Source organism: Loxodonta africana, chromosome 19, assembly GCF_030014295.1.
Source record: "Loxodonta africana isolate mLoxAfr1 chromosome 19, mLoxAfr1.hap2, whole genome shotgun sequence".
Classification (NCBI taxonomy): domain Eukaryota; kingdom Metazoa; phylum Chordata; class Mammalia; order Proboscidea; family Elephantidae; genus Loxodonta; species Loxodonta africana.
In genome coordinates this window covers 27,126,974-27,268,944 of record NC_087360.1, presented here as the reverse complement: position 1 = coordinate 27,268,944, position 141,971 = coordinate 27,126,974, and the positions used below count along the sequence as shown (strand labels likewise).

Genomic DNA, 141,971 nt, shown 5'->3' with positions numbered 1-141,971 from the left:
GCCACCAGGCCCCCGCTGAAGAGGACTACACCCGGCCACCGGGGGCAGGCAGTGCTGGGCGGATCCTGGACGAGGACCAGCCAATGTCCAGGATGCCCGGCTTCGGGGACGCCCTGTGCCTTCCCGAGAGTCACACGTGGTGGTCACTGGGCTCTAGAATGAACCTGTTAGCTGTGGATGACTGGGCCGGGGGCCAGGGGCTCCAGAGAGAAGCATTTGAGGGGGAACATGGATCCAAGCTTGAGGTCCAGCGTTAACTCCACAGAGGAAAGAACTGAAATGTCTGAAACAGCCAAGACTTTTATAAGACAGTTTCAGATTTCATTTCTTTCACTCCTAGGAACATTCACCATTCTTCAAATGAGGCCACTGGATTTTTAAAAATGAAATTGGGGGCCTGCTATGTTGCATATTGATCACATATATGTGTTTAGTTAGCTTGCCTTTATTGCTAGCACCAAAGATGAAATTGGGTCAAGGGAGGGTTCAGAGTTCATATTTAGCCAAATATGAGGCAGCTCTTCATGGGCCTGGGGTGAGCTGAGGAAAGGGGTTTTGAAGAATCAAGGATAAGAATAAGAATAAGAATAAGAATGTCAGCTACTGTTTCTGCAGTACCTACGGTGTGCCAGCAGCTGTGCCAAGACGTTGCTGAATTCATCTTTGCAACAACTCACCAAGGGAACCGAGACTCAGAGAAGGGACCCAGCCACTGGAGGGCAGGGCCAGGATTCACCCCAGGTCTGCAGGCTCCAAAGCTGGGCTTCTCACTCCTGTTGTACCGCTGTCCCCTCCCACCCATGGCAGTGGGGTGGGCTCTAAGGGAGGCTCCATGACCCCAAATATCGCCACGATTGTGGGCAGTGCCTCCGGACAGCCCAAGGAAAGTGGTATGCGTAGTGCAGGGGTGGGTAAACTACCTGTTTTTACAGCCCACAAGCTGAGAATTGCCTTTTAAAATCCTTGAAAAAAAAATCAGAAGATTTTGTGACATGTAAAATGTATGTGCTGTCGTTGTTAGGTGCGGTCAAGTTGATTCTGACTCAGCGACCGAACACGACAGAGTAGAACTGACCCATAGGGTTTCCTAGGCTATAATCTTTACGGAAGCAGATCATCTGGTCTTTCTCCCACGGAACTGCTGGATGGGTTCAAATCACAGACCTTTCGGTTAGCAACCAAGCATTTAACCATTTGCACCACCTGAACTCCTTTGAAAGTTATATAAAAATTCAAATTTCAGTGTCCACAGATAAGGCTTTATTGGAATACAGCCACACCCATTTGTTCACAAATTGTGGCTGCTCACTTGTGGGCCCCCACTGTACCCCCAGGGCCCCACCCCTCACAGCGGCGTTATCTTATTTGATCCCTATCATAATTGTATGAATTAGGTATTGTGATTACCCGCATTTGCGTGATGATGACTCTGAAGCTCAGAGAGGTTAACTCAGTCAAAAAGCATACATAGCCCAAGCCTGTTTGCTCTCCTGGGAGACAAGATGGGCGAGTGTCAGTTGTGGAGAAATGGAAGGAAAAGGTGCTGGCAGAACAGGCCTGGAGGAACGTGACGCCACCTCCTGAACCCTGGGCTCCATCAGAGAGAGGGCCTGGGAGAGGCTTCCTCCCCGAATACCATATCTTAGTTTGAATGGTTTACACCCCAGGGGAGGGCGGCTGGTTTCCTGAGCTGCTCCCAGGCCCAAGCCAGAGGCTCCAAGGACAGAGGCACTAGCTCCAGAACAGCTGGTGGCCCTTGCATTGCTTTGCGTCTCCCAGGGTCTCTTAATTATAACCAATTTGCCACCCTCAGCAATTCCTTGTTCTCCTTTGCTAATACCCATGAGTTGGAAGCATCAGCTGGTCTTCCAGCCAAATGCCAGGCTGAAATCATTTCCCTTTCCCACGTAGGGAGTCCTCCAGTCGCCTAGCCGCTCGCTTTTCTTCTCGGACCTGGAGGCGAACTCAGCCTGCCTTTTTCATGCTGCTTTCCTTGGCTGAGATCTGCCATCCAAATCTCTTAGCAAAGGGGAAACAGAATCTATTTAACTCCCCAGCTTCTCGCCTTCCCGGCTGACCCTCCAAGTTCAGGGAGACTGACCCAAAGGAAGGCCTTTCGTCTTGGAGGGTGTTGTATGCCGTGGAGTTGATTCCAACTCTTAGTGGTCCTATAGGACAGAGTAGAACTAGGCTGTAATCATTACGGGAACATATCGCCAGGTCTTTTGTCCTGCAGAGCCGCTGGTGGGGTCTAACCACCGACCTTTTGGTTAGCGGCCGAACACTTAACCACTGTACCACCAGGGCTTCTTTTCTTCTTGGGTGCTCCTCGCCATTTCCTCATTCCAGCTTTAGGTTATTTGCAGCTTGGAGCCAAGGCTTTGGAACCTCTGCTCCTGAAACACACCGCGAGCTGTGCCCATGAGTTTTTTGGGGTGCCAGGGACCAGAGGTGGGGCTGAGAAAGGGGCAGCATGAGGGAGGGAGGATGGGCCTTCTGTCACACCCTGTGCGTGTAAACTTGGCCAAGTGGCCTGGCTTCCCTGACGAAGCCTTTGAGCATAGTTTGAGACTATAAGCTCTGGCTTCATGAGGACTAGGGTCCCATGCAGGCCCTGCCGTTCACCAGTTCACAGACCTCAGGTGAGTTACTTTACCTTCCTAACCTCCATTGTGTTGGTAGTGGTGGTGGTGCCATCGAGCTGGTTCTGCCTCAGACCAACCCTGTGCACAACAGAATGAAACACTGCCCAGCACTGCACTGTCCTCACAATTGTTGCTACTTTGAGCCACTTGCTACTTGTTGGAGCCACTGTGTCAATCCATCTCCTTGAGGATCTTCCTCTTTTTCACTGACATTCTACTTTATCAAGCATGACCTTCTTCTCCAGGGACTGATCCATCTTGATAACATGTCCAAAGCACATGAGACAAAGTCTCACCATCCTCGCTTCTAAGGAGCATACTGGCTGTACTTCTTCTGAGACAGATTTGTTTATTCTTCTGGCAGCCCATAGTATATTCAATATTCTTTGCCATAATTCAAATGCATCAATCATTCTTCAGTCTTCCTTGTTCATTGTCCAGCTTTTGCATACATATGAGGCAATTGAAAATACCATGGCTTGGGTTGGGCACACCTTACTCCTCAAGATGACATCTTTGCTTTTTAATATTTTAAAGAGGTCTTTTACAGCAGGTTTGCTCAATGAACCTACAGTAAACTCATTTACACTGTTCCTGTTAGCTACCATCCAGTCAGCCCAGAACAAAACGAAAGTCTGTCTTAGTCTGGAAGCTCCACTGAAACTTGTTCAGCATCATAGCAACACACAAGCCTCCACAAACGGACGGGTGGTGGCTGTGAATAAGGTGAGTGGGCTGGTAGTCAAACCTGGATCCCCCAGGTGGGAGGCAAGAACTCTACCACTGCACATCCACTATCCGCACAGACTCCTCTATAAAGTAGAGAAAACATGGTGCCTGGCTACCACTGCCGACCTTTCTGATCAGGAGCACAACAGATGGGTCTTGACGGAGTGGGAGCGAAATGTGGAACAGAACTCAAATTCTTAAAAAGTCCAGACTTACAGGACCAGCTGAGCTGGAGAACTCCCCAAGACTATCGCCCTGAAATACTAATTAAACCTTGAACCAAAACTATTCCGTGAGGTCACCTTTTAGCTAACTAACAGATTGGCTCATAAAATAATCAATATCATCTGTGAGTACTGTGCTCCTTTAAAAAAAATTATCTGTGTGGGACCAAACGGTCAACTTTTACTCAAAAGCAAAGATGAGAAGACAACGGGGGCAGGGAAACTAGATTACAAGCCCTGGAAAAACCAGAACCTTTTAATAATAAGAAAGTTTGACACACTGTGAAAAATGTAACCAATGTCACTAAACAAATTGTGCAGAAATTGTTAAACGGGAACGTAATAATGCTGTGTAAACTTTCACTGAAAACACAGTACAATATTTTAATTAAAAAAATAGTAAAATAGATATAGTAATATAGGTATAATGTCATTTCTCATAGGGTCGTTGTGAAGATTAAATGCAATAATACAGGTAAAATGTTGCACTCAGCCTCCGGCCTGTGAATCTCACTACATTTCAACTATGATGATCAGTGATCTAAGGATAATGCTACTCCTAAAGACAAAGGTCTGGAGAGGAGTCAATGGGTCCAGGGCCTGGTCCATAGTCCCAACTCATAAATGGGCTGAATCACGTGGTTCTCAAAGCTCACCTCGCAGAGTCCACCAGGAGCACAGGAGACCTCTGGTGAGCCCTTGAACTCTAGTGCCCAAGAGCCTCGCTTTGAGAGTGAGAACCCCCATTTTAAGTAGCTAGCTTTCCCCAATACATTCAATATGTGGCCCCATTTTATAAAAGCCTGTATTGACCTTCACTTTCTTGGGCCATGTCTACTAAACAAAAGTACATTTCTCTGCTGGCTTCCTGCCTGCAGTAGATTTCCTTATCTGATACATCAGATAATAGAACAAATACAGGATTTGGATGTCCTCAAATTTTCCTCAAGGCACAGGTGGGCAAACAGGCAGGCTAAGGCCCCTGGCCAAGCTTGCAGGGGGAAGGCACAAGAAGCTGCCAAGAAACTGCAGGCCAGCATTGTCCCCAGGCCCTTCCTCCTGTACCCTTGTCATCCTTTGAGCCATCGCGGTGCAACCTTGCTCACCAGCGCCACCCAGTGGTAAGACAGAGCTGCAGAAGAAGGCCTGCCTTGAATGTGAATCTCTTCGTTGAAGCCGGGTTTCTTGGTCATTGAATCCTAAAACTGGGCGTTAACTCACGACTCTCAGTCTCCCCGCAATATCTATAAGCGCTCAGACTTACTTAACGCCTGACAAGAGGGCAAGTGTCCAGGGCCCTGAGGGTCAGTCCCCAGGGCCCAGACCCCATGGGACCCAACAATAGTCTTTATGACTTTATCATAAAGTCTTTATGAATATCATTTGTTGTTGTTGGGTACAGTCGATCCCAACTCATAGTAACCCTATAGGACAGAGTACAACTGCCCCACAGGGTTTCCAAGGCTGTAATCTTTATAGAAGCAGATCACCAGGTCTTTCTCCCACAGAGCCACTGAGTGGGTTCAAACTGCTAGCCTATTGGTTAGCAGCTAAATGCTTACCCATTGCACCACCAGGGATCCTTCGTTAATAGCATTTAACCTGTTGCCATCAAATCGATTCTGACTTATAGCGACCCTATAGGACAGAGTAGAACTGAGTAGAACTCTCCCATAGGGTTTCCAAGAAGCGGCTGGTGGATTTGAACTGCCAGCCTTTTGGTTAGCACCCTGAACTCTTAACCACTGCGCTACCAGGGCTCCTCATTAATAGCATAGCCTCCTTTTTTCTGCTTATTAAAGAGACTCATTCCATCACCTGGGGAGGTATTGGATAAATTATTCTACTTCTATTCTATGAAATCTGTGCAGCCATTCAAAGTAGTGTGGTGCGTTTATAGATACTCTACCAGAAATACCCCCAAAACATCAAAAGTGCAAAAATTGGGTCGTAGAACAAAACATATGCCTGAAACCAAGTTTGAAAATATTTTTAAAAGAGAGAGAGGAATATGTGTATGTAAAGGCCAAACAAAGGCCTGGAAGGTTGCACACCAAGCTTTCATCACAGTCACCTTTGGAATGTGGAGGAAGATAGGAAGGAAGGGAGATGCTAACGTTTTCTGGGATGGATTTATATGTAGATTGAATCTTTTGCAACAAGAATGCATTCATGAATTACGTGCGTAATTCTGGGAAAAAATGCACATTGATTATATAAAATTTGGAAAGCACACAAAAAGAGCATTGAAATAAGTCTCTAACCATCACAGCACTCAGAAGCTTCTAGAACACACCAGGAGCACTGAGGAGAATCGCTTTGGTCTGCGTGGGGAAGACACGTGGGGCTCCAGGGATGGTAGGTGTGCCTACCCAAAGCTGCTGGTCCGTACATTTTGCTGCCCCAGCATCGCCCACACCACTGCCCTGCCCACCCTGAATCACTCCCAGAGACGTCTGCTGGTACAGGAGCCTCTGAAAAACTTCTCCCAGGGCCAGAATGTTCAGCCCCCAACCCAAAAGTTCTTTTTCTTTGTTCGCTACAAAATAAACATCTCCAGCCCCCCTGGGCTACTGACAGTACAAATGTTTATGCCTCTGGAAAGAGAAAAAAGCCCTTGCAAGTTCTCCCTAGCAGATGGGTGCCAAGTCAGTAATTAACCCTCCACAATTGGGGTTTCTGATCTTCTGCCAACGGGTCTGCAGCAGGTTGGGGGTTGGCTGATGGGGTTGAGCCAAAATTTCGCATTTGATGGGCCTTCGAGGTCTTGGAACACTTTCTGTAAAGGACACCAGCTGCATCTTTAAAACTGAATTAGGCACTAGGGGCCTACCCCCCAGAACGCCCCCCACACCACTGCACCCTGCTCCAGGCAAAGGGTTGTGGGCAGCCACAGCATTCGTCAAACCACTCGGTGTAGGGGGTGGGGAGGGTTGGTGCCCTGCCTGATGCATGTACACGTAGCTGGGAACAGCAAGGCCTGCTGAATGGCAGGGACTTAGCTATATTGATGTCAAGCATTTATTAAATGCCTGAGGACCAGGATCCCTACCAAATTCTACACACTGTGTATTATTTAATCCTTCAACAACCCCACAGGTAAAAAAAAGTCACCGTCAGGTCAATTACAACTCATGTTGACCCCATGTGTTACCAAGTAGAACTGCTCCATAGGGTTTTCTTTTGGTGCAGTGGTCAAGCACTTGGTTGCTGTCTTAGGCTGAGTTCTCCAGAGAAGCAAAACCAGTAAAGCATATAAATATATAGAGAGAGAGGTTTATATCAAGGAAATGGCTCATGCAATTATAGAGGCTGGAATGTCCCAAGTCCATGGATCAGGATAGAAGCTTTTCTCAATTCACATAGCCACAGGGGTTGGCGAATCCCAGATCAGCAGGTTGGAAAGCAGGGCTCTTGCTCACGGGCTGTGAAGATTGATGAATCCCAAGATTGGCAGGCAAGACCACGAGGCTTCTCCTGATTTACGTACCTGCGGGTGCTGGCCAACCCAAGATGGGCAGGTCGGAGGGCAGGGCTCTGACTCACAGGCTGTGAAGATCAATGAATCCCAAGGTCAGCCAATAAGCTGATAGCTCAAGTTCCAAGAATTGGAGGTCAGATAAACAGGATGCAGCCGCATGGTCCAGAGCAAGCAAAAAGCCAGAACATCTGCTTATATTTGGATGCAGGCCGCACCTCCAAGGAAACTTCCCATCAACTGATTGGCTACTCACAGCGGATTCCATCGTGGAAGTGATCACATATAAACACTAAGAATCATGGCCCAACCAAGTTGACACACAATCTTAACCATCCCAGTTGCTAACCACAAAGTTGTTGGTTCAAACCCACCAGATGCTCCATGGGAGAAAGATGGGGCAATAGGTTTCGTTTTTTAATCTTTACAGAAGCAGATTTCCAGGCCTTTCTTCTACAGCACCACTTGGTGGGTTAGAACCACCAACCTTTAGGCTAGTAGTCAAGTGTGAACAGTTTATGCTACCCAGGGACCTGTCCCCTAGGTTGTTGCTGTTAGGTGCCACTGAGTCAATTCCCACTCATAGCAATCCCATGTGACAGAATAGAATTGCCCCATAGGGTTTCCTAGTTTTTTTTTTTTTTTAATCTGTACAGAAGGAGCCCTGGTGGGCAGTTCTACTCTGTTACATAGGGATGGTACCTAACTACAAAGAACAATCTTTATGAAAGCAGATCTCTAGACCTTTCTTCATTGGCACCACTGGTTGGCTTCGAACCACCAACCTTTAGGCTAGTAGTCGAGCATAAACCATTTACATCACCCAGGGACCTATCCCATAGGTAGCCTCTTGCCACTGACTTGATTCCGACTCATAACGACTCTATAGGACAGAATAGAACTGCCCAATAGGGTTTCCAAGGCTGTTTTTGTTTTTTTTTAAATCTTTACAGCCCCACGCATCTGTCGGTTTGTGGTGGCTTGCGTGTTGCTGTGATTCTGGAAGCTATGCCATGAGTACTTCAAATACCAGCAGGGTCACCCATGGTAGACAGGTTTCAGTGGACCTTCCAGACTAAGACAGACTAGGAAGGAGGACCTGGCAGTCTACTTCTGAACAAATAGACCAGTGAAAACCTTATGAATAGCAACGGAATATTGTCTGGTAGAGTGCCAGAGGATGACGCCTCAGGTTGGAAGGCACTCAAAAGATGACCGGGAAAGAGCCGCCTCTGCAGAGTAGAGTCATCCTTAATGATGTGGATGGAGTCAAGCTTTTGGGATCTTCATTTGCTGATGTGGCATGACTCAAAATGAGAAGAAACAGCTGCAAACATCCATTAATAATTGGAACATGGGATGTTTCCGATGTAGGAAAATTGAAAGTCATCAAAAATGAAGTTGAACACATAAAGATCAATATCCTAGGCATTAGTGAGCTGAAATGGACTGGTATTGGCCACTTTGAATCAGATAATCATATGGTCTACCGTGCCAGAATGGCAAATTGAAGAGGAATGGCATTGCATTCATTGTCAAAATGAACATTTCAAAATCTCTTCATACATTTACAAGGAAGGCCAGTTAATGCAATTATTATTAAAATTTATGCCCCAACTGATAATGCCAAAGATGAACAAACTGAAAATTTTTACCCACTTCTGCAGTCTGAAATTGGTCAAACATGCAATCAAGGTGCATTGATAATTACTGGTGATTGGAATGCGAAAGTTGGAAACAAAAAAAGTTGAAAACATGGCCTTGGTGATAGGAATGATGCTGGAGATCACATGATAGAATTTTGCAAGGCCAACAACTTCTTCATTGCAAATACCTTTTTCAACAACATAAACAGCGACTGTACGCATGGACCTTGCCAGATAGAATACACAGGAATCTAATCAACTACATCTGTGGAAAGAGGTGATGGAGAAGCTCAATATCATCAGTCAGAGCAAGGCTAGGGGACAACTTCGGGACAGACCATCAATTGCTCATATGCAAGTTGAAGTAGAAGCTGAAGAAAATTAGAGCAAGTCCACAGGAGACAAAATATGACCTTGAGTATATCCCACCTAAATTTAGAGACCATCACAAGAATAGATTTGATGCATTGAACACTAATGACTGAAGACCAAGTGAGTTGTGGGATGATACCAAGGATATCATACATGAAGAAAGCAAAAGGTCATTATAAAGACAGGAAAGAAAGAAAAGACCAAAATGGACAATAAGAGAGACTGAAACTTGCTCTTGAACATAGTGCAGCTAAAGCAAAATGATAAAAGAGTCGAACAGAAGATTTTAAAGGGTGGCTCAAAAAGACAAAGTATTATAATGAAATGTGCAAAGACCTGGAATGAGAAAACCAAAAGGGAAGAACACTGTCAGCATTTCTCAAACTGAAAGAACTGAAGGAAAAATTCAAGCCTCAAGGTGCAATATTGAAGGATTCTATGGGGAAATTATTGAACGGCAAAGGAAGCATCAAAAGAAGGTGGAAGGAATACACAGAGTCACTGTACCAAAAACAATTGGTCGATGTTCAGCCATTTCAGGAGGTAGCGTATGATCAAGAACTGATGGTACTGAAGGAAGAAGTCCAAGGTAAACTGAAGGAAATGGTGAAAAACAAGGCTCCAGGAACTGAAGGGATACCAACTGAGACGTTTCAACACATGGATGCAGCACTGGAGGTGCTAACTCGTCTATGTCAAGAAATTTGGAAGACAGCTTCCTGGACAACCGACTAGAAGAGACCCATATTTGTGCCCATTCCAAAGAAAGGCAATCCAACAGAATGCAGAAATTATCCAACGACATCATTAATATCGCTGACAATAAAATTTTGCTGAAGATCATTCAAAGGCAGTTGCGTAGCACATCAACAGGAAAGTGCCAGAAGTTCAAGCCAGATTCAGAAGAGAACATGGAACCAGGGATATCATTGCTGATGTCAGATGGCTCTTGGCTGAAAGCAGAGAATAACAGAAAGATGTTTACCTATGCTTTATTGACTATGCAAAGGCATTCAACTGTGTGGATCATAACAAATTATGAATAACATTGCAAAGAACGGGAATTCTAGAACACTTAATTGTGCTCATGAGGAACCTGCACATAGACCAAGAGGCAGTCGTTGGAACAGAGCAAGGGCATACTGCATGGCTTAAAGTCAGGAAAGGTGTGTGTCAGGGTTGTATCCTTTCACCATATGTAATCTGTATGCTGAGCAAATAATCCAAGAAGCCAGACTATATGAAGAACACAGCATCAGGATTGGAGGACGACTCATTAACAACCTACAAAATGCAGATGACACAACCTTTCTTGCTGAAAAATGAAGAGGACTTGAAGAACTTACTGATGAAGATCAAAGACCACAGCCTTCAGTATGGATTACGCCTCAACATAAATAAAACAAAAATCCTCATGACTGGACCAATAAGCAACATCATGATAAACGGAGAAAAGCCTGAGGTTGTCAAGCATTTCATTTTACTTGGATCCACAATCAACACCCACGGAAGCAGCAGTCAAGAAATCAAACGATTTGCATTTGGGCATATCTGCTGCAAAAGACCTCTTAAAGAGTGTTAAAAAGCAAAGATGTCACTTTGGGGAGTAAGGTGTGCCTGACCCAAGCCATGGTATTTTCAATCACCTCACAGGCATGTGAAAGCTGGACAATAAATAAAGAAGACCGAAAAAGAATTGATGCCTTTGAATTATGGTGTTGGCGAAGAATATTGAATATACCATGGACTGCCAGAAGAAGGAACAAATCTGTCCTGGAAAAAGTACAGCCAGATTGCTTTTTTGAAGTGAGGATGGTGAGACTTTGTCTCATGTACTTTGGACATGTTATCAGGAGGCATCAGTCCCTGGAGAAGGACATCGTGCTTGGTCAACTAAAGGGTCAGTAAAAAAGAGGAAGACCCTTAAGGAGATGGATTGACACCCTGGCTGCAACAAGGGGTGCAGGACCAGGCAGTATTTTGTTCTGTTGTACTTGGGGTCACTATGAGTCAGGACTGACTGTTGAGCAACAACAATCTTTACAGATGCAGACAGCCACATCTTTCCCCCGAGGGGCAGCTGACGGGTTCGAATCACCAACCTTTCGTTATCAGCCCAGAAACCTGCTGTTGCTGTTACATAATCCTGAATGGGTAACTTCTCTTCTTCATGCAGAATGTAGCCCTTGTCCAAGACCCTTGGGCTGGTAAATGGAGGCAAAGCTGGGACTGGACCCAGGGATTTCTTTACAGCCTCAAAGCCACACACCCCCATCCGCACATTTGTGTCCGCAAACTGCTTCCACACAGTCATCAACTTTCAGGCTTCCAGAAACAACACACAACTCCAGGAGGCTCACCTGTGGGAACTTCATGCAAAGATCATAGTCATGTCTTCCCTTGGAGCAAGTGAGAGGGGCAGCTGTTAGCTGCCACCAGGACCAGAATCCTCCCTTATCTTTCCTATGGGGAAAATGAGCCCTCACCTCATCTAAGGTCCCACCGTGGCGGGCCAGTGGAAGACCTGGATTTCATTCTCAGCTGATGCACCTTGTGCACAGCCACCACCATCAGTGGCAGATTGCTTGTTGCTTTGATGCTGAACAGGGTTCAGCAGAGCTTGCAGATTTAGACGAACTAGGAAGAAAGGCCTCGTCATCTCCTTCTGAAAATCAGCCAGTGAAAACCCTATGGATCACAACAGTCCAATCCCTAACACCAGTCATGGGGATGGTGCAGGACCTTCATGACCACAGGAAAAAAAAAACAGGAAGCACCCTGAAAAATTGAGCCAGTGGCAAGAACCAGGCTGAGGAAAAGGGGAGAAAGCCGATCTTCCCAGTGAGTTCACTGGTCCCACATTCTGGGCAGCCAGAGGGTGGAGGGCAGTTCCTAAGGTTATTTCTTTCTCATGCAAAATCTACCATGGATGTTCATTAGGCACTTGGGCTCTAGCCTGCATCCATCTTGTAGCTCCATTATCTTGGGGCTTCAAGGCACCCTTGTGTCACAAACAGACCAGGGGAAGGGAGTGTGGGCAGAGGATCTCTAGGAGATTTTAGGGACAAGGCCTAAGAGAGATGTATTTCACGTCCTCTCACATTCTGTTACTAGAGCCCTGGTGGTGCAGTGGTTTAACAGTTTGGCTGTTAACCAAAAGGTCGGCAGTTCGAATCCATCAGCCACTCCTTGGAAACCCTATGGGGCAGTTCTACTCTGTCCTATGGGGTCACTATGAGTCGGAATAGACTTGATAGCAACGGGCTCACATTCCATTGGCCAGAACGGGTCACATGATGTCACCTAGCTACAAGGGGCACTGGGAAATTTAGTCTTCCTGTGGGTGGGGCATGTGGGGCCTGAAATTGCTGAATACGTGCCATTGTCTCTGCCACGCTATTCAAAAGTTCACAGACAAGTAAAGGCCTGGAATGAATGTTGCCTAGTGGGAGGAGCAACAGACGATGAGGTTGGAGGAGTGGGCCGGGGCTGGTGTGAGAATCACTGGGCGAAAAGATGGAAGGGATCCTGATTTGCGATCAAGCCTCACTGTGCCAGGTCCTGACATCACTCCAGCCACAGAAGGAGAAGGACAAGATAAAGCCAAAGCGAGAAGCAGAGCCTTCCAGACAAATGTTGAAGGAAACCCAATAGCTCTGAAGATGACAAGTGGCAGCCAAGCCAGCTGGAAGTGCTGGTTGGCTCTCCAGAAAAGAAGAGGATGCAGACAGCTGGAAAAAGAAAACAAAGAACAGAGGAAAGAAAGCAAACACTTGGAGAATTCTCAGAAAATGGGGTCTGGTGGCCGGAAAGGTCTATGGTGCCGGTAGGATTCACAGGCGCGTGACCCCTGCAGCCACACATGGCCTCGCACTCAGAGCACTGTGCACTCAGAGGGTCCCATGCTTGATTTATTTCTCTGCTGTTGCCATCTTGAAAATCTTAATAATATTCAAATAAGGGGCCCTGCATTTTCATTTTGTACTCGGCCCCACAAATTATACAGCCAGTCCTGAGTCTAGAGATACTGGTATTCGTTCTGGATAGTTCTCCTTCCAGGGTCCCTGAGGCCGACGGAGCCGTTTTCCAGCCCGATGGAATAGCAAGCAGGAAATGGGCCTGGAGGAAGATGGACTGGGTGGTCAGCTCAGGAGTGATTTGCTCCTTAACGTTCTCAGTTGCAAACATTTAGAAGAGACTGGCTTTAGCTTCCGCTTGCTCAGGGAGCAAGATTGGTGGGAAACAGGCACTTTATACGTAAGAGTTTTTCAAGAACAGACAATGATGAGCTGTGAAAGGGGTGTGGTGTTGAGGATGGCAGGTGAGTGAGTAGATGAAGTCTAGGAGTCAAATGGGAAAATGGGATGTCAGATTCAAGTAGGAGAATTGGACAAGAAGCCATTGAAGACAGAGAAGACACTAGCCGCTCCTTGGAAACTCTATGAGACAGTTCTGCTCTGCCCTATAGGGTTGCTATGAGTTGGAATCGACTGATGGCAACGAGTTTGGTTTCGGTTTTTACTGTGTGTCAGGCACTGTGCTACATATGTATTAGTTATCTACTGCTGTGTAACAAATCACCCCCACATTTAGCAGCTTAAAACAATAAACATTAGTGGAGTGGTTTTGGCTCAGGGTCTCTCATGAGGTTGTAGTCAAGGTGTTAGCTGGGGCTGCAGTTTCATCTGAAGGCTTCAGTGGGGCTGGAAGATCCACTTCCAAGATGGCTCCCTCATGTAGCTGGCAAGTTGGTACCAGCTGTTGACAGGAGACCTCAGTTCCTCACCACTTGAAACTCTCCCTAGGACTGCTTGAGCATTCTCAAGACACAACAGCTAGCTTTTTCCCAGGGCAAGTGATGTCAGAGAGAGTAAAGTAGAAGCTATATTGTCTTTTTTTTTTTTAAATAATATCGTGCTTTTGGTGATGGTTCACACAGCAGTTTAGGTTTCCATTCTACACAAGTTGTTCAGCAACATTGGGTACATTCTTCACAATGCATGAGCATTCTCATTATTTCCATCTGGTTGTTCCGTTTCCATTAATCTAGTTTCCCTGCCCCTTATATTTTCGTCTTCGTTTTAAGTAATTGTTCACCGTTTGGTCTCGTGTAGGTGATTTTTTAAAGGAGCACAATACTTATAAGTGATATTATTTTCTTAGCCAATCTGTTTTTTACTACAAGGTGACCTCAGGGGTTAGTTTCAATTCACAGAAGCCACATTGTCTTTTATTATACTTTGTCATCCCACCATATCCTATTGGTACACAGGTCAACTGTGTTCAGTGTGTGAGGAGACTGTGGGGGTGTGAGGACAGGGAGATGGAGGATCATTGGCAGCCATCTTGGAGACTGGCTGCCATAGCTTGTTACTTCCATTAGCTCATCTAATCATCACAACAACCCTAGGAGGGTCGGTAATAATATTATCCCCTATTCAGAGGAAGGAACTCTGCTCAAGATCAAACAACTAAGTAGTAGAGCTGGGATTTGAACCCAGGTGTCCTGCCTTGAGCTAGAATCAACTCAATAGCAACTGGTTTGGTTTTTGGTTTTGGTCCTTTGGATACATCTGAGTTCTATGGCAAGCAGGGGTAATGTCAGCAAGGACTGATAGATGTTCACAAAACTCTGTTACAGACACTGGGCTCAAGTAGCAAGACTTTGTGTTTCAGTCATTTGGTGCTGCCCCAAGAGAGACAGGCATCTTCTCTCCAAGTCTCCTAGAGCCCTGGGGAGTTTTGGTATCAGGAGGACAGAGGGCAGGCGGTGGAGAAAGGAGCTGCCTCTCTCCAACCTTCCTAACATCTCCCCAAGTGGACCACTGAGACTCAGTGGATCAGATTCCAGGGCAGGGACTGGGCCCGGTTTACTAATGGCAGGGTCACTGTTAGAAAAGCCTTCACACATCACACATGTGCACACATCACACACACGCACACACCACATGTTCAGACACCACACATGCACACATCACACATGCACACACCACACATGCACACACCACAGTGCACATATTACACACATACACAAACAGCATGCATACATACATACATGCAAGCATACACACCATATACACACAGCACACACACAACACACATACGCACATCAACACTCGTGCACTCCTATACAGAAATACCACACACCCCACAAACCTCACATACACACCACATACACAACACACATGTGCATGCTTCCTGTTCTCCTCTTAAGGTCTCTGCCTCCAAGTGACCGGATTGCTCATTTTTTTTCAACAAATATTTACTGAGCGCATGCTGTGTGTCCAGCACCATGCTGGGTACAAGGGACACAGTGGTATGACTAATAGATTTGTCCCTGCCCTTGTGGAGCCGTGGTGGCACACCCTGAGGGAGGGCTGGTGGCACACCCTGAGGGAGAGCTGGCCTTTTTGGGTCCCCTGTCCTCCTCTCACATATGCTGCAGCTCACCCATACCCTCTGAATGAGCATTGGGTGCAGGCATGGGGGAGGGCCCCACGGAGACCCCGAGCCTGAGCCTTGGGCTGGGCCGGGTTTACCAGAGTTCCGCACAAGGAAGTCATTCATCGTCCTAGTGAATGACAACATGTACTTTACAGCCTGGCAAATGTGTAGATGACCATCCTTTCTCTCTCTCTCTTTTTTTGTTTTTGTTTTGTTTTGTTTTGGTTGTCCCTCGGATGAAGATTTACAGAACAAACTAGCTTCTCATTAAACAGTTAATACACATATTGTTTTGTGACATTGGTTGCCACCCCCACCACATGTCAACAATCTCCCTTCTTGACCTTGGGTTCCCTATTACCAGCTTTCCTGCCCCTCCTGCCTTCTAGTCCTTGCCCCAGGGCTGGTGTGCCCCTTTAGTCTTGTTTTGTTTTATGGGCCTGTCTAATCTTTGCCTGAAGGGTGAACTTCAGGAGTGACTTCGTTACTGAGCTAAAAGGGTGTCTGGGGGCGATACTCTCGGGGTTTTGCCAGTCTCTATCAGGCCAGTAAGTCTTGATCATCCTCCTTGATTGTTTTGTCACAAGGAGATGGAGCTTTCAGGAAATCAGTGATCTTGTCTAAGGGTTCTTACCATTCTTCCTTCCCTGCATGAGATGGTGCTGAGCACCTTTCAGGTATGACTCATCCCATTTCCCTCCTTCTGCTGGCTGTGGGACTTCTCTAAATTCTAGGCAAAAAGAAGTCTGCAGAGATGCAGCGCACCTGGTCACGAGCAGCCACAGAGGGTTCTGCCTGCAAAGCACCGCTGGGTGGCAGCTTCACAGGGCAGAAGGGCCTCCTATTGTCTCTCCTGGGATGAAAATGGTGAGCTTGGCCAGCCACTCCCAACTGTCGTACTCACTGGAGGCAGGTCCAAGACTGAGCACAGTCACAACTTCCTTACCTTGTGTGGGACTCTTGGAGGTAAGGCCCATTTTGTTCTCTCATGGGAACGGTGCACAGCAAACAATCATGAACACCAGATGGGCTGGAGCGACTTCCCACAGGAATTCCACAGCATCTTAGGCTCTCGCCTGAGGAATCTGGGTGGTCCAAGTGGTTTGGATCAGCTTCAAGCCCAAAGGTTGGCAGTTTGAACCCACACAGTGGTGACACAGAAGAAAGGCCTGCTTCCCTAAAGATTACAACCAAGAAAACCCTATGGGGCACTTCTACTCGGTAACACATGGGGTTGCCATGAATCAGAATGAACTAGTTGGCCACAGGTTTGCTTTTTTTTTTTAATGTTCTCACCCCGGTTGCAATATGTTTTATCATCTGGAAGAGCACAGAAAGCCTTGTGTGGCTTGCTCAGAATCGAAGGTCACAGTCCCTTAATCCCAAAAGGAGATTTGTCACCAGGTGATGTCAAAGGGCTCCAGGCCCAGTGTGGGCTCTTCTGAGAGTCTCCCAGTGACAGGGGGTGTTTTGATTTCCTGCTTCTCATGTCCTTGTGCATAGATCTCCCTAGGGGACCTCACAGGAAGCAGGATTTGGGTGTTCCAAGGGCCCCCAGTACTGCAGTCCCATGGTCACTTCAACCACAGGCCTTTGGCACCAGCCGGCAGTGTGGCACTCAGCAGGAGCAGCAGAAGGTGAGGTTGGCGGGGCAGATGCCAGGGGAGCATGCATCTGGTGGGAGGGGCTCAGGTGTGGGGCACAGGCGAGAGAGCCCACGTTGAGACTTTAGGCTGGCCATCCTATCTGTACACCAGTCCTACCTAGGGTGCCTCTGCCATAGATGCCTGCCTGAACGACAGACCCATATCACTTAAAATCTAGACCACAGTCCGGAAAGTCTGCCCACAGACTCTCAGAGTTGGAGGGTCACCCTCCACCGCCCCCCCGCCCCCCGCCCCGGGCAGGTGGTCTTCTACTTCTGCTAGCGATGTCTTGGGGCAGGAAGCTGGTGCCTCATGAGACAGCCAAACCTCCACTGGACAGGTGTGCTTCTCCCCTGTTCAGCCCCTGGATGCATATTGGCCCAGAAACCTGGGCCTTGTCCTTGACCACTCTCTCAATCCCACCCCCTTCGCTTGCCACCGCCCTCCGCCCCCGCCTGAGCCAGGCCACAGCCATCTCTTGCTGCACAGCCCCAGCATGCTGTCCACATCTCCTTCCTATTCTTGTCACCGTCCTCCACCAAGACTACCTTCCTCAACCAGTTCTGACTTACGTCCCCTTCTATGGCCCCAATACTCTTAGGGGAACAGGGTTCTTCTTGATCTGGCCTCAGCCGAACTCTCCAGCCTATAACTATTATTATGTTGTCATGGCAACCGTATGTACAACAGAACACAATGTTGCCTGGTCTTCGATCAATCACCATCTTCACAATCATTGTTGGTGTGCTTGAGATCATTGTTGCAGCCGCTGTGTATTTTGAGTTCCTTCCAGCCTAGGGAGCTCATCTTTCAGCACCGTATTGGACAATCTTCTGTTGTAATCACCAAGGAATACGAAAGAATGCCAGGCAGCCACCAGAAGCTGGAAAAAGCAAAGAACAGATTCTTCCCTAGTGCCTCCAGAGGGAGTGCAGCCCTGCTGACACCTTAATTAGAATGGCTAAAGTTCAAATGCCTGGCCATCCCAAGTGTTGACAAGGATATGGAGCAGCTGGAGCTCTCACAGACTATTTTACAACCACTTTGGAAAAACAGGGAGCCCTGGTGGCTCACTGGTAAAAGTGCTGGGCTGATAACCGGCGGGTCGGTGGTTTAAACCCACCAGCCACTCCTCGGGAGAAAGATGTAGCAACCTCCTTCTGTAAAGATTTACAGCCTTGGAAACCCTATGGAGCAGTTCTACTCTTTCCTATAGGGTTACTATGAGTCGGAATCAACTTGATGGCAGTGGGTTTGGATTTTGAGGGTTGGAAAAAGAGTTTGGCAGTTTTTTGAAAAGTTACACATACACCTACCCTATGACCCAGCAATTCCACGCCTATGTCTCTACCCAAGACATGAAAAGAAATTATGTCCCCATCAAAACGTGTGTGCAAATGTTCATAGCAGTTTTATTCATAATAGTCCAAACTGGAAACAACCCAAATGTCCTTCAGCAGATGAATGGATAAACAAATTGTAGTATATACATACAATAGAATATACTCAGCAATAAAAAGAAATGAACTATTGATATACACCCCTAAGTGATCCATATCCTAGGCATTAGTGAGCTGAAATGGGCTGGTGCTGGCCATTTTGAATCGGACAATCATATGGTCTGCTATGCTCAGAATGACAAATTGAAGAGGAATGGCATCACTTTCATCATATAAAAGAACATTTCAAGATCTATTCTGAAGTACAACACTGTCAGCAATAGGATGATATTCATCCACTCTGATCACTGAGGTTATGTGTCCACTTGGCTGGGCCATGATTCTCAGTGATTTTGCAGTTATGGTATAGTTTGGCAGTCGTACGATGATGTGATCACTTCCATGATGAGATTTGATATGATGTGATCACCCCCATGATGGGATCTGCTATGGGTAGCCAGTCAGTTGAAAGGGCATTTCTTGGAGAATGGTCCACCTCGAATATAAGTGGATTTTCTGGCAATGCTGGACAATGAATAAAGAAGACTGAGGAACTGATGACTTTGAAATATGGTTTTGCTATGAATATTGAATATACCACGGACTGCCAGAAGAACAAACAAATCTGTCTTGGAAGAAGTACAGCTAGAATGCTCCTTAGAAGCGAGGTTGGTGAGACTTTGTCTCACATACTTTGGACATGTTATCAGGAGGGACCAGTCCCTGGAGAAGGACATCATGCTTGGTAAAGTAGAGGGTCAGCAAAAAAGAGGAAGACTGTCAAGGAGATGGATTGACACAGTGGCTGCAACGATGGGCTCAAGCATAACAATGATTGTGAGGATGGTGCAGGACCGGCCAGTGTTTCACTCTGTTGTACATGGGGTCGCTGTGAGTTGTAACCGACTGGACGGCACCTAACAACAACAACAACACTGATATACACAGTAACATGGATGAATCTTAAAACAATTACGTTGAGTGAAAGATGTTTAACCAAAAAAGAGTACGTAAGATATGATTCCATTTATATAAAGTTCTAGAAAATGCAAACTAATCCATAGTAACAGAAAGCAGATCAGCGATTGTCTGGGAGGTGGGGGAAATAAAAAGGGGCACGAGGAAAATTTGGGGGGTGATTAAACATGTTCACTATCTTGGTTGTGTACAATCAAGGTTTCTCAGGTGTATGTTGTTGTTAGCTGCTGTTGAGTTGGCCCCAACTCATGGTGAAGCCTTGCACAATGGAACAAAGTGCTGCCCGGCCCTGCACCATTCCCATTATCGGTTGCAGATCGGACCGTTGTGATCTGTACAGTTTTCAATGGCTGATTTGCAGAAGTAGGTCACCGGGCTTTCTTCCTAGTCCATCTTAGTCTGGGAGCTCCGCTGAAACCTGTTCAGCATCACAGCAATATGCGAATCGCCACTGACAGACAAGCAGTGACTTCACATGAGGTGCATTGGCCAGGAATCAAACCTGGGTCTCCTGCATGGAAGGTGAGAATTCTACCACTGAACCACCACGGCCCCCTCCCAGCTGTATACACATGTTGAAACTTATCAAGTTGTACACTGAAAGTATGTGCAGTCTATTGTATGTGAATTATACCTCATTAAAGCTGTTTAAAATAAAATGATATCATCTAAATTTAAAAATACAGAGGCAATGGGACTGGAGGTTGGAGGCCTTCTCTACTGTCTTAAAACAGAAGTCAGGATGTAAAGCCAGGCGTCTGACTCCTTGCCTGTGTCCTTAGTCTTCTATCTCCTGCCTCCCAGTCTGCACCAAGGATGGTCCTTTCTGGCCCTAACCACAGCTCAGATTCCCCTGGGCATAGCGCAGTGCCTGACATGGATAAGCCGTCCACAACTGCTTCACCTTCTTCTTACTATGCTGCTGCTGCTGCTGATGATGATGATGATAATGGCTTTTCTTTGCTTGTCCCGTGTGCCTTCCTCACTGTAAGCTCCTGAGAACAGCTCCTAGCTTTATAACTGTATATTCCTGCCACAGGACCTTTGCACAAGCTGTTTGCTCCACAAGGAACACCAGTCCCTTCACTGGTTAATTTCCCTCATCCTTCAGGTTTCACGTTACAAAAGATTTCCTTTGATCGGTACTCCTCTCCCAAGCCCTGCCATCTAAATTAAGTCCTTCACAGTGGTTAGGTGTTCAGCTTTTAACCAAAAGGTTGGCAACTCAAATTCACCAGCCGCTCCTTCAAAACCTCATGGGGCAGTTCTACTCTGTCCTACAGGGTCACTGTGAGTCAGAATTGACTTGACAGCAGTGGGTTATTATTCTCTTTGGAGCTCTGGTGGCGCAGTGGTTAAGAGCTTGGCTGCTAACCAAAAGGTCAGCAGTTGGAATCCATCAGCCGCTCCTTGGAAACCCTATGGGGCAGTTCTACTCTGTCCTACAGGGTCCCTATGAGTCAGAATCAGCCTGACGGCAACAAGTTATTATTCTTTTTGCTTCATTCCTTCACATCAGTCCCATATCACAAATCAAAAGTACACAGGTATGATATGGTATGCTATGATATGGTATGCTATGATATGGTATGGTATGATATGTTACGGAGCCCTGGTGGCACAACAGCTAAACACTTGGCCACTAACCAGAAAGGCTGGCAATTTGAACCCACCCAGCATGTCCATGAGAGAAAGACCTGGAGATCTGCTCCCATAAAGATTACAGCCTAGAAAATCCTGTGGGGCTCAACATAATTAAGGACATATACACAAAACCAACTGCTAACATTATCCTAAAGGGAAAAAGACTGAGAGTATTACCTTTGAGAACGGAACAAGACAAGGATGCCCACTATCACCACCTTTATTCGATATTGTAATGAAAGTTTCTAGCCAGAACAATAAGGCAAGAAAGGGAAATAAGGGGTATCCAGATTGGAAAAGAAGAAGTAAAATGATCTCTATTCGTAGATGACATGATCCGATACATAGAAAATCCCAGAGATTCCCCAAGAAAGCTATTGGATCTAATAGAAGGATTCATCAAAGTGGCAAGATACAAAATCAACACACGAAAATCAGTTGGGTTCCTTTACACTAACAAGGAGAATTTTGAAAATGAAATCAATACTATTTACAATACCCCCAAAAGGGTAAAATACCTAGGAATAAATCTGACAGGGATATAAAAGTACAATGCAAACTATAAAACACTACCACAAGAAAGTAAAAGAGACCTTCATAAATGGAAAAATATTCCGTGGTCACGGGTTGGAAGGGTTAACACTGTGAAAATGTCAATATTACCCAAAGCGATCTACAGATATAATGCAATCCCAATCCAAGTTCCAGCAATATTCTTCACTGAAATGGAAAAACATATTACTAACTTTATATGGAAAGGAAAGAGGGCCAGAATAGCCAAAGCAATATTGAAGAACAAAGTAGGAGGCCTCACATTCCCCAATCTCAAAACATACTATACAGCCACAGTAATCAAAGCAGCCTGGTACTGGTTCAATGACAGACACACAGAACTATGGAACAGAATTGAGAATCCAGAAGTAAAGCCGTCCAGCTGATCTTCGACAGGGGGTCAAAGTCCACTCAGTGGGGAAGAAACAAATGGTGCTGGCAAAACTGGATGTCCATTTGCATAAAAATGAAACAAGACCCATATCTAACACCACACACAAAAACTAACTCAAAATGAATCAAAGACCTAAATGTTAAAAATAAAACTATGAAGTTCCTGGAAGATAATATAGGGACAAAACAATGGGACCTAATTATTTTCTGTTATAGGTTATCAAACACAACTACAAATGCATTAGCAATAGAAAACAAACTAGATAAATGGGACCTACTAAAAATTAAATACTTATACTCTTCAAAACACTTTATCAAAAGAGTAAAAAGAGAACCTAAAGATTGGGAAAAAATCTTTGCAAATGATATATCTGATAATGATATATTACTAAAATATATAGAAAACTTCAACAACAGAAAGATAAGAAATCCAATTACAAAATGGGCAAAGGACATGAACAGACACTTATCAGTTGCAAAAGAGGACATTCAAGAGGCCAACAAACACATGAAAAAATGTTCTCGATCATTAGCCATCAGAGAGATGCAAATTAACTACAGTGAATACCATTCTCACCCTGGCAAAAATGGCACTGATCCAAAAAACAGAAAACAACAAATGGTGACAAGGTTGTGGGGAGATTGGAACCTTTATCCACTGTTGGTGGGATGTTAAAATGGTACGACCACTATAGAAAATGGTATGGGACTTCCTCAAAAAGCTAGAAATAGAAATACCCTGCGATCCAGCAATCCCACTCCTAGATGTATACCCTAGAGATCTGATAGCACTGACATGAACAGACATATGCATGCCTATGTTTGAAAATAAATAAATATATTTTTTAATAAAGTTTTTTATTGTGCTTTAGGTGAAAGTTTACAGAGCAAATTAGTTTTTCATTAAACAATTAATACACATATTATTTTGTGACATTGGTATAACATACAATTTCACAACAACAGCAGTACAACCAAAAAACACATGTATAGTTACACAGATATTTATGCATACATGGATATAGGAAGGTGTATATGTGTATATAGGCAAGCATGTACAGGTATATTGGTAGGCATATTATATACATGTTTATGAGTGCTGCACATATACCTATAATAAAGCACACAGGAGGCACAGTCATGGATACCTCCCAGACGTATCCAGTCATAATCTTGCGGGACATCTTGGTTAATTGGCACAACATAGCCTATAAAGTTTATGTCTACATTCTAGTTTGGTAAGTAGCATCTGGGGTCTTAAAAGCTTGCAAGAAGTCATCTAAGATACAACTATTGGTCTTTACTCATCCGTAGCAAAAGAGAAAGAAGGAAACCAAAGACTCAGAAGAAATTAGTCTACCTGACCAATTGCCTACACGAACCACAGCCTCACTTATCCAAAGACCAGAAGAACTAGATGGTGCCCGGCTACCACTACCAACCGTTCTGACCAGGGCCACAATAGATGGTCCTGGGTAGAATGGGAGAAAATCTTAGAACCAAACTAAAAATCTTAAAAAAAAAGAAAAAGGCCAGACTTACTAGACCAGCAGAGACCTGGGAAACCCCCCAGACTATTGCCCTGAGATACCCTTTAAACTTTGAACTGAAACTAATCCTAGAGGTCATCTTTCAATGGAATAACAGAATGACTCATAAAAAACACTGTCACCCGTGAGTACTGTGCTACTTTTATATATATATAGATACATATAAAAATCACGAGACCAAAATGGTCAACATTTACCATAAAGCATAGTGGGAAGTTTGGTGGGGGGAAAGAATGGGGCAAGAAAGCAAAACGACGGAAACAGAACAACCAGAACGGAAATAATGAGAATGTTGATGCGATGGGGAAAATATAACCAACGTCACTGAACAATATATGTAGAAAGTGTTAAACGGGAGCCTAATTTGCTGTGTAAACTTTCACCAAAAACTCAATAATTTTTTTTTAAAACCCTATGGGGAAGTTCTACTCTGTCATATGGGGTTGTCATGAGTCGAAATCGACTGGACGGCACCTAACAACAACAACATATATATATCACATCATTTCATATTTGACCCTGGGTTGATCTCCGGCCTGCCCTCCCGGCTGATCATGCCTGTTCCAGCATCCCCGACACCGAACCTCAGCTCGGGCTCGGAGTGGGCGCTCAGTAATAAGATGTGGGCCGAGTGCAGCCATTCTTCGTGCTGGGCCGGGGCTGCTCAGGGCACAGAGCCAGCACTGACTCTCCTGGAGATTAGAGTCCACCACTTTCTACCCAGCAGGAAAAATTCAGAACTGACAGGAATTCAGACCCCACATACCAGATTCTTACTGAGTAAGACATCAAGACAATCCCGCCCTTTGTCGGAACTGTGGGAGTCTTGCTTACGCATAGAAAGAAGCCAGTCTAAAATCAGTCGCTTTTTGAAACCATCAGCTCAGGAAATTAAGGATTCTGTCAGCGTGCCCTGAATTTCTGGGCCCAAGCAATTAATTCCTTCTAGATTAAAGGATTGTTGTGTTTCTGATACATCATTATGCGGAGTGGGCTTGCTGTGAATTTTAAAACTTTAACCAGCACCCTCATTAACTGGGACCTTTTATTTGTGTTCAACTTCTACAAGAGGCCAGTGGCTAGAAAGTGAGCTGACACGTCCAGGAAGACATTCCAGGGGTCGTCCTGATACCCGCTTTGTGCAGGCAGCTCCTCGCCCTCCAGGTGGGAAAAGGGCCCTGTACTCATGATGTCGCCCCGCTGCTCCCGCCTGCCATATTAGGCAGCTGCAGCTGGTATCACCCCCAGGGCACAGGTGAGGAGACTAGGGCTGAGGGAGACGAGGTCCAAGTCCATGTCACCCCCTGGCCCATGCTTGGCCCCCACCGTCTGCTGCGTCCCCTTCTTCCTAGAGAAGGAGGAGATCACTGTGCACGAGGGTAATGCAAGGCCTAGAGTGCACCATTCAACCGAGACTGGGCGGTGTCCAGGGCCACGTCTGTGCTAGGAGCCAAACCCCGGTGAGCTCTGGGGTCACACAGTGGGATGCTGAAGGCAGCCCAGAGCCCAGGGAGTCTGTCCTCTGCGGGCACTCACTGGGTGCGGTCCTGGGAGGCCACCCTCCATCCTCCAACCCAGGCAGGTTCTGTCCCCACCCCAGCATCTACCCCTCCTGAGATGTGTCTGGGATCCCTGGGACTCTCTCAGGCAGGGTCCATCCAGCTACCCTAGGGCAGAGCCACCCTTGAGAGGGAGACTTTCAGGGGCCCTGTCAAATGCTAGCTCAGCCATCCTGAAATTAACCTGGGTCCCAGCATTTCAACAACTCCCCCTTTTTTGGTTCCTACAGGTTTATACATGTAGCCTTTATGCCCACAGCTATTTCCTCACTAGTCCCTGGGCAGTGCAAATGGTTAAGTTTCAGCTGCTACAGGTTGGCGAGTTAAATCCGTCCAGAGATACCTTGGAAGAAAGGCCTGGCAATCTACTTCTGAAAGGATCATAGCCATTGAAATCCTATGGAATGCAATTCTACTCAGACACACATGGGGTCGCCATGAGTCAGAGTCAACTCAGTGGCAATTGGTTTCTTTGATTGGCTATTTTCTCACTGGGCAGACCCAGAACCACTGCTCCCCAGTCCAGTGCAGGCCCCAGGCCAAGAGCCAGGTTACCACTCCCCACTCCCCTGGGACCCTGGGATCCCTCCTAGACACAGCAGAACAGCAGAAAGGAATGGGATATACACCAAGGTTCACTGCAGCATTTTTCACAATAGCCACAAAGTAGAAGCAACCAAAATGCCCATCGCCAGATGAAGGGACAAACACGATATGGTCCATACACACATGGAATACTACTCAGCCAAAGAGAAATGAAGTCCTGATGCAGGCCACAACATGGATGCAAAAGGACGAAGAGTGCATGGTCTCGCTTATGTGAAATAAGCGAATATATGGAAACCACAAATTATTAGTGGATAAAAAAAAAAACTGACAATTTGAAGTTCCCCTTCATCAAGCATCCTGCTGTTCACGTTATTCCAGTGAATCCTGGCAGCAGTGTTTTGAGAGAAATTCCCTAGTCTGGTTTTACAGGTGAGAAAACCAAGCCCCGGCAGGTGAGATGAGCAGCCCAACAACTAAGCATCAGGGCCAGGGTTCAACCCAGGACCATGACTCTAGCACCTGCTGTCTCCCCACCACCCCATATACTCATTCATTCATTCATTCATTCATTCATGCACCTCGGAGTAAACCGTCTTCTCCTTCAGCTACCAGCAGCAGTTGCTGTTGAGCCCACCCCGACTCACGGCGCCCCCATGTGTGTCAGAGTGGAACTGTACTCCCTAGGGTTTTCAGTGGCTGATTATTCAGACAGAATCAGATCACCAGGCCTTTCTTCTAAGACATCTCTGGGTGGCCTCGAACCTCCATCCTTTCAGTCAGCAGCCGAGCATGTTAACCATTTGCACCACCCAGGGACTCCTGTCTCCTTCAGGTAGCCAGAGTAAATCTCTACTCTGAAAACCAAAACCCCCAAACTTTCCCTCTCCCCAGCAGGGAGCCAAGGCCCTGGCACAGAGCAAGCCGCCTCTTCCTGACCACTTCCCATAGTTGTGCTCAGAGTCTCCTGCCAGGGGACAACAAACAGGATCCAGATGGTGGCCCCCCACCCCACGGAAGGGCTGGGGCCCAGCTAGAAGCCCCTCTGCCAGGGTTTCCAAATACATCCCAGGCTTCCGTCCTGGAAGTGCCTGGTACCCTCATGGCAGGCAGGGTGGCGGGGGGTAGCAGAGCAGCTAAGCCGGCCACAGGCCTGGACAGTGACTGGAGGGGCGGGCACTGGCATCTGGCCCATCCTCGCTCTGAGCCCCGGTGGTTTCTGCAGGCCCTGGAACACCCTGTTCCCTCAGATGGTGCGACTTGTCTCTTTCCTGCCACACGGTGCTGTTAGTTCTCTGAGCCGCCCGAGAGGCCAGTGGGGAAGATTCTGCCAAAAACCAAACCAAACCTGTTGACACTGAGTTCGATTCCAACTCATGGTGACCCCATGACTTACAGCGTAGAAATGCTCCATAGGGTTTTTTTTGGCTGTGATCTTTACAGAAGCCACTTGTCAGGCCTTTCTTCTGCAGCACCCCTGGGTATGTTCAAACCGTCAACCTTTAGGTTAGCAGACAAGCACAAGCTGTTTACACCAACCAGGGAGCTTGGTAGGTTCTGAGGGTTGGGAATTTTGCAACTTTAAATGGTATTTCACACACTCTATTAGGTTTTATAATGCATAATCGTTGTTGCCATTTATGAAATGTGTGTGCCCCGCACTTGGCCTACACAGTCCGCGACCCTGAGCTTGCAGGGCTCTGTTATCACCCCATTTGTTATGGATTGAATTGTGTCCCCCCAAAATGTGTGTCAGTTTGGCTAGGCCATGATTCCCAGCAGTATGTGGTTGTCCACTATTTTGTGACCTGATGTGGTTATCCTATGTGTTGTAAATCCTAACCTCTATGATGTCGCTATGGGTCAGAATCTACTCGACGATAACGGGTTTGGTTTGGTTTAGAGATGTTAACAAGGCAGAATTAGAGGCAGTTGTGTTAACGATGCAGGACTCAATCTACAGGATTAGGTTTTATCTTGAGTCAATCTCTTCTGAGATATAAAAGAGAGAATCTAGAAGAGAAGAGAGGGACATCATACCACCAAGAAAAAGAGCTGGGAGTGGAGTGCATCCTCTGGACTCAAAATCCCTGTGCTGAGAAGCCCCTAGACCAGGGAAAGATTGATGGCAAGGACCTTCCCCCAAAGCTGACAGAGAAAGAAAGTCTTCCCCTGGTGCCCGCAACTCGGACTTCTAGCCTCCTAAACTGGTCGCTATGAGTCAGAATCTACTCGATGGCAATGTGTTAAACCGGGAGAGAATAAATTCCTGTTTGTTAAAGCCGTCCACTTGTGGTATTTCTGTTATAGCAGCACTAGATAACTAAGACACCTGAGAGCAGCCACATGCACTGTCTCACGGCTGATCACTCCTGTCTGTGGGATCCACACTTCCCCCATCGCACCTCGAGCCTCTCCAAGCAAAGAAGCTGTGATTCTTATAATCTCTCTGTTCCTGAGCTGCCCCCAGCCCCACCCCGCCCCCCGCCCTCAAACAGTTTCCACTTGAAGAAAACAATTGTAGTTGGAGTAAAGCACAATGCCTGGAGGAGACGGAGGTGGGGAGTGGGTTATTTCTACCTTCTAAAAATCTCTGGAGTCTATTGGTCTCTCTCCATCCCCATGGTTACCTCCTGGGCAGTGGCCTCACTAGGGGGTGCAGAACGCACCAGGTGACACTGTCAGAAGAGGTGACACCAAAACGTTGTTGTTGTTAGGTGCCTTCAAGTTGGTTCCGACTCACAGCAACCTTGTGTCCAACAGAAGGAAACACTGCCGGCTCCTTTGCCATCCTCACGATCGTTGTTACGCTTGAGTCCATTGTTGCAGTCACTGTGTCAATCCATCTCGCTGAGGGTCTTCCTCTTTTCCACTGACCCTGTACCTTATCAAGCATGATGTCCTTCTCCAGGGACTGGTCCCTCCTGACAACATGTCCAAAGTATGTAAGACGCAGCCTTGCCATCCTTGCTTCTAAGGAGCATTCTGGTTGTGCCTCTTCCAAGACAGATTTGTTCATTCTTTTGGCCGTCCACGGTATATTCAATATTCTTCGCCAACACCACAACTCAAAGGCGTCAATTCTTTTTCAGTCTTCCTTATTCACTGTCCAGCTTTCACATGCATATGATGCAATTAAAAATACCATGCTTGGGTTTGGTGCGCCCAAGTCTTCGAGATGACATCTTGCTTTCAACACTCTAAAGCGGTCTTTTGCAGCAGATTTGCCCAATGCAATGCATCTTTTGATTTCTTGAGTGCTGCTTCCATGGGTGTCGATTGTGGATCCAAGTAAAATGAAATCCTTGACAACTTCAATCTTTTCTCCATTTATCATGATGTTGCATATTGGTCCAGTTGTGAGGATTTTTGTCTATAAAATTTTTGTGCAATGTTTCAACAAAAATTTATTATTTTTTTACAAAAATGTCCCTGTAGTTAATCATAACAACAAAAAACTTTTTCATAAGCCCAGCTGACATGTATCAATATACCTACAAGGCTAAAACTCTCTGCTAATTTACTTTTTGAACCTTCTAATGAGCTCTGGTCAGAGCTGTCATTATTACTCAATTACAATACGCTTCGAATCACACGGTTTCATCCACACGAGCTACAAGCCTGCTGCTGGGGTTTTTATGGTCGCTGATTTTGTCAGTTTTTCTGGTGTTTTAGCTACAATATTGTGGTAAGTAACATGGGGGGGTGGCACCATGAGTTGCCACACTAGTGACGCCACTGCTCGAGGGTTAGTGTCCCCAGGGTACCATAACAAATAACCACAAACTTGGCAGCCTGAAACAACAGAGATTTATTCTCCCACAGTTCTGGAGACCAGAAGTCTGAAATCAAGGTGTCAGCAGGGCCATGCTCCCTCCAGAGGCTCTAGGGGAAGACCCTTCCCTGCCTCGTCCAGCTTCTGGTGGCTCCAGGCATTCCTGGGTTTGTAGACACATCACCCCAATCTCTCCTGTGTCTTCACGTGGCGTTCCTTCTTCTGCCTATGTCTCTCCTCTGTGTGTCTCTCATAAGGATGCTTGTCATTCCATTTAGGGCCTACCTGGGTAACCCAGGATGATCTCATCTCAAGAGCCTTAACCTAGCTACATCTGCAAAGACCCACAGGTTCCAGAACATGGATATATCTTTTGCGGGACCACCATTCAACCCACTACACCTCCCTAATCCCAGCCACTATCACCAAGCTGGGCCATCACCCCTTCCTCATCTCCCAACCTCTAGCCCTTGACCTTCCAATCCACCCTCCATCCGGCAGCTGGAGGGATCTTTCAAACACGCAGACCAGACCAAGACCCGCGCTACTTCAAGTCTCACAGTGGCTCCCAGGGCCTCAGGAAGCCGCCCTGGCATGGTCCAACCATCCCTTGGTGTCTGAAGGGGTCTAAGTTTTGTCTTGCCTTCAGGCCTCCCCCATTCTATCCCTGCTGTTCCCTCTGCCTGGGACTCTTCACCCAGACTTCACCTGGACAGCTTCTGCTCACCTGACAAGTCTCAGTTTAGATACCCCCAAAAAACTTCCCTTGACTACCGAGACTTGGGTTAGGGGCTTCCCCTGAGCCCTCACAGCCCCCTGGGCTTTCCCCATCAGGGGCTACTGCAGCGCTATACGAGTGGCTCCACCCATTTTCCCCCTCTCAGGGCCCACGTCACCATGTCTGTCTCGTTCACTGTAGAATCATTGCCACCCACTGCAGGCCTGGTGTTCCATAGTGTTACTGGGGAGGCTGAAGGCCAGAGGGGGCTAACTCTCTATCTCCCACCCCACCCCATCCTCTCAGCCCATCTTCCTTCCTCAGAGTCTTGGGGGACACTTTTCTCACCTTTAAAGTTTTCAGTTCTGTTTGCACACCTTTTTTAATATAACAGCTTTATCGAGATCTGATTCACAGACCATACGCTTCACCCATTTAAAGTGTACAATTCAGTGGTTTTTTGAATAGTCATAGAGTTGTGCAACCATCGCCCCAACATTTTCATCACCCATCATGTGCGCATTAGTAGTCATTCCCCACTTCTCCCCAACCCCAGGCCTAGGCAACCCCTAATTTGCTTTGTCTCTATAGATTTGCCTATTCTGGACATTTTATATGAACGGAATCATACAGATGTGGTCTTGTGTGACTGGCTTCTTTCACTCAGCATAATGGTTTCGAGGTTCATCGGGATTATAGGTTGTATCCGTACTGTATTCCTTTTTATTGCCAGATGATATTCTATTGTACGGACAGACCATATTTTGTTTACCCATTCATCAGTTAATGAACATTTTGAGTTGTTCCCACTCTTTGGCTATTATGAATAATGCTGCCATGAACATTCTTGTGACATGTTTTCAATTCTCTTAGGTATGTATCTACGAATGGTGAATGTGTTCTTAAAAATAATTTTTCAGTTTGTATTTTAACCATCTGATTCAAATGTGCAGTAAAAAATACTACCTGTTGGTCTTGTCAGAAACCCTGGTGGCATAGTGGTTAAGAGCTGTGGCTGCTAACTGAAAGGTCGGCAGTTCGAATCTACCAGGTGCTCCTTGGAAACCCTATGGGGCAGTTCTACTCTGTCCTGTAAGGTCGCTATGAGTTGGAATCGGCTCAGTGGCAACAGATTTGGCCTTGTCTACTTTTTCCAATTTAGACCACGTAACTGGTCATATGAACTTAATAATAACATATGTTTAATCAATGTCATTGAATTGTACATGTAGAAACTGTTGAAGACGAGACGGCAGAGGGGGACAGGAGCTGGCTGAATGGACACAGGAGACACGGTGGAGAGGAGGAGTGTGCTGTCACGTTGTAGGGAAAGCAACTAGGGTCACATAACAATGTGTGTATAAGTTTTTATATGAGAAACTGACTTGAATTGTAAACTTTCACTTAAAGCACAATAGAAAAAACTGTTGAGTTGGCGAATGTTTTATTGTGTTCATTTTTACCACAAAAAAAAACTTAAATTTTTAATTACAGAAGTGATACCTTAGAGATCCCAAAAGTGACAAATTAGAGATAAGAAAATGTGGACACACCTATAATCCCCAGAAAGACCCCTGGTGTCGCCCTGCAGACTGCCCTCTGCTCATGTTTACACAGTAGCCAGGGTGGTTTGAGAGGCCGGCCATGTCTGCGGAAGCTGTGATAACTGCCTGTGTCTGGCTCCCTCTGATCCCATGTGTGACTATCGATAAAGGACCGTTCAGGGCAGATTAGAAATAAAACCAGCTTTGACTTCAAAGGACAAATAGCTAAGAGAGAAATAAGGAGGATTTTCAGCTGCCTAGGGATAGGGAAAGATATTCAAGGGGCTGGAACTTCTCTTTCTTCGGCAATTGAAAAAAAAAAAACAAACACTAAAAAGAAAACAGGTAAAAACCCCAAATGAAAACCTGTAGAATGATCATGTTAAGGTAGATGGATTATAGATGATTTATTTTCTTTATTTTTTTATTGAACTTTAGATGAAGGTTTACAGAACAAACTAGTTTCTCATCAAACAGTACACACATTGTTGTATGACACTGGTTAACAGCCCCATGATATGTCAACACTTTCCCTCCTCAACCCTGGGTTCCCTATTACCTTCCAGTCCCTGCCCCAGGGCTGGTGCGCCCCTTTAGTCTTGTTTTGTTCCATGGGACTGTTCAATCTTTGGCTGAATGGTGAACCTCAGGAGTGGCCTCATTACTGAACTGAAACGGTGTCCGGGGGCCATACTCTCAGGGATTTATTTTCTTTTGAAAAAATGTTTTTAATGATATATTGCAGTTATAATGTTTTACCACTAAAAAGGTTTTAAGAAGTCTTTGAGGAATTATTTAAGAAAACTCAGTAATTCTTAAGAAGAGTGTGGCCAAAAGGCTTTCTTGCTCTTTTATAGTTTCTCCCAAGAATGGGCTCAATAAGACAGCAGCTGAGCAATCAGATAGCCACAAACCTGAAGGAAGCTGTGATAGCCTTCTCTCCAAGAATGAGAGTTGCTTAAGAGCACGTTGTTAAAAATGGGTAACGGAAGGCATTCAAGGTTTCTTCCTTTAATACTGAGTCCCTGGTTGGTGTAAACAGTTAATGTGCTCGGCTGCTAACAGAGAGGTTAGAGGGTCAAGTCCACCCAGAAGCACCTCGACAGAAGGACCTGGAGACCTACTTCTGAAAAATAAGCCCTTGAAAACCCTTTGTAGCACAGTTCTGTTCTAACACACATGGGGTTACCATGAGTCAGAGTCAACACAACGGAAACCCTTTTTTTTTCTTTAAAACCAGTATGTAAAAAAAATTTAAGTTTTAACCATTAACGATTAGTAAAAGTATCAGATTGTACCTAAGTGTTCACTTGCTTAAATATCTTGCTATGTATGCACCCACTCGAAAACTGTACGTTCTTTATTACAAAAGTAATTTTTATGAATATTCCTTTTTAAGCAGTAGTAATTCTAACATTCTAACGGAATCCCTGGATGGTCCAAAGGGTTAATGCACTTGGTGCTAACTGAAATGTGGGACTTTCAAATCCACCCAGAGGTGCCTTGGAAGAAAGGCCTGGCAATCTACTTCCAAAAAATCAGCCGTTGAAAACCCTATGGAGCACATTCTACTCTGACACTCATGCTGTCACCATGAGTTTGGGGTCGACTCAACAACAACTGGTTTTAATATTCCAATATTTACGTTCAAGTGTTTTTAAAAGGGTTCCATTTGATCTAAAAAGTACAATTAAAAAAAATGCTTGGTAAAGTGGAGGGTCAGCCAAAAAGAGGAAGACCCTCAATGAGATGGGTTGACACCATGGCTGCAACCATGGCCTCAAACATAGCAACGATTGTGAGGACACAGGACCCGGCAGTGTTTCATTCTGCAGTACATAGGGTTGCTATGAGCCAGAACCAACTCAACCGCGGGTAACAACAACAGGAGTGGATCAGAACTGGCACATGGGAAAAAAAATCCATTGTCATTTCTGTGCTGCCACAAAACCAAGACTCCACCTAGTGGTGGAGCTTCCTAATTGCAGGCAGAGTAGCGGTAAAGAACAGCTCCCTGAGCCAGCTTTGCAAAGCTAGGCAAAATAACAGGGATTAATGACTCAGTCTAGTCTTCAGTAAACATGGTATCCCTCCCTAGTGGAGCATTTTGAATTTCAACATAGATTTCCCTTCCTTTAGTTCAAGAGATTAGCCAATAGGACCCTTCAGGGAGCAGTTGGGAGCAAAAGGCTTTTAGGAAACCCCAGATTCTTCCCCAATATAATCCTGCTGTCTGTCCCAGGCCTCATGTCCTCAGAGCCCCGGATTTCTCCTCCCCTCCTGCAGACTACATGCAACACGCTTTAGATCAACATGGGTACCTTTTTTGACACTGTGTGTAAGGCACTGGGCCAGGAGCTCCTCGTGCCTCATTTAACTGCTCCTCATAGCAACCCACCCTGTAAGGCAGGGGCCGCTATCCCCATTTTCCAGGTAAGAACACTGAGGCTCAGAGAGGCAGTGACTTGGCCAAGATCATACAGTGAGGAAGACACAGGCGGATTCCAACCTCCTCCTGGCCCAGTTGGGCCTACAGACCCAGCAACATTAGCCCGCATCGGGCCCCTTCCCTACGACAGACCGCCCTTCTTGCTGAAGGAGCCCAAGGTCAGCTGTACTGCTGGATATGTTGTCATACCAAGGCTGGGCACAAGCAGTCCAGGTGGGCCAGCAGGCCCTGTCAGAAGGGAAACGGGCACAGGGCAGGCCCCCGGGGCTGATCTGCGCCTGGATGGTCCTTGTTGTCTGCCCTAGGATTCTGCAGCCAGTTTGAATCCTGCTTTGCTCCTCACTGACAGTGTGGTTTACCCTTGTCCCTGGCCTCCTTTTCCTGGAACAAAATACCTCCTCACGGGGCAGTTGTGATAATGCAATGCAGCCACATAGACACAGGCTCGGCTCAGGGCCTCTCCCTGGCCCTCTTCTGCCACCCCCCACCCCCTCTTCACCCTTCTGTCCTCCCTTTGGTCTCTGTTGTCTCTGCATCTCTGCCTGTGGGCTTCTACTCTAACTCTGTCCATCTTGGGCACGATCTCCCTCTACGCTGACGTTAGGCCTCTGTCTCTGTCGTGTCTACCTCTGTCTCCGTATTTCCCTCCTCCCACTTCCTTCTTCTCCCTCCTTGGGAGCAGAGGAGGGCATAGCCCACTTCAGCTCCTTCTGGCTCCAGGCCCTTTCCCTTTCCCTCCAGCAGGGCCGCCGTCTCCCTCTTCCATTTCCTCAAAGCAGCCTCCAGGTGTGTTGTGGCAAGCTGGGAACCCTGGGCCAGGTGTGCCGAGGACAGAGACACAGGGTCCTGGAAGAACAGCCCTGCAGCCTCCCAGGATTTGAGGTGAGGTGCCAGAGGAAGGCAAGTGAGAATCTCACTAAGGAGGCCTCACATTTGTCCATCACTTTGCATCCTTTCTGCTCACCCTGAGAGATGCACCTCCCAAAGCAGCTGAGGCACTTGTGGCTCCACCACCTGCCCCATCCTTCCTCCCCAAATGTTGGAAATCTGCAGAGGAACCTCACCTTACCGCAGCACCCAGAAGCCCTCCCAGGCTGCAGCCCATACTCACCCCAGTACCCAGAAGCCCTCCCAGGCTGCAGCCCATACTCACCCCAGTACCCAGAAGCCCTCCCAGGCTGCAGGCCATAGCTACCAGAGCCAGGGATTATAAGAGAGGTCATCTTATATGTGCACGCACGCAGGTGCGCACACACACACACACACACACATTTAATTTTTAGGACAAAGGATGACTGTGGTATATGTATTTTTTAGTGTTAGCACCTCAGGTACAGCCACCACCCGTCAGTGGAAGTTTGTGTGTTTCTATACCATGCCGAACAGGTTTCAGAGAAGCTTCCAGACTAAGATGGACTAGGAAGAAAGGCCTGGCAATCTACTTCTGAAAATGAGCCAGTGAAAGCCCTATGGATCACAACTGTCTGAACCAAAACCGATCACGGACCGGAAGTGTTTCATTCTGTTGTACATGGGGTTGCCATGAGTCAGAGCTGACTCAACGGCAGTTAACAACGACAATTTTCTCCAACTGTACTAAAGGATTCATCATGAAAATTAGCACCCCCGGTTCCTCAGTTCACCTTCCCAAAGGCAACCAGTGACCAGCTTCTTGTGACTACTTCTAGAGACCATGAGTCCAGAATTCACGTATTTATGGGTACATATTCCTCCAATTTCCTCACAAAATGGTAGCATTCTTCACAGCCAGTTGCACTTACTTTTTTCACTTAACAACGACCATGGATATTGTTCCGTATCCAAACACATAGATCTACCTCATTCTTTCATGTAACAGCTTTGTTAGATATAATTCATATACCACAAAATCCACTCTTTTAATGTATACAGTTCAGTGGTTCTAGCATATTCACAGTGGTGGACAACCACGACCACTATCTAATTTTCAAGCATGTTCATCACCCCCAAAAGAAACTGTGTATCCATTAGCAGTCACTCCCTATCATCCCCTGCTCCCAACCCTTGGCAACCACTAATCTACTTTCTGTCTCGATGGATTTGTGTATTCAGGACGTTTCATATAAATTAGTGACTGGCTTCTTTCATTTGGCATAATGTTTCCAAGGTTCATCCATGTTGTGGCATGTATCAGAATATCATTCCTTTTTCTGACTGATATTCTATTGTATGGATATACCACATTTTATTTATCCCCTTGTTCTTTTTAATGGCAATATAGTATTTCATTGATGGGTATAGCTTATTTTACCAGTCTCCTGCCACGGACATTTACAGTGTTTTTAGACTTTTGCTACTACAAATAGTGCTGCAGTTAATTTCCTTGTGTTCTTTGCAAATATATCTGTAAGGAACTTCTATAGGTATTAGGAGGAGTTACTTGATCAAAAGGATATAGACTTTACATTTTATACTACCAACTGTGCTCCAAAGAGGGCCCCAAAGAGGGCATATGTGGAGGTGACATTTTCCCTACACCCTTGTTGTTGTTGTTAGATGCCGTCAAGTCAGTTCCGACTCGTAGCAACCCCATGTACAACAGAACGAAACACTACCCCGTCCTGTGCCATCCTTACAATCGTTGTTATGCTTGAGCCCGTTGTTGCAGCCAGTGTGTCAATCCATCTTGTTGAGGGCCTTCCTCTTTCCCACTGACCCTGTACTTTACCAACCGTGATGTCCTTCTCCAGGGACTGATCCCTCCTGACAACATGTCCGAAGTATGTAAGACACAGTCTCGCCATCCTTGCTTCCAGGGAGCATTCTGGTTGTACTTCTTCCAAGGTAGATTTGTTCATTCTTCTGGCAGTCCATGGTATTTTCAATATTCTTTGCCAACACAATCCAAAGGTGTCAATTCTTCTTCCGTCTTCCTTATTCATTGTCCAGCTTTCGCATGCATATAATGCGATTGAAAATACCATGGCTTGGGTCAGGGGCACCTTAGTCCTCAAGGTGACATCTTTGAAAGAGGTCCTTTGCAGTAAATTTGCCCAATGCAACGCATCTTTTGATTTCTTGACTGCTGCTTCCATGGCTGTTGATTGTGGGTCCAAGTAAAATGAAATCCTTGAAAACTTCAATCTTTTCTCCATTTATCCTGATGTTGCTTATTGGTCCAGTTGTGAGGATTTTTGTTTTCTTTATGTTGAGGTGCAATCCATACTGAAGGCTGTGGTCTTTGATCTTCATTAGTAAGTGCTTCAAGTCCTCTTCACTTTCAACAAGCAAGGTTGTGTCATCTGCATAACGCAGGTTGTTAATGAGTCTTCCTCCAATCCTGATGCCCCGTTCTTCTTCATATAGTTCAGCTTCTAGGATTATGTGCTCAGCATACAGACTGAATAGGTGTGGTGAAAGGATACATACAACCCTGACACACACCTTTCCTGACTTTAAACCAATCAGTATCCCCTCGTTCTGTCCAAACAACTGCCTCTTGATCTATGTACAGGTTCCTCATGAGCACAATTGTTCTGGAATTCCCATTCTTCGCAATGTTATCCATAACTTGTTATGATGCACAGAGTCAAATACCTTTGCATAGTCAATAAAACAAAGGTAAACACCCTTCTGGTATTCTCTGCTTTCAGCCAGGGTCCATCTGACATCAGCAATGATATCCCTGGTTCCACGTCCTCTTCTGAAACCGGCCTGAATTTCTGGCAGTTTCCTGTCGATACACTGCTGCAGCTGCTTTTGAATGATCTTTAGCAAATATTTGCTTATGTGTGATATTAATGATATTGTTCAATAATTTCCGCATTTGGCTAGATCACCTTTCTTGGGAATAGGCATAAATATGGATCTCTTCCAGTCGGTTGGCCAAGAAGCTGTCTTCCATATTTCTTGGCATAGACGAGTGAGCACCTCCAGTGCTGCATCTGTCTGTTGAAACATCTCAATTGATATTCCATCAATTCCTGGAGCCTTGTTTTTCGCCAATGCCTTCAGAGCAGCTTGGACTTCTTCCTTCAGTACCATCGGTTCCTGATCATATGCCACCTCTTGAAATGGTTGAACGTCGACTAATTATTTTTGGTATAATGACTCTGTGTATTCCTTCCATCTTCTTTTGATGCTTCCTGTGCCGTTTAATATTTTCCCTAAAAAATCCTTCACTACTGCAACTCAAGGTTTGAATTTTTCACTTCTTTCGGCTTGAGAAACACTGAGCATGTCCTTCCCTTTTGGTTTTCTATCTCTAGCTCTTTGCACATGTCATTATAATACTTCACTTTGTTTTCTCGAGCAGCCCTTAGAAATATTCTGTTCAGTTCTTTCACTTCATTTCTTCTTTTTGCTTTAGCTGCTCAACGTTCAAGAGCAAGTTTCAGAGCCTCCTCTGACATCCATCCTGGTCTTTTCTTGTTTTTCTGTCTTTTCAATGACCTCTTGCTTTCTTGGCTTATGATGTCCTTGATGTCATTCCATAGCTCATCTGGTTTTCGGTCATTAGTGTTCAACGAGTCAAATCTATTCTTGAGATGGTTTCTAAATTCAGGTGAGACATACTCAGGGGGTATTTTGGCTCTCATGGACTTGCTCGGATTATCTTCAGTCTCAGCTTGAACTTCCATATGAGCAATTGATGGTCTGTTCCACAGTTGGCCCCAAGCCTTGTTCTGATTGATGATATTGAGCTTTTCCATTGTCTCTTTCCACAGATGTAGTTGATTTGATTCCTGTGTATTCCGTCTGGTAAGGTCCATATGTATAGTTGCCGTTTATGTTGGTGAAAAAAGGTATTTTCAATGAAGAAGTCATTGGTCTTGTAAAACTCTATCATTCTATCTCCGGCATTGTTTCTATCATCAAGGCCATATTTTCCAACTACTGATCCTTCTTCTTTATTTCCAACTTTCACATTCCAATCACTCTTGATTATTAGTGCAACCTGATTGCATGTTCAATCAATATCAGACTGCAGCAGCTGATAAAAGATCTTCAATTTCTTCATCCTCGGCCTTAGTGGTTGGTGTGTAAATTTGAATAATAGTCGTATTAACTGGTCTTCCTTGTAGGTTTATGGATATTATCCTATCACTGACAGCATTGTACTTCAGGATAGATCTTGAAATGTTCTTTTTGATAATGAATGCAACACCATTCCTCTTCAAGATGTCATTCCCAGCATAGTACGCTATATGATTGTCCGATTCAAAATGACCAATACCAGTCCATTTCAGCTCACTAATGCCTAGGATATCGATGTTTATGCGTTCCATTTCATTTTTGATGATTTCCAGTTTTCCTAGAGTCATACTTCATACATTCCAGATTCCAATTATTAATGGATGTTTCCAGCTGTTTCTTCTCCTTTTGAGTCATGCCACATCTGCAAATGAAGGTCCCAAAAGCTTAACTCCATCCACGTCATTAAGGTCGACTCTACTTTGAGGAGGCAGCTCTTGCCCCGTCGTCTTTTGAGTGCCTTCCAACCTGAGGGGATTCTCTTCTGGCACTATATAAGACAATGTCTCACTGCTATTCATAAGGTTTTCACAGGCTAATTCTTTTCAGAAGTAAACTGCCGGCTCCTTCTTCCTAGTCTGTCTTAGTCTGGAAGCTCAGCTGAAACCTGTCCTCCATGGGTGACCCTGCTGGTATCTGAATCCCGGTGGCATAGCTTCCAGCATCATAACAACATTCAAGCCCCCACAGTACGACAAACTGACAGATAACCTTGCCAAACCATTTTATCAAAAAAGTTTAAGTTCTTCTCATCAGTTGGGTAAGGTACTATCTCATTGTGATATTCACATGCATTGCTGTCATTCTGAATGAAGTTGAATGCCTTTTCATTCTGAGCTGTCTGTTCGTTTCACTGTTAGGTCACTGATCAATGTCATTGGTTTGTAAGAGCTCTTTATATGTGGAAGAAATTAGCCTTTCATCTGACCTACATGTTGCAAAATTTTCCACAATTAATCATATTGCCTTTTTTTTTTTGTCCAGAAATTTTTAATTTTTACATACCCAAATGTATCAAGCTTCTCTCTTACGGCTACTGGAGCTGTGTCTTTCCCAGAAATCTTAGAAAGATTACTAAAAGTAGACAACATCTCTACCTACATATGATCATCAGGGGAACCATACAAATCAACAGACAATTCTGGCACAAGTGCTCTGAGTGGGGAGCCCACTGGGCATGTGACCCAGATTTGGGATGTGGGACACCTTCCTGGAAGAGGGAAGGGATGATGTCTGAGCTGAAACTGAAGAGTGAGTGGGTATTGGCAGGCAGAGGGGAAAGGATGGAAAAGCTCTGTGGTCATCTGAGGGAAGTGACAGATGTTTGGTGTCCTGGGCGTGGGAACAAAGTAAGGACCAGCAGGCTGGACCATGTTCAGTTCTTAGCCTGATGGCAGTGGGGAGACAGAAGGTTTTCCTCAGAGGGTCATCTGGCTCCATTTCCTTTTGGGAAGATTATGCAGGACTGGAGGGTCTGAGAGGAGGTAAAGGTCACCAAGGAGAAGGTGCAGGTTGGACAGGACAGAGCCTAGGAGTGAGCAGAAGGAGAGACGATCTGGACTTAGCTCTTCAGGGCTAGATGGCAGGGAGAGGTGAGGGCTTGAAATCCACGTTCTCAGAGAGCCCCCCATATGTCTGTCATCCCTTGATATTCCCCAGAATCCACTTCTCCTGGGTCCAGTGGATAGGTTGGCGGTGCGTGGTCTGTATCAGCCCCAGCCAGCTGACAGCCCCGTTGGGCAGCCAGCCAGAATGGACAGTGATGGGAGGAAGGCAGGTTCCCTAGCCTTGGGGGGTGAAGGGTTGTGTGTGATACAGACTGCCCCTTGACGCTTAGGGGTGGTGCTAGGCTGGCGGCGCCCTGGGCCTGCCCCCTCTGCCCAAATTCCACAGTAGCCAAGACCAGCTCTTCTTCCTAAAGTACCTCTTCTCTGTGTCTGCCTGTTTCTTTTTTCTGTTCCTCTGTCTGCCTTTCTCTTTCCATCTATCTCTTTCTACATCTCTGGCTTACTCTGTATCACTCTATCTCTGTCCTACTGTCTCTCTCTCCCTTTCTGAGTGTCTCTCTCTAGCTCTCTGGCTCTTTCTCTCTCCTCCTCTTGTTCTCCTCCCTTTCAGAACCACCTCCCTGGATGTGGAAACTATTCACCTTGGGAACATTAGGCTGGGCAGGACTTTGCGCTCATGACCCAGCAGGTACCACCCAGGACTGGGGAGACCGCAGTGTTGGCCGGCAGCTCCAGAGTCTCTGGTCTGACAGGCTTCTCTCAACTGCCCTTCACTTCTGCCCGATCCCTCTAACTGCAGGGCCTCAGGTGTGGCCAGTAGAGGGTGGGCTTCACCTCACTGGGGCTAAAAAGATGGACGCTTTTCCTCATAGAAGGTCCTCACTCTCTACAGACCCCGCTCCTAGGCCTCCGGTCACCAACCATCCCCCTCACCAGTCTAGAAGTTGCACTGCCAATGATTCAGGGCCTAAAAGAGGAGGAGCCCTTTCTAACCATCCCCAGAATTAAACGCGTCAGTCATCCATACCGTAGTGTGAATAAGAGCTCCTTCCTCTACCTCCCAGCTAGGTGGATGCTACCTAATGAGACTCCATTAGTCCCTTTTTATAGAAGGAGAGGTGTGGAAAGAGAATTTGAGTGAGGGACCCCAGAGAAGGCAGGTGGGGCAGAGTTGGGGGAAGAAGGTTTGAGGGGAGGCGCCAGAGAAAGGGAAGTGGGAATCTTGCTAAGGAGAAGTCTCTGCATTCGTCCATCCCTTCACAGTCACAGAAAGTCACCAAGTCCTCACATCATCCCCTTTTCCACATGGGGGAACTGAGGCCCAGAGAGAAGGGGCTTGCTCTAGATCACACAGAATAGTCAGGTCTCCTAACTCCAAATACAGGTACCCTGCCCTGCCACTTGCTTGTGCCCAGCCCCATCACTACTGCCCCTATCCTCCACCCCACAAACATTCAGGACCCTCCTCCTGAGGATTTCTGAGGAAGGAAGGAAGGCCCTAATCATAAATTAGGGAGGAGCCCTAATTTATGATTTTCTGGCGGCTTCCTTCCTCCCATCTCTCCCTTTTAGCTCTGGTCCCTGTTCCGTGAAGAAAGAATGAGCTGGGTGAGAAGGGCAGCTCCATGGAGCGTAAATAATTCTGCCAGCAGCTGTCTGGGTTCCCCAGAGCCTCGACCCTGGCCCAGCGGGGCGCACCCTGCTCTGAGACCAAGGGACAGCAGGGCTGGACCCCTGGATCAAAGGCACAAAGTACGGGCATTGTTTCCTAACCTGGAAGCTCTCAAGGAAAGCCCGGCCCTCCGGCCCTCCCCTTTGTCTGGGTAGCAGCTTTGAAGGCCGCTGACATGTACAGGGCCCCTTCCCTTTCATGGCATCCAGGCGCTGCCCCGGCGGCCATCTGCCTGGGGCCCACTAGGGGTTGCCGCCAAGGGCTCTGGGCCCCCTCGCCCATTTTGGCTCTTCCTTATCTTTAGAATGAACACCATATTGGCTCCTATCGGATGGGGGCCTGGGGCTCACAGAACCTGGTGTGTGAGCAAGGTTGATAGCATGGGGCACCCTGAGCCGGGGAGGCTGTCCAGGCAGACACATCCAGTGGGGAGGAAGGAGCCACCAGCCATGGAGGAAAGAGGCCCTCAGCGCTGGCCCCGATGGGAGTTCACAGGGGAAGGAGGCTACAGGCCAGGTTTGTTTGCTGTGAAGAGAAAAGCATTTCCTGTTTGGACTAGACCAGGGTAGACATGTCCATGAATCTGCAAAAGTGGGGGCTGTGGTTCCTGGACCCGGAAGGGGGCATGTGTGTGAGTGTGTGTGTGTGTCTGAGTCCATGACCCTGTGTGGCCCACACATGTGTGGCTCCAGGTCTCTGTGTGTGTCCACGTGTTCTCTCAGAAAACAGTAAGGGCCACCTAAATCTGAGCAAAGTTATCTCTCCTCCCAAAGAAGCCCCCACTTGAAGGTCTCCACGGAGGGAAGCAGTGTGACTTGCTGGGCAAGCGCACAGGCCAGCACCCTCACTCACTAGCTGTGGGCCCTCAGGCAAGCCCCTCCTCCCCCTGAGCCCACACCTGGGACAATAAGGGCTGCCTTTTTTTTTTCCAGGACAGCGACAATGCAAGCAAAGTGCTTAGCACAGCGCCTGGCACAGGGTCAGCCCTCGGGAAACGGAAGCTGCTGTCGCTATTGGTGGTTGTGGTCTGGTCTTGGCAGCAGTGCAGACTAGGCCCCCAGGGAAGAGGCGCCGCCCACAGGGACAGGCCCTGAGACCTCCAGCCAGCCGGCCCCTCTAGTCCTCATCTCGGCAAACCCTGAAACCTCAAATGACCAAAGCCCTGGCCCTCTCAGCACTTCCTGCCCTCTGCTCTGGGAGGAAGAGGCTGAAGACCAGAAAGCAGACTGAATACCACCAAGAAAGTATATCCTTAAAGGAGGCTTTGGGCTGTGCCCCAGGACCGCCGCAGGGTGACCTGAAACTTTTACGCTTTCCCAGAAGCATGGACTCTTGAGCCAGAAGGGATCTTTTAAAGGCCCAATGGCTTGGTTTTTTTTTTTTTTTTTTTTTTTTTCAGGCAAAGAAATGAGGGGAAGTGACTTGTCCTGGGCCACACAGCATCTAGGTAGTTGCTCGGATATTGACACCCAGGTCTGTAGGGGCACAGAGCTTGTGTGATAACCATTAGACAGCACTGCCACAGGTCTGGCAGTAATTGTAAATAAACATACACTTCGGCTTCAGCAAGGACAGGACCCTCTCTGAAGTCAAAATATCAATAATCACTTTTACTGAGAGGGTCCCTTTGCTGGAGAAATCCTGCAGTGGCCAAAAGCTCCCATGAATTTGGTGGCTGTGGTGAAGGAATTTGTATGCCGTTACAAACATTTCAGACAGGTCGCAAAGGGGTCCCAGACACCTCTCAGTCCCTCTGAGGCACCCCCAGGATGGAAGCCGCTGCCCAGCACTTCTACTTCCTAAAGAGTTGTGTCCCCTTCAAAGTGGCTCCTTGGAGTGATGCCTTTGTTTTGTTTTCTTTTCATCCCAATACAACTTTATTTGCAAAGACAAGTTGCAGGCCAGATTTGGTCCACTGGCCGTAGTTTATTGGCCCCTTGAAGATAGTCAGAAACCCTGGTGGCGTAGTGGTTAAGAGCTACGGCTGCTAACCAAAAGGTCGGTAGTTCAAACCCACCAGGTGCTCCTTGGAAACTCTATGGGGCAGTTCTGCTCTGTCCTGTAGGGTCACTATGAGTTGGAGTTGACTCTACAGTAGTGGGTTTTTTTTTTTTTTAAGAGAGTCACTTTTTTTTTTAATTGTGGCTTTACTGTATAACTCTATTATGTTAATATATATAACAAAAAACTTGCCATTTTAACCATTTGTAAGTGTACAATTCAGTGACATTAACTATAGGCATCACGTTATGGTCCTGGATGATGGTTTTTGATCCCAGCCCCTCAACTGAGTCCTTAGATAGGCCCCAGGATCCTCCTGGGAATGGCCCCTCACTGGGCAACCAGAGAAGCATGAAGCTGCATTTCTTGGGGGGTCAAACAGACGGCACATAGTAGGTGCCAAACATCACATATGAGGGAGTAAAGTTGGCACCAGGGTGATGTTGTTGGAGGAACTAGGGAGCCCTTGCGGGTTTACATACAGAGGGAACAGTGCATGCCAGGGCATTGCTGTGCTATCTCAATCCTGCCCACATCCCTGTAAGGAAGGGGCAATTGTCCTCCTTCCAGAAGAGAGTCTGAGTCTTGGAGAGGAGCAGGACTTGCCCAAGGTGCTAAGAAAGGGCAGAGGCAGGGGTTGGACTCGGCTCTCACCACCTGCTCCCTGGGGGAGGGAGGCATGCCTCCAGCCACAGCAGGAGCCTACTGGTCCAGGCGCTCAACTGCCCACTGCATGCCAGTCCCCACAGGAGGAGGGTTAGAGACCATGCTGGCCTGTAGGAGTTCTGGGTCCCCTCTTATGAGAGTTGTGGCCCCTCCACATAAACAGGCAGTCTTATCACAGAGGCACACATCACACGCATGCACACAGGTATCACACACACTCATCACACATCACACACGTTACACACACACAGGCATCACACACACTCACCATGCACACGTCACACACACATCACACACATGCACATGTCACACACACATCATATACGTCACATTCCTCACACACACATGCTACACACTTGTATACACCTTTGTGGGTTCACAGAGCTCCCTCAGAAGCCCACTCCTGTACCCCACATGAAGCTCCACTTTAAGCCAAGCCTTACTTACCATGTTAAGATGTGGAAACTGAGGCTAAGATATACATGCCGACGGCACCCTTTCCTACTTGTGGTTAAGAGCTCTGGAGGCAGGAGATATGGGTTCAAATCCTGACTCTGCCAACTACTGGAGGGTGATTTTAGGCAGATGACATCTTTCTGTGCCTCAGTTTCTCCATCTGTAAAGTAGTCCATACTGTACTTACCGGGTCTGCCAGGGCCAAGCATCCAGTCTTTGCCCCCCAGGGGGGCTGTGAGTGCCTGGGCCTCAGTTTTCTCGTCTGTAAAATGGGAATAATTATGCCTACCTGGCCCAGAGGTGTTTGAGGACTAAACAGACAGGATGTGAAGGGAGGTGCAGGGCCCACACACAGTGGTGCCCACTATTCACAAAACTTCTGTTGGATGGATGGGCGGACCCAGTGAGCAGTGCCCCACATCGTTCCCGCAGGCATGGCGGGGTCGGGTCTTGGCTCAGTTTCCTAGTCTGTAACACGTGGGAAGGCGTCGGGCTCAGGTGGGCACCTGGCCGGCCTCCTGACCGGGGAGCCCGGCCCCCTAGGGCTCCTTCCGGGTTGGCAACCGTGGCGCTGGGGGCGGGGGGGCGCCGAGGGGCCGGGCGAGGCCGGAACGCGCGCCCCCGCCCCCCGCCCGCCTTCGCCCGCCTCCTGCCGCTCGGCCGGGAACCGGGCTCCGCGCGCGTCCGGGGCGGCTGGCGGCGGGCGGCGGGCGGCGGGCGGCGGGCGGCCAGGGCCCGGGTGGAGGGGCTGGGCTCAGCATGGGCGGCCCGCGGGCCTGGGCGCTGCTCTGCCTCGGGCTTCTGCTCCCGGGGGGCAGCGCCGCGTGGAGCGTCGGAGGAGTCCCGTTCTCTGGACGCAGGTAAGGGCTGGGATCCCCCCTCCACCTCGGTGCCCTGACTGCCCAGGACTCCGGGCACCCCCCAACCTCGATGCAAGCCCAGGACTGGAAAAGGGACTCGCGTCCTCCACCTCGAGGCCATCCCGGGTGGGGGTGAGAGCGGCAGACCGGCCCGCTATCTGGCGCAGGCTCCTGGGAATGCGGGGCTCCGCGACCTCATGTGTCCGGAGCCCCGTGAGCCTCCCACACCCTCTCCCTGCCGTTTCACCCCCCAGAGCCCAAGAGCAGGGGAAAAGCACAATGAGAACAAGCCCCCCAAGACTTCTTCGTCTTGGGGGAGGGGCCCTTGCACATGTGCCCAGGACACCCCCTTACCGTCCCTGGGGTCCCCCTCCCCTTTTCCCTGCTCCTGGCTTTTTTTAGTCCCCAGCTATTTATTTCCCTCGGAGGGAAGGACTGGGGTGGAGCCTCAGAGCCCTCCGGGCCAGTGGCAGCCCCCTGGGACCTGGTATTCTGGACAGAGACAGAATCTCCCTGTGGTTCTCCCGGGAGCTGGGAGCTGGGAGCTGGGAGCCGGGAGCCGGGAGCTGGGAGCCGGGAGCCGGGAGCTGGGAGCTGGGAGCATTCTCTGCCGCTGGCGCGTATGGAGCGTCTCCTAGTACCTGCTCAGTGCTGGCCCCTTACAGGCAGGATCTTACATTAATCCTTCAAGGACTGAATGGTGTAGGGAGCACCGTCCCCATTTAACTGATGAGCAAGCTCAGTGAGACCTAGGAGAATAAACATCACCTTCTAGGCTCGTGGGCCATCGACAGAAGAACCGGGATCCCAATCCGGGTCTTTCTAAACTTAATAACTGCCTGGAACCCTCCCTGCTCCAGTGCTGTTGCAGTTCCCGCCCCTGCCGGGGTCCCTCTCAAGGGCTGCCACCGTTGTCCGTGAGACGGACAATGCCGCCTGGCCAGGCCTCTCCAGGCTTTTTTATCCCATTCAAAGGCTTGTCCGGCCTCCACCCTTCCACAGCCTCAATTCTTTAATGCGCTTCAGAAATTCCCTTTTCCCAGTGATCAGGGGCCAGTATCCCCCCCACCCCACCCCACCCCCAGCCAGGCTAGCAGGAGCAGGTGACATGGAGAGAGGTGGCCCAGGCATCAGAGTCCAGAAAGCAGTTGTCCAAGGCAGGGATGGAGGAGTGGCAGATGTCAGATGTCACAACCGCCTCCTGCTATGTGCTGACCTTGGCTGGCCTGGGCTGGGCTCTTACCTGTAGCCATCACCTCCAGAATCCTCCCAACCACCATAGATGCATGTATTTTATAGTCCATGTTTCACAGAGGAGGAGGCTGAGCTCGGAGCAGAGATATGATCTGCCCAAGGCATGGGCGTGAGTCCTGGGTCCCAGATGCTACGGTGACAGACAGAATTTGGAATCCCCAGCATGGGTTTTGGGATGCTAGTCGAAAGAGCCTCCTCGGCCCCCAGCATTTCCTGGGCAGGAGGGGTACAGCAGGGCATGGGGCTGCAGGCAGGTACCTGGTGGTCACTGGGGACCATCACCCTGTTTGCTCACAGGAGGCTGACACAGCAGGCTGGACATCACAGACAATGCTGTTATCCCCATTTTACAGATAAGGAGACTGAGGCCTAGAGAGACGAGAAGGACCTGAATCTAGGCCAGTTCGTTTCCAAATCCATTGTCCTTTTCACCCTAGCAGCTCTCCTGGAGGAGGGAGAGAGGTGGTCAGCTTGAGGGGCTAGGGCGAGTTTCAGAGAAAGGTTTATAGGTTGGTGTTACGAGTTAGGGTCCTGACCTCAGACAGGATGGGGTTTTATTCCTGTCTCTGTTGCCCACTCAATGTATGACCTCAGGGAGATCACTTCGTAGACCTAGGCCTCAGTTTTCCTCTCTGTAAAATGGGGATGATAATCTCACTCCCTGGGCCTGTTCTGAGCATGGGGCCTGACACGCAGGTGCCCTCATCAGTGGTTTTTCTGTTGTCAACATTAAGTGGGGGAAGGGACCCCGACACAGGGGAGTCTGTGGGTCTCCACTGCCAGGACCTTCCCTCATGGCCCGCATCCCAGGTTGTTGGAGACAGCATGGGGATGTCACACCCCGCCAGCCCTCCCTTCACCCTTGGCAGCCAAGACCAGAGACAGAAAAGTGGCTTTGTGCTTGGGGAGGGGGAGGCCCGGGAAGGCATCCAAAGGGCCGCCCCCTGCCCCAGGAATGTGGTGAGACTTTGAGATCCCCAGATCTGGGGCTACTGGAGGCCATGCTGGAGCCACCTTGGCTCACTCCTGCCCCGCAGCTCCCAGAGTCCCTGCGGAGCTGCTCCCTGCCCCGCTGAGGTCCATCCCAGCCTGAATCATGGCTTCCTCTAGCTGCCAGTCTCAGCGCTGTTGCTCTAGGGTTCAAGCCATCACCAGCATCCTGGCCCAGGCCTCTTTCAGCTCAAGCGCCATCTTCCTTTGGGCAAATCCCAGGACCAGGAGAATGGAGAACTATAAGATGGACGGCATGTCCCCCAGCTCCTCTCCACAGGGCTCAAATCCCAGCTCTTCTGCCCACTGGGTGACCTGGGCAGGTGACTTCTCGGACCCTCAGTTTCTTTCTCTGTAAAATGCACTACCACCACCACCACCAGTTGCTGTCAGCTCCAACTCAGGGCGATCCCATCTGTGTCAGAGTAGAACTGTGCTTCGTAGGCCTTTCAGTGGCTGATTTTTGGGGAGTAGATCACCAGGCCTTTCTTCCAAGGCACCTCTGGGTGGATTTGAACCTCCAACCTTTCGGTTAGCAGCCAAGCATGTTAACTGTTCATACCACCCGGGGACCCCTCTGTAAAATGCAGAGCCTAACACTCGCTGTCACACAATTGAGGAAAGCACTTGGGAGGAAGGTAGCATGCAGGTGTCCCTAAGGCCCAGGGAGCCAAGCCTGTGCCTGGGATGTGGCCCTGCAGTCCAGGAACCAGAATTAGCAATAGCTGCTAGCGCTGCACCAAGCATTTTATGTGAAACCTATCCTGCCAGTGGAGATTCTGCTGTCCCCATTTGCAGATGGACAAAGTGAGGCCCAGAGGGGATCAGGGCCTTGTCCAAGGTCACCGAGTTAGGAAACAGCAGAGCCAGGACTAGACCGTCGCCTCTGGTGTAGGGCTCTTGCCTCCCCCACCCCTACCCACATGCCTCCTTTCTTTCCTCTCCTTTTCATAAGGCCCTTGGCCCCTGGCCTGCTTGGCTCCCTCCTGCAATTAGCCCTATCGCTGTTCCGGATCACAGCCCTGGGCCCCGCAGAGACAAAGTCCCCTGGGCCCCTCGTGGCAGGGGGTGGAGGCAGGTGGGGGAACCCCAGTGGAGATAGCCGGTGCCAAGCTGAGCTGGTCTGGCCTGTTTTCCCCGCTCTCTGTGGACTCCGGGAGCCCAGGAGGTGCTGTGTGGGCAGACATGGTCGCCCAGGGGCAAAGCCTGCCTTCTCTAGCCGCGGCCCTCGCCCATCTCACTGGAGGCAGCTCCCCTCAGTGGGCCCTTGAGCAGCTCACCACTGACCAAACCCCAGAAAGGAAGCCCCCAGGGGCAACAGGGATAGGGGTGGATCTTCCAGGGGTCTGCACCCACCTCTAGTAGCCTCTGCCAGCTCCTCTCTGTTCTCCCTTATCCAGTCATTCAGCAAACACCCCTGAGGGCCCTCAGGCCGAGCCCTAGACTGGCCTGGTCCCCACTGTGCTCTTCCCCCAGCACCAGGGGCTGAGGAAGACGCTCAGGGCTGCGGTGGGTGGTTGTGGGAGCAGGTGGAGTACCTGACCCCACCTGGGCCTCATGGAGGATTGAGACCCAAAGGATGAATAGGAGTTTGCTGCAACAGGGGGAGGAGCTTTCCAGGTGGTGGAACCTCATGTGCAAAGGTCCTGAGGGGCAGGAGGAGGGGCAGGAAGATAGGAGAGGGGACAGCAGGCAGGTTGGCAGGGAGGGCGGGGAGGAGCCCTGGTGGGCAGTGAGCTCCACACCAGGTGGTGGCAATGCTTAATGTTAGGTCTGGGCTGTGAAAAGAGCCCCCAGGTGGGCAGAGGGTTAACTATGATTATATGTCTCTTTGGGCCTGCTTTGACCTGTCTGTACCATGAGAGAGGGCCTCCGAGTGTGTGTGTGTGCTGGTGTGTGCGTGTACATGCGTGTACCCTGAGGGCCCTGTGTCCGCAGGTGTGACCCCGTCTGCAGGGAGGATGGGCATATCTGTGGCTAGGTGTCCTGCTGGATTTGCCTTGTGTGTATGTCTGTGTGCTGCTGTGGATCTGTGTGCATGTGCATGTGTGTGTCAGTGCATACTTGTGTGTGCCTTTTCCCAGTGCCGTGTGTGTGCTGGGTGTGCGCACGTGCATGTATATGTGCTGTGTGTGCATGCATTTACGTGTGTACATGTTGTGTGTATGTGTTTGTGCACGTCTGTACACTGGCATGCAGTAGACATTCCATGCCCAGGGACTCCCCCCTTACCCGGAGCTTTGCTCTGCTCCCTCCCTCGCCCCTTCCCTTGCTCATGGGGGCCCCAGGCCAGCCTAGGGAGCCTCACACAGGCTGCAAGGACCTTATGAGCCCCCTGAACTTGGGCCCCAGGTTTTATGCATTTTTCTGGGGAGAAGCCACAACTCACCTCAATTTCCCAAGGGGACTTATGAGCATAAGTCATAATAAAACCCCAACAAGCTCAGAACCACGGCTCTAGAGACCCAGAGGGCCTAAGGGTTGGGGGCATCTTTTTAAACTTATAAAATCCTCACCTGTTCATTATTAGAATTTCCAGTCTGGGCTGAAGAGCGCAAGCTCTGGGGTGAGGCAGACCTGAGCTCTAACCATGACTGTGACGCTCACCATGGGGGCCCTGGCCATGTCACCAGACTCCGGAGACCGTTTTCCCATTTGTAAAGTGGCCATCATAACAGAGTATGAGAATTCAGAGGTGCTAATGCATGGAAGGCCCTGAGCCTGGCGCCTGGTATGCAACAGTGGCTGCTGTTAGTGCTCCACACTAAGACAGACTAGGAAGAAAGGCCTGATGATCTGCTTCCAAAAATTAGTCAATGAAAACCCTATGGATCGCAACAGGACATTGTCCGATATAGTGTTGGAGGATGAGCCCCTCAGGTTGGAAGGCACTCGAAATATGACTGGGGAAGAGCTCTCTTCTCAGAGTAGAGTCAACCTTGATGATGCAGATGGAGTAAAGCCTTCAGGAGCTTTATTTGCTGATGTGGCATGACTCACAGTGAAAAGTAACAGCAGCAAATACCCATTAGTAACAAGACGTGGAATGTACGGAGATGGTGCAGGACTGGGCAACGTTTCGTTCGTTCTGTTTGCACATAAGATCCCCATGAGTCGGAGCCGACTCAGCGGCAACTAACAACAACAGCAACAGCTGTGAGTATAGGACACAGAGCAGACAGCACACCCCTCCCACCCCCAGACATGCCATTCGACGCGCGTGCGTGAGTTTTCCTAACTTTATGGGCACATAGCTATGTATGTGCGGACATGTACAAATTGCCTTTTGGCTTTCTCTTTCTTTTTTGAACAGCAATGCAGTTGTTCTGTTTCTAGTGGTCTGTGCTTACTTTTCCCCCTGGAACCAGGTACGGTGGATGGTCTAGAGTTTGCACACAGACACCTTGGGCTCCAGAACAGTGTCCAGTTCTCCGTGTCTGGCTGTTCCCTAGCTGTTAGGGCTGTCCCGTTTTGTGCAGTTACTGACAGGTGGCCCAGGTTCCTCCGGGCTTCTGTTGCTTCCTGGAGCCAGACCAAACCAGCATTTCTCCCCACTTCCTCACTGTCATGGCTCTACCCAGGCGCTTTCCCCTCCCTGGGCTGATTCCAGTTGGACACACAAAAGTGCAGGGACTTCCCCAGGGCCCCAGCCAAGGACTTTCTCCTCCTCGTGGACAGTGTGGGGGCGGGGCAGCAGCAGGAAGGACAGCGGTGGGGGTGCGCAACTCCAAGGTGGCTGGGACATTCCAGGTGCTCAGCAGCCCTCGGCCCCAACACAGGGTCACAGGCCCTGCGCTTTTTGTTGGGGCTAGAGAAGGCAAGAAGGTTTCAGGTGACCCTCCTCAGCCTGAGCCCCCCACCCAGCCAGGCTTTCCTTTGTGGCCTCAGCCTAGGGTCAGCTGGTTCCCAGGCTGGGGCCTTCACAGAATCACGGACCGTGGCTGGAGGAGATGGGGAGGAGACGTGCTCAAATCAGAGGCCAGGCTGGTCCATTTACAGTCCCTGGTTCCAATCCTAGCTACACCATGCACCAGCTCTGTGACTTGAGCAGGTTGTCTTTACCTCCCTGAACCTCAGTTTCCCCTCTGTGAAATGGGACAAGGGTGCCTTCCTGCCTCACTGTGGGAGGATGTGTAAATACCTATAACATACAGTAGGTGCTCAATATGGGCAGCTATGATTATGAGTCGGCCACTGGAGAAGTCGGTCCTCCATGCTGGGGACACTCATTACTCATTTGGGATATCCTGGCTGTCACATTGAGGGGACACAGAAATGAGTGAGACGGGCGGTCAGACATGAATCCACAGCTGAATTCAGCCTGATAGGTGCATGGCAGATGGCTGCACAGAGCCCTGCAGGGCCCAGGGCAGGGAGCCATCATTTCTGCTTGAGTAGGAGTGCAGGTGGGAAAGGACTCTGGAGACAGGGGACAGCACAGCCAGGCTTTGAAGGTTGGAGGAGTCAGTGAAAGGAGGCCCTGAGTGGCTCAAATGGTTAAGCGCTCAACTGCTAGCTGAATGATTGGCCATTCGAATCCCTCTAGACGCGCCTTGGAAGACAGGCCTGGCAATCTGCTTCCAAAAGGTCACAGCCTGGAAAACCCTATGGAGCAGTTCTACTCCACACACATAGGGTCACCATGAGTTGGAATTGACTCCACAGCACCTAACAACAACAGGTGCCAGGTGGAGAAGTAGGGAAAAGGGCACCGCAGGCAGTGGGGCCTGGAGATGTGGTGTCTTACAGCAGGTGGGGGAATAGGGGTCCCATAAGGCTGGGCGTGAGGGTAAGCAAGGGAGGAGCAGGGCCAGGTTTCCATTTTATCACAGTCCATCTAGTGGAGATTCTGAGGGGATAGAATAGGGGGCCACTTATATCATCCAGGTGGGAGGCAGGAGGCAGCAGGGACCTGTATGGGTCAGGGCTGGAAGGAAGTCACGTAAGGCTGATAAGACACCCTACCCCCGTCTTGCCCCACGTAGCTCACTCCTCAAGACCTTCTGAGAGCCCCCAGCTTGGCTGTCCCCTTTAGGGCCATAGAACTCACCCCACAGCCACAAGCAACACAGAGACACCCACCCAGGGCCCGAAGGACTCTGGGGACTCAGGGACCTCTCTGCCTAGGGACCTGGGGCTCCTCGCCCATCCCCCTAGGGTCCTGCATAGGAGCTGGGTGTGGGACCTGAGCCCCTTCTCTTTGGGTCTGTTTCAGGAACTGGTGCTCGTACGTGGTGACCCGCACGGTCTCGTGCCATGTGCAGAATGGCACCTACCTTCAGCGAGTGCTGCAGAATTGTCCCTGGCCCATGAGCTGTTCCGGGAACAAGTAAGTGAGTCTGTGGTAGGGAAGGCACTGATGGGCCTTCCAGGTGGAGACACTGCGCGGGCAAAGGCCGGGTGGTGGGTTTGCACAGAGTGCAGGGCAAGGCTGGGACCACAGGGATAAGTGGAGCAGGGGAGCGGTGGCGCCATGCTTGTTCTCAGCACCTCCCATGTGCTCTTGAGGCACCCTTGGAGAAGGTGTTCCCCATTCACCTGCATTCCTAAATGTTCACTGTGGGTGCCAGGCCAGCTCAGCTTGCTGGGGCTTCCTGTCAGTTAGTGTCCAGATCCTCCCACCTAGGGGGAGTGAGATGAGTGAACCCCAGAATGCAGGAGAAGCGAGGCTTCCAAAGGGGCCTGGAGGCTCTGTGGGAGAGGTGGTGGAAGGCTCCTGTCTGAGCCAGGCCACCTGGGCACTCTTTCAGCTACAGAACTGTGATGAGACCCACATACAAGGTGATGTACAAGACAGTGACCGCCCGTGAGTGGAGATGTTGCCCTGGGCACTCAGGACCGAGCTGCGAGGAAGGTAGGACCGTCCGCGGGCTCCAGAGCTCCTGTGGTGGCCATGTGCCTCCTGCTACTGCACCAGAGCCTTTGAGTGTTGCTAAGTCAGTAGCCGCTGCCCACGCGCACTGTGCGCACTGGTGCCGCTGCTCAGAGCTGCGGGGCGAGGCACAGCCCTGCCACAAGTCGGTGCCTGCTGCCCCCGGGCAGTGGCCACGGGCCTCTTGGGGAATTCGCAGGACCCCTGGAGGAAATTTCGTATGTGCTGTGTAACTCACATTTGAAGTCACACAACTCAACCCTTTATTCCAAACTTGGGAAACCCTATGCCGACATTTCCATGGGACGTGGTGACAGGTACCGAATGGAAATCCCATTTCATTCAGGTTGGTGGCTCAGCAAGATGGGGACAGTTATAAGGTGATGGGCACCCAGCTTCTCAGTGGCGGAGCCAGGATTCGAACCCCACCCTGCCTGGCTCCAGGCCCCTGCCCCTTCCTCCTGCCCCCAGAGCCTCAGGGACGGGAGAACTTGGCCGGGCACCCAGTCTCCAGAGCATGCCCCAGGCAGAGGGGCCAGCACACCGTCTCCCTGTTGCCCCCACCCTCCTTCTCTGTGGTTCAGGATGGCTCTGGCCAAGCACCCAGCAGGGGCACCAGGGAGGCAGCCCTGCCTTACCAGGAAGGGCTCCATAGCTACCTAGACAGCCCTCACCCAAGGGTACCTGTCTCTCTGCTGGGCGTACTGGCCGCTTCCATCCCCACTGCCTGACTGAATCCAAACAGATTTTTGGGCACGGAAGGGGTGCGTTCCCAAGAATGGCCCTAAAGAGGATAGACCGACCTCAAACCAGCCGAGAACCAGGCCCATCGCCAGCAAGAGCCACCTCGATGGAAGCAGGCGTTCAGGGTCCCAAAGGTAGCACACTAATGTAAACGCCAGATGTGGGAGGTGTCCTGGTTCTAGCAGCACGAATGTGGGGAAGCTGGGAGCAGGCAGACATCTGAAGGGGAGCTGGGACCAGCACCTCTCCTCCCCACTGGGTGTGAGAGTTAAAGAGAAGCCAGAGGAAGAGGAGAAGGTGGCAGGGCCTGAGGGTCAGGAAGGGAGCCAGCCGAGAGGGGCCTCTGCCAATGAGGCCACAGGGGATTTGTGGTAGGAAGGGGATGCGTCCCCAGGGTGTGGGGTCCACCTGGCCCAGAGACATGAGCAGGCAGGGCCTGCTGAGAAAAAGGCCACTCTGTCCTTGGATCCCCTCCCAAGGGCGGCTCTTCCTGGGTCTGTGGGGCCTTCAGGGAGCTAGCAAGGGCAGGGGACAGTTGGGGGCAGCACCCATGCTCCCCTTAAGTCCAGCTGCTGGAAACCTCACAACCAGGAGGCTGCCAATGGCAAGGGGAGCAGCAAGACAGGCTGGGGCCAGGCCAGGCCAGTCCTGACATCTGCCAGCTCCCCCCGTGGAGCCTCCGAGGCCCTGCCCTGGGAAGGGAGTGTTCAGGGCTGCATGGGCCAGACACACAACAGCTGTGTGGCCTTGGGCCGGGGACTCCCCAGTGCATTGTGTAAGCCATTGTGCAAGGGTGCCCGGCTGGGGAGGCAGTGATCTGGAAGCCGGCCATACACTTCTTGTGCCTGCTCGGAGGGAGGGGCATCAAGCTGCCGGCAGACGCAGCAGCCTGGGCCTCCCCTCACTGAGGCCTATGTCCTCACCTGTGCGAGGGGCAGGATAAGAGGGCCTGCCTCACAAGGATGCTGTGGGGTGATGAAGCAGCAAGGCATTGGCATGTGGCACAGCAGCTCATGGTGGGCACTACGTGATGACTGACAGGACAGGAGGGGCTTCTCCCCACCCACAGGGTTGAAGTGAGAAAGCGTGGTAGGAGGCGGGATGCTTAGGCCTGAATACTCTGGAAAACTGCTCAGTGGGGCCCAGTGACGTGGAGCAGGGATACACGGGGCCTTGCTGTTCCATCCTGGGCCCAGCCCTTCCTCCCAACAGCCAGGCTCGGGCTGAGCTTCCCCTAGCTGTTTCCGCTGCTAGTGAGTGGCCTCATGGCCTGCCCAGTGCTGTGGCTTGACCCTAGGGCCTCCGAGCTGCATCACAAGGGGCAGCAGGGCCTGGGAGCAGCCTGAGGTGAGCAGCTTGAGGTGAGCGGCAGGGGAGAGGGAACACCCGTCCTTCCAGAATCCAACCCTGGATCCACTGTGGCCTGCTGTGTAGCCTGGGGCAACTTGCTTCATCTCTCTGGACCTCTGCTTTATCTGGAAGTCGCCCAGGATTAAGAAGTGGGGACTCACACCTGGCACACAGTAAATGCCCAGTAAATACCTCCCACCTACTTCTGCCCCCTGGGCTGAGGATGCTGTGGTGACTCCCAAGGAGGGCCTTGCCTCCTCTGTCTGCCATTTCTCCATCAGCTGCTCAACACACAGGTCTTCACCCCTCCTCGCCCTGGTTTTCTCATCTGTAGAATGGGGATAGGAGGATGAGTGGGGATAGTTTTGCTTGATGTTCACAAAAACGCCCACGAAGAAGTGGCCAAAATGGGGGCCCCGTTTTACAGATGGGGAAACTGAGGCTTAAAGAGGTTAACGTCATTCAACACCTGAGCGCCAGGATTGAAACCTGCCAGACCAAGCATCCCTGCCCCCAGGACTTGGGAGGTGGGCTGGATGGCAAGGAGGGAGCCTGGTAACCCACTCACCTGGCCAGTCACTCCCACTAGAAACAATGGGTGAGGAAGGGCCAAGGCCAGGAAAGCATCACATGGGCAGCCTGCCTGCAGGGCTGGGCATGGGTGGGTGAGCACAGTGCCAGGGCCACATCAGGAAGGTGGGCAGAGCCCAGCGGTCACCCTTTCTGAGCCTGGGCCTGACCCCCTGAGTGCACCGGACTGGTGGGCTCTGCTGAGGATGATGTGGCCACTGTGTCACCCCTGCCCCTGGGGCTCCCCAGACACATCTCTCCCCCATCAGCCCCTTGTCCAGAAAATGAAAGTGGGGCTCAGAAAGGGTGTGTGTCTCACACAAGATCACACAGCAAGTAAGAGTCATGCCTGGGATTCTCCCCCCGGCCTCTCAAAGCGGCCCCAAACCATCTGGAAGTCATAACACGAGGGGGCGAAAGCTGGGCCTCCATGCTGGGCCCTGCGGCATGTGCTCATCTTTGTCTCATCTTCCTGCCATGTCACAAAAGGTCCAGATGTGGAAATTGAGGCTCGGAAAGGGGAATGCCTTGGTCAGGGGCACAGCCTGTGAGCTGTGGAGCCAAACTCAAACCCAGTCAGAGTCCGGAGCCAGGGTTCTCTCTCTGCAGCAGCACTGGCTGAGGACTTGGAAGGGCGTATGTTCAGACAGCTGGGGTGCTGTGAGGCTGGTGGAAGTCAACCTCAGCCCAGCCCCTTCCAGAGGGAAAGGCAGAGGGGTTGGGGTCTCCCTCCCTCCCTCTCCCTTTGGGCTCCTGGAGTCGGGCTGCCTCCTCTTTCCCCTTAGTGTCCCCGCTGTCCTCAGAGCACCAGTCCCTTCCCCATCTACAGACACCTACAACACCTCTCCTCCCTGACAGGGAACCAGAGAGGGAAAGAAGCTTGCCTGAGCTCACACAGCAAATGAGACTCAAAGTTCTAGCCCAGGCCCCTTCCTGGGCCTCTGAGCCTCTCCCACCATCCAGGGGTGGGTACTTTCTTGCACACGTTTCTTGGGTTCTAACCAGGTGCCACCCACGGTGCTTTACTTTGCTGATTCAGAGTACTGAGGGCTGACCTGCAGAAAGCCGGCCACCCTGTCCACCTCCACTCCTGTCTGGGAGGGTCAGCAGCCCCCACCTCCCCATCTCTCCTGAAGGCCGTCCTCTGCCCCCAGCCTGGCCCTCTGGCTCCATGTACCCTCTGCCCACACTGGCCTCCTCTCCCACCTCACGGCCTTGGCAGTGGCTGGCCCCCGACCCGCTCAGTGGGCCCCCACCCTGCTGTCATTATTCCCAGCTCTCCAGTGCCTGGCACGGGCCTGGCACACAGTGGGTGCTCTGGAAATGAATGAGAACCTCACCATACCCCAAGTAGGTGGCCAGGCCAGACCCTCACTCAGGCTTCCCCAGACCTCCTGGCTGGGCTGGAGGGTTCTCAGAGCTCCCAGCCCTGACCTCAACCCCTGGCTGAGCAAATATTTACATTTGCAAAGTAAATTCCCTGAAGGAAACCTGGGGGATGGGCCAAATGCCCCCTGTGGTCCGTTGTCACTGAACTGAGCAGAACTGGTGGGCTAAGTTGTGACCAGGAAGCCCCTCACTTGGCCCCTCTCTTGGGAGAGAAAGCCTCCAAGGTGGAGCTGATATGTCCCCAGCTTCTCATGCCCCCATTCCCAGTTTAGGAGCCCTTGTGGCACAGGGCTCAAATCCCAGCTCCGTCTCTTCCCGTCTCTGTGAGCCTAGGCAGGCAACTTCTCTTCCTCGGACCTCAGTGTTCTCATCTGACTCATGGGGTGAGACAGGGCCACACAGGCCTCTTAGCTCAGGCCCAGCACCTGTTGGGGAAAAAGATCAGGAACTGGAGACAGCTGCTGGCCGGGGGGAGGTCAGCACAGGACGTGATGGGAGGCTTTGGCAAAGGGCAAGCACCCTGGCCTGTCCAGGAAGGCTTCCTGGAGGAGGTGACACAGAGTTAACAGCAGTAAGGGTGGGGGAGTGTGGCGCGTGCATGTGGGTGTGTGTGGAGGGCGGGTGGGGACCTCCTGGGTGGTGGGAAGAGGCTTGAAGTCAGTCTCCCAGAGTGGAGCTGGGGTTTGTGGTCCTGGGATCACCCAGGAGCTCTGACCTTCAGAGCCCCCCTGGGAGACTGAGGTTGGGGCTGGGGAGGGGCCCTTCAGGGTGGACCACCAGGCAGGTCTCAGCCCACTGGGGCCTGCTCCAGGGCCTGACCACACACCAGTGGGAGGGATGGGACATGAGACGGTCCCCCAGCTGAGCTTCTTACTGGCTATAATTTTGTGCAGTGTGGGATGGTTTTACAACCCAGTATGTCCCTTCAAATATTTCTGTCCATTAATCAGAATTCAGGGGAGTTCTTTTGAATAGTTTCTGTGAACCATGAATCCAGAGCCAAAATTTCCTGGTGTTTTTGACAGTTTTGTTATTTCTTTAAACTTTCTTTCCTTTCCTTATTTATTATTATTATTTTAATTTTAACTGGTAATTACTTTGAGCCTGGTGGTCAGGCCGTGTTTTCATTAGTTTTTTTTTCATTCTGGCTCCCAGTGAAATGTCCAAAAGCAAGTGAGTTGAAAAAAAGAATTTCTAACCACAAGTTCAAAGGTTAATAACCCAGGGACAGCCTGGTGGGATAATAGAACGTTTATGCTCATTTTCAAGAGCGCTGTGTCTGCTGTCTACATTATTTTGTTTTTTAATTGGCTTGCTTGCTTTAAATGCGTCTTTAGCCTGTGATTCATGCATTCATCAACAATGGGTGCCGGGCCCTGTTCTAGGCAGCGGGGCAGTGCTATGAAGGAGACAGACAGGGTCCCTGTCCTGGTGGGGCTGGCGTCCCAGCCAGGGACACAGACAGTAGATCATGGTCTAGGAACTGCTTGCTACAGTGTTCAGCATGTTAGAGGGCAGAAAGAGCTGGGGCAAGAAGGAAAACCAGAGCAGGGTAGCGGATGGGGGGCAGAAGGACATGATGCTCTGCCAACGTTTGAGCACAGAGAAAACCAACTTTCCACAAGGATGGAGGGACGGCTGTGGCTTTTCATCGACTTTCTGAAAAGCATAATAAAATGGATTTTACGTCTTCACCTGGGAACAAAAAGGATGAGGAGGGCTGGGCCTGGCCATTCTTCTCTTGGTCACCAGCATTCCTGCTGGCCGCTGGCCTCTCTGCCTTTGACTGATGGTGACTTGGGGGGCTGATGCGAGGTACGGGGTGGCCCAGGAGAGAGGGGATCAGGCCCTGAAGTCAAACCAAAACCATTAAAACCAGTTACGGCCAAGTGGACTCCTTCTCACGGTGACCCTGTGTGTCAGAGTAAAACTGTGCTCCAGTGGATTTTCCATGGCTGATTTTTTGGAAGTAGATCACCTGGCCTTTCTTCTGAGGTACCTCTGGGTGGACTCACATTTCCAACCTTTTGGTTAGCAGCTAAACACTTTAACTGTTGTACCACGTAGGGACTCCAAGGTCTGACCAACCTGGGTTCAAGTCCAGGCTCAAGACCTTTAGGTAGGGCAACAGTGGGTGAGACCCTTCAACAGGGGGAAAGTGGGGATAAGCCCCATTCACTCATCCTTTAATCTAAGCACAGGGAATAGAGGAGTGACAATGCCTCAGTCTCCCCTCACAGGGGTTTGTGAGGATAATGAGTTGAGATTATATATGCAACGTGCTTAGAATGTGCCAGACATTGAGTAAGTGCTGCAGAAGTGTTATTATTGTTGTTAGCTGCCATCGAGTCTGCTCCAATTCATGGCAACCTTATTAGGTATAACAGAACAAAACATTGCCGGGCCCTGCACCATCCTCACAATCTTTGGTATGTTTGAATCCATTGGTGTAGCCACCACACCAATCTCACAGAGGGTTTCCCTCGTTGTTGCTGACCCTCTCCCTTGGTCCCTGGATGGTGCAAGCTGGTCCCCGGATGCTGCACATGGTTAATATACACCCAATTGCTAACCAAAGAGTGGGTGGTCGGAGTCCAGCCAGAGGCACCTTTGGAGAAAGGCCTAACCAGTCTGCTTCTGGAAAATCAGCCACGGAAAGCCCTGTGGAGGACGGACACACGTGGGCTTGCCGTGAGTTGGAGCTGACCTGACGGCAGCTGGGAGTTGGTTAAGACCAAGCTGGGCTTTGTGAAGCATTTAGCATTGGGCATGGCTCACAGTGGATGTCCCTCCTGCCCAGAGAGCCCAGGCCCCTGCCCCAGTTCTGGGCTGACAATTTTCACCCTCTACCCTCTTTTTTTTACCTGAGTGGGATTTACCCCATATGCCTGGCAAGTCCCAGGCCAGGGGGTGGGTGCACTGAAGATGCAGGCCCAGCCCGAGCCAAGGCCCATCACTGGGACCTGGAGCTGAGCCTGGCAGCCTCCCCACTGGGGGCCAGCTAGAGGGGCCCGTCTGGTTTGAGTTCCCGGCGCCTCTCGCTGCCTGCACCAACCCACAGCCCACTCTGAGCTGCCAGGCTTGTGCCTTATTTGGGTCTTGTCTCCCCCCAGATGACACTTCACAGCCTTAAAAGGCAGGCCCAGCGGGGAGGGGTTAGAAGGGATAGTTGCCACTGCTAGCTACAGAGCCCCTCCAGCTGTGCCCCCACCCCAGCTTGGCAGCCCATCCCTCCAGCTGTGACCATCACTGTCCACCCCCAAGCCAGATCAGCCAGGACAGCCTACTTCTTGTAAGGGTGGTAGGCTCCTGGAACGAGGCCCCCTTGCCCTCCCGGGAGCCGCCTCCCTCTGGTTTTCATTTAAAACCAGGGCTGGATCCGCTTCAGTCTGTTCTTACCAAGTGGGGCAGGGAGAGGGTGGACAGCCACAGTTGTAGCTCACGTGGATGGAGCACCAGGCCCATGTGTCCTCATCGGTATCCTCGGGCCTCACACAAGCCGAGGAGGTGAAGAGGCCTTATTATCCCATTTTACAGATGGGAAGATAGGCAGATCCAGGGAGGACAAGGCACACAGGTCAGTAAGTGGCAGGGCTGCAGCCTGACCTGGTAGCCCTAAACTCTTAACCCATGTAGCTAGCTGAGATTGTTGAGGAATCCCCCAGCCTTACTCATGGCCCCCGCCCCACTGCTAGCCCACTCCTCAGCCCCATCAGTTTGTCTGCTTTGGCCCAGCTCAGCCCAGTTCATGCTATGTGACCCAGGTAACCTGCCCCTCTTCTCTGGGCCTATCTTCCTCGGCACTGAGAAGAGTAGGGGCTGTGGTGGTAGGTGGGCAGGGGACATAGCCAGCAGGCCTCTCACCCCACCGTCCCTCAGTTGTAGGCTCCTCTGGCCACGTGGAGCCTGGGTGGTCAGGAAACACCATGAGACGAATGGCGTTTCGGCCCACAGCCTTCTCAGGTGGGTCCTAGGGGTCAGCTACTTGGGGTCTCCCCGGGCTGGGGGAGGCCTGGAGGAAGCCTGGGGCAGTGTGGTTGGTGACTGTCCTGAACCAGCTGGGTCCAGCTGTGGAGGGTCAGAGACAGGTCCTGCCCTGCCCTCCTAGTCTGGAAAGAGAACTGAGAGAGGGAGGAAGGGCCCCAGAGGGCAGCCTGAGCTGGGATCAGGCACCCCGAAACGCAGGACCACCAGACACATACTGATGAGGGTCCACGTGCCAGTTTCCTCTTTTTATTTAAACCAGCCGTTTCTGAGCACCTGCAATGTGCGAGGCACCACGCCAGTGGCTGTCTATCTTCAGCTCACTGACACCTCCCAGCGCCCCCCAGGAAGGCGTCATTATCCCCATTTTAAAGAGAAGGAAGCCGAGAGTCAGAGAGGGGACATCCCTGCCCAAGGCTCCACAGGTGGCAGGAACAGTGGGGGGACTCGGCCCCAGGCTTTGTGCTCGCCCTGAGCCTCCGTGTCCTTACGTGTGAAGCAGGAATGCCCTTTGTCCTAACACGCAGGCTTGTCCCAGGACTGGGAGAAAGGCTTGTAGAGCACCTGGCACAGTCCCTGGCAGCTAGGAGGTTCTGTCAAAGGCCAGAACTGTCAATGATAACTTCAGTATATAACTGAGGAAGCTGGAAGAGCTGGACATAGCTCGGGAAGGTGATTCCAGAGGGTGGCACCTCTGAGGGCGGCCCAGGCAGACTGTGGTCCCCAAAGCCCACAAGCCCAGCCCCTGGTGGCAAGTAATAGGATTTCGTGCCCCAGCTGTTGGGAAAGGGGTCATTTTGGATGCAGAGGCTGCCAGGTCGGGTCCCTGCTCCTGCTCTGGGAGAAACAGGTCCCCTCTGGAGACTCCCAAGTCAAAGGAAATGATGCTGGATCCCCACAGGGCATGGCCCGCCCTGGCCAGGCCGTGACTCCACAGGCCCTTCAGGCGCCAGACCTCTGCTTCCTCATGGGTTGGGATTATCAGGGGTCCGCTCCTCCCTCCTGAACCCCAGGGGGCTGAGGGGCTTCCATGGGGGAACCAGGGCCCCTGAACCTGGCCACAGCCTCCTCCCTCCCCGCAGGTTGTCTCAACTGCAGCAAAGTGTTGGAGCTGACCGAGCGGCTGAAGGCACTGGAGGCTAAGGTGGGTGAGCAGCATCCCTGTTGCCTCCTGCCCCAGGGCCAGGCAGGACATAGCATACCCCCGCCCCCTGGGGCTCCCCACCTCCTTCTCCATGCCCACTCCGTTCAGATCCCCACAGTGCACTTCTGAGCTGAGCCTTCAACACCCCCAACCCTCCGGGGCCCCACACGAATGCCCCCCGTCAGGCAGGCACTGCTGCTCCACCTCTCCTCCAGTACCCCTCCTCAGGGGAAGCCTGGTCACAGGTGGACACCTGGCCCTCTCCTCAAGGCCCCCAGTCAGCTCCACCTCCACACCCTTGCTTCTCCCAACGTGCAGTTCCTCAAGCCCCTCCTCCAGGAAGCCCCCCTCTGATGCACCTTCATCTGCACCCTGACCACATTCACACAGATAACCCCCAGAGCTGGATCCCCCTCCACCCATCACCTTTTGCCTTTACCCCCCCATAATATCACCTTGCCAGTCTCAAAGTCAAAACGTGTACTACACATCTTAAACTATTTCAAAATACAAAGCTTAGAAAAATTAAAAAGACCTTCTAAGTTTAGAAGTGTGAAAAACTCAGAAATGTGAAAAACCTACCAGAAAATTATTCACAGCAACCACCTGTTCCCCGAGAGTGAGCAACTCGTAACATTTTAGTATCTTTTCTTCCACATTTTCTAAAGGTACATGGAAAAAAAGAAAAAAAACTCGTTGCTGTCGAGTTGATTCCTACTCACAGCGACCCTATAGGACAGAGTAGAACTGCCCCATATGGTTTCCAAGGAGCGGCTGGTGGATTCAAACTGCCAATCTTTTGGTTGGCACCCTGGGCTCTTAACCACTGCACCACCAGGCTCCAAGTGTACATGGAAGCATGTATATTTTGTCTGCATAGCCCTTGCACCATCATTCCCTCATCTGAGAATTCATCTTTTTTTATATATATATATATGATTTTTATTGTGCTTTAAATGAAAGTTTACAAATCAAGTCAGTCTCTCACACAAAAACCCATATACACCTTGCTACACACTCCCAATTACTCTCCCTCTAATGAGACAGCCCACTCTCTCCCTCCACTCTCTCTTTTCGTGTCCATTTCGCCAGCTTCTAACCCCCTCCACCCTCTCATCTCCCCTTCAGGTAGGAAATGCCAACATAGTCTCAAGTGTCCACCTGATCTAAGAAGCTCACTCCTCACCAGCATCCCTCTCCAACCCATTGTCCAGTCCAATCTATGTCTGAAGAGTTGGCTTCGGGAATGGTTCAGAATTTATCTTAAGGGGTGTCTTAGTTACCCACGCCTACTGTAACAAAAATATCACAAGTGGATGGCTTTAAAGAACAGAAGTTTATTTTCTCACATGTCTGGAGGCTAAAAGTCCAAATCAGGGTCTCGGCTACATTGATTCTTTCCTTGTAGGTAGTCCCGGACATTCCTTGGTTCCTTGGCTTGTTGACAGGCCTCACGTGGTGCCTGTCTTCTCACATGTGTGTCTCTGTGTCTATGCTGCTTTTTTCTGCAACTCAGAAGTGATTAGGTTTAGGATCCACCCTACATTGGTACTGATTGGTTAATTATATTGCATTGCATTGCATTATGGAAGGTCATTACATTACATTGCATCCTACATATATAGGGGTTAGGATTCCATCACAAATTTTGGGGGGACAAAATTCAATCCATAACAAGGAGGTTATTAGATATGAAGAGATTTACCAAAGTATTAAGTATAAGTGGGGAAGTGTGAAAACCAAACAATAGGAGGGGTAGGTGTCAGTCACAGAGCATCCATTCTGTGGAATACTAGGCAGCTATTAAAAATACCTCCATTTTCTGTCCCTGATTTATTAAGTGAGAAAAGCAAGCTTCTGAACAGCACGTGCTAGAACCCGAGTCATGTGGCACAGGAACCCCATGGCTTCTTCCCGAGGTCCCTCCTGGGAGAAGCCCTGCGAGAGGCAGGTCAGTCCCACACTCAAAGTGATGGTTCTCAGTTCAGGGTCTGCCGGGCTGATGGGTTTCAGCTTTTCTCTGGAGAGTCTCCATAAAACTCTCCCTCCCTGGTCAGCAGTCACTCTGGCCCTGCTTGGTCCTCAGTCAGCAGCTCAGGATGGGGAGGAGATGTTGACCGCTGGGCCCATAAAGTGAACTTTGTGTATACCACCTCTGAGAGTCAATTCTGACTCTTGGCGATCCCATAAAACTACTCCTTAGGGTTTTCAGGGCTGTGACCTTTTGGAAACAGATCGCCAGGTCTTTCTTCTGAGTCATCTCTGGGTGGGTTCAAGCTGCCAACCTCTTGGTTAGCAGTTGAGTTCTTAACTATTTTTGTCACCCAGGTCCCAGGGACTCCATGGGACCTTTATTTCATGTCAGACCCTCCCAATCTTCCCTCCAAATTTAGAGAAAATCCTTCCGGCCATTACCCTGAGATGCTTTAACTGAAAAAAGAAGCTTTATATTATTTATTTAGATAAGCATAGGAAACAGCAAACACCAGGATGTTCGCAGAGCTCAATTCTGAGAGGCAGAGAGTTCTGAGACCTGCGTTTCTTTTGTTGATGATGGTGGGTGTGTGATGATTTTTCTACAGTGAGTGATACGATGTATGCAATTTTAACAACACAGCCACTTCTGATAAAGTCCTGGGCCCCTGCAAACCCAGGTCTCCACCCTGAGGTGGGTTATGCTGGCTATAGGGGGCTTCTCCTTCCCCTGCTGCCCACAGTGGGACCTCTTGGCTCTCTCAGTATCCCCCTCCAGCTGGCCTGTCCGTGGTGAGACACTGGCACCGACTTCAACCCTGTCTCCCCCTTCCTTTTCAGGTGGCTTTGCTAACTGTCACAGAGCAGGCAGTGCCCCTGGTGCCAGCTGCCCCCAAAGGCCCTGCCCCACTCTGGGGCTCCCCAGCTGCCCAGGGCAGCCCGGGGGATGGAGGCCTCCAAGGTGAGTGGGTAGGGATGGAACACACACCCCTATGTGGGAAAGAACACCGGATTGGGAACCAAGAGTGTGAGATTCTGGCCCCATCCTGCCACTGACTCCCAGCTTGACCCTCATGTGGGTCCTCCGTCTTCCCAGCTCTCCAGTGGGCCTGAGGGTATGGTCTCCAGGGACCCCTGAGCACTGGCATCCTGGGAGGCTGAACTGCCCCGAGGACCCTGCCACAGGGTGGAGCTGGGGGCAGGGACTCTGGGTGATTCTCCCTTACCCAGGCCCAGCAGGGACACTAACCCCTGCCTACCCCTGGTCTCAGGGCCACCAGGAGCCAGAGAGAGTGTGAAGGCCCCACTGCTCCCTCGAGACAGTAGGTGCGGGTTGAGGGCCAGGGCCAGGTGGGGACAAGAGCAAGGCCGGAGCTGCCAACCTGATGTACTTCCATCCCCAGACCAAGTGGGTACGCCGGGGCTGCCTGGGCCCACCGACCCCAAGGGAGACACCAGCAGCCAGGGCCCACCGGGAATGAGAGGCCCGCCAGGTGAGTACTGAAGTGCTGTCCCCTCAAATTCACTGGCCAGCTCCCCAGGTGGACTCAGGCTAGGACCTTCCTTCCCAGACTCTGACATAGCCAAATTGGTCTGGGCCCTTCTGCCCACTTGTGTCAGCTCATCACCTCCTCCAGGGCTCCCTAGCACCCTGTCTTTCATTCATTCAGCCTATGCTCCTGGGGCATCTGCTCCCTGCAGGCTCTGGACCAGGCACAGGGTGAGTCAGACCAGTCCTTGCCCTGCTGGAACCCCCAGGCCAGCTGGGGGAGGGGTTTGGGAGGCAGCAGAAAACAGCGATGTCCACCTCATGTAACCAGGGCTTCAGTGGAAAATGTCAGGGGTATGGGAGCCCTGAGGAATGAAGCCAATCCCTAGACTGGGTGGGTAGGGGTCAGGGAGCGCTTCCCAGCAGGGTGACATCTTAGCTGAGGCCTGAAGGATGACCTAAACTTTACACCAGGCAAAGGGAACAGCTCATGCAAAACCTGGAAGTGAGAGGAAAAGACCATTCTGGAAATCACTGTTTATTAAATGTCTATTGTGTGCCATTGGCTCCATGGGAAAAAGGCCTGGCAAACTCTTCTGTAAATAAAAAGCTATGGAGCAGAATTCCGTTCTGACACACGTAGGGTCATCATGAATTGGAATTGACTTGTCAGCTATGTATTTGGAGTTTTTTTGTTTGTTTTGTTTTGTTTCTTGGTGTGCCAAGTGTCCATTCTCATAAAGACCCTGGTGAGGGATGTGTTTATCCCCCTGATAGGCGTGGAGGCAGAGGCCCACCTGGTTGGCCGGTGAGGACAGAGCCCAGACCTGCCCAGGCCTGTGGACTCCAGAGCCCATTCTCACACCAGCTGCACTAGGTTAACTTGTCCTGCCCTTGGCCCCTGGAGGCCACTCTGGGCTTGCCCCTGCCGCCAACACACCCAACAACATTCGTGATTCTGTTGCAGGTCCACAGGGCCCGCCAGGGAGCCCTGGCCAAGATGGAGCTGTGGGCAGCCCTGGAGAGAGGGGACCTCCAGGCCCCCCAGGGCCTCCTGGCCCTCCTGGCCCCCCAGCCCCTGTTGGACCACCCCACACCCAGATCTCTGAGCATGGTGAGTCCTGCGGGGTCGCACAGGTCAAGGTAAGAGGAGGGGAGGGTGGGAGAGGAGGCTGGAACCCACTACCGCAGAGCCTACTAGCTCTTACCTGGCACCCACTGTGTGCCCAGCTTACCTTTGATAGGCCATGTGTCAGCTAATCCTCCAACAGGTGCTGTTGTTCTCTGTGCACATATGAAGGAACCTGAGGGCCAAAGAAGTGGTCACTTGCCAGGGTCAGACCCAGGTGGTTTCAGAGCCTATGCTCAGAACCACCCAGCTCAGGCCATCCTGCCAAGGCTTGGAGCTGGCCGGGATCCAGCCCTCAGAGCACCGGGAAGCTCAAGGCCCAGGAACAGGAAGCCAGCCCTAAGCTCCCAAGGCCACAGCCTGGCCCTGTGCTCTGCAAGGCCCAGCCTCCTCCACCCAGCTGGGCCTCCTCCCTCAGGTGCGCCCTGCCTGACCCACAGGTGCACCCCACCTGCCTGAGGTCAGAGCGTGGAGTGCCAGCTTCAGCCCCATCTCCATCATATCTTTGTGCATGACCAGGCACATCATTGTCCCTCTCCAAGCCTCAGTTTCCTCATCTGTATAATGGGGATGGTGACAGTGTCAGTCTCCCAGAGCTCTGTGGCACCCACACACCAAAATCCTGGCACACAGTAGGTGTTTAATAAATGGTAGCTTTTACTCTTGCCATTTCACATGCGTCAGTACATGCTTAGTGAGGCAGAGTTTTGCTGGACGTCACCAGCTGGACTGGTGGGGTTAGAACCCAGGTTTCTGTGCCTATGGGCTCTCGCTATCCTGTTGACTGACAATCCCCCCACCTCCTGCCCTTGGAGCAGGTGCCCGGTGGCCCCAGCTGCACTGCAGGCCACCAGCAGTGCAGTCACACCTGGCTTGACAGAGGTAGCAAGTAAAGACTTCTCCCAGCCCCACCCGGCCAGCCCTGATCACTCGCCATCTCTCCTCCCCTAGGGGACCCATTACTATCCAACACCTTCACTGAGACCAGCAGTCACTGGCTCCAGGGACCTGCTGGGCCCCCAGGCCCCCCAGGACCCATAGGTAAGTTGATTCCAAGCCTAAGATAAGAGATGGGGCTTGGAGATGGCAGAGGGACTAGGGCTGTGGCTACCAGAAAGGGCCTGATGGTAGACTTCCTGGCATTGTACTCTGTCCTGGCCCTGAGGACACCTCTCTTATTCCAGGTCCTCCTGGGCCTCCTGGTCCCATGGGTTTCCCTGGGAGTCCTGGACACATGGTGAGTAGTTCCTCAAGTGTTCCCATCCACCCACCAATCCACCCATCCGTCCGTCCGTCCGTCCATCCATCTATCCTTCCTTCCATCCACTCATCGATCTATCCACCCACCTATCCATCCATCCTTTCATCCATCCACCCATACTCTCATTCATTCAACAATCATTTGTTATTTATTATGGAATTACTTTCCATAAGTATTCTGATTCAATCCATGTATCAAGAGTCAAGTATTAGTAGCCCCTGATGCTAAGAAGTTGGAGGTTCTGGCCCTAGGGCTGTGTCCAGCATACAGCAAACATCTAGATCAGGCTGGCAACTGTCTGGCTCCAGGGCCACTAAGCTGTATGATCTGTCCACTGTGTGCTAGGCACTGGCCATGTGAAGAGCTCAGATGCCCAAGCCAAGATGGGGCCCCCTCCCCGACCCCTCTGCCCTTCAACCTCCCGCTCATTCCATCCCACCCCAGCACAAGGCTGAGGCCCTGTCTTATTGCTCAGGGACCCCCAGGCCCCATTGGCCCTGAAGGAATCTCCGGCCGCCTAGGAGAGAAGGGCGAGCAAGTGAGTACCCAGGTGGCCCCAGGTGGGGGGTTTAGGGAATCCTAGAACCCCAGATCAGACCCAGTCCCACAGCTGACTCTATTCTCCTCCCTTCCGTACAGGGACTGCGTGGGGAGCCTGGCCCCCGAGGCTCCGCTGGGCAGCGGGTAAGTGATGTCCCTCTCCCTGCAGCTTCCCCTCCAGGATCCCACAGGCCCAGACCCCTGCTCTGGCTCCATACCCTGTGTCCAAAGCCCCAGACCCTCCCTGCCTGATCCAGGCCATGCTACATCTCCTCTCAATCTCTCCCTGTCTCTGAAACCTGTCAGCCTCTTCGAATCTGGCTGTGTTTGTCTCCCTCACCCTGGCCGTCTGGATGTGTATCTATTTCTCTTTCTGTCTCCTCCCCTCTGTGTCTCTTTGTCTCTCTGTCTGTATGTCTCTTTCACTCTCCATCTCTCTGGCTATGATTGTAGATTTGTCCATTTCTCCCTTTAGATAGGTCAATTTTTGCTTTCTGTATTTCGAAGCTCTGTTATTAGGTGCATACACATTTAGGATTTTAATATTTTCTTCATTCTTTTTATTTTTATGAAATGAATCTCTATGTCTGGTAATAACTCCTTGTCTTAAATTTTATTTTGTTTGATATTAAAATAGCCATGCCAGCTTTCTTATGCTTAGTATTTGTATGATGTATCTTTTTCTACCCTTTATTTGTAACCTGTCTCTTTATATTTAATTTGCATCTCTTCTAAACAACATATACTTGGATCTTGCTTTTTTAAACAGTTTAGTTCATTTATATTTAATTTGTATAATTATTCATATGGCTGTGTTCAAGTCAACCATCTTGCTCTTTGTGTTCTATTTATCCCATCTTTTCCTTGTTTCTTCTTTTCCTGCCGTCTTTTGGATTAATTGAGTACTTTTTATAATTCCATTTTATCTCCGCTAACGACATTTTGAATGAGCCCTGGTGATGCAGTGGTTAAGCACTCAGCTGCCAACTGAAAGCTCTGCAATTCAAACCTACCCAGCAGCTCCATGGGAGAAAAGACGTGGTGATCTGCTTCCGTAAATATTGTTGTTATTGTTAGGTGCCATCGAGTCATTTCCAACTATAGGGACCCTGTGTACAACAGAACGAAACACTGCCTGGTCCTGCGTCATCCTCACAGTCACTTTTCTGCCTGAGCTCATTGTTGCAGCCACTGTGTCAATCCATCTCATCAAGGGTCCTCCTCTTTTTCACTGACCCTCTACCAAAAATGATGTCCTTCTCCAGGGGCTGATCCCTCCTGATAACATGTCCAAAGTACGTGAGACGAAGTCTCACCTTCCTTGCCTCTAAGGAGCATCCTGACTGTACTTCTTCCAAGACAGATCTGTTCGTTCTTTTGGCAGCCCATGGTATATTCAGTATTCTTCTCCAACACCATAATTCAAAGGTGTCAGTTCTTCGGTCTTCCTTATTCAGTATCCAGCTTTTGCATGCATACGAGGCGATTGAAAACGCCATGGCTTGGGTCAGGTGCACCTTAGTCTTCAAGATGACATCTTTGCTTTTTAACACTTTAAAGAGGTCTTTTGCAGCCCATTTGCTTAGTGCAATGCGTTGTTTGATTTCTTGACTGCTGCTCCCATGGGTGTTGGTTGTGGATCCGAGTAAAATGAAATCCTTGAAAACCTCAATCTTTTCTCTGTTTATCATGATGTTTCTTATTGGTCCAGTCGTGAGAATTTTTGTTTTCTTTATGTTGAGATGTGATCCATACTGAAGGCTTTAGTCTTTGATCTTCATCAGTAAGTGCTTCAAGTCCTCTTCACTTTCAGCAAGCAAGGTTGTGTCATCTGCATAGTGCAGGTTGTTAATGAGTCTTCCTCCAATCCTGATGCCACATTCTTCTTCATATAGTCCAGCTTCTCGGATTCTTTGCTCAGCATACAGATTGAACAGTTATGATGAAAGGATACAACCCTGACACACACCTTTCCTGACCTTAAACCACGCAGTATCCTCTTGTTGTCTTCAAACAGTAGCTTCTTGATCTATACAGGTTCCTCATGAGCACAATTAAGTGTTCTGGAATTCCCATTCTTTGCAATGCTATCCATAATTTGTTATGATCTACACAGTCAAATACCTTTGCATAGTCAATAACACACAGGCAAATCTCTTCCTTGTATTCTCTGCTTTCAGTCAAGATCCATCTGACAACAGCAATGATATCCCTAGTTCTACATCCTCTTCTGAATCCGGCTTAAATTTCTGGCAGTTCCCTGTAGATGTACTGCCACAGTTGCTTTTGAATGATCTTTAGCAAAATCTTACTTGTGTGTGATAGTAATGATATTGTTCAATAACTTCTGAATTTGGTTGGATCATCTTTCTTTGCAGTGGGCATAAACATGGATCTCTTCCATTCAGTTGGCCAGGTAACTGTCTTCCAAATTTCTTGGCATAGACAAGTGAGCACTTCCAGCACTGTGTCTGTTTGTTGAAACATCTCAATTGGTATTCCGTCAATTCCTGGAGCCTTGTTTTTCACCAATGCCTTCAGTGCAGTTTCAACCTCTTCCTTCGTCAGCATCAGTTCCTGGTCATGTGCTACCTCCTGAAATGGTTGAACGTTGACCAATTCTTTTTGGTACAGTAACTCTGTGTATTCCTTCCATCTTCTTTTGTTGTTTGATATTTTCCCCATAGAATCCTTCAAAATTGGAACTCGAGGCTTGAACTTTCTCTTTGGTTCTTTCAGCTTGAGAATTGCTGAGTGTGTTCTTCCCTTTTTATTTTATAACTCTGGATCTTTGCACATTCCGTTATAATACTTTGTCTTCTCAAACTGCCCTTTGAAATCTTTTGCTCAGCTCTTTTACTTCATCAATTCTTCCATTTGCTTTAGCTACTCGACATTCAAGAGCCAGTTTCAAAGTCTCTTCTGACATCCATTTTGGTTTTTTCTTTCTTTCCTGTCTTTTAAATGACCTCTTGCTTTCTTCATGTATGATGTCCTTGCTGTCATTCCACAACTCATCTGGTCTTTACTGATTAGTGTTCAATGCATCAAATCTATGCTTGGAGATGGTCCCTAAATTCAGGTGAGATATACTCGGGGTCATACTTTGGCTCTTGTGGCCTTGTTCTAATTTTCTTCAGCTTCAACTTGAACTTGCATATGAGCAATTGATGGTCGGTCCTGCAGTTGACCCCTGGCCTTGTTCTCACTGATGATATTGAGCTTTTCTATCGTGTGTTTCCACATATGTAGTCGATTTGATCCCTGTGTATTCCATCTGGTGAGGTCCGTGTGTACAGTTGTCATTTATGTTGGTGAAAAAAAGGTATTTGCAATGAAGAAGTGGTTGGTCTTGCAAAATTCAATCGCGTGATCTCTGGCATTTTTTCTATCACCGAGGACATATTGTCTTCTTTGTTTCCAATTTTCACGTTCCAATCACCAGTAATTATTAATGCATCCTGATTGCATGTTCAACCAATTTCAGATGCAGGAGTTGGTAAAATTTTTCAATTTCTTCATCTTTGGCCTTAGTGGTTGGTGTGTAAATTTGAATAATATTCATATTAACTGGCCTTCCTTATAGGTGCATGGATATTATTGTATCACTGACAGTGTTGTACTTCAGGATAGATCTTGAAGTGTTCTTTTTGATGGTAAATGCAACGCCATTCCTCTTCAAGTTGTCATTTCCAGCATAGTAGACTATATGATTGTCTGATTCAAAATGGCCAATACCAGTCTGTTTCATATCACTAATGCCTAGCATATCAATGTTTATGTGTTCCAATCATTTTTGATGATTTCCAATTTTCCTAGATTCATACTTCGTACATTCCACATTCCAATTATTAATGGATGTTTCCAGCTTTTTTTTCTCATTTTGAAGCATGCCACATCAGCAAATGAAGGTCCTGAAAGCTGGACTCCATTCACATCATTAAGGTCGACTCTGCTTTGAGGAGGCAGCTCTTCCCCTGTTGTATTCTGAGGGCCTTCCAACCTGAGGGACTCATCTTCTACCACTATATCAGACAGTGTTCTACTGGTATTTGTAAGGTTTTCACTGGCTAATTCTTTTTGGAAGTAGACCACTAGGTCCTCCCTCCTAGTCTTTCTTAGTCTGGAAGTTCAGCTGAAACCTGTCCACCAGGGTGACCCTGCTGGTATTTGAATCCCAGTGGCATAGCTTCCAGCATCACAGCAACACAGAAGCCCCGACTGTACAACAAACTGACAGACGGGTGGGGGCCATAAAGATTACAGCCTTGGAAACCCCGTGAGGCAGTTCTACTCTGTCATATAGAGTCACTATGAGTCAGATTTGACTCCACAGCACAAAAGGACAATGGCATTTTAGCTATACCTCTTTGTATTTTGTGTGTGTGTGTGGTTACTCTAAGGATATGCTTCCTCAATTTATAACAATTTACTTGAAATTAATATTATACCACTTCTGGTGTAAGTGGGAATATTACAACCATATAATTCTATTTTTACCTCTTCTGTCCTTTTTGGGTCCTTTGTGCTATTGCTATCATTGTATTTTGTTTACATTTTTTAATAAGCCCACAATACACTGTTATTATTTTTGCTTTAAACAGTCAATTGACTTTTAAATAAGTTAAGAAAACAAAGAAAAATTGTTTTTTATATCTACCAATGTATCTACCATTTCTAATACTTTTTATACATTCCTATAGATCCAGATTTCCATCTGGTATTAATTCCCTTTGTCCTAAAGAGCTTCTTTAGTGTTTCTTGTAAATGGGTCTGCTGATTACAAATTCTCTTAGGTTTATTTAATTCTCTTACCTTAATTTTTGAAAGGTATTTTCATTGGATATAGAATTATGGATGGCAGTCTTCTTCTGGCTTGTATAGTTTCTCAGGAGAAACTGACTGTCCTTACTGTTATTTTCCCATATACAATGTTTTTTTCCTCTGGCTTTCAAGATTTTCTCATGCTTAGGTGTGGTTTTCTTGGTATTTATCTTGCTTTGGATTTGCTGAGGTTCCTGGATCTGAGTGGTTGCTAGTGTCTTTGTTTTTATTGGTTGTTTTATTTTGTTTTTAAATCAAATTTGGGGAGGGGGATGGAATCGGCCATTATTTCTTCAGATTTTTTTTCTGTTGCCATCTCTATTCTTTCCTTCTGGAGCTCCAGTTACACTTGATACTCTCCCACAAGTCATTGAGGCTTTGTTAATTTTTTTTAAAATACTCTATCTGTGCTTCAGTTTGAATTATTTCATTGATCTGCCTTCATGTTAATTAACTCTTTTTTTTTTTTTTCTTTTTGGAGTTTATGTAAGATTTCCTGATTTTTAATTGTGGGAAACCACTTTAACCTTTAAAAAAAAAAATAGGGCCAAAATACTTACACCAGTTGCCTTCGAGTTGATGCTGATTCATGGCAACCGTGAGTGTATCGGAGTAGAACTGTGCTCCATAGGGTTTTCTTTTTTCATTTTTATTGTGCTTTAAGTGAAAGTTTACAAATCAAGTCAGTCTGTCATACAAAATCTTATACACGCCTTGCTATGTACTCCTAGTTGCTCCCCCCCCATAAGACAGCACACTCCTTCTCTCCACCCTGTATTCCCATGTCCATTCAGCCAGCTTCTGTCCCCCTCAGCATGCACATCTCCCCTCCAGAGAGGAGCTGCCCACATAGTCTCATGTGTCTACTTGAGCCAAGAAGCTCAATCCTCACCAGTATCATTTTCTATTTTATAGTCCAGTTGAATCCCTGTCTGAAGAGTTGGCTTTGGGAATGGTTCCAATCATGGACTAAAAGAAGGTCTGGGGACCAGATTTTCTAGTCTCGGTCAGACCATTAGGACTGGTCTTTTTACGAGAATTTGAGGTCTGCATCCCACTGCTCTCCTGCTCCTTCGGGGATTCTCTGTTGTATTCCCTGTCAGGGCAGTCATTGGTTGTAGCTAGGCACCATCTAGTTCTTCTGGTCTCAGGCTGATGTAGTCTCTGGTTCATGTGGCCCTTTCTGTCTCCTGGGCTCATAATTACCTTGTGTCTTTGGTATTCTTCATTCTTCTTTGCTCCAGGTGGGTTGAGAACGATTGATGCATCTTAGATGGCCGCTTGCTAGCGTTTAAGTGCCAGACACCACTCACCAAAGTGGAATGCAGAATATTTTCGTAACAAATTTTATTATGCCAATTGACCTAGATGTTCCCTGAAATCATAGTCCCCAAAACCCCACCCGTGCTACTCTGGCCTTCAAAGCATTAGGTTTATTCAGGAAACTTCTTTGCTTTTGGTTTAGTCCAGTTGTGCTGACCTCGCCTATATTGTGTGTTATCTTTCCCTTCACCTAAAATACTTCTTGTCTACTATCTAATTAGTGAATACCCTGTTCCCTCCCTCCCTCCCCTCTCTCGTAACCATCAAAGAATATTTTTTTCTCTGTCTAAACTATTTCTTGAGTTCTTATAATAGTGGTCTTATATAATATTTGTCATTTTGCAACTGACTAATTTCACTCAGCATAACGCCTTCCAGATTCGTCCATGTTATGAATTGTTTCACGGATTTATTGTTTTTTATCTATGCGTAGTATCCCATTTGTGTGAATATACCATTAGTTTATTTATCCATTCATCCATTGATGGGCACCTTGGTTGCTTCCATCTTTTTGCTGTTGTAAACAGTGCTGCAATGAATACAGGTGTGCAAATATCTGTTCACGTAAAGGCTCTTATTTCTCTAGGATATATTCCAAGGAGTGGAATTGCTGGATCGTATGGTAGCTTTGGAAACCCTGGTGGTGTAGTGGTTAAGTGCTATGGCCGCTAACCAAAGGGTCAGCAGTTCAAATCCACCAGACACTCCTTGGAAACTCTATGGGGCAGTTCTACTCTGTCCTATAGGGTCGCTATGAGTTGGAATTGACTCGATGGCACTGGGTTTGGTTTGGGGTTTTGGTATGGTAGCTTTACTTCTAGCTTTTTAAGTAAGAGCCAAATTTATTTCCAAAGTGGCTGTACCATTTTATATTCCCACCAGCAGTGTATAAGTGTTCCCAGCCTCTCCACAACCTCTCCAACATTTATTATTTTGTGTTTTTTGGATTAATGCCAACCTTGTTGGAGTGAGATGGAATCTCATTGTAGTTTTGATTTGCATTTCTCTAACGGCTATTGACTCTGACCATTTCCTCATGTATCTGTTAGCTACCTGAATGTCTTCTTTAGTAAAGTGCCTGTTCATATCCTTTGCCCATTTTTTAATTAGGTTATTTGTCTTTTTGTTGTTGAGGTTTTGCAGTATCATATAGATTTTAGAGATGAGATGCTGATCGGAAATGTCATAGCTAAGAACTTTTTCCCAATCTGCAGGTTATCTTTTTACTCTTTTGGTGAAGTCTTTGGATGAGCATAGGTGTTTGATTTTTAGGAGCTCCCAGTTATCTTCTTTTTCTTCTGGTGTTTGTGCATTGTTAGTAATGTTTTGTATACTGTTTATGTCATGTGTTAGAGATCCTAGCGTTGTTTTTTCTTCCATGATCTTTATCATTTTAGATTTGATGTTTAGGTCTTCGATCCATTTTGAGTTAGTTTTTGTGGATGGTGTGAGGTATGGGTCTTGTTTCATTTTTTTGCAGATGGATATCCAGTTATGCCAGCACCATTTGTGAAAGAGACTGTCTTTTCCCCATTTAACTGACTTCGGGCCTTTGTCAAATATCAGCTGCTCACATGTGCATGGATTTGTGTCTGGATTCTCAGTTCTGTTCAGTTGGTCTACGTATCTGTTGTTGTACCAGTACCAGGCTGTTTTGACTACTGTGGCGGTATAATAGGTTCTAAAGTCAGGTAGTATGAGGCCTCTTACTTTGTTCTTTTTCAGTAATGCTTTACTTATCCGGGGCCTCTTTCCATATGAAATTGGTGATTTGTTTCTCCATCTCATTAAAAAATACGGTTGGAATTTGGATCGGAATTGTATTGTATCTATAGATCTCTTTTGGTAGAATAGGTTTTTTTACAATGTTGAGTCTTCCTATCCATGAGCAAGGTATGTTTTCCACTTATGTAGGTCTTTTTTTGGCTTCTTGCGGTAGTGTCTTGTAGTTTTCTTTTTACAGGTCTTTTACGTCTCTGGTAAAATCTATTCCTAAGTGTTTTATCCTCTTGGGGGCTACTATAAATGGTAATGATTTGGTGATTTCCTCTTCGATGTTCTTTTTGTTGGTTTAGAGGAATCCAACTAATTTTGTATGTTTATCTTGTATCCTGATCCCTTTGCTGAACTCTTCTGTTAGTTTCAGTAGTTTTCTGGAGGATGCCTTAGGGTTTTCTGTGTATAAGATCATGTCATCTGCAAATAGAGGTACTTTTACTTATTCCTTACCAGTCTGGACGCCCTTTATTTCTTTATCCTGATTGCTCTGGCTAGGACCTCCAGCACAATGTTGAACAAGAGTGGTGATAAAGGGCAACCTTGCCTGGTTCCCGTTCTCAGTGGGAGGGCTTTCAGACTGTCTCCACTTAGGATGATGTTGGCTGTTGGCTTTGTATAAATGCCCTTTATTATGTTGAGGAATTTTCCTTCTATTCCTATTTTGCTGAGAGTTTTTATCATGAATGGGTGTTGAACTTTGTCAAATGCATTTTCTGCATCAATTGATAAGATCATGTGATTCTTGTCTTTTGTTTTATTTATATGGTGGATTACATTAATTGTTGTTCTAATGTTGGACCATCCCTGCATACCCGTTGTGAATCCCACTCAGTCATGGTGAATTGTTTTTTTGATATGTTGTTGAATTCTATTAGCTAGAATTTTGTTGAGGATTTTTGCATCTAAGTTCGTGAGGGATATAGATCTGTAATTTTCTTTTTTTGTGGAGTCTTTACCTGGTTTTGGTATCAGGGATATGCTGGTTTCATAGAATGAGTTTAGGACTATTCCATCCTTTTCTATACTCTGAAATACCTTTAGTAGTAGTGGTGTTAACTCTTCTCTGAAAATTTGGTAGAGCTCTCCTGTGAAGCCATCCCGGCCATGGCATTTTTTTTTCTTTTACTTTTTTTATTGTACTTTAGTTGAAGTTTTACAGAACAAACTAGTTTCTCATTAAACAGTTAGTACACTTATTGTTTTATGACATTGATTAACAACTCCATGACGTATCAACACTCTCCCTTCTCAACCTTGGGTTCCCTATTACCAGCTTTCCTGTTCCCTCCTGCCTTCCAGTCCTTGCCCCAGGGCTGGTATGCCCGTTTAGACTCATTTTGTTTTATGGGCCTGTCCAATCTTTGGCTGAAAGGTGACCCTCAGGAGTGACTGCATTACTGAGCTGAAAGGGTGTCCAGGGGCCATATTCTCAGGGCTTCTCCAGTCTCTGTCAGGTTAGCAGTTCTAGTCTTTCTTTTTGAGTTAGAATTTTGTTCTACATTTTTCTCCAGCTCTGTCTGGGACCCTGTGTTGTGATCTCTGTCAGAGCAGTCAGTGGTGGTAGCTGGGCATCATCTAGTTGTACTGGGCTCAGTCTGGTGGAGACCATAGTAGGTGTGGTTCATCAGTCCTTTGGACTAATCTTTCCCTTGTATCTTCAGTTTTCTTCATTCTTCCTTGCTCCTGAAGGGGCAAGACCAGTGGAGTATCCTAGATGGCTGCTTATAGACTTTTAGGACCCCAGATGCTACTCACCAAAGTACAGTGTAGAACATTTTCTTTATAAACTCTGTTATGCCAATTAAGCTAGGTGTCTCCCGAGACCATGGTCCCTGCAGAAAGGCAGACTTTTGGATTCATACACATTTTCTCTCTCTCTTCTCTCTCTCACTTTGCCTTGAGAGTAAGGATGGTTTTTCCAGAGGGACCCCTAGCTCATTAATAACCAACCAGTGATGGAGAAAGAAGGGAGGAAGGAGAAATTTTTCAATAAATAGGGGCCTGACTAGCCCAGCCCAGTGTCTCATTATTATGACAAATCACTCACCTCTCTAAATCATAATTTCTTTGGACATAAAATTAGGATAACGACAACTATCTAATCTACTGCATAGGGATATAGAAAGAATCATATTAGAAAAAGTCATTGAAATTTTTTTGAAAAGTATACAGTTGCTCTATGAATACAAGATGCTACTGATGTCAAATTATTGCCTTCAGTGCTTGCGGGAAATAATGTGAGCGATAATTGTTGAGGAGTCCCTGGGTGCAACAAACGGTTAAGCACTTGACTACTAACTGGAAGGTTGGCAGTTCGAACACACCAAGAGGCATCTCCGGAGACTGGTCTGGTGATTGCTTCTGAAAGGTCACAGCCTTGAAAACCAATGGAGCAGCTCTACTTTGCACACATGTGGTCACCATGAGTCAGGATCAACTCCATGGCAACTAACAACAATAACAACAAAGAGTTGTTTATTAATCAAAAATTTACAATAAAATTAAGGAGCCGAGACATATAGCATAAAGTAACAGTTAATAATATGAGATGGCATATGGTAGGTGTGAGATGAATGTTACAGGCGCCAATGAGTGGCCAGTGACCTACAAACTATGCAAATGTAGAGCAAAGAGTGATTTGGGAAGGTCTTACTGAAGAGATGGGAGCTGAGCAGGGCCTTGTAAGCAGTGCTGTATTCCCATAAGTCCAGTAGAAAATAGAAGAAGATTCTTCATATGATGTTAGATCACAGACGAGTGTATAAGAGGTCAGCTTCACCAGCCAACTTAATCATTTCTCAATATGTTACAATATATTGGGATAATATCTATCTTCCCTCTGGATAAGATCAACAATTTCTCTTTTACTATATAGTAATCAGCATTTTTTTGTATATTTAAAAAATTTTTTTTATTGTGCTTTAAGTGAAAGTTTGCAAACCAAGTCAGTCTCTCATACAAAAATTTATATTCACCTTCCTATATACTCCTAGGTGCTTTCCCCAATAATGAGACACCACCCTCCTTCCCTCCACTCTCTGTTTTCGTGTCCATTCGGCCAGCTTCTGATCCCCTCTGCCCTCTCATCTCCCCTCTAGACAGGAGCTGCCCACACAGTCTCATGTGTCTACTTGGCCCAAGAAACTCACTCTTCACCAGTATCATTTTCTGTCCCATAGTCCAGTTCGATCCCTGTCTGGAGAGTTCGCTTTGGGAATGGTTCCTGTCTTGGGCTAACAGAAGGTCTGGGGACCATGTTTTTGAGCAGTGTATTGTTCAGTTTCAAAGTGTTTGATTTCTTTTCCTGTTATTGATTTCTACTTTTATGGCCTTATGGTCAGAGAAGGTACTTTGTAATATTTTGATGTTTTGGATTCTGTTAAAGCTTGCTTTATGACCTAATATGTTGTCTGTTCTAGAGAATGTTCCATGTGCACTGGAAAAGAAAGTATACTTGGCTGCTGTTGGGTGGAATGTTCTGTATATTTCTATGAGGTAAAGTTGGTTGATTGTGGCATTTAGATCTTCCGTGTCTTTATTGAGCTTCTTTCTGGATGTCCTGTCCTTCACCGAAAGCAGTGTGTTGAAGTCTCCTACTGTTATTGTGGAGCTATCTATCTCACTTTTCAATGCTGTTAGAGTTTGTTTTATGTATCTTGCAGCCCTGTCACTGAGTGTGTAAATATTTAATATGGTTATATCCTCCTGGTATATTGTCCTTTTAGACATTATATAGTGTCCTCCATTATCCTTTGTGGTGGATTTAACTTTAAATCTATTTTGTCAGAAATTAATATTGCCACTCCTGCTCTTTTTTGATTGTTGTTTGCTTGATAAATTTTTTTCCATCCTTTGAGTTTTAGTTTGGTTGTGTCTTTAAGTCCAAGGTATGTCCCTTGTTGGCAGCATATAGATGGATAATGTTTTTTTAAGCCATTCTGCCACCCTCTGTGTCTTTATTGGTACATATAGTCCATTTACATTCAGCATAATTATGGATAGGTATGAGTTTAATGCTGTCATTTTGATGTCTTTTTTTGTGTGTTGTTGACAGTTTCTTTTTCCCACTTAATTTTTGGTGCTGAGTAGTTTATCTTTTTTTTTTTTTTTTTTGGCTGAGTCTTTACTTTTTTCTTGTATTTTATTTTGATGAGTAGGATTCTTAGTCTCCTTTGTGGTTACCTTAATATTTACCCCTGTTTTTCTAAGTTTAAACCTAACTTTTATTTCTTTATATTGCCTTGACTTCCTCTCCTTGTGAAGATCTATGACTACAATTTTTTAGTCCCTCTTTATTGTTTTAACGTTGTCATCTTTTACGTAATGACATTGCTGTTTCCTTGTTTTGAGCGTTTTTTATCTTGATTTATTTTTGTGATTTCCCTATCTGAGTTGACTCTGGTTGCTCTGTCTTGTCTTCTAGACTTCCGTTGATATCTCATATTATTGATTTTTTAACCAGAGAACTCCCTTTAGTATTTCTTGTAGTTTTGGTTTGGTTTTTTCAAATTCCCTAACCTCTGTTTATCTGGAAATGTCCTAATTTCGCCTTCATATTTGAGACACAGTTTTGCTGGATATTTGATTCTTGGCTGGCTATTTTTTCCCTCAGTGCTTTATATAAGTCATCCCATTGCCTTCTTGCCTGCATGGTTTCTGCCAAGTAGTCTGAGCTTATTCTTACTGACTCTGCTTTGTAGGTGACTTTTTGTTTATCCCTAGCCACTCTTAAAATTCTCTTTTTATCTTTGGTTTTGGCAAGCTTGATTATAATTTGTCTTATTGACTTTCTTTTGAGATCTACTTTATGCGGAGTTCGATGAGCATCTTGGATAAATATCCTCTCATCTTTCACAATATCAGGGAAGTTTTCTGCCAACAAATCTTCAACAATTCTCTCTGTATTTTCTGTTATCCCTCCCTGTTCTGGTACTCCAGTCACTTGTAGGTTATTTCTCTTGATAGAGTCCCACATGATTCTTAGGGTTTCTTCATTTTTTTTAATTCTTTTATCTAATTTTTCTTCAAATATATTGGTGCCAACTGCTTTATCTTCAATCTTACCAGTTCTGCCTTCCACTTGCTCAGTTCTCCTCCTCTGATTTTCTATTGAGTTGTCTAATCCTGTAATTTTATTGTTTATCTTCTGAAATTCTGATTGCTGTCTCTCTATGGATTCCTGCAGCCTATTAAATTTTTCATTATGTTCTTGAATAACCTTTTTAATTTTTTTAACTGCTTTATCTGTGTGTTCCTTAGCTTGTTCTGCATTTTGCCTGATTTCGTTCCTGATGTCTTGAAGTGTTTTGTGTATTAATCTTTTGTATTCTACATCTGGTAATTCCAGGAATACACCTTCATCAGGAAGATTCCTTGATTCTTTTTTTTTTTTTTGAGACCTTGTTGAAGCGATTATGGTCTGCTTCTTTATGTGATTTGATATTGACTGTTGTCTCCGAGCCATCTATAAGTTATTGTATTAGTTTATTGTATGTTTGCTTACCGTATCCTAGCTTCTTGCTTTGTTTTGTTTTGTTTTGATATGCCCAAGTACGCTGCTTGAGTGAGCTAGCTTGATTGTTTTCACCTTTGAAGCTCTAACGTCCTGTCATCAGATGGCTAGAGCTGTTACCATGTATATGAGCCTAGGAGTCCATTTACTTTTCTTGTAAGGATTCAGCACAGGTGTCCAGGAAGTTGGTCATCAAGTGCGTGCTACAGGCTCTGTCCTAAGTCTTAGAGGGGCAGGAGTGATTGATGTAGGCACAGGTATCTGGTTGCAGCAGGGGTCACTCTCTGAACAAGGCAGGGGGCTGACAACCATCCCCCAAGTGTCTGTGAGGAAAGCGCATCCCTGTTCCCTAGAGCACACAGTGGGTAGGTTCTGCTGCCGGACCATGGGTAGCCACTGCTTTTTGTTGTAGGGACTGGGAGGTACCACTTATCCTTGGACCCTTGTCACACGTGGCTAGGTGATGTGGGTGGAGCTGCCAGTCCTTAGGCCCCTGATGTGGGTAGGTGAGGACCCTGTTTAATAGGCGAAATGGTGTCAAACATTAAAAACCCACCTCTCCACCACACAGCTGAAACAGTTGCAGTCCACCAACAAGGGCCTAATCTCTTGAAATGGGCCCACACAGGTCCATGCAGGGGTTAAAGGTATTCAGAGTCCGTGGACTCTTTGTGCCTAGACAGGAGCCACTTCTGTCCTGAGCTCCTTAGCTTAGTGGAGCTAGCAGATTATCTTTTCCCCCAATGTTAATTTATTCCTTCTCCAAGGCTGGGAGAATGGCTCAGAGCACGCAGCAGAACCTATCTCAGGCCCAGGGAAATAGACAGCTGCTGAAGCTGGCTTGGGAGCTGGGGGTATGATAAAATAAATGCAAGTAGTTAGTTTTTCCAAAAGTGTTGTTCTTCTCTGGTTCCAGAGGTGTGAGTAGGCTGCATGGCTCGCTGTCTCTCCCTGAGAAGAGACACTCCAGAACACTACTGCCAGGCCTGCAGGGGTCGCTCCAAGGATTGTACCTGAGGGTTCCTAGTGAGTGAGGTCCGGCAACTCCTCACTGCTTCTGAACCATCTCTCCTTCCCCCTGCTGCTCGGTCTGTTTTCTGACTTTGCCTTTGATGTTCAGGGTTCCTGGTTTGTCATACGTATAATTTCACTTGTTTTTTCGGGTCTTTGTTATAAGAGGGATCACCTGAAGCATCTGACTACTCCACCATCTTGGCGCCGCCCCTAATTGATTCTTTTATTGTGTTCAATCCAATCATCTGTTAATGCCATCTAATGAATTTTTTTTATTTCCGGTATTATAATTTTCATTTCCAGGATTTCCATTTTATCCTTTTTTATAATATCCACATCACTCCTGAAATTCCCCATTTTGCCACCCATTATATCAATTCCATTAGATTCTTTAATACAAGTTATCACAGATATTTTAAACTCATTGTCTGCTAATTCCAACATCTGGGTTGGCTGTGGTTCTGTTTCTATTGACTGATTTTTCTCTTGAGCATGGGTCACATTATCCTGTTTCTTCACGTGTCTACTAATTTTTTATTGTATATTGGACAATGTAGATAATACATTAAAGGGACTCCCGATTCTGTTATCTTCTTTCCTCTGAAGAATGTTGAGTTTTGTTTTAGCACAGTTAAATCACCTTGTTCTTTTGGAGGCTTAATTTTAGGCTTCATCAGGGGAAGTCCATTTTGGTTTTACTCTTAGTCCTAGGGCAAATCCCTTTGTCCTTGGATCTAGTCTTTATTCCTAAGGAAGGGACTTTCTGTAATTTTATTGGAAAAGCTTGGTTATTAATAGCCCCTCTTAACTTGGTGGGATTTAAACTCCAAATTCTATCTCCCCAGTGGTGGGCAACTGCTAAAATCTATGTCTAGTTCTATTAACTTTCTGATTGTGCCCCCCTTCCCCAGGCTCTTTGGGGTCTTACCCAACTCAGAGACCATCCAAGGATTATGCAGATTTTGCACCTCCTTGTGGCTCCCTGCTTTCCAGTATTTTCCCCTCAACTTCCTGCTTTTCTGGTAGCCTAGACTCTGACCTCTGACTCCTCAGACCAATAAGACTTAAGCTTTCTGCTTGAGTTTTCTTCTCCAGGCTGAGGGGACTGGGTGTGCCCTCCAAAGAAAAGCCATAAAAATGCAGATTTTATCCAACACAGTTCCTTTTTTAGAGGGTCAAATATCCTTCAGTTTCTGGCTGTTCTTTATCACTTTCCATTACCTTCAAACAGTTGTTTGTTTCTTTTTTAATTGTTGTTGTTGTGCACTTTATCCAATGTTAGTCCAGTACAAGCCACTCTCTGACTCCGACTCTATCTCTCTCAGTCTCTGTCTCTTTCTCTTCTGTGTCTCTGTCTCTCTCTTATTCTGTTTCCTTCCTTGTTCCTCTCTCCTCCTTCCTCCTTCCTTCCCTTACTGTTTCTATCTCTATCTTTCCTTACAGGGAGAACCTGGCCCCAAAGGAGACCCTGGTGAGAAGAGCCACTGGGTAAGCTCCAGGCCAGCATTGGCCTCCCCGTGTCCCCTCCCACCCTGAGTGCTCAGGACAGTATTCTCTCACCGATGGGCCCTGGGAGTGGGGGTGCCCCATTCACATCTCCATTGCCACCTGGTCTCCCAGGGAGGAGACTTGGCAGATCTCAGCCCCAGCTGCCTCCCTTATTCTGTCCCTCCCAACTGGGCAGGGCCAGTCCTATCAGCAGACCCCATGCTCTCTGTCTCTGTCTTTGTCCCTGTCTCCGCCTTCGCTCTGCAGCCTTTCCAGGCCAGGGTGACTCTGCCTGTTCCTCCTGGGACTTTTGGGCTGACCCCAGCCAGACGGCACCCCCTGTCTCCAAAGCCCACTCTCACAGGGGCTTTGGCTTCTGCACCCATCCACAGAAGAAGGGGAGCATGGAAACAATATCTACACAGAAAAAAAAATGGGACAGAGCACCTTAGGAGCCTCATGGTAAAAGGGACAGGGAACCTAGACACCACCCTACACAGGAAATCCATGAAATTTGGCAAGGGAAGCCAAGAGATCATCTTGTACACATTTGTACATGGTAAATGAGGTCAGGGAACCTAGCCAAAAGCCCTTGAATTAAATAAGGTCCTAGATACCATCACATACATAGGAGACCCATGTGGAATGGGAAGGGAGACCTAGAAACTACCACATATCCAGGAGAACCATAGAAAATGGGGTGGGGGGTCTAGACACCACTGTACTCAAAGGAAACCCGTGAAGAATGGGACAGGAGGCCTAGAAACTCTCATATACACAAAAGACTTAGAGTAAAGGGGACCAAGAAACCACATGCCCGAAAGTCCCATGGTTAATGTGGGGTCCTAGAAACCATCACAACCACTGGAGATAGTTGTCGTGAATGAACTTTGGGGCCTAGAAACCTTTACCCACTTAAGAGATACATAAAGGGAGGGACCGGGAACCTAGAACCCAGAATACCCAGAAAGCCCCATGATGCAAGGACCTGGAAACCATCACTGATTTAGGAGACATTTGGAAAATGGTTGAGGTGGGGGGGTGAAGGGCAGATACCCCTGCAAGAGAGACAACCAGGAAGCTCAGTTGTCTTGTCTCACCCCACCTCTGCAGTCTGGCTGGGGCACCCCACTTCCTGGTAGGTACTAGTTAGTGAGGACATGGGAGGCCCCCAGAGCCTTCCCTGCCCTCTCTGCTCCTGATTGTGGGGTCAGTGATGGATACAGCCGTGGGAGCCCCCCACCCTGCACGAGTTCTCCCTCGTGTCTCCCCATGACCCCTGGGACCCTGCTACCTCTCTGGCAAGCCTCTCTCAGGCCCTAGCAGCCCCCCAACCCCCTGTCCTCCTCTCTACCCTGCAGTTCCAAAGCCTCTTGAGATAAGAACACTGCGATATGGTCCTGAGCTGGGCGGAGGTCAGGTAGACCCATGTGAGCCCAGCCCTCTGCCCTCCCTAGGCCCTGTCACTGGCCTTTCCCAGAGACCCTTGGTGTGGGAGCATGCTTTCCACCCAGTTTAAGGGAATGGAGGAAGGCAAACCTGAGGCAGAATTAGGCTGGGCAGCCCCATCCCTACACGGAGACCACCATCGGGGGAGCAGGATGCTTGGGCAACTTAACCAATCACAGCCAGGACGGGCCTTGCACACAGGACCACCTGCAGGGCGTGGGGGCCGAGAGGTAGCAGAGCCCCTTCTCACCCACCTGCCTCCCCCTCACCCACCTGCACTTCTGCTCCTGCTTGTTACTTGCCTGGGGGGGCCTGCTGGGACTTGCACGAGACTTCGGGGCCTGGGTGGGACCAACTCTGGGCAGATGGGGATGGGGGTCCAGTGTGGAATAGGGCCCCTTGGCTCCAATACACACATTCCACCTACCGACAACCCCAGTAGCTTTCAGAGCTGTTGGCCCAGCTGCAGCTCAGCCGTGACACCTGGTGGCAACGGAGCACACTGCAGGTCCTGCCAGGGAGCGACTGGGTGAGCCAGCCCATCTAGACCAAAGCTTGCACCCATTATTCAGACAGAAAAACCGAGGCCCAACTCTGCACAGCAAATTGTTGGCAGAACTGGGACCAGAGTCCAGGCTTTTCAGCCCCCTAGGCCAGGAAATCAGCTAACCTTCCCAAGCACCTCCTTGGTGGGTACCATGCCTTGAGGTGTGTTCTGGGGACACGGATGCTACTTGGACACAAACCCCATCCTCAGAGTGGTCACAGTGGGGTGGGGGGAAACAGGCCTGTAGCCAGCAGCCACAGGACGGGGGGAGCTTAGCTGTGACAGGGGATACTCCAGCAGCTTTGAGGACCCAGAGGAACGCTTTCGCTCAGCCTGGGCAACAGGGAAGACCTCCCGGAGGAGGAAGAGACCAGGGCTGAGGCCTGAAAGGTGCATTAACCAGGCAAAAGGAGTTCAGACAACGGAGAAAAAAATAACATGTGCAAAGGCCCTGAGGCAAGAGTGAGCCTAGAGTATTCGAGGAACTGCAAATACTTCCAGTGGCTGAGTGTGACAGGCAAGGGGTAAAACAGAGGCTGAAGAGGCTAACAGGAACCAGACCTTTCAGGACCTAGGAGGCCCTGTGAAGAAATTTTGAACTTTGTTCAACGGGCAATAGGGAGCCATTGCAATATTAAGCTGGGAAGTGACATGGTCAGAATTTTTGTTTGTGAAAGATCCCTCTGATTGCTGTGTGGTGAATGGATGGGAGGAGGGAGCAGTGTGGGAGAAGCAGAAAGAGAGAGACTAGGCAAAAGGCTGCCACGGGCGTCCTGGCAAGAGATTGTGGGGGCTGGGACTGGGGGACAGTGAGGATGGACAGATGTCGATGGAATTCAGTGACACTTGGTTACTGGTTTGGACATGAGGGGGCATGAGGAGTTGGGGGAGACTTTTACAATAGTAAGGGAGGTCAAGGGGGCAGTGGTGATACAATGGTGGAATTCTCCCCTTCCATGTGGGAGACTCACGTTCAATTCCCAGTCAGCAGTGGAGGCTTGCATGTGGCTATGATGCCGAACAGGTTTCAGTGGAGCTTCCAGACTAAGATAGACTGGGAAGAAAGGCGTGGCGATCCACTTCTGAAAATCAGCCGATGCGAACCCTATAGATCCAGCCAATCACTGGGACAGCGCAGAACCGGGCAGTGTTTTACTTCAGTATGCACAGGGTTGTCCTGAGTCGGGACTGACGTGATGGCAGCCAACAAGCAGAGAAAGCCAGGAGAAACAGGCACGCTGAGTTTTGTAGGCATAAAAGGGGAGCTGTCTGTAGCACAACTGGGGCTGGGAAGGCAGGCTGGGCTGGGAGGGGATCCAGGTGTCAACAGTGCAGACAGCAGGCCACCCATCTGGGAGGGACCCCCAGAGAATTTTTTTTTTACATTTTTCCCCAGGTGATTATTTTGAAATTTTTCAAAATTACAGAAAAGTTGGTGCATGGAGACACGTCTACCCTTCCTTCAGATTCGCCAGTTGTTAATATTTTTCCCCATTTGTTCTTTCTCTCATTGTATATTACAGACCCGGTTTTCTAATCCATTTGAAAGTAAGCTGCAGATTTCATCCAAGTCTCTAACTCTTCAGTGTACAGAAAGTGGATATTCTCCCCCATAACCACTGTACACTGTCACACCCAAGACAGCCAACGTCGATTCAATAAAACAACGCCATTTAATAAAAAAAAATATGTAACATATATTCAGTATGTATTATTAACATTAAATATCTATAATATATAAATTTATATTAAATACATATCGTATATATTATATTATTTATTATATATATAAAATACATCTTATATATTACATATTAAATACATTTAATATCTAATATATGTAAATGTCACCAGTCTTCCCCAAAGTACCTATTATAGCTTTTTTTTTTTAAATAATGTTTTATTGCATTTTTGGTGAAGTTCTACACAGCAGTTTAGGTTCCCAATCAACAATTTCTGCACAAGTATAGCCTTTTTTTTTAATACCTTAGAATTTATTTAAAATATAACAGTTAAACACTAAAAGGAGATATATCCAGAAATTGTGTAAGTGTGGCCTTTCATTTATTTAATGCTGTGTTTAGTTATTATTTCCATTACAAAGGTCCTAAAGATCTTACAGCTGGTTTTTGGTTTTTTTTGAACCCAAGATCTAATCCGAAGTTGATGCATCACCCTTAGTTGTCACATCTCCAGTCTCTTTTCATAGAGACCAGACCTCTTGTCCTTTCTCTGACATTGTCTTCTTGGGAATGCCCACAGTCTGCATTGTCCAGTTGTTTCCTCTCGATAAAGAGCAGGTCAAATACTCTCGGCAGGAACCCTAATGGGGGACGTGGTGCCATCTTATTGCATCTTGTCAGGAGGCTCTTGTCAGCTTGTCCCACCATGCATGCCAGCAATGGCTTAATGTAATTTTTGAAGGTCATCCATTTTTAGATCTTGGTGTGCAGCCCATAGTGACCTGGTGACACTTCTCCCAGGCTGCAGTGGCCAGAGGGTAGCCCAGTGATATGAGGACAGTTGGAGCAGGACAGTCTCTGCAAGGTCCTGGCAGGCTTATTCATACGGCCATGTTGGGCAACCCGTCTGGTGTTTAGATGTTTTTTCGGGGGAACAGCCGCTTTAAAGGGTTGGATTGTAAAGGGTTGGTGCTTATTAATCACCCCGTCACTTAATCTATAGTAAGCAAAAGACACTAAAAGAAGACTTAAGGTGCTACCTTCGGGTCTGGAACAGGTCTATTTGCCGTCCTGGAGCTCTGTTGGAATTAAGATACTGACATTCCAGAAATACCTTTAGTTTGGGCTAGGAAGGAGTGAGCAAGTGTTGGCAAGACCATGGACCCTATGCTGGGGAAGGAAAGGGCAGGCAGATTGGGAGGAATTGCAGGGAGTGCGGCTGGCGAGGTGTCTGGCCTGAGCCCTGGGCAATAGCTGGCACCGCTTGGTGAATGGAGAGCCCCCTTTGTGAACCTGCTGCCACATCCACCGTTTGTGGGGGTGGGGGGAGGGGACTGAGGACAGGGTGTAGTCAGAGCCCTGGGAGGGAGCCAAAGTGAGAGGGGTTAGGGCAGCCTCAGGCTTGCCAGCATTTAAGCACAAGTTCCCCAGTGGCAAGGCCACATAAACATTTCTCCTGTGACTTATTATCTATTCATTTTTACCTGAATGGAAATGATACAGGGAACTGCTGAGGATAAAACTAATCTAGTATTTAGGGCCCTGGGTGGTGTAAATGGTTTGTTCTAATCTACTAACCTAAAAGGTTGGCTGTTTGAACCCACCCAGCAGCACCTCGGAAGAAAGGCCTGGGCAACCTGCTTCTGTAAGGACTACAGCCAAGAAAAACCCCGGTAGCAGTTCTGCTCTGCAACTCGTGGGCTTGCCATGAGTCAGAATCCACTCTACAGCCACAGGTTTACTTTCCTTAGGTAATGTAGTGATTAAGGCAAAAAGTGAGTCAGGTTAAAGAATATTAAGTAAACAAGAGTACAGGTGACCTGGGAATGGGGCAGGAATTGTGCAGATCGTGTGGGAACAAATGGCATCAGGTGACAGAGATTAGAGGATAGGTGGGCTCCGTGGCAGTGTCTGTGGCAGACTCCAGTAAAGGCTCTGAGACAGCAGAGCTGCCCTGCAGACCGGCACCCCCGCCCCAGGGTGCTGCCCTGCAGACCGGCAACCCCGCCCCAGGGCAGCAGGATTGCAGTGGTGCAGGGAGACACCAGCTAGCTGGGATCCAACATGACTTGCTGAGGGGTCCTCCAGGGGCTGCTTCCGCCTGCCTTGTCCCCTCCTGTCCTTTCCTTGTCTTGTCCCGGCTGTCCGTGGGCCCTGGACTGTGGCAGGTGGTGTGGGGCTGCAGATGCATGTCCAGGGTGGGGCATGGGCCACCAACAGGCTTTGCAGGGTCCCCCTCCGCTGCCCCCTTCACGGCTGCATCTGTCTCTTTCCTCCGCAGGGGGAGGGGTTGCACCAACTACGCGAGGCTTTGAAGATTTTAGCTGAGAGGGTTTTAATCTTGGAAACAATGATTGGGCTCTATGGTGAGTAGAGACAGACAGACGGACAGACAGCCCAGCCCCTGCCCGCCAGCCTTTCCCCAAGCCCTCCCGGGGTGGAGCTGGCCAGGGGCCCAGTCGTGAGGCTGGAGCAGGTGCCTGCCCCAGGCAAGTGTCGGGAGGACTCAGAAGGCCTGAGAAGCCAAGACCACCCCCTCCCTCAGTGACTGGTTCTCTCCTCTACAGCGGAAGGGGGCCCTAGAAACCCAGGCCCCCACCCCCACTTCAGGCATTGTGGATAATGGACCACTTTGTGGATAATGTGGTTTCCAGGCCCTCAGGGGAACCAGAGGTGGAGATTCCAAGTTTGGGAGAATTTATGGCCAATGGAGCCAAACTCCCGGCCAGCAGGGGATTGTGGGTAACAGAGCCAGATTCCAGCAATGCCGGGAATTGTGGGTAGTAATAAAGTCAGAGCCCAGATCTACAAAAGGATTATGGGTAATGGATTCAGACTGCAGACAGCCATCAGGACTAGAGAAATTGTGGATTACAAAGCCAATCTCCAGCTCTGCAGGATGATGGGTCATGGAGCTAGACTCCAGAAGTGCAGGGGACTGTGGGTAACAGAGCCAGGCTCAGGCGCCGGGGGACTGTGGGTGACAGACCACTCACCAGTGTCTGAATCCCTGCCCCCAAGCAGGCTCACCTTGCACCAGGCTCCCTCTAGGGGACAAGAGAGCCAGACCCTCCCCCCGGGCATTCACCTAGCAATCCTCCACCCATCTGCTCACTTGAGGAGCCAGGCAACTGAGGTCTCAATAGAGACCTTTCTCTGACTGGGAGCCAGGACTCCTGCCCTGAAGCCAGCTGGCACCCACCACCCTCGTCCTCCCCTCGGCTCCCCCGCCCAGCCCTCAGAGGCCAGACTTGCACCGTCTGCTCTTCTCGATCTCCCATCAGGCTCCTAGCTTACAGAGCTTACTGCAGCAGCAGGCTCAGCTGGAGCTCCTGGCCAGACGGGTCACCCTGCTGGAAGCCATCATCTGGCCAGGTAATGGCAGGGCGGGTAGGCAGGGGCTGCCACTTCCAGGAAGGGCCTGGGAACGTGGAAGGTGCCTCCCCGTGCTTGGCCCAGGCCAGCAGACACTCATCCTTTAGTCCTTCCTTCCATCTGGCAGATAGTGCCTGGCACAAAGAAGGCACCAATAACTAGTCCTTGAGTGAATGAGCACCTGCTTTGTGCTAGGTGCCTTGCTGGCTGGGCCCCAGCAGATAATACAAACATAGCCCTGTCCTCATAGAGCTTAGAGTATAGAGGGGAAGAGAGCCCTGCAGTTAAAACCTACAGCAAAAAATACTTTGGTGGAATAAGTGCGGGCAACTGCAGCAGCATAGACATGCCCCTGACCTAAGCAGGGCAAGGGGGCTGGTAAAGGGAAGGCAGCTCAGGGAGGGCTTCCTGGAGGAGGTGATGGCTGAGTAGAGATCTGAAAAGTGAGGAAATGTTAGTCACAATTAGCCAGAGCAAGGAGTAGGGGAGAGTGAAGAGGCAGAGGAGCTGCGTGGGTAAGGCCAAGAGGCCAGAGAGCCTAAATGGATTGTTCCGTGAGTTTGCTGAGAGCACAAATCTGGAGAATCTGGCAGGGCCCAGGTTGAGAAGATCCCAGAAAAAAGGTTGGGGAGGCATGGAAGGAGGTCAGACCCAGGGCAGGCAGGACTCCTGTGCCTGTCTCCTGGGCGGTTGGAAGACATAGGTCACAGTGGGGCTCAGGAGGCCTCTCCCTCTTAAACTGGAGCCTGTGGTGGGCCCTGGAGAGAGGCCCTCCCTCCCCACAAGGACCACCCTCAGGGCTGGGCTCTGTCCCTCACCTCCTGGCTAAGAGGCCCCAGCAGAGTCCCCCTTCTCCCACCTCCTCCATCTCACAGCCACAGAGGCCTCAGACCTCATGTCCAACCTCAAGCCTATTTTACAGATGGCAAAACCAAGGCCTGAAGCATGAAGAAAAACCAGGCCTGGAGCCAAGCCTCCTTCATTCAGCAAACTATAGGCACCACCTACTGGTGGGCCTGGTATCCTGGACAGCAGCTGATCCCTGCCTTGGGGAGCTGCCTGCCCTGGGAACCTTCATATCTACAGCAATGAGGGCCCTGGGGTATGGGAGCACCAAGGGATGGGGTGAGGGAGCAGTCCCTTCTTGCTGGGGTTGGAGAAGCCTTCTTGGAAGAGGGAATGCTTGAGTTGAGTCATGGGAGATCCTAGGAGTGCACCAAGTAGAGAAGGTGGGAGGGACCCCTGACAGAGACCGGCACAGGCAAAGGCCTGGAGGCTGAACAGTGTGTGTGGTCCCTTGCTAAGCTCTTCCCACCACACCATGCCACATCTCTCAATTACCGAAGCATCAATGCCATCTCCCTGGTCCCCCTTCTGACACAGGAGGGACCAAGAACTAAATCACAGGCTCTAGGCAGTTCTGGAGGTGCCCTCGCCTCTTCTCTCAGGAGGATTGGGACAGGAGCTAGCAGGGATACAGTCAGGCCCCTGTGGCCCTGGATCTGGAGGAAGCACTGGGCACCGAGGGAGGTCCCATCCACTCTCAGTTGCCATGACAAGTCCAGGAGACTGGTCCCATGAGCCAGCTGGGGATGTGGGCTCGGAGGGGGAACCCGGGAGGGGACAGCAGAGAAGGGAATGGGATCCTCCCGGTCGTCCTAGGGTACGCAGCAGGTGCTAACTAAAGACCCAAATGGGGCTCATAATTGGGTTATAATTGATGATGATAATGGTAACAGCTGCCACAGGGAATTTACGTTGATTATCTCCAATCCTTACAAGCTTGCTTTGGCGGGCAATATGATGCCCATTTTACAGATGAAGAAACTGAGGCTCAGAGGGCTCACAGGACTCTCTCAGGGTCACAGAGATAGTAGAGATAAAGCGAGGGTTCCACCCTAAGTCTAAAGCGCTGGCTCTTTTGGCTCCATTAGCAAAGGTTTGCTGGATGCCTCCACTAGGCCAAGTGCTGATCAAGGCCCTGGGGAAGCCAAGGAGCCAGAATTTGATCATGTCATAACGGTATCTAGTGACCAACTCACCCTGAACAGAACTGTGGAAGACCTGAATCAAAGCCACAGCAGCCTCCTAACCATAATAGTCCAGCCTTTACTGTGACAACCGCTTTCTACTTCTGGTCACATTAAACCTGCACCACAAGGGTGTTATAAGAGGAAGATTTTCCCTGTATTCCAGGTGAGGCTCAGAGGTTCTGTGACTTGCCTAAGATCTCATAACTGGGACATGGACTTGGCCCCAGCTGACTTTGGAGCTTGTGTGCTTTGCCACCCTCCTCTCATGCCCCTAATTTTGGCCTGGCTGATTTAGGGCCCCCTGATTTATGGCCTTAACAGGGACCACATGCTCCCTTCTGCCCCAGGGACCTCAAGTCCCAGCCCAGAGGTATGTGGCACGGCTTCAAACTGGCTCATTCCAGTTCGAACCGCTGATGAAAATTTGCATTTCTAACAAGTTCCCAGATATACTGAATCAGAACCTACAGTTGAACAAGATCCCCAGGTGATTCTTACATATAACTTCCTGGGAACTTGTTAGAAATGCAAATTCCCAGAATGGGTTCAAAGCCCTGAATATGAAGGCTGGGGCACATAGGGTCAGGGATGGTTATAAATGTACAGCCCACTCCCCTGGCAGTGCCCTCAGTGGCAAGTTGGCACTCACCAGAGTCCAAGTCTTTGACTTGTGAACAGAGTTTGGGAGACTCAGCCATGTCCTCCATCTTGGGGTTCTCCTCCCCGAGCACCCCCCTCCCCCTGGAAAAACAGTCTGAAATGTTCATTTAACTTTGGGAGAGACTAAGGTGGTAGTTACAGAAGGCTTCCTGGTGGAGGTAGCTCCTACTCTGGATTTTGAAGGGTGAGCAGGTGTTTTCTAGGTGGCAAGAATGTCCATTATCTGTAGTTTCTCTCCTGGGGACCAGCTTATTTCCAGGCTGCAGTAAATCTCACCATAGGCCCGTTGGAACTAATTTTAGTAATTGTTGGAGCTGGCTAGAACCTCAGAGTCTCTCTGGAACTGTTCCCTGGCTTTAGAAATGAGACAATTGAGGCCCTGACAGGGGTCTGACTTGCCCAAGGCCACACAGTAGTTCAGTGGCAGAGCCTGGCCTTTCTAAGCCCTTCCTCCCCACAGGTGGCTTAGCCCAAGAAGAGAGAAAGAGTGAAGCCTCAGTTTACCCAGCTATGAAATAGGGATGATTCAAGGTATACCCTCACTCCAAAATGAAAGATAGGGGGGAAAAATTACACTTTTTGTGAAGCACTTACTGTGTGCTAAACATTTCATAAATGTGGTAGGTCCTTTCAAGCAGAGGCCCTGAGTGCTCTCACTGGGTTATGGGACTGATAACCCCAGGGAGGGGGATACTAACCAATCTGCAGACTTCCTTCTTTCCCACAGCTCTGCCATCTGGACACCAGGGTGGAGTGCCCTTGGCAGAGGGTGTCTGGTCTCACCACCCCCCAGAAGGCCAAGGGGAGATGGGTGCCCTGCTTGGACCTCACTAACACTGCCTCTTTCCTTCCCTCCGGCAGAACCAGAGTTGGGGTCTGGGGCAGGCCCTGCTGGCACAGGCACCCCCAGCCTCCTGCGGGGCAAGAGGGGAGGACCTGCAGCCAACTACCGGATCGTGGCCCCCAGGAGCCAGAACAAGAGAGGCTGAGGGCAGTGGCGGCCCCTCAGGGCAGGACTGGCTAGCCCCCTCCAGGAACCACCCGTCCGTATTTATTGATGTCCTCAGGATCCCTTCTGCCATCTAGGCCTTTGGGGCAGGCAGGTCTCTGCCCCAGCGCCTCGCGTGGTTGCCACATGTGAGACTGAGCAGGAGCTGAGGCCTGAGAGGGAAGGGGCAGCCCAGGTATGAGGTGAGGCCTCCTTCAGGGCCCTGGGTCTCAGTTGCCCTCTGTAAAATGGGGTGATGTTGGCCTGCAGGAGGGGGTGCCAGGGGCAGGGCTTCTTCTCACCAGCTGCCTGAGCATCCAGGCCTGCAGGCCCTAAGGCAGTCTGGAGCTCTGGCTCTGCCTGGCCCTTAGCATACAAAGGAATGCTGGGGCAGGAATGAAGTCTCACCCCCCTCATCCCCAGCCAAGCCTCGGGAGCCCACCTGCGCCCCTCCTGTCCATGTTTTCTGGTGCTGGGTTCCCGACCCTGAGGTCAGGCTGTCCCTGGCCTGACTGGAGGGTTAGGGCCTTCTTGCCTCAGTTCTGCCCCCTGAGCCTCCAGTCCTTCCCAAGTGTCCCAGGTGGGGGTGGGGGTGGGGGTACGGAGAGGGACGGGCCACCTGCTCCCATGAATGCTTGCGACAGGAGGTAGATATGCCCTGGCCAATAAAGGCCCCCAGCCTGATGCCCCCTCCCAGCCTGGTTTCCGTGTATGCTTAGATGGGGGGTAAAAGGGCAGGGTCAGGATCCCCTGCCAGCGTCTCGGTGGCTTTCACTCCCTACCTGAGGGGGGCTGGGGGCGTAGGGGTAGGTGAGCAGGGAGAGGCTCAGGTCACCCCCAAGCCCAGGCCACATATCCAACAGTGGCTAAAGCTTCGGGACGACTTACTGAGAGGCCCATTCTCCAAATAAAGCAAGCCAGGAAGGAAGGAGCTGCCCTGACCAGATACAGGAGCTGCCACAGACCTCAGGGCGGCTTCTAGACTGGGTGCCACGTGGCTTCTCCTCTCTGACCCTCAGTTTCCTCATCTGTAAAATGGGACTGATGGTGCCACCCTCAGGTTTTGAAGAAGCAAGAGGTTTCCCAACCTGTTCCTAGCCCCTTACAGGTGAACAATAGCAGGGGTGCTCTCTTGTCTCTCCAGCCTTCCTCTCGGGCCCTGGCCTGGGGTACAACCCCCATAGGTGGCCAAAGCATAGACCTGCTCCAGGACAGGCAGGTCTCTGCATAGCCGCCTCCCTGAAGCCCACTTCCCAGGCCCCCCTTCAAGTCACCCCACCCACACATCAGCCCACCAGCAAACTCAGGCCCTCTGCTCTATCTATACCCCGCTACACAAGGGCAAGGACTGGAGCTGGCCAGGAGGGAGTGGCTGCTTCTTCAGGGCTAGGGAAGCCCCTTCCCCACCACACCACACCCCCTCGCTTCCTGCCCCTGTGTCCACCAGCCACTGAGCCCACTCTGGGCCAGGCCCCAAGAGACAAAGCTAAATCAGCCCTGGGCATTCAAGGGAAGACATTCCTGCAGAATCCATGACAGCTTCCTGGAAGTAGAAATTAGCTGGGAGGTGAGGAATGAAGGAGCGCAAGGAGGACTACTCCTTGACAGAGGCTCCAGCCCGGCAAAGGCCAGCAGTGAGAGGAAGAAAGCACTGCACAGGGCCAAGGTAGGAGCCGTTTGGGGAGTTCTTTGTCTCAGGAGCCAGGAAGCTGCTCTCCAGCAGTCATTCATCCACTGCTCATTCATTCATTCATTCCCCTGATGCCAACACAGAGTCAGACACATCATTGCCCCCAAGGAGGTCCAGGTTGAAAAACTGGTTTTTATTCTAAACAAGTGCCAGGGCAGAGTGACCCTCAGTCCACAGAGCCAGGGCTCGGGTTCGTTACACAGGACCAGGCTTCTTGTCGCCCGAGGGCCCACCGGTGCTCTGCCTTCTGCCTGGGCTAGGGGGGCCAGGGCCCTCGGGGTGGGCAGGCTGGCCCTTCCCCTCTGTGACCAGGGCCTCAGCCCCCACCTGCCCGTCGACCAGCAGTGACACAGCACCTTCAACACGGCCTGTGGCTGCCAGTGCCACCACCGCCTGCTCTGTGGGGAAGCCCATGCGCTCCAGCTGCTGCAACCTGGGGTGGGGGGGTGGTACGCAGAGAGAGAGTGTCAGGGCCTTCCCCACACACACCAGGGGGTCCCGCCCCCTACCCACCTGCCTTACCGCAGAGAGGAGACGGAGGACTTGGGCAGCCATAGTGGGCTTTGGGGCCCCTGGGCGGGCCCCTCCAGAAGGGAGGCTTGGAGCCCCTCCTGCAGCATCTGCTCTTCCAGGGCCGCCCACAGTGGGGTCCCCAGGGGGAAGCTGGGCCCGGCCCAGGCCAGGCCTACCTCTGAGGAGCCCTCCCAGGTGGGCTGCACAGGCCCCAGGCCTGATGGGAGCAGGGCTGAGGCTTCACTGTGGAGCCAGAGGCTAGGGGAGGCCATGTAAGGAGGTCCAGGCGCAGGAGGCCTGGAGGAGCAGAAGCAGAAGAGGAGCCTGACAGCCAGACACAGCCACAGCTTCCACCGTCAGTGCTGGCATCCTCAGTGTCACCCTCCTGCTAGGCAGCCTCACCTCGATCCAGGAGGATGGGTGACAGGCAGTTCAGGCAGGCTGCCTGGGGCAGGAAGAAGCCTCAGCGGCCAGCACCCAGCCAAGACCCTGCACACGATGCCCTCCTGCAGCGCTTGTACCCGTAGCTCCGAGAGCTCTAGCCACTGGAAGGCCCCCGCGGCGTCTGTCTGCCCAGAGCAGGGCGGCTGGTGAAGGCAAATCAAGTCAGCTGGGGGTAAGCCCACACCACATGCCAGACCCTGTTCTAGGTGTGTGACGGGCATTCTTTCATGTATCCTCACTTGTCCTCTGCAAGTATGTGTTGTCACCCCAGTTAGCGGTGAGGGCTCAGAGAGGCCAAGGGACCTGCCCAAAGTTACTCTGCCGGTGAGAGGAGCTAGATCTGCCTCCCACCAAACCTGGGCTCATCCCATCCCCCACCTTCAGCCACCCCGACTCGCACCGTCCCCAAAGCCGTGTCTGCTCAGGTCCAGGAGGAGGCCCTGCCGAGGCAACCCCTGCTTGCCCTCAGCTAGGCCAACCCACTCCCCCTCCAGGATTCAGACAATCCTGGGCAACTGATAGAGCTAAACAGGCTCCTCCCCTGAAAATGGGAATGATCCCAGGGGTCAGCCTAAGCCCACTGTTGCACCTTCTTCCCGGAACAGACTTTAAGCATCTTCGGAGCAAAAGCCACCACAGGCCACAAGGGGTTCCCCTTTCAGCTCCCAGAGAGCCCCATGCCTGCCCTCACACCAGCTTTTGCCCTTACTGAGCCCTCTGCTGGGCACTCCTTTTTCATTTTTCTTCACCTAAGCCCCTCACCCTGCATGTCTCAGCTTAGCCACCACCTCTGGGGAGCTCCCCTGATCTCAGGTCCAGGTTAGTGCCTCTTTGGGTGGCCCCAGCCCTCCTGAGCTCCCCACAGAGATCTCCAAATAATAACTGGCTCTTCCACCTGGCCATGCGCTCCCAATCCCCAGCCCAAAGCCCAGGACAGAGGACTCGGAGATACTTCTAGAATGTGTGTGCACTGCATCCTAGCATTGCTTGGGCCTGACCCCTATTGTGCCACTTCCTCCCCAGGCTACAGAATCCACAGCTCCCACAGGCTCTGGGTCCCAGGCAAAGGATACAGGCCAGGCCGGCAAGGAGGCCACAGAGGAGCTGCAGAAAGGGCGGCTCAGAGCTGAGCAGCGGGGTCAGGCTCAGAAGCAACCAGGGCAGCAGCCACGGTGGCAGTGTCCCTCGGGGCCGTCCGGGGCGTCGACCCTCCCTCGCCAGCATGGCCAGGTGGACGGGCATGTATCCACAGCCACCAGCCACACTGGGCACCCCAAGGGCCCCTAGCAGCACGGCCAGCAGCCCAGCAGCCAGGGCAAGCAGGGCCGAAGCATGCAGGAACCGCAGGGTGCCCAGGTGGCGCTCCTGCTGCCAGCCCAGCGTGGCCAGGAGCAGCAGGCTCAGGAGCAGGCCTGGCAGGGCAGTGTGGCCCAGGGCGTAGGTCAGCAGCCGGTGCACTGGGAGAGAGAAGGGGCTTAGGCGCTGGGCTAACAGCCCCAACCTCCAAGGCTGCCCCAGCTGTGCCAGGTTGTGGGTTACCCTCCACCAGGGCCACCCGCTGAGCCAACCTCCCTTCCAGGAGCCAGAGTCTGCCCACGGCCATCAGTTAATGAGGAGAGGACCAAGGACCAATATGGCCACGCTCCTGCTGTATACAACAGGGCAACCATTGCTGAGTCCTGATTACGCCCCAGGCACCGTGAAGGTGCTTTGCATACACGTTTACTGAATCCATCATGTGGGCTCTGATAAAACTGTCTGCTTCAATCCTGGACCCTCCCCCCTCCCCAGCTGTGTGACCTTGGACAAGTCACTTTACCTCTCTGAGCATCATTTGGTTTCCTCAAATGTAAATTGTAGCTGTTGTTATTATTGGAAAACATGCTCAGCTGAAGACCTAACTTATTTCACTGTGAAAGGGAAGCCATCAGAAAAGAGCTCCCACCCACAATCTTCCAGCCCACCCTGCTGGCCCTCTGTCCTCCCTTCTTGCTGGGGGATGAGCTGGGCATGCTCCCATCTAAGGATGGCCTTCTCCAGGGCACTGGGTCCCCTCCCAACTAGGTCCCTCTCACCTGCAGTGCTGACTTCCCCTCTCTCTGGAGTGTTCCGGTCACCTCCCAAACACCCTGCAGGCCTCCCCTTCTCCAGCCACTGCCCATCTCTCTGCTCCCCTTTAGAGCAAAACCGCTAAAGAACCGCCTCCCCTCTCTGCTTCCACCACCTCTCCTGGCCTCCCTTGTCCCTGTTCTCCGAAGTCACCCTTGTCAGGGTCACCAATGACTGCCACCAATGCCAGGAGCCATCTGGATCTCTACCCTCACCCTTGGCCACCCCATCCATTCTAGGCTTCGAATGCCACAGATACATTGACGCCTTCTGAATTTCTGCCTCCGACCCAGACATCCAACTCACACCCAAAAGCCAGTTCGCTCTCTGCCTCAGGGGTGTCTAATCGGCCTGTCACACTTCACATGTCCAGAACCAAACTCTCTATTCTCCAGAAAACCTGCTCCCTCCAGGCTCCTTCCAGTTGCTCAGGCCCCAACATTCAAGCCAGCTTCCAAGCCCGTCAGCTCTGTCCTCGAAATGTACCTGCAAAGTCACCCTGTCCCATGGCCATCCCTGCCTCGCAGTCCAGGCCATCATCTTGTACCAGGATCTTTGCCGTGACCTCCTCACCGGGCTCCTGGCTTCCACCCCTAACCCCCTTCAGTCTATTCCCCAGCCAGGGGGTAGGGCAGTGAGGTGCTATCAAAACCCAAGTCGGATCATGTCACTGCTCTGCTCACAGCCCTCCAAGGCCCCCACCGCACTCAAAGCCAAAGTCCTCAAGACCCTACATCCCCCCCGTCACTCTACTCCCACTATTCTGGCCTCCTTGCAGCCCCACAAGGACACCAACATTCTCTGACCGCAGGGCCTTTACTCTGCTGTCCCCCCGCCTAGAATGCTCTTCCTGGGATCGCTGTATGGCCAGCAGGCGCCCTCAGTCTCTGCAGGGCTCTGCCCCATGTCACCCTCTCACAAAGACCCTCCAGAACCACCCTATCACTCTCTACCCCCTACTCTGGTCACCTGCTTCTCAGCGCGTATCACAAAGACCCTCCAGAACCACCCTATCACTCTCTACCCCCCACTCTGGTCACCTGCTTCTCAGCGCGTATCAGTACCTGACCTACTCGGCAGTCACTTTTTCATGGGTCTCCCCTTCCAGATCAACAGCACTGTGAGGGCAAGGCCTTTGTTTTGTTCGTTGTTGCATCCCCTTCACTGAGAACCATGTGTAATATGTAGTAGGTACTTGATGAATATTTATTGAATGAATGAATGGATGGATAGGTGCTTATCAAATTGTTTTGTGTAATACAGTCACTCGGGAATCTGCTTGAGCAACTCCATCCAACTGTGTTCAATAAAAGAGTAACTGCTAATATGACCCCTAGTTTGCAGGTGACGAAACAGGCCCAGAGAAGGCAAGTGACTGGTCTCGGCCCCACTGCAAGTCTCCTGCCTCCTCCAAGCCCCACGTGGCCCTCACCCTGCCAGGGTTCCAGCAGCAGTTCCGGGACCAGGGTGAGGCTGGGGCCGGCCCCGACCAGCCACAGGCCACTCATCAGCAGCATCAAAGTGGAAGAGGTGAGAGGCAGGGCTGGGGACAGTGGGCCAGGGGGGCCCCTGGCATGCATGTTGAGAGTGGTCAAGAGTGGTCCTGGGGCTGTGTGCTGAGGGTAAAGGAGAATAATAGCAATGGTTACTGTCACAGCCTTTATTTCATTGACTCCCTCTCACCCACCCTGCCAACAACAGCCCCATTTTACAGAAGTGGAAACTGAGGCTGAAGAGGCAAGCCAAGCAGCTTAGCCATGGCAGAGCTTGGACCCTAACCCATGTGCTTAGCCATTCTACCATCCTGCCTGTCCATGTGTAAGGATGGCAGGGGCCAGGCCCAAAGGGCCCTGAGCCCTGATGGCCCCGAAAAAGGGTCTGGGGGTGGGAGGCATAGGCCTAGGGAAGTTGAATTGGGGCCCTGGGCTCCCAGAAAGAGGGGTGCAGTGCCCCAGAGCAAATTCAGAACCATCTCCAGCCCTCCTCTGGCCTCCCTTCCCTCAGGCCAGCTCCCTAGTTGGCCAGCTCCCTTCCTCCCTTCCACTGTGCCCAGCCTTTGAGCTCCAGGCCATCTGGCCCAGCCAGGCTGACCTAGGATGCCCTTGACAGAGGCAGGAGTTGCAAGGAAGAGTCTGCAAAATGGGCCAGCCAATAGACAAACGGATTGGGGAGGGGGTGGGGCAGGGGGCTGGAGGAGGGGCAACAGGAGTCACCTTCCCATTCACACATACAAAGTGCCAGTGGTCAGAGCCACCCACTCTCTTCTTACCTGGGCCCTATCACCACCCCTCTTGTCCAACCCCCGCGCCCCCCCCCCCCCGGGAGATTTCCTGCTCTGCCTCTTCCTGCTGCATGTCCCTGGGCAAGCTTCCCAACCTCTGAGCCTCTCCTTCCTCATCTGTAAAATGGGGATTAAGAAAACCTTTTCCTCACAAGATGATAAGAAGGTATGGGCTAAGGCAGGGCCTGGTCTGCAGCTCCTACTCAATAAACCGTGGCCATCCCCGCTAATTGTGGAAGGCAGATATAGACACCAACAGACTCCCTGTTCTGGCCTGGCTGGTCTTAGCCCTGGCCCTCAACCATGTCCATTCCCTGCCTCCACAAGGCAAGACTTTCTCTCCCCTGTTCTCCCCTCTGCTACCCAGCTTGTCATACAGGCTGGGCCTCCAGTCTCCCATAGGGCAGGAAGTAGGACCCCAGAGAGACAAGAAGGCTGCCTCATCTGCTCCCTTGCCGAGGGCAACCTTAGCATCAAAACCCACTTGCCAGTTTCCAGTAGGAAAAATGTAGAAAGCTCCCCTGCCTGCAGTGTCCTTCCCTCCATCCTCCAACAGGCAAACTCCTATTTACCCTTTGAAACCCAGCTCAAATGTCTCCTTTGGCCCTTCCCCTTACCAACAGATTTTATCCTTTATTACAAGCTCAGCTTAGCCTGTCTGTCTTCTAAGGCAGGTGGTTTGAGCTCATGGAAGGGCTTCTCTTACTCATCCCCAAGCTTCCCAGGGTGTTCCTAGCACACAGCAGGTGCATAGTGTGCTTGCTGAAAGACACTAGCTTGGCTCTGGTTCCACCGAGGGATTTGGGGTGAGCCCAGCCCCCCACTGTGCTGAGCCATTGCTGAGGTCCCTTCTAGGAAGGCCTGCAGGTGCCAGCTTTGCCACGAGGCTGGGTCTGCAGCCAAAGGTCCACTGCAAGCCTCTTCCTGCACCCTCACAACTACTCCCTCCCAAGGCACTGTAGGGAGCGTGAAGGACCTGCCTACCCAAGGACACCCAGAACTAGGACTTGAACCCTCTGGGCCTCAGTTTCTTCATCTACAAAATGGGGTGGTGCACCATCAGGCCCTGTGTACCTTACTGGGAAACTAGAAAGATAGAATGGGAAGACAAAGGCAGGGGAGCTTCTTCCCGGGTGGTGAAAAGTTGGGGGGATCTCTGGGTCTGGGTCGGACTCAGCTTTGTGACTTTGGGCAAAGTACCCAACCTCCTTGGACCTCAGTTTCCCCTGCTGTAAAAACCAGGTTATTGGATAACAGGTGATTAATGAGCCTTCTCAACCTCGACCGTTATGGGGCAGGGGGAGGGGGTTCTCGGAGCCGGGCGCAGCGTTCGGGACCTCCCACCCTACTGACCGGCCTCGGCCCCCTCCCCCGCCGCGGGGCCACGTGTCTGAGGTACTCACTGCGAGTGCGGCCCCCCCACCCCCGGGAGGCCGAGCGCGACCCCAGTTGGCAGTCGGGCCTTTAACCCCCCACCGAGGCCCAGACTCCCGAGCCTAATCCGCACACACGCGGGCGCGTGACCCCGACCGGCCGCTGCGCTGCCCCTTCCCCGCTGCCTGCCGATTAGTCAGCAGTTGTTCTAGGCCCCGGTCCCTTCCCCCAGCCCTCCCGCCGGCCTCCGTTTCCTCCAGGGTAGACTCTTCAGAGACGGTCCCTAGAGCCAGCGGACGTAACCATTACTAACAGCCTGGCTTCTTGAGAATCATTCGGTTTGACACTGAGACCCACTCACCGGCCGCTCTAGCCCCTTCGGTGCTATTTTGTCCGCGCGTCTTCGCAGCCAGCACCCTTTAGAGAGGATTGGGACAAGAGTTGCGGGCGCAAACGACGAGAAAGTGATGGTTCATCCCTCCTTATCCCACCCCCGTGGCCTGGCCCGATGGTAGCGCCCGAGGTTGCGGGCCTCGCGCCTGCGCAGTGCGGGGCCTAGGGGGAAAGCGAGAGGGAGACGGACGTTGAGAGAACGAGGAGGAAGGAGAGAAAATGGCGTCCACGGGTGAGTGTGGTGGAACCGCGGTCGCGGTGGCGACGGTTGGGACGCCCAAACGGGGGACCGCTCATCTCTGGGGGCAACCGGGGCGACCGAGTGGAGCTGTGGAGAGGGGTTTGAGGTACTCTTCACGGCCGGATGGGCTCGGGTGCCCGCGCTCCGCTCCTCTCCCCTCCCCCCACCGGGCAGGCCGGTTCTGGAACCTTCCGGCGCTCCTGGCGCGTGGGGAGCTCGCGGCGGCGCGCGGCTGCGGGGGCGCGCGAGACCCGCCGAGGCCTCCATTGTGTGGCGGTAGTCGGGCCCCGCGCGCCGGGCCGCCCGCCACGTGGGCGGGGCCTGCGGCCTCCTGGCTCCGCGTGGGGGAGGGGGGCTTGGCCGGGCCTAGAGCGGGGAGCCCCGAAACCCGGGCCGTGGGGGTGACTGCCCCGGCCCTCTGCCACTGTGACTGATTCCCGCTTCTCTTCCCGGGAGGCGGCCCGAGCCTGAGGGGCGATTCTTCTCCTCGGAGAGGCCCGGGGAGAAAAAGCAAACAGACAAAAAAGGCTTCCCGGATTTGCGAGCCGAGGGGCGCCGGCCTCTCGTTTGGCCTATGGGCTGGAGCCCCGTCATCCTCGATCTCCGGGCGGCTGGAGGCGTCCAGCGCCGCCGACCAGCTCCTCCGCGGGCTGCAGGCCGAACTTCGGCCGCACTGGGCTGTGGACGGAATGCCCCTCAGCCCCATTCAGAGCCTCCAAGCCCCTGCTCCCTCCCTTCTTCATTTTCATCGTTTTTTTGTAACTTCCCCACCTCTCCTCCCTAAAAGCGATAAGTCGCTTCCCTGGGCCCTTTTTCAGCCAACGCCGAGGGAGAACCGTTGTATAATAAGGCCTGCCTGGATCACGAGGCCAGAGATCTTCCTATGAGAAATTTCTGGCCTCTTTGACCTAAAAGGAACAAAAGACCCGAGCCGGCATTTGAATTCTCCTTAAGCAGTCATAGGGGCGACAGGCGTGTTTCAGTCGTGGGCTGATAGAGGAGAGGGAAGGTAGACGCACCGAGGCCTTTGAAAGCAAGCCCAGCGTGGGAACTCCAGGATGTGGTGAATGAGGTGGTCTCTGCTGCACGGAGTGTTTCCCTGAGAGTGTCGTCTTCAGATCACCTGCAGTTGGCAGCCTCTTCGTGCACTCACCGGCGGTTGGTTGGTGGCACGGGCCAGCACTTTTGCGTCTGGGGGGATTCTCAGGCGGCCTGCCTTCTAGAGGCAGTGGGAGGAGATGAGAGGGAAAGACAGGAAAAGCTGTGGGTCTTCTCGCGTTTAAGTTTGAGGAGAGTCCGGGATCCAGCAACTTAAGCATGTGTTTCTGGCGCTGCCCCACTTTGTGATTAGTAACCAGGTGACTAGTGTTGCTGTAGGTGCCCCCAGAGGAGGACTCCGAAATGCCACAGTACAGATAGCCTTTCCACCCTCCCTCCCCTTCCTTGCAGTTTGAATTTTGTAAGGGCAACAACGGCTTTAGCCTTAGGAGCCAGCGTGGCTGGATATGTTACTTCTTCAGTTTTGCTCAAATCCTGTTGTTATTCACGTTGTACTGTATTAGAATTACAGTAATGGTTTATGCAGATACATGCAATATTAGACTGAGCTTTATTCACGTTGTACTGTATTAGAATTACGGTAGTGGTTTATGCAGGTACATAAAATATTAGACTGGGCTGGGGGGGTCTTGGGGGAGTCATGTAATTTACCTCAACCTTGGTTTCCTTTCCTGCAAAATGAGGGTGTTAGGCTAGATCTTTAAAGGGCTTTTTGAGCCCTTAACTGCTGACCTTACAGCAAAGCGTATTGCCTACCACAGAGTTGCCTTATATTGACTATAACTTATTATGTAGTCTGAATATTTGAATCTCTCCAGTTTGGATAATAACTCCCTAAAGTATTGTTTAGCTACTGTCTTGAGTAATCTTAGATGTTCCCCCATGTATATGGTATATAGAAAAGTACCCAAACATATGTCCAGTTTAACGAAGAATTAAACACAAACTCCCAGATCAAGAAATAGAACATTGCCAGCACTCTAACTCCCTGGATCACAGTCGCTTTCCCCTTCCCAGCCGGTCCTGTATTTTTAGTGAAGTCTTCAGCTGCACATTTGGGGATTAAAAACAAAATACACCTGCTTGCTAAAGAATCTGACCAGGGTGTAAGTGTAGCAAGCATATTTGAGGTCATACAGTTCCGTGTGTGGTAGATGAAACAGTAGTTCTCATGAAGCATGCTAGCTGCCTCACTAGTATGGGGCTAAATCCTCTAGTTTCACACTGATCTGAGATCATTTGTTCCCTATCAGCTTTGCCAGTTTTATGTTTTACATAACTGCTGTTGTGTAAAAGGTCTCTTAAAAACGTTGAATTTACGTATCAGCAATTTAAAATAATTTCTAACGTAGAAAAATTAGCAAAATGTGAAGTGGAATATTTTAGATGCTTCGTTGGTGATATGTTTATTTTGTGAATGCCACATGGAAGTTGTTCACATTTACTTTTTCATGTCCCATAAAGAGTGTGATTTGTGCTATTGCAAATGCCTTAAGGTTGTCTTAACAAAACAATGTATTATCGATAGCCTTTGGGCATTTAATTTGATTTTGATGATTTAGGGTTCAGAGTTAAGGGCATACAGAAAGTGGCTAAGTGAAGCATGGAGAGATAGAAAGATAAGCCAACTTAAAGAGATGGGTTTAGCAAAATGTTGACAGGGCTGTGAGGTCAGCTTTGGATAGAGTAGGGTAGAACCACTCGGTGAAGAACTGAAATATAAACTATTGTTTTTGGATGAGGGACTACTTTCTGATTAGAAAAGGACCTTTTTGTTCAGTTCTAATGGCAGTACTATCTTCAAACACAGAATAAAACAGTAGAGAGGAAAGATTAAAGAATTGGGCAGAATTTTTAAAAAATAACAGCTCTTTTTTAAAAATAAACTGAGCTTATATAAGTTTATTTCAGTAGTACTCTGAAAACTTCTCAACCATTTTATTTTCTGTTTCCACTGGTAGACACCTCGTTGGACCAGAGTTTAGTCCCTCTTTGACACATGTTCTAAATTTCATATGAAATGGGAAATTGTGGAAAGGTTTACTTAGAGAAGGGAAGAAAATTTGTGGCATTTTTTTTTGAAAAGTTAAAGTCACTTGGAGTATTTAAAAATAAGGTGGTTTTACCTAAAACCAAATTATTCAAAAAAGATTAAATGCTTCCCCTCTTTGCCAGTTTCCAGGATTCTGCCTTAAATCTGTGTCACTGGGGTTTATAATATACCTAGCTTTTGAGTTATTGCACAAATGTAGCCCCAACACAGTCCGCAAACCCTTGAAAACACTGGGTTGTGATGCCTGTCCTCTTGTCCTTTGCCATTTCACTTCACAGTCGTTGGCCTGCTAGGGACTTAGCGTTAGACTGACTTGATAAAGTGAAGGAGTGATAGAAAAGCTCGTTTTTGAGGAGATAGGTATAGCTATGAATAGAACTAGTCTGACATCAAACGCTGAAATATTGTCGCATCCTTCTTTTTTATATGAAGGTAGATTGACGCTTTTGACCCTATTAGTGAGTCTTGTTCTCTGTGAGTCTTCGGATGGTCATGTATTTGAAATGACAGCCTGTGGTTGAGGGACATTGTGGTCACGGAACATGCAAAGTGTCTTTGCCAGATCTCCTGATCTTGACCTCGCTAGCTGGCACCAGACTTAAGTTTTCTGAGTTTAACTGGCCCAGACTTACTTTTTGGTTTGGTGTCAAGAGATTAGAGGCACATCTGTGAAGCAGTCTTCCTACCGTCTGAATTCCTTTCCCTTTTTTCTCTTCTCATTTTCATGTATTTTCTCTCCTTGTTTTCTCTAGATTACAGTACCTACAGCCAAGCTGCAGCCCAGCAGGGGTAAGTAAGTCTTATGACAGTATTTTGTCTGTGGTTGGTTATTGTTTTTAGAGTGTAGAGCCTCCTATAGATGTAGAGGATGTAGTGATGGAATATGGATGTTATATATTTAGTTCTTGCATTTAATTTCTTTTACAGCTACAGTGCTTACACCGCCCAGCCCACTCAAGGATATGCACAGACCACCCAGGTATGCTTTAAGATAATTATATGTAGCTGCGACTCTAAGTAAAATTTTTTATCGATTATTAAAATAGCACGGATTATTTTCAAAAGTTAGGTAATAGAGAAGTGAAATAGTAGTGTGCTTATAATCATAAAATATCTAGGAATTTAAACTTTCACAGCGGGAGTGCAAGGGATTTCATTCTGCCATCATAGGTGAAACCTGTGGTACCCTGCTGCATGCTTGGTGCTTCTGCATATTTTATTATGTTTAAATTAATTTAATTTAATCATCCCAACAGTGCTACAGGTTTAAGATGATATTATGACTATGTTGCAGGTAAGAAAATTGCAGTACATAAAGATTATGTAATTTGCTGGTGGCTGCACAGTAAGTGGCAGGGTCAACTTTAAAAGCCATGGCTGTGTGGCTGCAGAGCTCCTGAGCTCTTTCCAGTACACAAGTCTGTTTAAAAGCCTGGGCCAGCAGATTCTAGAGTTAGCCTCCCAGTGTTCTCACCATCACGTCGAATTCTGAAATGGCCTGTGGCATTAGGTGGATACTAGTAACTCTGCCGTGGGGACCTAGGACAGCCAGAATGTGATATCTCTGGCAGATCTTACATAACTGGTCATTTAGATAAACCTAGGATATGATTATGCTAATGTTTGAAAGAACAGCTCATTCATTGCCTGGATTTAAGTATTATTGATGTCCAAGTTCAAAAGGCAGTACTCTTGATGTGCTAATCTTAAGAGGGCATACAGTGTTCTGATTGTTTTCTTTGAAGTGATATTTAAAGTGTTTGTATCAAGCTGAAAAGCTTGTTTCCAAAATTGACAAATTTTAGTCCTGTCTTTGTTTTCTTTCTCTTTGTTCATTTTGTCTTGCTAACATTTGTTTCCAGTTACTGAAACCGTGCTACTATAAGTGTTGGCAATTATATACCTGTGCCCTTATTGCACCTCCCTTGAGTACCTTGTTAACCTCCTGTGTAGTTGACTAAGATTTTGCTTAATTATCTCAGGAGGTTTTTTTGTATTTCAGTTTACTAAAATATGAGCCAACTGGATAAGGGATAACAAGCATTGATAATACCGTGATGACTTGTCTGTTTTAAAAATCTTTTTACCAACATTTTGATTGTGGTTTCTCTAATTTAGGAACTTGGAAGCAAGCCAGTCCATTTTGTTGCTAAAATACAAGTTACGTACATGAAATTCTTGTGTCCATTTTCTTTGGAGCAGGCATATGGGCAACAAAGTTATGGAACCTATGGACAGCCCACTGATGTCAGTTATACCCAGGCTCAGACCACTGCAACCTATGGGCAGACGGCCTATGCAACTTCTTACGGACAACCTCCTACTGGTAAGACCTGCCTCCCAGAGGACGTTGGGTTACATGGCTAGGGGACTTGCTAAGGGGCTTGTTTTACTCATGCGCTCCCGTGTATATGCTGGTCCATACGTTGGCATCTGGGGATCTTTTATTCTGAGGAGGAAGTATATTTTTTCATTTTTCCCTTGCCTTATGTTCTCCTTAAGGGATCTCTAACAGAATGTGGATGGGATAAATTTCAAGGGAGAAAACTTCCCCCTTAATTTTTTTGTAGAATGTTGAATAATTTCACATAATAAGATAGAGAGTATGTAAAAGATTGTGCTAACACTAATACTGGGTAAGAATGAGCCTTCTTGAACTGAACTGCTTAAAAATCAAACTGGTTTTCACATCTGTTTGCTTCATCTGATAGTGTACCCTCTACTTTTTGTTTTGTGCTTTCTACAGTAGAAGGGACCAGTACAGGTTTGACTACCCTGCTCATTCTTGCATGGGAAATGCTTTCCATCTTGTCTAACCCCCTAATGTTAACCCTTTAGGTGTTTTCATTTGTTTAACCCCAAAGTTTTCTAACATCACACACAACAGGGTGCTAATGGGAAGCTGCTTTCAGGTGCCATTCACAGATCCATGTCCTTTTCTTTATGTGGTTTTGGGAAAGGTTTCATTTCATATTATTTTGTGGCAAACATTAATATTGTTACCTTCCCAGAGATATTTCAAATGACTGGTACCCAGCTGATTTTCCCCATTCCCTGAAAGACAAATTGCATGACTAGATTTACTTAGAGGAGCAGACTGCCGCCCTGCATGTATCATGTTTGTCTGTTGGTTTCTAGTCCAGATACATTTGGTTTTCTGTTTGAGTGTTACGAATTATTCTTATCGTAGTATGTCTTAAGAATTAGAATAAGTTATATCCTGATACTGGGATTGAGAGTGTAGTATGTGAAAAATCTATGATAATTTTTTGTACTTAGCACTGTACAACATTTCAGGCTCCCTACCTTTTCTTTTTTTTTTTTTTTTTTTTTTGTCTTTATTATTATGAAAGAATAATACAAAAAAAAGTCTTAAAGATATAAGAACCCTTATTTTCAAACTGGTTTCAGTTTTTAAAGTTGTATGTACTTTATCGAAGTCTTGGGGGGGGCTATCTAAATTATCTAATTGAGTAAGAGTCTCTTGGATTTGAATGGAAAATAGAGTCAATTCTTGTTATTAAAGGCAATTTTACAAAGTCATGGTGAACACCGAATTAGGGAACACTGAAACCATTGCTCTAGGGAAAATACAGGGTCAGTAGCATCTTATATATTTGTTGCTGATTCATTAACATTGAATGCATGGCCAGCAGCACTATAATTCATGCCTCAAGTAAGCCTGTAGCATAGCCTTGTGCTGAGGAGCACCAGATAGCACTTTAGCACCATGCTTGGTGGCCATTTTAAACAGCAAAATCACTAGCAAGAAGCACAGAAATGCCAAAAAACATGGCAGTAAATACACCACTAAAAGAACACCTGTTTACAGCATGAGAGCTGAAACGAGAAGGCAGAGAGAGCGTCGCCTTGTTCAACCTCAGCTGGAAGCATGCACATTGGGCCCCTCAAATTTTTTTGCTTTCTGCAAGTTGTTGGGGAAGCAAAATCTGCCAACCCAGACAAACTCTTCACAGAAGTAGAAAAAAGAGATTATCTTTGAATAAGCATTAAACTAGAATGCGATGCAATTACTGGCAATCCCCTAAAGAGATTGCAAAAACGCTTTATCCTTTTGGATAGCCAAGCAAATGCAACTCATTTCATACATGTTCTCAAAATAAATAGCCTTCAAATAAGAGGACTTGCCAGTACCTTTTGTAACACATACTTTATCCTAGATTCACCTGGAAATTGCAATGTGCACCTGTATTTGCCAGTTGCCTTTATCCAAAGAAAAAAATAAATTGCTCATGTCTTTGTGACCTCAGATAGGTTTGCAACTTTGAGCCAAGTGCCAGCTGAAGTTAGAATCCTATCTTCCCAGGAAACTGGGAGATAGAGATGTTGTCTCCCTTGATTGATTACATTTGAGAGAGACTTCCAAGTCCTTGAAACATTCCTGGGTTGTAAAATTTGCAAGAGGCTTTTATATAGCCTTTAAAAAGATTTGTGTACATATTAAAGAGTCAGAGAAAGAACTTTTTTAAAGTAAATACTCTTAAGAAATGGGGAGGGAGAAGTCTCTTCCTATTTTTCTAACAGGGAGAATTAAGCCCCCCCCCCCCAACTTGAATTCATTCTTACAGCATGACCACAAAAGCGCTGAGTATTGATTTTGGGTTAAAAATAATAAGTAGCCAATTTTGAAAATAAGAATTGCGAGTAAAAAAGATTGATTATACTTCCTGATCTGTCAAACCGATGGGGATCTTGAATTGGAGGGGAAATGTTTACCTAAACTTGCCAGTCGTGTTAGTTGCAACTGTGGGAAGAACATGCTGTTTGGATTTGTAGCACAGTTTTGAAATTGTGAGATGAACTTTATGAATTAAAGCTATTGCGTTTTTTAAAAATAATTTTTATTGTGCTTTAAGTGCAAGTTTATAAATCAAGTCAGTCTCACACACAAAAACCCATATACACCTTGCTATACACTCCCAATTACTCTCCCCTAAATGAGACAGCCTCCTCTCTCCCTCCACTTTCTCTTTTCGTGTCCATTTCGCCAGCTTCTAACCCCCTCCACCCTCTCATCTCCCCTCCAGGCAGGAGATGCCAACATAGTCTCAAGTATCCACCTGATCCAAGAAGCTCACTCCTCACCATCATCCCTCTCCAACCCATTGTCCAGTCCAATCCATGTCTGAAGTGTTGGGTTCGGGAATGGTTCCTGTCCTGGGGCAGCAGGTCTGGGGGCCATGACCACCGGGGTCCCTCCAGTGTCGGTCAGATCATTAAGTCTGGTCTTATGAGAATTTGGGGTCTGCATCCCACTGTTGTCCTGCTCCCTCAGGGGTTCTCTGATGTATTCCCTGTCAGGGCAGTCATCGGTTGTAGCCGGGCACCATCTAGTTCTCCTGGTCTCAGGATGATGTAGTCGCTTGTTCATGTGGCCTTTTCTGTCTCTTGGGCTCATAATCGCCTTGTGTCCTTGGTGTTCTTCATTCTCCTTTGATCCAGGTGGGTTGAGACCAACTGATGCATCTTAGATGGCTGCTTGCTAGCGTTTAAGACCCCAGGCGCCACTCTTCAAAGTGGGATGCAGAATGTTTTCTTAATAGATTTTATTATGCCAGTTGACTTAGATGTCCCCTGAAACCATGGTCCCCAGGTCCCTGCCCCAGCTACGCTGGCCTTCGAAGCATTCAGTTTATTCAGGAAACTTCTTTGCTTTTGGTTTGGTCCAGTTGTGCTGACTCCCCTGTATTGCGTGCTGTCTTTCCCTTCACCTAAAGTACTTATCTACTATCTAATTAGTGAATACCTGTCTCCCACCTCCCTCCCTCCCCCCTCTCGTAACCACAAAACAATGTTTTCTTCTCAGTTTAAACTGTTTCTTGTTATAATAGTGGTTTTATACAATATTTGTCCTTTTGCAACTGACTAATTTCACTCAAAAGCTATTGCATTTTTAAAAGTAAGTGTGATCTAGTCTTTGGAATCCCTAGATCATTTTATAGGGACATGATGAAGTTATTTACTGGAAAAGCAGTGATTTTTTGGGTACTCTGGAACCATGTATTCTCACTGTCATTGACTGAGAAAGTCCCATCATGATTGTGGACCCTGAAAAATATAGGGTGTTCTAATGCAGAAACCAGTGACACTGATGAGCAAGAGATTAAACTTAATAAGGAATGTTTATATAGACTTTAGTTTTTGAGAAATCTCTCCTATCTCCTTAATTCTTACAACAACTTGTGGGGGATGTGAACCAGAATTGTATCTGATGACCAAACTGAGGCTGAATGAAACTAAGCAGTGACCCTAAAAAAGTAGTAAGCGGGTACAAGCACACGTAATACTTTTTTTTTTTTTTTTACCCCACACTGCCTTTACACATAAAAGTCATTGGTTAGTTCTTTTTTCAAAAAAACGGGTCTTAAAAGCTTGTGCGCAGCCATACAAGATACATCTATTGGTCCCATCCCATCTGGAGCAAAGGAGAATGATGAAAACCAAAGACACAAGGAAAATATTAGGCCAAAGGACTGAAGGACCACATGAACCAGAGCCTCCACCAGCCTAAGCCCAGAAGAACTAGATGGTGCCCGACAACTACCACCACCGGACGCTCTGACAGGGATCACAACAGAGAGTCCCAGACAAAGCAGGAGAAAAATGTAGAACAAAATTTGAATTCACAAAAAAAAAGGGCTAGACTTAACTGGTCTGACAGGGACTAGAGGAAACCCCCCAAGGCTGTGGCCCCTGGATGCTCTGCTAACCCAGAACTAAAACCACTCCTGAAGCCCACTTAGATTAGACAGGCCTACAGAACAAACAGTAATACTCGTGAGGAACGTGCTTCTTAGTTCAATCAAATGTACGAGACCAAATGGGCAACTCTTGCCCAAAAGCAAGGCAAGAGGGCAGGAAGGGATGAGAACTGGATGAACAGACACAGGGGAAAAAAGGGTGGAAAGGAGGAGCATGCTGTCACATCGTAGGGGTTGCTTTGAATGAGATATTGGGCTGTAAACTTTTCACCCAAAGCACAATAAAATAAAATAAATCCATCACCTTTGAGTCAGTTCAGACTTATAGGGATCCTATAGGACAGTTCTGTCCCTGTCATAGAGTTTCCAAGGAGCACCTGGTAGATTGAAACTGCCAACCTTTTGGCTAGCAGCCAAGCTCTTAACCGCTGTGTCACCAGGATAGTTCTTAGAAGGATAAAAATAGTTTTCCCTGTAGATTTTTTTTTCATTAATAAAGCTCCAAAGGAAAGGAGCTGTATAAATTGCAATAAAACGGAGTTGAGTTTTTTCATCTTTTATTCAAGTTGAACAAAAATTTTGGTAGATTTGTTAACATGTCTTGCTATTCGTCATTAAAGTCATCAGCAAATAGTAGGTGTGTTGTCTTTGTTGTTGTCATTTTATGCTTGTATTAATTTTTGCTCTTCCTGCTTGGCTATTTTGTGGGTGCTACAGATTTTTTTTACAGATTTAAAGATTGTTAATTAACCCAGTGTCTTATTAGAATTATCCTTTGGTAAACAAGGTTTTTAGCTGTTGCTGCATAGTTTTATGACATGAGTTATTGCCTTGATCAGTTTTAGTTTTTTGCTTTTTAATTGCTCTTGTAAATCTTGTGGATGGCCTGTCATCATGTAGGAAACACAGAATCTGCAGGAGTTATCATGTAGGTGGAGTTAGGTTCTAGTTAAATTTACACGAATGAGCGCGTTATATGGTTGATCTTAGGACTCTGCAAAGAACGTTTAAACAAACAGTTTGGATTAACAACATGCCAGCTTAAACCGTTGCTTGGGGCTGTCTGTTTCGTGGAGTATACTTTTGATATACATTTCGTCCCAGCCATTTTTAGAAGGAAGTAACTTCCTTTGTGTGTAATTAAATTTAGAATTTCCCTAAAATATTTAGGATGAAGAAGAAAGCATATGTTCTGTGCTCCAAAAGTTAACACTTTAGTTTGTACGGAGAGAAGTTACTACATCTGCTCCTCACCAGCTATCTCACTGAACATTTTACATTTACAACAATAGTTTTAAAAAAAAGTCTACTGTCCCACTGTTGTGTGCATTAACGACATACATGTGGCAGTAATAGGTGCTGAGGTGGGAGGCGAGGGTAACACTGGCTGTGTGGTGGTTATGTGTCAACTTGGCTGGGCCGTGGTCTCAGTGGTTTGGCAGTTATGTAATGATGTAGTCATCCTCAGTTTCACATAAAGACCTGGTCTTTGATACGTAACCATGTCAGTAACTGAGGAGTGGGTGTGTTTATTTTTGGCTTGAGGACACTTTAATTAAAGTTTAAGACCCTAAATTTTAGCTAAAATGAGCAGCCTTAATTCAAGATTTGTTTTAAATACTAAAACGATATTTTAATTTGATGAGATTTGATTTTTTTCTTTGATGGCTATAGATACTAACATTTTGGCCAAAAATCACATGACTGACTTGTGCCTATTGACCCCGAGGAGTAGGAGAGAGAAGATTCCAGCACCAGGAGAGGTTAGCCTCATAGGAAAGGGGCTCGAGTTAGGAGCTGTAGACTTCTGGGTTTTTGTCGTGCTCCAAGCCCAAATCCCAGAGGGTAGCGGACTGGGCATGTATCCTGCCCTGACTGGCTAAGGCCTATGAACATTCATATGGAGGTGGTGGGAGCCAAGACAGCTGGAGGAGAACCCATCTTGGTCTGTAGCACACTTATATGAGCAGATTTTCATGACACCTGGCTGAGGGGAATACCAAGTGAAGGAAGAGGGAGGGCTTCTAGTGTCTACCTCCATTATTGGTGAGCAGGGAAGAGGCCCGTTTGCTTATGGGTAGGTAAGATTTGTGTGGGAGAATAATAAGTTTAATTTAAAATAACTTTAAAATTTAAATAATATAGCCTATGCTAGTTGTGGAAACCCTGGCGGCATAGTGGTTAAGTGCTACAGCTGCTAACCAAAGGGTCGCCAGTTTGAATCCGCCAGGCGCTCCTTGGAAACTCTATGGGGCGGTTTTGCTCTGTCCTGTAGGATTGCTGTGAGTCAGAATCGATGGCACTGGGTTTGGTTTTGGTTTTTTGGATGCTAGTTATTTTATTATAACCAGGGTTATAGGAAACCCTGGTGGCATAGTGGTTACGTGCTATGGCTGCTAACCAAAGGGTTGGCAGTTGGAATCCACCAGGTGCTCCTTGGAAACTCTATCGGGCAGTTCTACTCTGTCGTATAGGGTCGCTGTGAGTCGGAATCGGCTCAGTGGCACTGGGTTTGGTTTTGGTTTAAATGCTAGTTATACCTAAACAAATGTAATTTGTAAGTACATCTTTATTATTCATGTGCCATTTCAAACTTCAGTGCTGATAACGAGCATTCTTTAGTTGTTACCTGAAATGAAATAGTGTGTTCGATTGTGTGGTAACATCTACTACTGAAAATTAAACACACGTTTTCTGGAATTTCCAGTGCCCTTAAATAAAACATGAACTGCTCATGGTGGAACATTAAAAAAAAAAAACCCAGTGCCAGGAACGTAATTAAATTACTACCCAATATACAGCTTTTAGTGCTAAAATGAATATTCTTTTTTGTTGTTGTTTTGTTTTAAATTAAAAAAAAAAAACCTAGTGCTGTCGACCCTGTAGGACAGAGTAGAACTTGCCCCATAGAGTTTCCGAGGAGCGCCTGGAGGATTTGAACTGCCAACCCTTTGGTTAGCAGCCGTAGCACTTAACCACTAAGCCACGAGGGTTTCCTTTGTTTTAAATAGCCATTCTAAAATACCCTGTCATTTCCCTGACTCTTTCTGGGACGTTTTATTCCTGCTTGATTGTTGTTGTTATTTAAGTAGTTACTTGAGAAATTTCTTAAAGGCCTGCTGGCAAAACCAATACAAAATTAGCAGCAAAAGCCGACTCATCCCCTATTGAGTGTTTCCAAGAGGGGCAGAAGGAATCTTGTCCTCTACAGCAGTACTAGCAATGTGAAGGAATCATACTCTCCCCTCCCTTCTGTTGTTTTTGTTATTTGGCGCCATCAATTGGTTCAGACTCAAAGCGACCCTGTGTACAACCGAACAAAACACTGGCCCGTTCTGCGGCATCCAGACATTCATTATGCTGGATCCCATTGTTGCAGCCGCTGTGTCACTTCATCTCATTGAGGGTCTTCCTCTTTTTCACTGACCCTCTGCTTTATCAGGCATGATGTCCTTCTCCAGGGATTGGTCCCTTCTCATAACATGTCCAAAGTACATGAGACGAAGTCTCGCCATCCTCACTTCTAAGGAGCATTCTAGCTGTACTTTTTCCAAGACGGACCTGTTTGTTCTTTTGGTAGCCCACGGTGTGGTCAGTTTTCTTCACCAACACCATAATTTGAAAACGTCAACTCTGTTTTTGTCTTTCTTACTCATTGTCCAGCATTCACATGCATATGAGGCAATTGAAAACACCATGGCTTGGATCAGGTGTACCTTAGTCCTGAGAGTGAGGTCTTTGCTTTTTAACACTTTAAAGAGATCTTTTGTGGCAGATCTTTCTGTTAGGTATGGTTTTGAAAGCAAATCAGATGGTGCTTTACTGAAAACTGGGTACTTTCAGAGAACTTAGCTTTAAATCAGGGCTTGGAACTGGTTCTTCCTGTTCACCCGTGGCCAGGGAATCAACACCAGAACAGACCCAAATCTTAAAAATTTGGGTAAGCCAAAATGGGAAAAATTACAGGTCAGAGCCCTGCTGGAAACTTAATCTTTCCCTTAGAAAACAAGGGCAGCATATGCTTAACATAGCAACCAGATCTCTTGCCCACTGGAAACAGTGGTATTCGGCTCAAAGATGGCGGCCAGCGCACTGCTTTGAATTCTTGTCGTTCTCCACAGTCCTGCCGATAATCCAGCCTCCTGCATCAGGCTCATAAAAGGGCTCACTTCACTTCTTTTGAGTCTCCTATTCTGGTTCACCCCACTTTTAAAAATCAGGCCTGTTCCAGTTCTGCTTTTTTGATCATGACTGAACCATTTCAAACTAGTTTAAAGCCCTGCTTTAAATACTGGCTTGTTCATACTGGCGGCGAAATCTTTAAAGAGGTTAAATATCGTGATGGTTGGAAGTAGGTGGTTTAGGAATTGTTCTGTTAATGAGTGTCTAGGCAGATCTCTGAGAGGACCGTAAGGCTGATGTAGCTCTCCTTTGTTCCAGGTTATACTACTCCGGCTGCCCCCCAGGCATACAGCCAGCCTGTCCAGGGGTACGGCACTGGTGCTTATGATACCACCACTGCTACAGTGACCACCACCCAGGCCTCCTATGCAGCTCAGTCAGCATATGGCACTCAGCCTGCCTACCCAGCATATGGGCAGCAGCCAGCAGCCACTGCACCTGCAAGGTAATGCCACACTCACCTACTCCTAACTCTACAAAGCCCCAACCTCAGGTTTGAGGGAAGGAGAGCAACTATGCACGCTTAGAGATTCCATGACTTAGTTCCTTTTTAATGGTTACTCTCACATGCTTGCTCTTGAGTGTTGTGTTCTTACAGTCATTACATTAACACACCGCAAAGATGTTCTTCATTTAGTAGAGACATGGTGCCATTCAAGGGCCAAAATGAGGGATACCACGAACGGGTTGTTAGATTTCAGAATGCTGACCTTTTACTTTTCTGAACCCAGAAGAAAACTGAGTATGTGGTTTCCCTCACAACAGAACAGCTGATGGAATTGTACTTTTGATGTTTTTATTTTTGGTTTAGGAGCTCTGGTGGTGCAGTAGTTGAACTTTTGGCTGCTAACCTAAAGATTGGTGGTTTAAACCCACTGGCTGCCCCACTGGAGAAAGGTGCAGCAGTCTGCTTCCATAAAGATCATACAGCCATAGAAACCGAATGAAGCAGTTCTAGTCTGTCCAGTGGGGTTGCTATGAGTAAGAATTTGATTCGATGGCAGTGGTTGTCTTTGGTTTAATTGACCCTGTAGTGGGTAAAAGGTTTCTCTTTGAGAGAACATGGTAGCTCACAGTTAAGGAGGAAGGGTAGCATGGATTCAAGAAATAGTTATTGTATGACCCCGTTGCCAAGAAAGGATTTATGTCTATCCAGGAAGCCAAACATTGGTGCCTCAGCTTAAGCAGCTGACGTATTTTCTCTACATTAGGTAGAGGCTTTGAAAACCTAAATATCATCAGCCAGTATAAATTCTTAACTGGTGCCCTACTATGGAGTGAATATTAAGGCAGACAGAGCTCATGGCCCTGACTGGTTGTTGTTGTGTGCTGCGGAATCAATGTCAACTCATAGAGATGCTGTAAGAAAGAGTAGAACTTCCCCCATAGGGTTTTATAGACTGAAATCTTTACGGAGGTAGACTGCCACATCTTTCTACCGTGGAGCAGCTGGTGGATTCCAACTGCTGACCTTCCGTTTAGCAGCTAAGTGCTTAACCACTGTGCCACCAGGGCTCCTTCATGGCTAGTTGACAGGAGGCAAGCATTAGTTACGAGAAGGGTTCAGGTCTCTTTGCATGCCATCTTGAAGGAACATTGAATTCTGATTTGAAAGAAGACTTTTTACGGAATACACGAGATCAACTTGTAACCTAAAAAATTTTTTCTGCTGTAGAGGTAAAAAATTAACTCTGGCAAACTCGCGAAGTTACTTCTAAAAATGCACAGGGAATACTCAGGGCCAATGGGTGGTTTACATCTGCCAGACAGCTTTATGCAGTAGTTAAGTTGAACTGACTGGCTGATTCCTGGAGTCCCATTTCAATTGACTGAGGCACTTCAGAGTGTGCTCCGATGTGCACAGTCACATTTGATGCTCCATTGCAACGGCGTATCCAAGCCATAGCTAGTGGGTTTTTGTACATGAATTGGTTTTTTTATGAACCATCTCATCCTTTTTGATTCCTTTTTAACCACTTCAAAACAGCTGTCTGTCTTTCATGATCAGTGACAGCTACTCTCTTTCCACTGGAAAGAGGGGGCTTGTGACCTGTTACGGTTCTGGAGAAACCAATACTTTCACATTCTCCCTGGCCCGCCCGCTGATTCTTGGGGCTTTGCTTAAGATAGCTCAAGCTTATTCTGCTACACCACTGCTGCAAACTATGAGGGGTAAGCAGTAATTAGAAACCCCTGAGTTTTCATCCTTTAGTCGAGGTACTTCCCAGTTCGTTTGAGTGTGGTTTTGGCACACACGTGAGTGTCCCTGTCCTACTCTAGTTTTTTCCATTATGGAGACTTGGCGGCAAGGTTAGATATATCTTACTGTTCAAGTAAGAGTTTTTTTTTTTTCCAAATCTGTTTTTAATAAATGAGAAAGAGTCCACAGATACTGCAAACTTAAAATGCCCTGTTGTTAGGTGCCGTCCGGTTGGTTCTGAATCATACCGACTCTGTGCACAGCTGAAGGAAATACTGCCCGGTCCTGTGCCATCCTCACAATTGTTGCTATGCTTGAGCCCATTGTTGCAGCCACTGTGTTAGTCCATCTCGTTGAGGGTCTTCCTATTTTTTGCTGACCCTCTATGAAGCATGGTGTCCTTCTCCAGGGACTTACATAAATGTCATTCAAACCTCAAGCTGCATTATTGTTAAAGTTTCTTGACCGTTATCTTTACTGATCTCATTTGTCTGAGAAAAAAGCGTTTTTTTTTCCTAACAAACCACCTCTACTCCCAGATCACTTAAATTGGCAACACAAAAGATTTTAACTGTTTTTTGTAAGTACTGATACAGGACAGAGAGCCCCTAGCTCACGCAAACAGCACTCAAGTACTAGCTGAAATGTTGTTGGTTCAAACCGACGTAACGGCTCTTTAGAAGATAGGCCAGGCAACCTGCTTCCGAAAGGTCACAACCTTGAAAGCCCTATCGAGCAGTTTTACTCTGTTCATATGAGGTCTTCATTAGTCAGAATTGACTTGATAGCAACTGACAATGATAGAGGAAGAATGGAGCATGATAGTGTCTCCTCTGGATATGGTTCACTGACCCTTTTCCTTAGAGCTGGCAGCAAATGCAGTTGGCAGACACCGAGTTTGACATTTAGTTTACTGTGGTGCTTATTTCCAAGCTCAGTCTTCACATTGGGTTACTCATAGATTTGTAGCGTTCTTAATGAAGAGTTTTGTGATTGAAAAAGTTTCACTTTTTTATTTTTCCCTTTAGGCCACAGGATGGTAGCAAGCCCACTGAGACTAGTCAGCCTCAGTCTAGCACAGGAGGTTACAACCAGCCCAGCATGGGATATGGACAGAGTAACTACAGTTATCCCCAGGTACCTGGGAGCTACCCCATGCAGCCAGTGACCGCACCTCCATCCTACCCTCCTACCAGGTCAGTCTCTTCACTCTCATGGCAACAAGTTAGTAGATTAACAAAGCGGCTCTTTCAGGTTGTCGGCCAGCTTGCTTCTGCTTTCTTGTGTATGTTATCTGACTCTTCGGGTAACAAGTCTGACCACATATTGTAACATCATAAATACTTCAGTCCTGGTTCCCATAGCAGTGCCTGGCGGCCAGTTAACTATTCTCTCTAAATACAAACAGAACCGATTTTACCAGCATAGGCTCTTCACTTCAGTTTTTCTCTTTTAGTTAACTCAGAAGGATGAGCAGCAGAAATATATGAAAGCATTTAAACAGAACAAATAAAAACCACATTCTCCGGTGCAGTTGGAACGGGTAGTTTTTTCAGTTAAAGTGCAAGGCGGTACGAAGGAGAAGAATAAACTTAATCGTTTGGTATTTAACACGCATAAATGTCCATTTGTGCTCCAGTGTTTTTATGTTGGGCCAAGGCCTTCTCTTTTGACTACAGGTTTATGTTTCACATTCTTTGTCTTGCGTTAAGCACTCCAGCAGCTATCATGTCCAGTTTTGGTTTCTCTGAAATAGAGGAAGAACTATAAGTTGTCTCCCCACATTTAATTTGAACCAGGTTTTTAAGTGACTTGTCTGAATTGTGTCCTGAAGTGTCAACTTAGTTTTGTTAAAAAGTAACAGCTCCTCTTTTTGTACTCACTTCATCGGGCTTACACATTAAAGTGCAGTAGACGTGAACAGGTACAGAACAAAAGCAGCCAACTGGGTGAGTGACTATACAGCTTGGAGCAAAAATGGGGCAGGGTTTATAGCTGTATTTCCACAGAGCTAACCCATACCTGTTATTCTCAGAGCATTTAATCTGGTGAGTTGAATAGGTGCACATTGATTGAAAGAAGCCCTATTGAATTTATACAGCTGTGGTGTGGGAACATGGTGATAGCGGCTTAGTTTAATTGTGTATTTAAATTGTGTTGTTCTTTTTGTTTTTCATTATCATGGTTCATCAAGAGTTTAATTCAGGTCTGTTAAGCCTTATTCCTGTGTAAGAATGTGTCTGTCTGGTTTCCCTGCTGTATAATTGACGTACTGATCCGTAATATTCATCTTTCCACACAGGCTCTTGCTTCTGAAGTTTCCTTACCCATCTTTTCTTTATTAATGCCCAGATATCATAGATGATCAGGCATGTCTGAAAATTGAAACTGTATCGCAAAGTAATTTTGACCATTTAGACAAATCTTCAAGGGAAAAGCACCCATTTTTGCGTGCCCCCCTACCAGGCATCCTTGTACTTTCAGAAAATCATCGTCATTACTCAAGGGAATTATTAGGAATAAGTTTAGAACTGAACCGTGGACTTAACCTCACCTTGTTTTTTCTCAATGCTTTTTTCCCGAAGTCAGCCTTCCCTGCATGCGTGTGTGTGCACTCCTACCCTATGGGAAGGATCTCAACTCCTCTAAGTTTGCCTTGAATATAGTTGAAAATAATAATTTTTTAAATGGGCGTGGGGGGTTTGAGGAAAGGTTATAAGGTTCTTCAGAGGGCTTATTATAATAGCTGTCCCCCTCCCTTTCATTTAAAGCGTTACTCTAAATACAAAATTATTTGCTTGTTTCAAGTTCAAACTGTAGATAGTAGATGTCTGTGTCACATGCCATGAGTGTCACTTATTAAAGGGTTTGAAGAGATAACAAGCTGTATTTCTTTCCTAAAAAGTTTTTTTTTTTTTTTTTTTCTTTCAGCTATTCCTCTTCACAGCCGACTAGCTATGATCAGAGCAGTTACTCTCAGCAGAACACGTATGGGCAGCCGAGCAGCTATGGACAGCAGAGTAGCTATGGGCAACAGAGCAGCTATGGGCAGCAGCCGCCCACTAGTTACCCCCCCCAAACTGGATCCTACAGCCAGGCTCCAAGTCAATATAGCCAACAGAGCAGCAGCTACGGGCAGCAGAGTGAGTTGCTAAGAGAGAAAACCAAATAAGAATGATTGTGTTTGGAGTTTCTGGAAATGGGGATGCTCTTTACCGTAGTTTACTTTTGGACTCCAGGAAGCATCTTTAAGGCATAACACCCTAGCAAACAGCTTAGATGTCCCTGTAAAAACATCAGTGATTTTCTACAATTTAATTTTGTTATAACCTTGCAGGGGGAAAAAAAGATTTTGTAACAGATCAGAAAAATGTTCTAGACTGCCAGCCCTGCTCTCTTTTGGGAAGGTAATGTGCAGTGAGTGAATCCTGCCCACCCCAAGTGATTGACTACAGAGCAGGAGAGAGTAGAGTAGGCAGGCAGCTATTGAAAACTATTCGATGATCAAGTAAATGCCGTGTGTGTGTATGTGTATGTACACATACATATGTGTGTATTTTTATTAATCTATAAAGCAAAAGTTCTCCATACAAGATACTTGTAGTTATTCTGTTTGAAAAAGTAACTGAAAACCCAGACTGTTTTTACAATTTAATTTCTACCTGAATTGTTTTATCTTTTTAAATTAAATTCCTTCCACGGGCCTGTCTCATTGCCACTGTAAAATGAGCAGTGCTACTTGATTGTGTCCAACCCTAGCAACATGCTAAAGCCCTAAGAAACCTGGCTCTACTTTTGTTTCTTGTCTAGTTTAAAGAAGCAACTTCCGGAGGCCTCTTAGGACTCAGAACTTTATAAACTGTTCGTCGGCCAGGGGCTTTTTTAGTTTCTTTTAGGCTAATGTATAATAAGGTTATTTCAGCCTTGATGAACCAGCAGTTTTTGTTGAACATACAGATAATGCCTACTGGGTAGGGATGTTTTATTGTGGCATAAAGAAGATAGTCCCTTGATGAGAGTCTAGCAATTTAGATGTCTGTGATTCCAGGAGAAAATGCATCAAGTAGGGGTGTAAATGCTGGTTCATGGCTTACAGGTGTGACTCTTTCCTCAGGTTCATTCCGACAGGACCACCCCAGTAGCATGGGTGTTTATGGGCAGGAGTCTGGAGGATTTTCCGGACCAGGAGAGAACCGGAGCATGAGTGGCCCTGATAACCGGGGCAGGGGAAGAGGGGGATTTGATCGTGGAGGCATGAGCAGAGGTGGGCGGGGAGGAGGACGCGGTGGAATGGGGTAAGAGCAAACCTTTTCTCCTTTTACCTAATTTTGTTTCATCCGTAGGATTTTCAGTGGAAAGAAGGGACTGAAAGACATAAGAAATTTGTTTCTACATTTCCATGGACAATCTTTTGAGCTCAAGCCATCTTCTAAAACATGGAAATGTCATCTTTATGGCACATATTAAGTGGCAGCTTTTTTTCCTGCCAGTTTACTTTGTTGGATTGGGAAGAACAAAGAATGGTTTTGAAACTAGAGCTTTCAGTTCCCTTCGTGGTTTCCAGAGGTAGAAAGCCTCTGTGGGTAGTAGACTTGGGATGGAACACACACAAACCTTCTAACATCCCTAAGTTTTTAACTAATTGCTTCTGAATGGTTGTCTTGAAATACCCCGTGTGTATATACTGCAGAAAAGGAATGCAGCTATTTTCTACAATGTTTGTCCCCATCTTCTGTTTGTACTTGGAATTGTTGAACATGATGATGATCTTGGTCCCGTAGCCCTTAAACTGTGGCCTGAGGTACATAGAGTTTGGTTGGAGCACAGAAAAACCCAAGTGCTTTTTACAGAGAGTAATGTATATAATTACAGGATCACTCCCCATTGGAGATTTTGAGAAGTCTAAATCAGTTTGACCATTTTGATCGATGGCACAATCTGGTTTAGAAAACTTTGTTCAAATCAATAACACAACCCTGCTACCTCTGCCTGCCCTTCCCCTCCCTTCTCCTCCCATCCCTTCTCCATTCCTGGTATCTGTGCTTTAATGAAGGTGAGGTATAATGTTGATAGTTCACGTAATCCAGAAGGCTTAGTTCTGTGTGTGTTCTGTCCCTAGATAAGCTAGTTAACAGTTATGCAGAATGTTAAGTAAATTGGATTTGGTGCTGCTTTTGGTTCAAGGAAAAATTGAATAGGATTTCTTCTTTATAGAAATGGACTTCAAAATAGATTAAAAAGATAATCTATAACTTTCATATTAACAAGTCTTTTTACTATTGAAATACAGTTAATACGCTCACGTGTTCTGCATAACTTAAAAAAAATAAAGTCTTCAGTGAAATCTTTATTGGAGGAAATAGTCCTTTTACAACATGCAAAAATTGATGAGTAATTTGGTATAAAGTAAAATCAGTCTTCTGATTTGGAAAAAATCATTCCATTATAAAGGTTTCACTTTTTTATGGATGTTTTAAAATAGACCTAGACACTTGAAATTACTATCATCACGTCTCAAATTATCTAGAATTCCTAGTATTTTTCAACTGCAAAAACAATTTCAAGCTTATCTATCCATTTTAATAATCCAGAAGTAATCTTTCTACTAATTTTGGTGGTAGAGGGGCCCCTCTTTCTGGACAAGAAGTCTCCCGGAGCCATAGAAAAGATCATGGCTTTCCCCATAGGTTCCTCAACAGACTGTGAAGCAGTCGGTTGGGTCCTGTGGGGACAGATCGGGGTGTTTCCTCTCCCCTTTATATTGTGGTGTGGTGATGGTTTTCAGTGTCTTCTGCAGGTAAGGCACTCAATGTTGTTAACATGCCCTTTTTCATTGCCTCAGTATTTTGATATTTTCATTGGCTGTTAAACGTGGAAACTTTTTAACATGCTTTGTCGCATTTATATGCTACAGGTTACAAAGTGAGAGCCTTGTATACACTTCAATACTTAAAAAGTACCCGTACTCAGTACTCAGCCGGCAGCATAATGAAAAGTGGGACTAGACACGGTGTCCATATGGAGAGGAAAAATATACATAGAATATTTTTAACAAAATGTATACATTGTATAAATGGAATCCTTCTGTAACTTTGGTAACTGCATACTTGTTGTTTGGTAATGAACCAGAGGAGGTATACTACTCTAGAATTGTGTAACATTAAAGTGTAAACTTTTGTGTTTAAAGAGAGAGAACATTTTATGGTGTGTACTTTTAAAAAGGAATCAAAGCTGCATGCAACAGCTTGAAATTGTATATTCAGGTATTAAAGGTGCAATACTGGTTAGAAAAAACTCAGGGCCTCCCACTGGGGAGGTGCCTTTATTTAATTAAAAAAAAAAAAACCTGAAACTTCACCAAAAAAGCTTAACTCGTATTTCTCCTTTCTCTTTAAAATGTACATGGCAGTGACTTTTATGCTGCCATGATCATTATTATTAACTGATATGTCTGTAAAGTTGCACCCTTAGTCCATTGAGCCTTGGAATTTGTTGTAAATTCTCCTTTCACAGCAATTGTTAAATCCATTAGCGCCCTGAAATGTATGGCTTTATGCTGAAGATTGGGATGGATGCGTCCTCTGATGTGTGTTGTAGGCATTTAATGCGATTGTCTCCTGCTTTATTATACTGTGACTTGTTAGGAAGCCCAGGGCCTCATTTGGCTCTCCCCTGGGAGAGGTTGAGGGTGCACCTTTATGAACATGAAAAGGTTCATCATAGCTGTTGTCCCAGCTTGCCACTTCTCTATACAACAGTTCTCCCAGTTTTTCAGCTGATGGGGTGGGTGTTTGGGATCTATTTTTTTCTCCCTAATTTGCCAAGTATTGCACTATTAATACCAGCCCCAGAAATGCAAGGAACCAACCACACTGGTGTGTACAATCAGACAAGCAAGGTTGTATATAAAGGAAATTTGAGCCAGCTGCCCTGAAGAAAGGCATAGTGACAAGATGAGAGAGATGCATTGTTTGGAGATGTGTTTAGCCAGTGCCCTTCTTCCCCAAGAGCCCCCCGAAGGCTCAGAGCGGTACTGGCTTTTAAAGGGAAAGGCCTTCATTTCTTCGTTTATCCCCCCAGCAGCGCTGGAGAGCGAGGTGGCTTCAATAAGCCTGGTGGTAAGTTTTTGAGTATTACCATGGATAGTGTTTAAAAAAAAATACAGTCAGTTTTTAGAAAAATATAATTTTTTATTAGTTTCATAAGTGGTTTAAAGATGATCTATACAAAAGAGACTAATGGGTACTGCCGGCATTGTCTTAGGGGTAATAAGGTTAACCTATGGTTACAAAACAAAGGGTAATGCAAAGTATTGAGCAACTGCTTCTGTAATGTGGGGGAGAATACATTTTTTAAATTTGGTTTATTTGGAGGAAATATTTTGACTTAAATTTAACACTAATTTGGCACATAAGCATTGAAAGTGTATTTGGTTAATGGTTTAAAAGCAAATCAGCAAACAAACCCTAGCAAACCTATCACAGATGTTAAAGGGGCACTGCACCATTTTAGCAGTGCGGGTCATTTTGAATTTAATGAAGCCCCATCACATGGTGGTGTAGTAGATAGCTATGTGTGTTTGTAAGGTTTGTAGCTTACAAGGCGTGCACTAATAATATTTTCTATGATCTTTCCTGGTTGGCAGGACCCATGGACGAAGGACCAGATCTTGATTTAGGTAATTTTGAATTCTTGATCTTTATTTGTGTTTTGTAAATGAATAGCACGGAAGCGTGTGCATCCTGAGTTCAGCAGCATGGTAGGTCAGGGTGATATCCTTGCTGTTGAGGGCAGTCTGGGGCTCCATTATCATGAGTGTCTACTCATAACAGCCTTAAACCAAGAGTTTTCCCTGTGTTCTTGTTCGTGTGGTTGGTAGTTCTCTTAGCTTTGTGATGAATACTGGTGGGCAGTAGTGACCAGTTGGGTAATAAGCAGTCACAGATACATGACAATACCTCCCTCTCTGCTCTGTTTTCTCCTCAAGGCCCACCTGTAGATCCAGATGAAGACTCTGACAATAGTGCGATTTATGTGCAAGGATTAAATGACAGTGTGACTCTGGATGATCTGACGGACTTCTTTAAGCAGTGTGGGGTTGTTAAGGTAAGTAAAGCATATGCAGGTAACTGGGCAGAACTTGGGGGGACTGAATACTTCCATTAGATTGGATCAATGTTGGTTGTCATTTCTGAAGTTGCCTGGCTTTTTTCTTTCTGGGCACCATGTGGTTTGTTCCTTAAACTATCAAAAGAAAATTTTTTGTTAGCATTTTTTTTTTTTCTTTAATCGTGCTTGAAGGGAAAGTTGACAGTTCAAGTTAGTTTCTCATACAAAAACTTATATACACATTGTTATATGACCCCAGTTCCTCTGCCTGTAATATAACAGCACACTCCTCCTTTCTACCCTGTATTTCCCGTGTCCATTCACACAGTTCTTTGTCCCTTCTGCCTTCTCATCTCACCTCCGGCCAGGCACTGCCCATTTAGTCTCTTGTATCTGCTTAAGCTAAGAAGCACACTCTTTACAGGTGTCATTTAATGTCTTATAGTCCAGTCTAATCTTTGAAGAGTTGGCTTCAGAAGTTGTTTTAGTTTGGGGCTAACAGAGTCCAGGGGCCATGTCCTCTGGGGTCCCTCTAGCCTCAATCAGACCATTAAGTCTGTTGTTTTTGTTTTTGTTTTTTTTTAACTAGAATTTGAGTTCTCTGTCCCACTTTTCTCCCTACTCTGTCAGGGACTCTCTTGTGGTCATTGGTGGTAGCCACGTACCATCTAGTTCTTCTGGTCTTAGGCTGATGGAGTGTCTGGTTTATGTGGCCCTTTCTATCTCTTGGGCTCTTATTTTCCTTGTGGCTTTAGTGTTCTTCATTCTCCTTTGCTCCACGTGGGTTGGGACCAATTGATGGATTTTAGATGGCTGCTTGCTAACTTTTAAAACCCCCAGAGCACCGCTCACCAAAGTGGGGTGCAGAACATTTTCTTAATAAACTTTATGTCAGTTGACCTAAATGTCCCCTGAAACCATGGTGCCCAGACCCCTGACCCTGCTGCTGTGGTCCCTCGAAGTGTTTGGTTGTACTCAGGAAACTTCTTAGTTTTTGGTTTAGTCCAGTTGTGTTAGCCGTTTTTTGATAGAAATGCTTAACACAGTTTAACCATACTTGATAATCAGGGTCATGCTTACAGTTATCAGTTAGTTGAAGGACATTCACGGGGACACTACTTCCTGTAAAATCTAAAATACTTAAACAATATATAACAGAGAGAGTTTAAGAAATAATAAACATATGTGTCCACCTTTCAGCACAAGTAGAGCTTTATGAGTTCCTTTGAAGCACCTGGTATATTTCTTCCTGGTTGGAGCCGTTTCCCTTCCCCTCCCCTGAATTTTGTCATTCCTTTTCTTTATAGCAGTGCCCTCAACAGTATTTTGTTTTACATAATTGTGAGATTGAATGTTTATTAAGCACTGCTAAAAGGCAGTGAATTTGGAGCTTATATATAGTGGGGAATATATAAGAAAAGATGAATGTCATGTTAGATGGTAAATGTTATGGAGAAAAAAAGGCAAGTGGACAGAGAGAAAATTGTTTTTGCTACTGCAAATGATGCTGCAGTGCACGTTCTCGTGTGTGTCTCCAGAGGCGGTATGTGAGTTTCTCTGATACATGCCCAGGAGCCGAGCTGCTGGTTCTGAATGGAGCCGTACAGCTCTTGTGGGGAGGGAAGGGTGTTTCAGAACCGTGGAGGGATCGGCAAGGACAGAAGTCCTGGGGGCAGGGTCTTGCCTGGCAATTTTAAGGGACAGCAAGGAAGCCAGTGTGGCTAGAGCTGAGCTAGGTAGAGGGGGATTACTAGGAGATGGGGGCCAGGGGTGATAGGGAGCCCAGAGCATAGCTAGCCTTGAGGACATCATTGTAAGGCCTAGAGTGAAATGGGAGCTGGGGGAGTGACATGATCTGACAGCGCAGGAGGGGGTAAGGACAGATGCAAGGAGACCAGACAGGTGACTACAGTAACCAGGAGAGAAGTGACCAGGGTGGCAGCAGTTGCAAAGGCAAAAAGTAGTCAGATTCTATATATGTAATGAAGAAGAGAATTTCCTGGCATTTTAGATGACTATGAAAACTAGAGGAATTGAGGGTGACTCCAAAGTTTTGGCCTGAGGTGGAATGGTGCTGTTATTAAAGGGGTTGGGAAGACTGTAAAAGAAACAGGCTTTTTTGGGGAATGGGAGAACCTAGGTCAGACACTCAAAAGTTTGAGAATCCTGTATTCCATTTATAGATACACTACAGGTTATTTATCCATTCTCTTACTAGACAGCTGGGTGGTTTCTAGGTTTTTATCACTGCAGACGATGCCGCAGTATACATTCTTGTGCCAATATATGGGTTTCTGTTATGTGAAATTGCTGGTTCTTAAGGTGTGCATGTGCAGCTTCACAAGGTAACAGTGTGGCTGACCGACTTGGACTCCCACTAGCATCCCCAGGACCACATCCACCGCATCCACATCACTACTGGGGGTCACCAGACTTGGTAACTTATGCTGATCTGGTGGGAAGTAAAGTGAGAGGTAGTTCTTTGTTATTATATGAATGCTAATCTTTGTGTGTGTTGCCAGCATCATCTCCCAGCTTGTGGCTTTTTTTTTTTTTTTCTTCCTCATTTTCTTTTGATGAACAGAAGTTTTTAGTTTTAATTTAGTTGAACTTACCAATCTTTTCCTTAATAGTTTCTTTGTATTTATTTATTTATTTTTTCTGTTTGCGAGATTGTTTGTTCCAAGAACATTTACAGAAAGTTCTGTCCTTTTCCCGGTGGTGTATAATGCTTTATCTGTCACATAGACGCTCTTACCATCCATGGATCTATTTCTTGACTGTCATGTACTTTTGGTCAATTTGTATGGTCTGGGCTACTACCATGCTGAATTACTATAGCTTTATGCTAAGTCTGGATAGCTAGTAAGACAGATTCCTCTGGATTTTGTTTGTTTTCCTTCAGGAATGTAAGCAGTCTTTTATTTCCATGAAAATTGTATAGCTCCATTTATTTAAGTTTTCCGTAAGGACTATCTCCTTGAAAGTCTTGCAACTTTATTAGTTTTATTTCCAGGTTTCATACATACTTGCAAATTTCTATGATTAAGGGTCATCTTTAAATATTGTCTGATTATTACAGCCATGTAGAAATACAGTTGATTATATTACATAAGGCAGTTTCATTCTACTTGTATGCACATAACACACCCCAGAAGCTAAATGATTTTGGTTTCTACTATCATGACCTACGTATACTTGGGAAAAGTGAACCCAGAGAGGCTTGTGCTTGCACTGTTTGTTTAAGATATGGATTATTTTTAAAATACTGCCTTTCAATATGTATATAATGTTTATTAGGGCGTGGGCAGTTTTTCCTAGTTAAGAAAGCAGTGTTTGCCATATTTGGGGGAAATAAAAGATTTTAAAAATACATGTCTCATCATTCATACTACTGTTTTGCCATACATCTGTTTAGTTTTTATGTATCCTGTTTTTTTTTTAAAACGTACGTATTATTTCATACAGTTAGGTGTAACCTTCTCTTTTTGTAAAAAAAGCTCTATAGGTAGGTAGCTCTCAAGTATCACTAGATATGTAAATGAACATACATAGATTAGACTTTGATCATGTGCACGTTTAGTACAAAGCATTCATTCTCGTACAGTGTGACTCTTGAATTAAAGCCAGCTGTGCCTGGTGTTCACCTGGAAAACTAGTGATCTGGAGTTCTGGAGGAAAAAATTGCCATGCTGGAATGAATCAGAAATCCCTGTGAGAAAACGTATTCAAGGGGGAAATTACATAAGGATATGTTTGTTGTAGAAATTAGGAAATAAGGCACCCATAATTTTACTACACAGAAATAACATACCATCCTAGTGAATGTGTGTCTACGTGTGAACAGTTATTGCTTTTGATAGTTTTGAGGGACTTTCTGAAATTCACTTGGACTTTTTCCCGCAGATGAGTATATTCTAGTCAGTCATAGGCTAACTGTGCCATTTTATGTCTAGATGAACAAGAGAACTGGGCAACCCATGATCCATATCTACCTGGACAAGGAAACCGGGAAGCCCAAAGGCGATGCCACAGTGTCGTATGAAGACCCGCCAACTGCCAAGGCTGCTGTGGAGTGGTTTGATGGTAGGGGCCTGCGGTCGAGAAGGGTGTACTCGCTGGGTGTACTCACCCTTGTCAGCTCTGGGGTACATGGAGGGTCCTGTAGCAAGTGTAACAAGCTTGCAGGTAGAGAAAAGGGTCTTGCTAGTGTATTTAACTCTGGCTGTTAGAACGTTATTCTCTGAAGTGGTTCTGAGGACAAGGGACAGGTACATTCTCCCTTGGTGTAACTGTAGGGCACAACAGGAAGGAGAAACTTCAGATTCCTAGGAACAAGAAGACCATCTGGCTCCTGGTGGAGCCTGGGTAGCAGTTGGAAAGCTGATTGCCTGTCTCCTTCTACTGTGTGAGGGATTGAGGCCCTGACTCTTGGTTATTAGAAGGTAGCTCTGTTTTCAGGCACTGTTATTACAAATCTTGCATAAAGCTGTAGATGTTTCTCCAAGTACAAGTATTATCAGAAGGCACAGAAAACCCTTCAAAAGAAACATCCAGTATACATTCGATTTAATATTTGTATGCATATTTTTTTGTTGTTGTTACTGAGAATGTACACAGCAGAACATAAACCAGTGCAACTGTTCCTGTGTGTACAATTCAGCTGACGTTGATTATACAGTCTTCACGACGTACCACCATTCTCACCTTCCTTCTCTGAGTTCTTCCCCCATTAACATAAACTCATTCGCCCTCTTAGGTTCCTATCTAACTTTCAAGTTGCTGTTGTCAGTTTATCCCAGATAGTTTTTAAAAAAGCATAATGCTCAAGCCAGGCATTTTTTATTAAGCTGAACTGTTGTTTGGTTTTAAGAAGACTACAGAGAATATTTTTAGTTTATGGTTTTATGTATCTTTTGAAACTTTTTTTTTTTTTTTTTTTTGCCTTGCCAGTAAAGATAAATCATGGTCAGAAAACAAGTGGGGCAGATTTGCAGACAGGAAGTTCATTTGATGATGATGGAGGAATCTGTGAAAAGGCAGCCTGGCCCTTTCCAGTTCTCTGAGGAAGAAAGTAACTGATGTTCTGTTACTGTGTTCCAGGGAAAGATTTCCAAGGAAGCAAGCTTAAAGTGTCTCTTGCTCGGAAGAAGCCTCCTATGAACAGCATGCGGGGTGGAATGCCACCCCGTGAGGGCAGAGGGATGCCACCGCCACTTCGTGGAGGTATTTACTAGATGTTTTCTCTGAGCTGTGTCTGTGTTAAAAGTTTTTCAATACACTTCTTGTCCTTGAGAAACCTGATTTCTAGAGTGGAGACAACCCCATAGAGACTAGAAGGGTGTGTGGCATCAGTATTAGATTGTTGAAGGAAGCCCTGGGTAATGCAAATGGTTGAGTACTTCACTAATAGCCGAAAGGTTGGCAGTTCGAACTCACCCAGAGGCACCTCAGAAGACAGGCCTGGCAGTCTACTTTTGAAAGGTCATAGCCTTAAAAACCCTGTGGTGCGGTTCTTCGCACGCACGAGGTCGCCATGAGTTGAAACTGACTTGGTGTCAGCTACTAACAATGATAGTGGATTTTGGCGGCAGTTGATATTGATCAAAAACGAGACTGTTGAATGTTGTTAATACATGTTCGTGGGCGTTAAAAGGGAGGTAGGGAAGAAGGTGGGTTGATGAGTCAGGGAGGCTGGATGCCCCATGGAGCCACTCTGCCTGGGCGTCATCTCTGCTGCTGCTGTGCTTTGGTTTCTCCATCTGTCCTAGAATTTGGAGTGGAAGCCAAGTGAAGTAATGTGCACAGAAAGGCTCTCCTCAGAACCTGGTGGTGGTTAGGAAGGTGCTGATGCCTGCCCTGGGCCTGGGGGCCTGGGGGAAAGCCTGGAGGCAGTGGGGAAAGGAGAACAGTGGTCTGTGGGAATTCATTAGGGATTTTGATTTTCCTTGAGCAAATCTGGTATTATAAAGAAGTGATTTGCTGCTGCTTGTTGCAGGTCCAGGAGGCCCAGGAGGTCCTGGGGGACCCATGGGTCGCATGGGAGGCCGTGGAGGAGACAGAGGAGGCTTCCCCCCAAGAGGACCCCGGGGTTCTCGAGGGAACCCATCTGGAGGAGGAAATGTCCAGCACCGAGCTGGAGACTGGCAGTGCCCCAATCCGTATGTACTTCTCTTGGCAAATTGATACCCTGCTAGCAAAGCCTGGCCCTTTTGTCTCCCTTGTTCCCTATGGAGAGGAGGACTGCTGGCTTCAGCTTCTCTGTCCAGATGAGTGTAATGGTGATGGGGCCATGCATCACCGCTTCAGTGGCCTTCTGAAAGTCACCGTCCATCCCACCAGATGCACGTGGCTGTGCAGACATTCTGCTGGATCAGACACTGGTCCCGTGGCTGCGTTGCTGCCTGAGGCTGTGGCTCTAAAGCCATCTTCTGTGGACACATCCTGTCAGTGGTGCTTGTAGTACCTGGTTTTGACCTGGGGCCCAGCGCATGGTGGTCGAGTGCAGTGTGTACCTGCTCAGTGCCTCCTTTGCTTACTCAGCTGCAGCACCTTAGTTCACTTGCTGATTTCTACTGTGATGTCATTTTATACAGGGGTTGTGGAAACCAGAACTTCGCCTGGAGAACAGAATGCAACCAGTGTAAGGCCCCTAAGCCTGAAGGCTTCCTCCCACCACCCTTCCCGCCCCCGGGTAGGTACAGGTTTTATGAACATCCCCTCAGCGTCCTGGTACTGTGCCTCTCTTGTTAACTTGGCGGGCTTCGGAAACTACAGCTGCCCACTGCTAAGAATCAGGTTTCAATAAGTGCATCCCTGGTACTGAGCTCTTGAGGTTATAGTTGAATTTTCATTTCAGAATTCTGAATCGGGTGTTCAGCTTGAGTAAAGTAAATAGGAAACCCAATTTTGTTTCTGCTCTGGGTAAGGGAAGCAGAGCTGGAGCAGCCTCGGACATATCCACAGAACTTCTGCAGCCACCCAGCTCTCTGTCTCACTACTGATCTGTTGTATCCCACCCTTTGCCTTACCTTAGGTGGTGACCGTGGCAGAGGTGGCCCTGGTGGCATGCGGGGCGGGAGAGGTGGCCTCATGGACCGCGGAGGCCCTGGTGGTATGTTCCGAGGTGGCCGTGGTGGAGACAGAGGTGGCTTCCGTGGCGGCCGGGGCATGGACCGAGGTGGTTTTGGTGGAGGAAGACGAGGTGGTCCTGGGGGGCCCCCTGGACCTTTGATGGAACAGATGGGAGGAAGAAGAGGCGGACGCGGAGGACCTGGGAAAATGGATAAGTACGTGACCGTGATGGTGAAGCCAGCTGTGGGGCTGCTGACGGGTGGCGAGGGCAGCCTTTCCCAGTGTGACAGCAGGAAATGGGAAGCTGGTCTCAGTGCTTGGAATCAGTCAGAGAAGGAGGGTCTCTTTGGCTCTTTGGAGGGGTACCCTCTCGTCCCCCGTTTTAACCACGACCCCTCTTTGCCCTGCAGAGGCGAGCACCGCCAGGAGCGCAGAGACCGGCCCTACTAGACAGAACCCCGCAGAGCTGCATTGACTACCAGATTTATTTTTTAAACCAGAAAATGTTTTAAATTTATAATTCCATATTTATAATGTTGGCCACAACATTATGATTATTCCTTGTCTGTACTTTAGTATTTTTCACCATTCTTGGAGAAACATTAAACAAGTTAAATGGTAGTGTGCCGAGTTTTTTTCGTTTTTCTTTGTTTTTTTCCTTTTAAAGATAAGATGGTTGTTTAACTAAGACTAAACCAGTGGGAACCCCTTGTGAGCATGCTCAGTGTCGTTGTGGAGAACCAAGAGGGCCTATAACTGTAACAATGTTCATGGTTGTGATTTTTTTTTTTTTTTTTTTAAATAAAATTCCAAATGTTTATAAATGGTCATCCTTCTCAGCCTCTGTTCAGCAGTCACTGCCTATCTCCACGGAGCACACTTCTGCCCGCCAGATAGCAGCTCAGCCAAGTGTCACGTGAGGGAAGAGCTGAAGTGGCTGTGACATGAAAACAAAGCAGAACCACACAATATGTCAGTCGCGGTGCTGCTGCCAGGAAAAGGAGGGCTTAGTGTGCCATTCTGGACGTTGTGACCCCCATTTCTGGTTTGCAGGAAAGAGTGCTGTGCTGGTATATCTGTCCCTGGGGGCTTGGGGCCCTCATAAAACCTCTCTGACGTGAATGGACCTCTGAATGCCACCCCCAGGTGATGGTGGTGATGGACGTCCTTTGTCAGGCCCCCACACGCCCCTTAGATCTTTAGACTGAATGTCCGCCTCAGGGACAGCTTCCAAGGAACTCAGTGATGAAGAAGCTTCCATCTTGATGTTAAAAATGAGCTAAACCGTATATACTAAGGCCACTGTCAAGATCTTCCTGGCTGCCTTGTGCAGGGTTGGAGGTCAGGACTTGTTCTGAGGAGCATGTTTCTGAAATACTTGGAGAGGAAGTAAGATGAGCTTCAGACCCTTGACCTGCTAGCCTTTTTGGTCAGTCTTGTTGGATTTGCATAAAGATAAAATATTTAAGTTCAGGCCAATAGATCTGAGTCTCGGTGCCCTCCTGTGTGCTGGTGGCAAGGTTGGGACCCTAACAAGCTTCTCTGGGAAAAGAGGTTTTCCAAGTAAGCAGTTGTAACCCAGCCTACGAACAATGAAGTCAGTTGTGCCAGACACATACTGTTAAGAAACAACAAACTCTGGCCTTGACCCATCCTCTCCAAGTCAAACAGACCAGCTGCTGTCCAGAGGTTCAAGGAGAGCTTGTGTGTCACCTTTAGCTGAGAGGAGGGGAAGATACGAGAATAATTTGGAATAAAGTATTTGCTTTCTGTCCCTTGCTTTATGGGAGCAGCAACTTAGAAAGCATCCAAGGAACTGGTCTACTGCTTGGCTGCCCAGCTGGCCCAGAGTTTGCCGAACTTGACTGTGCCCTCAGGTGGGCTGGGCAGAGCCTTCTGCACTGATTCCCAGCCCTTCCGCTGGACAAGTCACGTAAGATTTAACGTCTCTACTGTTGTGCATTTTTCTGCTGAAAGACCCCCCCCCATATGAACATCCATTTGCTTGCCCACCTTCAAGAAAACCTCTTAGCCTCTCATCATCCCCCCACAGCCACTGCACCATTTTTCTATTCCCTTCTGCAGGAAAGTGTATGGAAAGCTTTGCAGCCACCCTTCTCCTTTCTAGAACCCACTTGCAATCAATCTTGCCCCCACTGAAATAGTACTTAAAAGTCACCAATGAAATGACCTTGTTGCCAAATCAACACCCATTCATGTGACAGCTGGTGACTCCTGCTTTGAAGCTTGCTCTTGGGCTGGCTTTGGACCCCATTCCCTCAGCTCTCCTTTCTCCTTTGCTGCCACCTTGATGATGCCTAGGGGTCCCTGGGTGGTACAAACAGTTAATGTACTCGGCTGCTAACTGAAGGTTGATAGTTCAAGTCCATCCAGAGGCACCTCAGGAGAAAGACCTGGCCATCTACTTCTAAAAAGTCAGCCATTGACACTTCATGATGTACAGTTCTCTGACACATTGGGTCACCATGAGCTGGGGGCAACTGGCTTCCTGACCCCTAAAAGTAGGAGACCCCCAAGACTTAATGTTTGGACTCCTTTGACCCCTTATTCTCTGGCTGACCTCTGATCTGTGGCTTTAGGTATCACCCGTATACTGCTGACACCCATCTGAGCACCAGCTGAGCTTGGGTGTCTGGTCAGTTGACAGAAGGACTTGATAACCCAGCCCTCCCTCTGTCCCAGCTCCACGAAGAGTAACACTTCCCCCGGGTGGCCGGAACCTTGGAGTCTTGTCTTTTCCGTTTTTCAGTATTTTTCTTCTAAGTTTTTATTGTGTTTTAAGTGAAAGTTCACAAATCAAGTCAGTCTTTCATACAAAAATTTATATATACCTCGCTATATACTCCTGATTGCTCTCGCCCAGACAGCACACTCCTTCCCTCCACTATCTTCATGTCCATTCAGCCAGCTGCCGACCCCCTCTGCCCCCTCATCTCCCCTCCAGACAGGAGCTGCCCACATAGTCTCATGTGTCTACATGATTCAAGAAGCTCGTTTTTCACCAGTATCATTTTCTATTCCACAGTCTAGTCCAATCCTGTCTGAAGAGTTGGCTTTGGGAATGGTTCCTATCTTGGGCTCCCCAGACCTTCTAGTCTCAGACCATTAAGACTGGTCTTTTTATGAGAATTTGAGGCCTGCAACCCACTGCTCTCCTGGCCCCTCAGGGGTTCTCTGTTGTGTTCCCTGTCAGGGCAGTCATTGGTCATAGCTGGGCACCATCTAGTTCTTCTGGTCTCAGGCTGATGTAGGCTCTGGTTCATGTGGCCCTTTCTGTCTGTTGGGCTCGTGATTACCTTGTGTCTTTGGTGTTCATTCTCCTTTGCTCCAGGTGGGTTAAGACCCATTGATGCATCTTAGATGGCCGCTTGCTAGCATTTAAGAACCCAGAAGCTACTTTTGGAGTCATTCTTGACACCTCATTCTCTCCCATGCCCTCCACACCATCCGTCTCTCTTTGAAGTATAATATGGCACAAATCCACACCTGCCACCTCACCTCCACCACTGCTGCAGTGGTCCAGGCTGTCCAGCTTCTCGCCCAGTACCTCCAGCAGCCCGCTCACTGGGCTCCCTGCTTCTCCCCTCAGCCCGTCTAGCCCCTTCTCACAGAGGTCAGAGTGAAGCAATTTCTTGACACCCTAAGTCATCACCCTTCTCAAAATCCCCTGGAGGCGCCCACCACACTTGCTGTGCATGACCCAGTAGGCCCTACGCGATTACCCCAGCAGGCCCCTTGGCTCAGCTCCCATGCTCCACCATCTTGCTCACTGCAGTCTAGCCACGTGGCCAGCACTGTTCCTCCAAGGGGCCAAGGACACTCCCACTTCGGCCTTGGCAGATATCCAAAGTCAACAAGGAGGTGTTAGAGCCAGGGTGCACACCCACAAGGTCCAGACTTAACCACGACATCACTGGGCTAAGTGCTTCAACACATTGAACTCTTAATAACCCTTTCAGGTAGGTAGTTCCTCTTAGATGAGGAAATGGAATAGAAAAGTCAAGGAACTTGCCAGCTAGGGGCTGAGATGGGGAGCAAAGGGCAGTCCCTCCCTCTCAACCTCTACTCTTGCCTCCCCGTGCACAGTCATCTTGTTTCTGAAAGGCTAGGGGCTTTGGCAGCGGAGGGCATGGGGTCAGCCCTCCTCCCCAGCCTACAGCCAGCACTAAGCCACTTTCCCAAATATTGGGTAGTGACCCCTGACAAGCAGCCCTTGCGGGAAGCTGCTGCCCAGACAACCCTCGGCCTAGACTGCCAGTGCCTGCTACCTTTCTAGAGCTGGAGGCACCCTTGCCTGCAGAGGGGTTGACAACAGCATGAAATGGTCTAGGTTTGTCAGGCGGAGGAGACTCGGGCCTACTTTTCTCACACAGAAGATATGTCTGGACTGCACTGGGCTCACACCCCTCAGGCACTGTGAACTCAGCCCCATCACAAAGGGCTGCCACATGGATGGTTGGTGCCCGGCAAGAGAAGGAAGGTGGGCAGGGGACAGGTCAGAGAAAATGTCTTTCATAGGTTTAATCCCGGGCTCCAAACTCCTCAAGAGCCTCTGATCACAGTAAAATTCCAGCCTCACAGTTCTGACAGGCCACTCCCTGCGGGCCTGGGCAAAGGCTGCGGGGTAAGCGAGGA

The 141,971-nt window shown here is 48.0% G+C and overlaps 3 protein-coding genes across 9 annotated transcripts; 2 read left to right on the top strand and 1 right to left on the bottom strand.

Annotated features, from left to right (window-relative positions):
• The first annotated feature begins 46,404 nt into the window (after positions 1–46,404).
• EMID1 (EMI domain containing 1) lies at positions 46,405–97,450 on the top strand. Of its 2 annotated transcripts, none has more exons than XM_064272504.1 (15): positions 46,405–46,507; positions 53,967–54,080; positions 54,502–54,605; positions 62,556–62,639; positions 63,743–63,804; positions 66,619–66,739; positions 67,182–67,271; positions 68,235–68,381; positions 69,348–69,437; positions 69,581–69,633; positions 70,133–70,195; positions 70,297–70,341; positions 86,093–86,137; positions 93,100–93,190; positions 96,745–97,450. In XM_064272504.1, exons 1-15 carry the CDS (start codon positions 46,407–46,409, stop codon positions 96,870–96,872), a joined length of 1,338 nt encoding a protein of 445 aa, XP_064128574.1. In that variant the 5' UTR covers positions 46,405–46,406; the 3' UTR covers positions 96,873–97,450. The 2 variants fall into 2 exon arrangements, with proteins under 2 accessions (XP_064128574.1, XP_064128573.1); XM_064272503.1 differs by lacking the exon at positions 93,100–93,190 and adding an exon at positions 92,097–92,181.
• A 1,229-nt stretch (positions 97,451–98,679) lies between these two features.
• RHBDD3 (rhomboid domain containing 3) lies at positions 98,680–105,843 on the bottom strand. Of its 2 annotated transcripts, none has more exons than XM_003419156.4 (6): positions 105,644–105,843; positions 103,060–103,243; positions 100,592–100,975; positions 99,477–99,639; positions 99,084–99,371; positions 98,680–98,994 (listed from the first exon to the last, which is right to left on the bottom strand). In XM_003419156.4, exons 2-6 carry the CDS (start codon positions 103,205–103,207, stop codon positions 98,757–98,759), a joined length of 1,221 nt encoding a protein of 406 aa, XP_003419204.1. In that variant the 5' UTR covers positions 103,208–103,243; positions 105,644–105,843; the 3' UTR covers positions 98,680–98,756. The 2 variants fall into 2 exon arrangements, with proteins under 2 accessions (XP_003419204.1, XP_023415029.1); XM_023559261.2 differs by lacking the exon at positions 105,644–105,843 and adding an exon at positions 105,312–105,469.
• EWSR1 (EWS RNA binding protein 1) lies at positions 105,831–138,111 on the top strand. 5 transcript variants are annotated; one of them, XM_010598762.2, is made up of 17 exons: positions 105,831–105,907; positions 109,781–109,817; positions 109,956–110,007; positions 111,231–111,354; positions 120,191–120,377; positions 123,161–123,328; positions 125,064–125,275; positions 126,247–126,427; positions 129,216–129,250; positions 129,778–129,810; positions 130,120–130,238; positions 134,198–134,327; positions 135,345–135,467; positions 136,240–136,402; positions 136,838–136,935; positions 137,278–137,530; positions 137,726–138,111. In XM_010598762.2, exons 1-17 carry the CDS (start codon positions 105,895–105,897, stop codon positions 137,763–137,765), a joined length of 1,968 nt encoding a protein of 655 aa, XP_010597064.1. In that variant the 5' UTR covers positions 105,831–105,894; the 3' UTR covers positions 137,766–138,111. The 5 variants fall into 5 exon arrangements, with proteins under 5 accessions (XP_010597064.1, XP_010597062.1, XP_010597063.1 ...); XM_010598760.3 differs by having other exon boundaries at positions 129,213–129,250; XM_010598761.3 differs by having other exon boundaries at positions 111,228–111,354.
• The last annotated feature ends 3,860 nt before the right edge of the window (positions 138,112–141,971 follow it).

What these genes read in the sequence shown, in the direction of transcription:
- EWSR1 (XM_023559260.2), top strand. An exon ending in TGCTGTGGAGTGGTTTGATG is followed by an intron (nt 134,328 to 135,344) that starts GTAGGGGCCTGC and finishes ACTGTGTTCCAG; the next exon opens with GGAAAGATTTCCAAGGAAGC. An exon ending in ACCACCCTTCCCGCCCCCGG is followed by an intron (nt 136,936 to 137,277) that starts GTAGGTACAGGT and finishes GCCTTACCTTAG; the next exon opens with GTGGTGACCGTGGCAGAGGT.
- EMID1 (XM_064272504.1), top strand. Translation starts at nt 46,407, where the DNA reads ATGGGCGGCCCGCGGGCCTGGGCGCTGCTCTGCCTCGGGCTTCTGCTC. An exon ending in TGAAGGCACTGGAGGCTAAG is followed by an intron (nt 63,805 to 66,618) that starts GTGGGTGAGCAG and finishes CTTCCTTTTCAG; the next exon opens with GTGGCTTTGCTAACTGTCAC. An exon ending in CTGGTGAGAAGAGCCACTGG is followed by an intron (nt 86,138 to 93,099) that starts GTAAGCTCCAGG and finishes ATCTCCCATCAG; the next exon opens with GCTCCTAGCTTACAGAGCTT.
- RHBDD3 (XM_003419156.4), bottom strand. Translation starts at nt 103,207, where the DNA reads ATGCATGCCAGGGGCCCCCCTGGCCCACTGTCCCCAGCCCTGCCTCTC. An exon ending in GCTGCTGGAACCCTGGCAGG is followed by an intron (nt 100,976 to 103,059) that starts GTGAGGGCCACG and finishes TCTCTCTCCCAG; the next exon opens with TGCACCGGCTGCTGACCTAC. An exon ending in CCTCCTTGCCGGCCTGGCCT is followed by an intron (nt 99,640 to 100,591) that starts GTATCCTTTGCC and finishes CTGGGCAGACAG; the next exon opens with ACGCCGCGGGGGCCTTCCAG.